The sequence below is a fragment of the Hemiscyllium ocellatum genome, chromosome 37 (assembly GCF_020745735.1).
Source record: "Hemiscyllium ocellatum isolate sHemOce1 chromosome 37, sHemOce1.pat.X.cur, whole genome shotgun sequence".
Classification (NCBI taxonomy): Eukaryota; Metazoa; Chordata; class Chondrichthyes; order Orectolobiformes; family Hemiscylliidae; genus Hemiscyllium; species Hemiscyllium ocellatum.
This window is the reverse complement of record NC_083437.1, coordinates 38600174-38722069: the sequence shown is the minus strand read 5'-3', so window position 1 is coordinate 38722069 and position 121896 is coordinate 38600174. Positions and strand designations below refer to the sequence as shown.

The following is a 121896-nucleotide window of genomic DNA, read 5'->3' as shown; positions in this document are numbered from 1 at the left end:
CTGGGATCACCAGGGACCCACTTCAGGATCACCAGGTACCGGCTCCGGGATCACCAGGGACCCACTCCGGAATCATCAGGGACCCTGCTCCAGGATCATCAGGGACCCACTCTGGGATCACCAGGGACCCTGCTCCGGGATCACCAGGGACCCACTCCGAGATCACCAGGAATCCATTCTGGGATCACCAGGGACCCACACCGGGATCACCAGGGATCCACTCCAGGATTACAGGGACCCACTCCAGGATCACCAGGACCCTGCTCCAGGATCAGCAGGGACCCACTCCAGGATCACCAGGACCCTGCTCCAAGATCACCAGGGACACACTCCAGGATCACCAGGAATCCGCTCCAGGATCACCAGGGACACACTCCGGGATCACCAGGGACACACTCCATGATCACCAGGGACCCTGCTCTGGGATCACCAGAGACCCACTCTGGGGTCACCAGGGACAAACACTGAGATCACCAGGAATCCATTCTGAGATCACCAGGGACCCACTCCGGGATCACCAGGGACCCACTCCAGGATCAGCAGGTACCCGGCTCCAGGATCGTCAGGGACACACTCCAGGATCACCAGGGAGAGGCTACAAGATCACCAGGGACTCTGCTCAGGATCACCAGGGACTCACTCCAAGATCACCAGGGATCCACTCCGGGATCACCAGGGACTCACACCGGGATCACCAGGGATCTAAGTGCCCAGTGGAATCAATGCCAATCCAGTGCAGTCAGATCTGTTAAATTGCTGGGCTCCCTGTGCCCAGTGGAATCAATGCCAATCCAGTGCAGTCTGACCTGTTTAATTACTGGGCTCCCTGTGCCCAGTGGAATCAATGCCAGCCCAGTGCAGTCTGACCTGTTTAATTGCTGGGCTCCCTGTGCCCAGTGGAATCAATGCGAGCCCAGTGCAGTCTGACCTGTTTAATTGCTGGGCTTCCTGTGCCCAGTGGAATCAATGCCAGCCCAGTGCAGTCTGACCTGTTTAATTACTGGGCTCCCTGTACCCAGTGGAATCAATGCCAGCCCAGTGCAGTCTGACCTGTTTAATTGCTGGGCTCCCTGTGCCCAGTGGAATCAATGCCAGCTCAGTGCAGTCTGACCTGTTTCTTTGCTGGACTCTCTGTACCCAGTGGAATCAATGCCAGCCCAGTGCAGTCTGACCTGTTTAATTGCTGGGCTCCCTGTGCCCAGTGGAATCAATGCCAGCCCAGTGCAGTCTGACCTGTTTCTTTGCTGGACTCCCTGTGCCCAGTGGAATCAATGCCAGCCCAGTGCAGTCTGACCTGTTTAATTGCTGGGCTCCCTGTACCCAGTGGAATCAATGCCAGCCCAGTGCAGTCTGACCTGTTTCTTTGCTGGACTCCCTGTGCCCAGTGGAATCAATGCCAGCCCAGTGCAGTCTGACCTGTTTAATTGCTGGGCTCCCTGTACCCAGTGGAATCAATGCCAGCCCAGTGCAGTCTGACCTGTTTCTTTGCTGGACTCCCTGTGCCCAGTGGAATCAATGTGAGCCCAGTGCAGTCTGACCTGTTTAATTACTGGGCTCCCTGTACCCAGTGGAATCAATGTGAGCCCAGTGCAGTCTGACCTGTTTAATTACTGGGCTCCCTGTGCCCAGTGGAATCAATGCCAGCCCAGTGCCGTCTGACCTGTTTAATTGCTGGGCTCCCTATACCCAGTGGAATCAATGCCAGCCCAGTGCCGTCTGACCTGTTTAATTGCTGGGCTCCCTATACCCAGTGGAATCAATGCCAGCCCAGTGCCGTCTGACCTGTTTATTTGCTGGGATCTCAGTGCCCAGTGGAATCAATGCGAGCCCAGTGCAGTCTGACCTGTTTAATTGCTGGGCTCCCTGTACCCAGTGGAATCAATGCCAGCCCAGTGCAGTCTGACCTGTTTAATTACTGGGCTCCCTGTGCCCAGTGGAATCAATGCCAGCCCAGTGCAGTCTGACCTGTTTAATTGCTGGGCTCCCTGTGCCCAGTGGAATCAATGCCAGCCCAGTGCAGTCTGACCTGTTTAATTACTGGGCTCCCTGTGCCCAGTGGAATCAATGCCAGCCCAGTGCAGTCTGACCTGTTTATTTGCTGGGATCTCAGTGCCCAGTGGAATCAATGCGAGCCCAGTGCCGTCTGACCTGTTTAATTGCTGGGCTCCCTGTGCCCAGTGGAATCAATGCCAGCCCAGTGCCGTCTGACCTGTTTAATTGCTGGGCTCCCTATACCCAGTGGAATCAATGCCAGCCCAGTGCCGTCTGACCTGTTTAATTGCTGGGCTCCCTATACCCAGTGGAATCAATGCCAGCCCAGTGCCGTCTGACCTGTTTATTTGCTGGGATCTCAGTGCCCAGTGGAATCAATGCCAGCCCAGTGCCGTCTGACCTGTTTAATTGCTGGGCTCCCTGTACCCAGTGGAATCAATGCCAGCCCAGTGCAGTCTGACCTGTTTAATTACTGGGCTCCCTGTGCCCAGTGGAATCAATGCCAGCCCAGTGCAGTCTGACCTGTTTAATTGCTGGGCTCCCTGTGCCCAGTGGAATCAATGCCAGCCCAGTGCAGTCTGACCTGTTTAATTACTGGGCTCCCTGTGCCCAGTGGAATCAATGCCAGCCCAGTGCCGTCTGACCTGTTTAATTGCTGGGCTCCCTGTGCCCAGTGGAATCAATGCCAGCCCAGTGCAGTCTGACCTGTTTCTTTGCTGGACTCCCTGTGCCCAGTGGAATCAATGCCAGCCCAGTGCAGTCTGACCTGTTTAATTGCTGGGCTCCCTATACCCAGTGGAATCAATGCCAGCCCAGTGCCGTCTGACCTGTTTATTTGCTGGGATCTCAGTGCCCAGTGGAATCAATGCGAGCCCAGTGCAGTCTGACCTGTTTAATTGCTGGGCTCCCTGTACCCAGTGGAATCAATGCCAGCCCAGTGCAGTCTGACCTGTTTAATTGCTGGGCTCCCTGTGCCCAGTGGAATCAATGCCAGCCCAGTGCAGTCTGACCTGTTTAATTGCTGGGCTCCCTATACCCAGTGGAATCAATGCCAGCCCAGTGCAGTCTGACCTGTTTAATTGCTGGGCTCCCTGTGCCCAGTGGAATCAATGCCAGCCCAGTGCAGTCTGACCTGTTTAATTGCTGGGCTCCCTATACCCAGTGGAATCAATGCCAGCCCAGTGCCGTCTGACCTGTTTATTTGCTGGGATCTCAGTGCCCAGTGGAATCAATGCGAGCCCAGTGCAGTCTGACCTGTTTAATTGCTGGGCTCCCTGTGCCCAGTGGAATCAATGCCAGCCCAGTCCATGCCGATGTCACTGTTTCCCGGGTAACCCATTGTTACGGTGCTGGAACGAGCCAATAAGAGCGGCGGCTGCGGCTCGGGCGGTCTCTTTGTTGCGGCCGGGGCTGGTGTCCTTGCCGCGTCCTCCAGCTGCTCTGCCCGTCCGTGCTGCTGCTGGCCCCCTGTCTCTCGCCCTCCGCCTCCTCTCTGTGGGCAACAGGTACGCGCCGCTCCCCTGCAGTGGGGATGGGCAACGCAAGAAGCGACAACTCTGCAGTTTAGCCACTTTTGTTTGCCTTTGCAAACGTGAGCTTCCTCCAGCTCCTGCAGGAGCATTCTGCAGAACCGGAGCACGGAAGGGAGGTCGTTCTGCCCATCGTGCCGGTGCTGTTCAGTTTGACTCGTTCAAGTCTCTCCGAAAGCGTTTCCATTAGTTTGAATGAACTTTTCAACAGTGTTGAATGAATGATATTAATGGCTTTTAATGCGAATATATTTGCTTGAGTTGATGTGGATTGGCTGTGCATTATTGGTCTGTATGGGCTCTCCATTCGGGTGGTGTTTGCCTTGGGACCGACCACCGTGTGGGTAACTTGGCTCAATTTAGAAATGTACGGGGTTTACCTTGTTTGTTAGTCGGTCACCTAGAATGCTTCACAGACCCAAACCAGAATGTTAACTTGTGCAGGAGATAGGAGATTAATGAGTTGAGACTAAAAATAGAGAACCTGAGTTCTCTGGTAGGGTTGCTGAATTTGGTCATTCGGGAGATATGTTTTGGGAGCCAGTACTGTGTTGGGGGTGTCGATTTATGTGTGTGCAATGTAAAGGGAAAAAAACACTTCTGTTGATGTGTCTGTATTTTCATCATGTTCTTGCCTGAAATGTTTGGAACAAGTCAGTTTTACTTCCCCTTGTATTTAAGAGCTAAATCTAGATAATGGAGTGAGCGCTGATGGGTTTTTTTTGTCAATTCGAGATTCCGTTTGTAAAATTTGTGGTCACTTTATTTTGATTTCCCCCAGTTGCACAGTTTGACAGCGCCAGTAGGTCCCTGAAAGTGTAGCAACCCGTCCAAGAATATTCGCATTCGCTATAAATAACTTTTCAGATCTTCTAACCTCTAGCTCAGTCTCATTGACATGTAGCTGTTCAATGTTCTTCACTCGGAGCATAGCAATCTGTAGAGAATGGTCACGTCCCAAACACTTTTTTTCTCCTTAGTACAGTCCCACACTTACGCTACAGATGATTTGGAGATGCCGGTGTTGGACTGGGATGTACAAAGTTAAAAATCACACAACACCAGGTTATACTCCAACAGGTTTAATTGGAAGCACTGGCTTTCGGAGCGACGCTCCTTCATAAGGTGATTGGCTCGATCGAGCCCTCCACAATCACCTGATGAAGAAACAGCGCTCCAAAAGCTAGTGCTTCCAATTAAACCTGTTGGACTATAACCTGGTGTTGTGTGATTTTTAACTTTACGCTACAAAATTACTGAGGAAAAAGTGAGGTCTGCAGATGCTGGAGATCAGAGCTGAAAATGTGTTGCTGGAAAAGCGCAGCAGGTCAGGCAGCATCCAAGGAACAGGAAATCTGACGTTTCGGGCATAAGCCCGAAAAGAAAAGGACTTTCCTCATTCCTGATGAAGGGCTTATGCCCGAAACGTCGGATTTCCTGTTCCTTGGATGCTGCCTGACCTGCTGCGCTTTTCCAGCAACACATTTTCAGCTACAAAATTAGTGATTGTTATGCCATTCTCTTAAGTTTGTCTTTTAGTTTTACTTCTGCAAAACTTAAAGAATTAAATATCCCTCCGTTGTCATCTTGTTTGTCTCCATGACCACGTGACTGACTTCCATGATCCACAATTTAATATGTGCAAAACTTTGTTACATGCATTGCACTAAACGCCATTCCTGATGGAGGCGAAACATTTTTGCACGAAACATCGATTTTCCTGCTCCTTGGATGCTGCCTGACCTGCTGTGCTTTTCCAGTGCCACTCTATTATTGACTTTAATCTCCAGCATCTGCAATCCTCACTTTGGCGTACTAAACACCATTTGTTCATTAAAGTTATTACGAGGGGATATATACGAGATATTACGAGGGGGCATAGCTTTAAATTAAGGTGTGGTAGGTATAGGACAGATGTTAGGGGTAGATTCTTTACTCAGCGAGTCGTGAGTTCATGGAATGCCCTGCCAGTAACAGTGGTGGACTCTCCCTCTTTATGGGCATTTAAACGGGCATTGGATAGGCATATGGAGGACAGTGGGCTAGTGTAGGTAGGTGGGCTTGGATCGGCGCAACATCGAGGGCCGAAGGGCCTGTACTGTGCTGTATTTTTCTATGTTCCATGTTCTATGTAAAAGAACTGCAGATATGGGAGTTCTGAAACAAAAGCAGAAATTGCTGTATAAACTGACTAGGAATCACTGAGTCAAAAGTTAACTCTGCTTTCTTCCCACAAATGTTGCCAGATCTGCTGAGTTTCCCCAACAATTTCTGTTTTTGTGCCAGTGTCCTCTGCTATTTTCTGCATTGGCTCCCAGTTCCTCCAAAGGTATTGTATTTAAAATCCTTGCCTATTTCCCACAACCCATGTCATTTCAATCTCCTACATCCTCTCCTGAGCATTCCAGTCTCACAATTATGCCTCACGTCAAGTGACAGAATTTTCAACTACCTTAGCTGTCGGTACCCACTTCCAAAATCTTCCTCCACTTTGCCAATATCTTCTCAACCAAGTTTTTGGTTAGTCTTTTCCCAATCCCAAACCACCCCACCAACCATCTCTCCCATCCCAATGTGATTCCTCTTTCTTTGTCCCTCTCTGTGAACTGTTTTGGGTTGCACTGTTAATGAACAGCGAATGCACAACTTTCTATTTCGACTGCTGGTGGCTCCTCTAGTCAGGCGATCTGTCTTGATGTGCTATGCTCGTGTGTGATGTGCCATCCGCACACATCTGATGGAGCTCATCTGCGAGCGCTCTGTGACCTCCCGTCATCCAACTCTGACCAGGTAGACCCCTTCTACTGCTGCCATTCCACTTTGTCCTTGAAACAAGACCTCTGTATCTCAAAGATTTATCCTCCTGAAAACATTAAATTCTGATTGTGTGGTTCCTCTAAAGGCCCTTGGGATATTTAGGGAGGCTGAAGGCGCTGTTTGAATGCCAGTGGTTGTTGTTGAGTGGTTCCAGCTGACAGGGCTGTGGGTTTAGACTTTGCTCACTAGGCCTCTGTGACAGAAAGGCATGAGAGACCTGAGTCTGTGGGTTCCCCCTTGTGTTCTGGCTCTGGTATAGAGGTTAGTCTGGCAGGGGGGTGTTGGGGGGTGGGAAGCGGTGGGGTGGGGGGAGTCACTGAGACAGCATGGGGTGACCAGCTGAACTCATGCACAGGAAATGAAAGCTCATCATTTAATACTGAACTGGGTGGTGACTGGACGATGTGTGAGCGAGTCAGACAGGGGAACCAACAGTAGGCATGAGCCATTGATATCGGGACACGGGCTCCAGTCAGGAGAGCAGCAGGAACTGGGAACTCAATGAGAGCACACCTCATGAGAGCAACAGGAGGCCATTCAGCCCATCCAGTCTGCTCCATTGTGCTTTACTCAGAGAGTAGTAGGGGTGTGGAACATCCTGCCTGCAACAGTAGTAGATTCCAACTTTAAGGACATTTAAATGGTCACTGGATAAGCACATGAACGAGAATGGAAGAGTGTAGGTTAGATGGGCTTCAGATTGGTTTCACAGGTCGGCGCAACATTGAGGGCCAAAGGGCCTGTACTGCGCTGTAATGTTCTATGTAGATTTCCACTTCTGTTAAATATGACATTGTCTTTTCTGGATGACAGTTTCAAGTTTATTTGATTTGATTTGATTTGATTCATTATTACCACATGTACCGAGGTACAGTGAATTGTTTTGCATGCAATGCAGTCAGATCGTACCAAACAAAGTGCATTTGGGTAATCAAACAGAGCAAGGAGTACAATGTTACAGCTACATTGGAGGTTAACAAAGAGCAAGATCAACATTAAATTTAAAATTTGAGAGGTCCATTCAGGTGTCTAATAACAGCGGGGAAAAAGCTGTTCTTGAACCTGTTGGTGAATATGTGTTTCAGCTTTTGTATCTTTTAAGCTTTTGTACCTGTTATTTCTTGCTGTTGCAAATTCAAGCACCGCTTGATATTTATTAAGAATTTAGATTTTCAACTGGGGACCATTCCTAAAGTAACATTACAATAAAAAAATGAGAAAAGGAATTGCAAAGTAGCTGTGATAGATACCACACTGTCAAATGTTCAATAGTCACTCCATTTTTCATTCTCATTCACTGCAGTTAAGAAGCAGTTCATCATTTAGAATAAAATCACGCTGTTTTTGATTATTGTATGTTTTTGAGAATGCATTTTAGCCAATAATAATGATGAAGCGTTTCACTAGCTCATTCAATTAAACATTTATCAACTAATGAAAATGTTTAACATTTTTTTTAACATTGCAATGACTTGCAGACCATGAGAAGTCAGAACTGAAGTAGATCGTTCAGTCCCTCAAGCCTGCTCTGCCATCCAATAGGATCATGGCTGATCCAACATTCCTCACATCCAATTTCCTGCCCTTTCCCCATTATCCTTGATTCCCTGACGGATCAAGAATTTATCTCGGCTTTAAATGACAAGGACTCTGCCCCCACAGTTCTCTGTAGCAAGGAGTTCAAAAATTTACAACACTCTGGGAGAAGGAATTCCTCCTCATCTCATTCTTAAGTTTGTGCGCCTTTATTCTAAGACTATGCCCTTTGCTCCTAGACTCTCCCACGACGGAAAGCATCCTCTCAGCATTTACCATGTCAAGCTCCTTAAGAATTCCAAATGTCTCAATTAGACCACCACTCATCCTTCTAAGCTCCAATGTGTACAGTACCAACCTGTTGAACGTTTGCTCATAAGACAATCCCTCTACATTGGGGATCATCTTAGAGTCCCATCTCTTAACTGGAATGTTCGTTTGATTCAATACTGAAAGAAATGTTGAATGTTGAAACCATCTTTCAGAATTTACCGATTAATATCCTGGAGAATAAGCTAAAGAAACCAACATGTTGTAGCTGGATGTGAACATTACTGATATAAATTAAGGATGTTGTTGGGCCAAATGTCAATCCATGTGAAATATAAATTGATACGTCATTCCAAAACACTTTACATGTTATCTACTTACTTGAACTACCTATTCGTGATTTGGAGCTAGTTAATTAGCTGGTCAATTCAAACATTAACATCCTGAAGACATATGCAAGGACAAATCCAAATTATTGGTGGAAAAATAGTGGGCGGCTTGGTGACTCAGTGGTTAGCACTGCTGCCCGTCAGCACCAGGGACCTGAGTTTGATTCCAACCTCGGGCGACTATAATGTGTGGAGTTTGTATATTCTCCCCGTGTCTGTGTGGGTTTCCTCCGGGTGCTCCTTTTTTTCCTACAATCCAAAAGATGTGCGGGTCAGGTAAATCGGCCAGGCTAAATTGCTCATAGTGTTAGATGCATTAGTCAGGGGTAAATGTAAGGTAGGTCAACGAGTCTGGGTGGGTTATTCTTTGGAAGGTCGGTGTGGATTTGTTAGGCCAAATGGCCTGTTTCCATACTGTAGGGAATCTAATCTAATCTAAAAAGTGAATTTGGTGTCTCTTTACAGTGGGCTGGGGTTAACACCATTTAAATTGGTTTTATCACTCTCCTGTTACCATAAAACCGCAAAGAAAGTCTTGTACCAACTCAGTGTCTTTCAAAAGGTGCATCTCATGAATGACTTTGAATAATGTTCAATGTGCAGGTAACCAAAATATTCTTAATCAAAGGCTTCTGATGGACTTTGTATTCCAGTGTATTCCTGAATGCAAGAACATATGATCGTAAAACCTAAACCTAAATCTACTTCCAAACTGTGGTGGTCATGTTGGACAACAGATTCCCCTCAATCTGGAGTTATGTCAATACTTTGAAGGAAGGAGGTTATTGTAACATTCTCTGTGATCTCGTTTTTCTTGGAAACATTTTACGAAGAAGCATAAGCCAGGAAGCTTGGGTTCCCAGAGGTGTGCAGTAGATTAAAAATATCTAGTATACTTTTGCAGTAATGGGTCAAGATAGACAGAAGCTTGATGTTGCAGGTGATCAAAGGTCATGGAGATTGGCCTGGAAAGTGGAGTTGAGATATGAGAGCAAAGTGTGGGGACACACAATCAACAACTATGCCATTCTCTTATGTTCTTACAAAAGACATTTACTGTCTGGAAAACTTTCGAGACTGAGCTCCTCGGTAGTGCCTCCCCCAACCCCTCCCCTAGACAAGATTCTGGGATCAAATATCCACTTCAGTCGATTCTCAGTTCTGCAATGATTAGAGGTGTCATCTTGCAGAGCCCAGCCTGCCCTCTTAGCTCGATGTAAAGAATCCCATGCACTGTTTTGAAGAAGACCAGAGGGCAGTAATCCACAGTGTGCTATCCAATGTTTTTACCTCCAATCAGCATCCTGTTATCTGGTCAACATTACTTTGCCCTTTGTGAGACCTTGCTATGCATAAATTTCCTGCCGTGTTTCCTCACTTACAACAGTGACCTGTAATTTAAGTTTGTTTTGTAAGGTGGTCATGGAAGGTGCTATGTAAATGCAAGTCTTTCTCAGTGGAGGAAGACTTTATTTCAGCAAAATAAACAAACCCGCTGCTCGAGATGGAGACTTAGGAGAGAGAAAATTGGGCAGTTCTCACTTGTGTCAGGTGGAGAAAAGAGGGAAATATAACCCAGCTGAGACAATTTGAACACAATCACACCCTTTGCATTCCTTGGCGAATTTAGCCATTCCTTCCAGCACAGTGGCTCAGTGGTTAGCACTGCTGCCTCACAGCGCCAGGGACCTGGTTTTGATTCCAGCCTCGAGCAACTGTCTATGTGGAGTTTGCAATTCTCCCCGTGTCTGAGTGGGTTTCCTCTGAATGTTTCAAGTTCCTCCCACAATCCAAAGACGTGCAGGTTAGATGGATTGACCATGCTAAATTGCCTGTAGTATTCAGGGGTATGTAGGTTAGCTGCATTAGTCAGGGGTAAATGTAGGGCAATGGGTCTGGGTGGAAGATTCTTTGGAGGGTTGGTGTGGACTTGTTGGGCTGAAGGGCCTGTTTCCACACAGGGATTCTAATGCTTCCTGTTCCCTATTTTCAAACCATTCTTCAAGAGTGGGTGGCACGGTGGCACAGTGGTTAGCACTGCTGCCTCACAGCGCCTGAGACCCGGGTTCAATTCCCGCCTCAGGCGACTGACTGTGTGGAGTTTGCACGTTCTCCCCGTGTCTGCGTGGGTTTCCTCCGGGTGCTCCGGTTTCCTCCCACAGTCCAAAGACGTGCGATTCAGGTGAATTGGCCATGCTAAATTGCCCGTAGTGTTAGGTAAGGGGTAAATGTGGGGGTATGGGTGGGTTTCGCTTCGGCGTGTCGGTGTGGACTTGTTGGGCTGAAGGGCCTGTTTCCACACTGTAAGTAATCTAATCTAAAAAAAAATAGTCAATTGTCTGGAAAATGCCTTGGGACACCTGAGATTGTGAAAGGTGCTCTGTAGATGGGAGTCTGTTGTTTCCTTTTCTCCTATATCAGTCTGTAGTCACAATCCAATATCGATGCTGTTTAGTCACAACTATTTTGAAAGTGATGGCTTTGTGTGCAGGAGGTCGTGTGTCATAAAGGATTGATTTTTTTTTTGAGGGGGAAACCAGAACAATTTGAGGGTAGTGCAGTAGATGTTTTCTTTAGGGACTTTAGTAAAGTGATTGATAAGGCTCTGCATGGTCAACTGGTTAGTAAAGTTAGGTTACATGGAATTCAGGGATAGCTTGCCAATTGGACACACAATTGGCTTGATGGTAGGAGACGGTGGGTGGTGGGTTGTTTTTCGGACTGGAGGCTTGTGACCAGTGATGTTCTGCAGGGATGGGTGCAGGGTCCACTCTTGTTTGTCATTAATATAAACAATTTGGATGACAATTTAGGAGGCATGGTTAGATAGTAAGGAAGACGTTTAGCAAGCTTGCCTTTACTGGCTTTGCATTGAGTATAGGAGTTGGGATATCATGTTGAGATTGTACATGGTGTTGGTGTACATGGTGCACAGTCCGAGTTGTCAGGACTGGAGGGTTTGAATTATAACGAGAGGCTGCATTGGCTGGAACTTTTTCACTGGAGTGTCCTTTATAGTGGTTTATAAAATCACGAGGGAATTAGATGAGGTAAATAGCACAGGTCTTTTCCCTAGTGTGGATGGGTGACTTCAAAACTAGGGGACATATTTTTGAGGTGAGAAGAGAAAGATTTAAAAGAGACTTGAAGGCAACTTTTTCACACAGAGGATGGTTTGTACGTGGAATGAACTATCACAGGAAGTGGTAGATGCAGGTACAGTTACAACATTTAAAAGACATTTGGACAGGTACATGAATCGGAATGGTTTAGATGGATGGAGGCCAAATACAGGGATGTAGGACTAGTTTAGTTTGGGATACTTGGTTGACATGGAAGAGTTGGACCGAAGGGTCTGTTTCTGTGTTATATGCCTCCAAACCTCTGTGACTATATGATGCTGTGAGATTACGGTCTGACCTTCTTGCACGTTTAACGTGTTTAATGTCCCTCAAACACTGTATTAAGAGGGTGCAGATTTCAAATCTTCCCATAGCCAATGAGGAACCCACTTTCTAAGAGCTGGATGCTCCATTTAAAGTTCCAGTTTCCAGCCAGCTATTTCATGCTGTTATTTGACACTGATGCATTTTTCTGCCTTAACTGTTATGTAGTTGACTTTCTATCAAGGGGAAATTCAGTCAGTGATTTTGCTGTCCATAAGTGGAACAAATCAGTTAATGGAATTTTTCCTGAGTGTTCTGACTCCAATGCAATGACTACATGCTACTTTAGTTGAGGGGATTGTCCAGGTATTGAAAGCAACTGTTTCATGAAACAAAGCTGAAGTACGTCCTTAATAAAACTGCTGGTGTGTTTGATGCTCAAAGCATAATGAGTTGCAGCTCAGAGTGCAGACATCATGTTTCAGAGGGTCTTAATCAGGGATAGTCACCGTTTGTTAAATGGCATTAAAATTTTAATGTGATGAGATTTGAACACATGGATAGCCCAAAGATCATGAAGCAGGGGTTCTTTATTCCACTGTCATTGGATCATAATGAACATGAAGCAAGGATTAACATTAAAGATGGTGTGGAGGAGCCTGTGTTGGACTGGGGTGGACAAAGTTAAAAATCACACAACACCAGGTTATTGTCTAACAGGTTTATTTGGAAGCACTAGCCTTTGGAGGACTCACTTTGCCAGGTAGTTAGCGGAACAGGATCAATTCTGTGTGCTATGATGCTGCCCCATTAGCTGCCTGACTGAGGAGTAGCACTCTGAAAGCTTGTATGTCCAAATAAACCTGTTGGACTATAACCTGGTGTTGTGTGATTTTTAACATTAAACATTGGAAGGTGTTATGCTTACATGGAATTACGCATGCAGTTTATGTCTGGATGAGGAAATCTTTTGTCTGTTTAATCCCTCCACCCATCGGGACTATAACCCTAAAGCAGCCTTACTTCTGTGGAGGGTCCATTTGACTGTTCCATCTGCCCTGCTCAGCACCTTCCCCACCAGTTACTGGAGGCATCAGCACAACTCCCTGAGCTGCCCTGCTCGGTGCCCTCCTTCACCATCGCCACCTGTTGCCAGAGGTCTCATTATGTTAAAATAGATACTCGGAGGTGTTGGCAAATGTCGTTCAGAGCTGAAAATGTGTTGCTGGAAAGGCTCAGCAGGTCAGGCAGCATCCAAGGAGCAGGAGAATCGGTGTTTCGGGCATGAGCCGTTCTTTAGGAATGAGCCTGAAGAAGGGCTTATGCCCGAAATGTTGATTCTCCTGCTCCTTGGATGCTAACTAGCCTGCTGTGCCTTTCCAGCAACACATTTTCAGCTCAGATCTCCAGCATCTGCTCTTGGTATCCACAGCATGGTCATTTTTGAGTTCTTGTCCAGATCCAACTACCTTTGTTTCAAAGGAATCATTTGCACTATTTTCAAACCATTTATTGCATGAGGGATGATCCTGAAGGGTAGTTGCTTTATTTTCATTGGGGGGTGGGCTAAGAGCTGTTTATTAAGTTATAAATCTTTCACACTTGCGTTTGTCATTAGGTTCAAGTTTTAAGTGCCCAGACTAGGACTTGAACACCCAGGTTGGTGTTCTTAGTGTAGTATTGTAGGAGTGCTGCAGTGTTTAAGGTGATATCATTTAATAGACTCTTTAAACTGAAGCCACATTTGCATCTTTGGTGGATATTGTAGTAAAATGAAATTGCATTGTGCATTTTGTCCCTTTAAGGCTGTACCAGCACAGGGAACCTGCAAGGAATAAATAATAAAAGATCCATATTTAACAGCTCAGGCAGCTCTGATTCTATATGTCACTGCCTGAATATCTGACTGTGACATTATTGAGACAGAAACATACATAAATAGCACTATTTCAAAGAACAGTTGGGAGACACTGGGGGGGGGGGGGGGGGAGACACTGGGGCGGGGGAGACATGGGGGGGGGAGACACTGGGGGGGGGAGACACTGAGGGGAGACACAGAGAGAGAGACAGGGACAAAAACCTCGGCACAACATTGTGGGCTAAAGGGCCTGTTCTGTACTGTATCTCTATGTTCTATGAATTATCTCCACTGTCTTGGTCAATATTTAACCCTCACTATAAAAGCAGATTATCTGTTCTTTATACGTTGTCATTTGTGAGAGTTTGCGGTGCACAAATTGAACATTCCTACGTTACAACAATGATTACATTTTTAAAAGTTCTTCACTATCTGTGTAGCACATTGGTAGTTGTGAAAGATGCTATACAAATTTACAGCTTCTTTTGTATCTCCACAGAACGTCACCATGTCCATCTTGAAGATTCATGCCCGTGAAATATTTGATTCGCGTGGTAACCCCACTGTAGAGGTGGACTTGTATACTGGAAAAGGTCAGTTTTACCTGGACTGTGACAGTGTACTGACTTCTTCTGATTAACATTGTTTTATTGTTACCAAAAACATGAAGCGGTTACTTCCTGTTACTGTTAATCGGGACTTTTAAGTGAAATGGAGATATATATGTGGAGGGAGATTGTGGGGTTTTGGTGGGGAGGGGGATTGGGGAGTTTTGGTACTGATGGGGATTGGGGGGCTTTGGTGGAGAGGGGGTTTGGGGGCCTTACAGGGGAAGGGATTTGGTGGTTTGGGGGCAGATTGAGGGTTTTGGTGGAGAGGGGTTTGGAGGATTTGGTGGAGAGGAGATGGGGTGTCTGAAGTGGAGAAGAAATTTTGGAGGGGGGTGGAGCATTGGCATGAGGGGAAATGCAGATTTCTGTGGGGTCATTTTCTTCATTCTTTCAAGGGACGTAGGCAAGGTCAGTACTTGTTGTCCATCTCTTAATGCTCTTGAACTGAGTGACTGACTTGTTCATGAGGTAATGCTGACGTCCTCAGTCAAAGATTGGGGAACCTGACATTGGAAACTTTACAGGGGTCATTGTGATTTAGAGCCACTCCCCACTATAACCTGTAGCCGGACTCCATCCACAATCTGAGGCATCAGGTGGGTATTATGTTGGAAGCAACTATTGCCTGCCATTAGGTGCTGCTGGTCTATGATTGGTTGGAGGTCTCAGTGTGCGAATCTGCTCCAGCAGAGTCCTTCATTCCACAGGAATGCCTGTCAATTGCCTGAGTATACAGGGTGCACAGACTTCCCCTAAAAGAGGCAATGTTGGTCTATCACTTGTCACCTCCGTTAAATACCACCGTACAACTATATTTTAAACCAAAATGGCAGCTGAACTCTGAAAAACTGTTGGCTTCAGGAGAATGCAGTTGTTATTCTGTGTAACATTGTTTTTTAAGCTGTGTACTTTTTTAATTGAGAATTTTTTTGTAAATTTGAAAGTAGTTCAAATTACTTTTCATTGGGTACAGGTTGTATCATTGGATTGGTTCAACTTACTTTGGAGATTTAATTGCCTAAAGTGGTTCTGGAGTATAGCATAACTGGAGCACATGTGACTTTTGTAAATCTTGTTGTATTTTTGTCCTGTTAATGCTGTCTGTCCTACATAACATTTCCACAGTAAAGATGTTTCCTGATGAACTTGTAGCTGAATTGTAGATGAACTTGGTTTGTAGTAATTTCCTTGGTTAACATATATTATCCAGTTGTCAAGAGTCACCACACTTTCAGAAGTATGCTAAGACATACAGAAGGTGCAGGAAAGATTAACAAGGATGGTTCTAGGGATGGAGGACGTCCGTTACGTGGATAGATTAAAAGAAGCTGGGGCTACTTCTCCTCAGACAAGAGATGATTAAGAGAAGATTTGATAGATCATGAGGAATCTGGACAAATAATAACAGATGGGTTGAAAACCAGGGGACACCAATTTAACGTGAATGAAAAATGAATTAGTGTCTAACAGGAAGGAAATTTTTCTTACATGGCAAGTGGTTGGGTTCTGGAATGCACTGTGCTGGAGGAACATTTGCTCAAAGACCTAAAGATAATGGGATATTGGAGAGAAAAAGAAAATTGCAAATCTATGACAACAAAGATGGACGAACTGAATTTCTTTTGCTGATGCCAGTCAGTGATTCTCTCATCTACTTTGAATTAGCAATGTGTGTGAGCTGCCTTTATTCAGTGATAACGTGGAGGTTATGAGGACTGCAGATGCTGAAGATGCTTTTCCAGCACCACACTTTTCGATTATGGAATTTGTGGCACACTTAGCTTAAATCCTAAAGTAGGCAAAATATAGTAAACTTGCCAATTTCTGGTTAATAGCTTAATTTGCAACATTATACCTTTCCTCCAAAACAGGAACATCATGACCCATTTTAAGCACACAATTGTAAAATAATACGGTTAATTAACTACGGGTTGAATTTGTTGGCTATTACAAGACATAAGACCATCAGACCATCAGACCATAAGACATAGGAGTGAAAGTAAGGCCATTCGGTCAATCGAGTCCACTCCGCTATTCAATCATGGTTGATGGGCGTTTCAATCCCACTTTCCTGTACTCTCCCTGTATCCCTTAATTCCTTGCGAGATCAAGAATTTATCAATCTCTGCCTTGAAGACATCTAACGTCCCAGCCTCCACTGCGTTCTGTGGCAATGAATTCCACAGGCCCACCACTCTCTGGCTGAAAAAATGTCTCCTCATTTCTGTTCTAAATTGACCCCCTCTAATACTAAGGCTGTGTCCACAGGTCCTAGTATCCCCGCCTGATGGAAACAATTATATTACCTCCATTTCCACCAAAATGTTTTAATAAGCAAATTTGGTTTTAAAAATGATTCCTGGGTCAAGGCATTTTTACCTACAAAAAGTACCAAAATAACTCCATGCTTATAATAAATGCTGCTTTGTGGTTGCTTAAAATGGTTCAGGAACTTGGAACTGCTGATAGCATGAAGTGCAATATCTTTGTGCTTTGCTAACCCACAAAACTGGCTGAGCGCCCTTTGGCAGGAGTATGGGTCTTCAAATAGTCACCTAGTAAGTGTTGTGTCTATGATGATATTCCTGGTGCTGCCAGTTTTGCAGTATTTCTGCATTTGGATTGGTAGCTTAACTAAGATTGTTTATTCCTTCATGTGGAAGTTGCACAATTGGAGGTCGTGCAATGCTTCGATCTGCCAGCAATGATTTAGATTAGTTACTTTTCTAATGTGTTGCTCTGAGTAATATATTTCTGAGCTATCCAGTGTAGGAAAGGAGTCTGTCATAGCTGGTACTGTATCATCCCTACTTAAGCCATTGGAGCATTTCTTTGGATTAACATTTCAGAGTCCATCTGCTCATTGCTGGCTGGAGGAGGCTGTGTGCGATGTAACTGAGTCTCTTGCTGATTGAATACATTTGCTCAGGCTGATGTAAACCCCAGAGAATAGTCACTGTGATACAGTGTGCAGGTCTGTAGCTTGGTTCAAAGATAAATATAGCAGCCTGTTCAGTAACCGGACCTGCTTTGGCTAGAGGTCTTGGATGGAATGTTGGAGCTGAAAATCTTTTGCGCTGGATTATACTTGGTATGCTGTAGATTGTAAGGACCCAAATGAAGGTATAGAATACAGTAAACTGAGCCTTGGCACACTGCTGATTTGAAAGGAATACTGTATCCTATCAGTCTCTACTATATTCAGTTCAGCCCCAAGCTGACAAATCCCCGTCCTTTGTATTAATCCTTTGGTTTCAAATTGGAGTGTTTTCTTGAGATAAGTGCTTTGAAAATGCAAAGCTAGCTGCAAATGAAGGGGTGGGGGGGAGATGCACAACGGATCAAAATTTTGTCCATTTTATCTTTTGAAATGTGTTTGAATCCATTTTCAATGGTCTCCAATACTGCCCCACATGACAAGAGTTCTGTATGTTTTAGAGTTAGGTTCTATTGCATGTGTATTGAAAATCAAGGTAGAAGAGTACAGTGAAAGGTGTACAATGTAACCACACTCAGCACCATCTTAGGTACAAAATCTTAGTTGAAAATGTGTTGCTGGAAAAGCGCAGCAGGTCAGGCAGCATCCAAGGAGCAGGAGAATCGACTTTTCGGGCATGAGCCCTTCTTTGAAGAAGGGCTCATGCCCGAAAAGTCGATTCTCCTGTTCCTTGGATGCTGCCTGACCTGCTGCGCTTTTCCAGCAACACATTTTCAGCTCTGATCTCCAGCATCTGAAGTCCTCACTTTCTCCTACAAAATCTTAGTTACAGAAATAGAGAAATAAAGAAAGAAGTTAAAATGTCAAACATTACAGTGCTTCCTTCAGCCATGGACCTGTGGATACTCCAAACTGAGCTTCCCCAAGAGGGCTCGCTCTCCTCTCGTGCTGAGCTAAGACCTGCCCAGGCACACCAGGCTTCACTGCTGCTCGCAAGACTTTGGCCCCAGTTAACACATTGCTTGCCACCCTTCACCACCTCATCACTGACCTTGCGTCATCCTGCACCACTGCCACCTTCCAGGCTCATGCTGGGCTCCAGCTGATGCCACACTCCGTCACTGCCACTGTCCCCACTGTACCAGTTTTACGAACACTCCAGGTACACACTAGCCCTACTCTCTTCCATATTAGGCCGACCCTTCTCCGCGCTGGGCCGACCCTTCTCCGCGCTGGGCCTACTCACCTCCGCGCTGGGTCGACCCACCTCCGCGCTGGGCCGCGCCGGGCCTACCCACCTCCGCACTGGGCCTACCCACCTCCGCGCTGGGCCGACCCACCTCCGCACTGGGCCTATTCACCTCTGCGCTGGGCCTACTCACCTCTGCGCTGGGCCTACTCACCTCCGCACTGGGCCTACTCACCTCCGCGCTGGGCCGACCCTTCTCCGCACTGGGCTGACCCTTCTCCACGCTGGGCCTACTCACCTCCGCGCTGGACCGACCCTTCTCCGCGCTGGGCCGACCCTTCTCCGCGCTGGGCCGACCCTTCTCCGCGCTGGGCCGACCCTTCTCCGCGCTGGGCCGACCCTTCTCCGTGCTGGGCCTACTCACCTCCGTGCTGGGCCTACTCACCTCCGCGCTGGGCCTACTCACCTCCACGCTGGGCCGACCCTTCTCCGCGCTGGGCCTCCTCTCTTTCGCACTGGGCCTACCCTTCTCCGCGCTGGGCCTACCCTTCTCCACGCTGGGCCTACTCACCTCCGCGCTGGGCCTACTCACCTCCACGCTGGGCCGACCCTTCTCCGCGCTGGGCCTCCTCTCTTTCGCACTGGGCCTACTCACCTCCGCGCTGGGCCTACCCTTCTCCGCGCTGGGTCTACTCACCTCTGCGCAGGGCCTATTCTCCTCCATGCAGGGCCTATTCTCCTCTGCAACTATATTCCTGATGAAAAGCTTATGCCCAAAACGCCGACTGTCCTGCTCCTCGGATGCTGCCTGACCTGCTGTGCTTTTCCAGCGCCACACTTTTCAACTCTGCTGTCCTCTGCGCTGGGCCTTCTGTCTTTTGCGTTGATCTCACTCGAGGTCTGCGCTCGGCGCACCTGAGGTCCGTGAGGTCAGTTGCTGATGCCATCGAGCTCAAGAGGTAAGTGAGGAAAATTGAAGATAGAAAAGAGAAAGGAAAAGAAATGCCATCAGAACAGAGGAGGTTTGGCTCAGGGGCCCTACCTCACCACCATCTCGCTTGCTTAGTTTGGTGAATGTTGGATGTTTTTTGGCAACAACTGCTCTAGTCCAATTCATACTTTAATTTTCTATCATCTGTCGGATGGCAGGCTTTGAACTCTGACAGTGAGAGTCATCTTACTGAATAGCTGCAGGACAAACCAGGGCCCCTATGTCATTGATATCTGCTCCAGAAGCCTCCGCATAAACCCCTTCGGCCTGTGTGGAGAGAGACAAACAATGCTCAAGTGTTACTGAGCAGTGAGTGACCTGGCTGCAGATCCAGTGTCAGACAACTCATCTGAAACTCAGCAAATGAGGAGATGATTGCATGGCTTTGGGGATTTGCATACACCAAATAAATTTTCAAAAACTTCTTCAGTTGAGGCAAATACTTCATCCACAGAGAAATATATTCATTTCTGAGGGGTTTGGTTGAGGCAAGCTATTGCTGAGTCAGAAGACTGGAGATTGTAAAAGTATAATGTGATCATTCAAAGAACAGAGGAGAGTGTTTAGATTACATTGCCAACAATGTGGAAACAGGCCCTTCAGCCCAACAAGTCCACACCAACCCTCCAAAGGGTAACCCACCCAGACTCATTCCCCTACCCTATATTTACCCCTGACTAATGTACCTAACACCACGGGCAGTTTAGCATGGCCAATTCACCTGACCTGCACATCTTTGGATTGTGGGAGGAAACCAGAGCAACCCACACAGACAAAAGGGAGAACATGCAAACTCCACACAGTCACCCAAGGCAGGAATTGAACCCAGGTCCCTTGCACTGTGAGGCAGTATTGCTAACCACTGAGCCACTGTGCTGCCTCATGTTAGGGGGGAAACATTTGCATACAGAAGATTAATAAGAAATGAGGCACTGTACCAGAAACAATCGTAGCTTTTAAAAAGGAAATGAATAAGTGATTAAATAAGAGAAACAAACACAAGGTTATGGGGAAAGAGGGCAATGACTAAATGGATATCTCAAACTTGTATAAGTACAATGGGTCAAATTGCCCTTTGGCATCGAAGATGCTACATCACGTTGCAAGATGGGGTTTGTTTACCTGTATATTATTTGATTATATTGACATTGCAGTGTTGATCAAGTATTGCTTTGTAATATTACTGATACTGAAATTGAAAGCTGAATCTTTGTTTCTGAATCCAATTTTCTTGCAACAAACACACGTGTACTATTGTGGAATTTTTAATTACGCCTTCTGCTGGAGAAAACTATCGATGTTGTTTACTGAATTATAGTTTCGAAAGTGTGGATTACACTTAATGGGCATTCTATAACGTCATTCTTTTTAACAGTCTCCAGTAGTTAGCAACAACAGTATTCACCTCTTCAAGATCAACAAGCTCAAATGAGTAGGTATATTAATACTTTTCCAGTACAGTCTAATGCAGACCTTTTGTTTATATACCAGTTGACACCTTATACATTATGGGGGTTGCCTCGGAATACAAGAGCATATTTGGGAGGCGCAAAACCATTAGGTGGAGTGTTCTTTTGTGCGGTGGTGCCTCATCAAAGCAAACCAATCTGGTGAAGGATCATCTGGACTCGGTACATTAACTTGCTCTCTCTCCATGGATACAACCTGACCCGCTATGATTTCCAGCTTTTTTTTGTTTTCAGTATAGATTCCAGCGTCTGCAGTAATTTGTTCCTTCACTATAATTGGATCAGCTTTCCATTTTGAATCGGGATGCGTGTATGTTGACCACCTCGCTGACCCACTTGCACCATAGCTGATCCTTATAAACCTTTCCTCCAGATATGTGAAAGATCCTGACTATGTCAGCCTCTGAATGCAAGGAACACCTATTTTTATGTCTTAGTTACTTCTAACCCTGTAGTTATAAAATGGTTTTCAAATATAGGTGTGGGGGGGGGGGTGGTAAGATTAGATTAGATTCCCTACAGTTTGGCAACAGACCCTTTGGCCCAACCAGTCCACATCAACCCTCTGAAGAGTAACCCACCCAGACCCACTTCCCTATGCCCCTAACACTATGGCAATTTAGCATGGTCAGTTCACCTAACCTGCACATCTTTGGAGTGTGGGAGGAAACAGGAGCACCCAAAGGAAACCCACACAGACACAGGGAGAATGTGCAAACTCCACACAGACAGTCGCCCAAGGCTGGAATTGAACCTGGGACCCTGGTGCAGTGAGCCACCGTGCCACCCCTATCACTAAGGTGATAGGTAAAGGAATAAACAACTTTGCAGACTAAGGTAGTTCTGCCCTACCCACTATCAGTCACCACTGGAACAAAATAGCTTCAGAATTAATGGGAATGTACAGAAGTTCTAAATATTTAGCATTTTGATACTAAATAAATTCACATCTTTATTGTATATTGTTAATAAATTATTAGTTTTGGGCAGGAGCAAAAACATTAATACTTTAATATTATAAATATTAATATTACAAGAGAATGTACATGTTAGAAACATTATATCACAATCTTCTGAGAAATAAATTCTTGTTGCTTATCTGTAATAATGAAACAAAAGCAAGAATATCATCTGTGTTGCTGATGAAACTACATTGTTGTTGCTCACAACATCATTGTTGTGAATGATGACTTGTGCTGAGCTTACTGGAGCTGATCTGGTTGTATAGAATCATGCAAGTGCTGGGGTTGAGATTTTTAGCGTGGTCTCATGGAAGGCCATTATGCTTATTGGCTAATATTTTAGACCAACTGTTCCTTGAACTGATGTTCTAGTCTCGATTATTGTAATAAATATATGTAACATATTCTCATTATTTGGGAATATGTTTTGTTTAGAAGTAGAGATAAATGGAGTTTGGTTTCAATTCTGTGAAGGTAACTTTTTGAAAAGAAGTCAGAAAGTCAATTTGAACAGTGACCTAATTACATTGTAACCAAGAAAGCAAGTGATTTAGTGAAGTGCCTAGCTAAGTAACTGTGATGTTCGTCTTGTTGAGTTAATGATAGAGAAAACAAAACAGTGGCCTTTAGTTTAGTTTGTTTTTAGTTCAGAAGAATTTGGAGTTCAGATTAGGAAAACTGTTTTTACATTAGCAGAAGAATTTTGTTTGGGAAATCTCCAAGCTGTGAGAGTTTGCATAGTGTTTCAAGTTATCAGAACTGATCCAAGGTTTGGGTATCAAAACTAGAAAACAACCATAAATTATCTCAGCAATGCAAACCGTCTGTTTTGGAAAAAAATTAGAGTCGAGATGGGAATGATATTTCTCTGGGATTGAGTATCTGTAACCTATATTGCTAGAAAGCAGGTTGAAGCATTGTATTGCTATTTATGTTACATTTTCTGAGCTATAGCTTTTTTTTGCATACACTTGTATTCACATAAGGTCGCAAATGGTCCTTAACAGAGGAACACATTTCAGTAACTAACCACCATGGGAATCAACTGCAAAATTAACTTATGACCTATCAAGCCAGGTTCTACTCCGGGATCTGTCTTGTCCAACATTCAGTTGGCTGGGATCATAATATTCTCCAAGTAAATTCCTGGATGGTCTCCTACACTCTACCCTTCACAAACTTATTCTTGTTGAAAAATGTGGCACTGGAAAAGCACAGTAGGTCAGGCAGCATCCGAGGAGCAGGAGAATCGACATTTTGGGCATAAGTCCTCCATCACATTCCTTCATTGGTTAGTTCAGATAGCTGATGGCTGATCTGTGATGAAGAGTGATACCACAGTATGGATTCAATTCCCAGAATGGCTGAGGTTACTATGAAGGACTCTCATTCTCAATCTCTCCCCTTGCCTAAGTTGTAGAGATCCTTTGGTTAAACCATCACCTCTCTTCTGTGTAATGAGAGAGCATATCAATGGTCCATTAGGACTGTAGTGACTTTACCTTCACCTCTCCAAAGTTTGTTGACTGTGTCCATAGTTGCATCAAAACCCATTCATAATTAACGTCTCTCTACTCAGTAACCTACATTAACTTTAGGTTAAGCAATGCCTCTTTTGTAAATTCACATCTTTGTTTTTAAATCACTCTATGGCCTTGCTTTGGTGTGCTTTATTTTGTTGCAGGTGATATATCAATAAAAGTTTCTGTTGTTGATGGACCTTGATAACTCTCTTTTCTGCTGTGTAGACAACATGGGAATTAGGTTATGTTATACAATTATTCATTCCTGGGATATTAATGGAGTAACAGCTGACTCACTTTTGCTGAAACAATATTTATAGATATGGGGAGAGGCAATGACCATGTGGTATTGTTGCTAGGACACTAATCTAGAACCTCAGCTAATGTTTTGGGGAACTGAGTTTGAATCTTGCCATGACAGATGGTGGAATTTAAATTTGATTTTTAAACAAAGCTGGAGTTAAAAATCTACTGATGACTATGAAACCATTGCCAATTGTCAGAAACATTCATCCGGACTACTAATGTCCTTCAGGAAAGAAAACCTGCCATCCTCACCTGGTCTGGCCTACATGTGACTCCTGACTCACAACAATGTAGTTAACTCTCAACTGTGCCCTGAAATGACCAAGTTAGCACTCTGTTCAAGGACAGCTAGAGACAAACTACTAATATTGATCTTGCTTTGTGCCCCTCCTGTGCAGCTGTAACCTTGTGTGCCCCGCACTGTCTAAGCACCCTATGATCTGTATGTCCTTGTTTGCTATGATCTGCCTGTACTCCTCAGAAAACAAAACTTTTCACTGTACGTAGGTACACGTGACAACAATAAATCAAATGGTGACCAACCAGCAAATGAATGGTTGAAAAATAATATGGTGCTTTTGTTTAGAGATAATTGATATCTAGTTGTGCTTGTTTGATACATGCTTTGAATAGATAATAAGATAAAGCATCTCAACAGCCACATGAGAACAATAAAAGGATTGAATAAAGCTCTCAAGATTTGAAACTTGGCTCATTTTATTTGAAGCTTTTGAGTCACCTTTCCCAATATTCATTAGGAGCAAAGTAAGAGCATTTCATACAATAATGTCACCAAATCTTGCCCTTTCTTATTGGGAATTAGTTTAGATTCAAAGTTGAAGATTAGATTACTTACAGTGTGGAAACAGGCCCATCGGCTCAACAAGTCCACACCGACCCGCCGAAGCGCAACCCACCCATACCCTTACATTCTTTTGGATCATTCTTTTGGAATTGCCCAAGTTTCTTATGATAATCAAGTGCAATATTTGTTTATTTGCATGCCTTTAAAGGTGCCTTGAGTATCTATTAGCACATTGGTTCCTAGCTGTTGCCCATAAACAGCTAGGAACCAATTTACCAAGAAAGAATTGTTATGTATAAGTGTTCCAGGGGATGATCATCACAGCTACACTGGGGAGTCTAGTGATGTGTAACAGGGCATTAGCCTAAAGCAGGCTTCTCACCAGTGTGGTGAGCTGTAACAAACACAATATGCTCTAATCTTTCCAAGTCTAAAATGTGACAATTTCTAACATATGGAAAGATAACCTGAAGGCAACATATTACCTAGTCCTTTTGAAGTGAAGGTTTCCTGTAGTCTCAAATCTTCAATAAATTCTTTAAGGCTGCAGTTTTACAATATAATTAACTGAAAATTCTGTCTCTGAATTTGTAAGATTTCTGCTCAGCTAGTTTTTAAAAATAAGTTAATAATCTCCATCCAGTAGACAAAACGGAGTTGTTTACCAATGCTGAACAAAGCTAACGCATTCAAAATTCACAATCACTGTGAGCAGAATTATTTTTGCAAATATGCAAACCTAAACCAATGAACTAGAACATAGAACATAGAAGGATACAGCGCAGTACAGGCCCTTCGGCCCTCGATGTTGCGCCGACCGAATCCTACCTAACCTATACTAGCCCAATAACTTCCAAATGCCTATCCAATGCCTGCTTAAATGACCATAAAGAAGGAGAGTTCACCACTGATACGGGCAGGGCATTCCATGAACTCACAACCCGCTGTGTGAAGAATCTACCCCTAACATCTGTCCTATACCTACCACCCCTTAATTTAAAGCTATGTCCCCTAGTAACACCTGACTCCATTAGCGGTAAAAAAACTATTCTCTAAATTTCAAGCTCTAGCTCTCTCTATCTTTCTCTCTGTCTGTGCTTTCTCTCTGTTTCTGTCTCTGTCTCTGCCTCTTGTGCTTCAGAACAAAGGTTTCAGATTCTTTCTAATAGCCCCAGCAACACTTGGAGTAGTAGGGTTTTTGCATGGTAGGATAGGGAGAAGATTCAGAGGATGGCAATGCAGGAAAATACAAGCTTGCGATTATAGAACTTGATGTTTGATGTGAGGCATCTTGCACGGTTTAACGTCCCAATTGGTGGCTACATAGTCGCGTACACCCGCTGTCCACCTCCCTTTCCTTTTTCCAACATGTTTCTCAAATCCCAAATTTGAGGAATTTTTCTATTACCACTCCTAATAGCTCCTCTCTGGGTTCAGTGTAAGTTTTGGTTTGTCTTTGAGAAATTTCTTGAAGTACTTAAAGAGAAAATGGAAGTTGTCAATGTTGGTTTTTGTTTTTCAATTTTTACAGCTTGAATTAAATACTAGTTGGTATTAAATGTGCATGGAACAGTGCCTTTTTGTAGTAGAGCTTCCAGGCACAGGCAGCTTTTTATTTAGTGAACCCAACAATTTGTATTGTATGTAATTTGCAGACAGTCATTGCTTGCTAAGTCTGGCAGCCTTTTGTGCAATACAGTTTGACCTTTCAAAGCAAAGGCAACATGGCTGGGTAGATCAGTCACAATTTATTAGATTGCTTGATGAATTTTATTCAATTGACCTTTTCTTTTACTTAATGTGTCCAGACAAGTTCTGCAAAGTACTGACTGCACACTTTGAAAGAACCTTGGAGGGTGATAATTCACATTCATGGCGCATTGTATAAGTGTTTATCTAGAGTCTGGGACCATTCTCTTTGATTGGGAGGGTATTCAAGTATTTTTAGTTTTCACAAGCAGTGAACAATTGAATCCTGGGAATTATAGTCCCATTAGGCAGACATTAGGTATGGGTGAGATGCTTGACTGGATCATAAGATGCTCTTTATGATTGCTTGAATGAATAAAAGGTCAGCTGAACCAAATAACATAGCTTTTCGGAACATGGGGGAAGGCCATGTCTTAATCATTTGCTCGAATGTTTGAATGATCTACAAGGTTAGTCCACCACTATCCTTGTAGACATATAATTGAGCAATCAGCCTGTGGAAAAAGCCCTTCTAAACAGATTACACTGCATGAGAGATTCTTCTGCAGCCAGTGCTATGTTGCTAGAATGGCTTAAGAATTGGCTGAATAAATGTGAGCAGGAAGTTGCCTTTAAGAGTTTTTGAATCTGCTTGAAGATCCATTAAAAGTGTAATTCCACTTGGATTAATTGATTGTTTCTTTTTAAAGATTGTCAAAAATGAGCTGTTTGGGCAAATGATCCCCAAGTCTATAGGTTCTGTAACTTCACGCACATGCGTACACAGATATACAAGCATACACATATACATGTGTACATACACTCTCTCTCTCCTGACTGAATTGGCTATTTCTTGGCTTTAACTTAGATCAGTGCAGAGTCAAACATGTTTGAAATGTACACTGAGTGTGTTCACACATGGCATGGAACAAAACTGACAGTTGTTGTGAAAGAAGAAACTTACTGTTACAGTTCACAAGAATCATGACCAATGCCAAAATATCTTAAGAGAAGTGCTGAAATCAGGGGTTTCAACTATTTCCATTTGACTGGTCAGTCAGTCAGTCACCAGAGGAGAAAGTGAGGCCTGCAGATGCTGGAATCAGAATCAAGAGTGTGATGCCGGAAAAGCACAAAGTTAACGTTTCCAAATGCCAACCCACCTGCTTCTCGGATGCTGCCTGACCTGCTGTGCTTTTCCAGCACCACACTTTTCACCAGTAACCAGAGGAGACATAAGGCTTTCATAAGAGCCAGGGAAGCTGAGAAATATTCTTACTTCATATGGGCAATTAACAAGACTAGACCATGAACTGGCGGAAACAATTTGAGGAGATTTGGCATATGGCAGCTTCAAGGCAACTTGCTAAATGCTGCAATCCTTTAAGGCATTTAAAGGACTTGAGCCTTGACTTCACATGGCACTGGGTGAAAATACAGAGGAAATGCTAGACACTTATTTTGTACGCTAACCAACTCTGGGAGCCACAGCTGAGAGCAGAAACATCAGTCCTAAATATTTGAACACTGGTAGGGGAATCCCTGATCAGTGGGGCAATGTATGATTTTGCACAGAGCCTGATGACGTTCTGAAGAAGCATCACTGGACTTGTATTATTAACTCTGCCTTCTCCCACAGATGCAGCCCGACCTGCTGATTTTCTCCTGCAATTTCTATTTTTGATATGATTTTGGTGATCTTCCAACAAGCCATGAAGTGAGCTGAAGTGTCAAACTCAGCAACGATACTTCAGTTTACGTTCCAGAGATGGTTTTCCATACCCGGGGTGGGGGTGTGGTGGTTGGGGGGGTTGGGTGCAGTGTTTGTCAACCTAAGCACCAGTCACTTGATTTTGACAGACAGAATGGAGGCTTCACTTGTGAAAGTGAGCTGTGAAACTCAAGCGCCCTGTTGCTAATTAAAATCTTTCTGCTTTTGGATCTGAGTCTTACTGCTTGTACATATCCAAATCTTGATACTCATTGGCATGGCTTTCTTGTAAAATTAGAATGTTTAAAATTGCATTCACGTTACAATTTTGAGTTTAAAAAGGGCACCTCTTTTGGGTAAAATGTGAAACCAATAATTTTTATTGTAAAATGGAGTGACAACAGAAACACCTGCTTTAAGAGGGAATAGTTCTGAAATCAATTGATCTTTGTACAAACTACATTTGAAAGCAAATCTACCTTTTCACCAACAAAATGAATTGTGGGAAGACTTTTCTAGCATTCCTGAGTGTGTTTAATATTTGCCCATTTCCCACTCTGTGTTATCCTGTTTCGGGCAAAGTTGCATCTCCCGCAGATCTGGGATTGATTGATGGAGTTAATTGAATCAATGCATTTGTAAAGAATGTTTCAAATACCTATAATTTCCTTCAAACCTCAGTGGCCCTTAAAATTGCTGTATTAAATGTATTGGGAAATTTTAACTGTTTTTCCATTAACAAGCTGACACTGATGTTTTAACTTAATTTAACTATCCTGATCATCTGATTCTTCCGTTTTATCATTCGTCACCTATCCTTTGGATGCATTATAAAATATTCTGGGGTCTAGTCTCTAACCAATAACTTTGGTATCTTTTTAAAGGCTGTTGCCTATTTGAATAAATTTGTCAGTGAGACACTTGCATTAATTTGTGGCACAGTGGCTAGCACTGCTGCCTCACAGCGCCTGAGACCCGGGTTCAATTCCCGACTCAGGCGACTGACTGTGTGGAGTTTGCACGTTCTCCCCGTGTCTGCGTGGGTTTCCTCCGGGTGCTCCGGTTTCCTCCCACAGTCCAAAGATGTGCGGGTCAGGTGAATTGGCCATGCTAAATTGCCCGTAGTGTTAGGTAAGGGGTAAATGTAGGGGTATGGGTGGGTTTCGCTTCGGCGGGTCGGTGTGGACTTATTGGGCCGAAGGGCCTGTTTCCACACTGTAAGTCTAATCTAATCTAATTTAGTACCTCAACCTCAAATATTTTGAAGAGCCTCCTGTACAAATACAATTTCTTTGAAGTGCCATTACTTCCCTTGTGGATTGAAGTTAACTGCTTTTTTTATAAACAAACAAAAGTACTCAAAAACAAAACAAAACAAAGCAAAGAACTGCAGATGTTGGAAATCTGAGACAAAAACAAAAATTTCTGGAGAAACTCAGCAGATCCAATAGTATCTGTGGAGAGAAAGCAGAGTTCATGCTTTGAGTGCCATTCTTCAGAACTGATGGGAGCTTGGAAGAAGTAGTGTATATTCTGAAGCCAGAGGTGCCGGTGTTGGACTGGGGTAGACAAAGTTAAAAATCACTCAACACCAGGTTATACCCTCCAACAGATTTATTTGGAAGTACTAGCTTTCAGAGCACAGCTACCTGATGAAGGAACAGCATTCCGAAAGCTAGTACTTCCAAATAAACCTGTTGGACTATACCTTGATGTTGTGTGATTTTTAACCAAGTATATTCTGAAGATGGATTGGGGGAAAGGAAACCATGATTGGTGAAGATGGAGCCCAGAGAGAGGGAGAGCTGCAGTCAAGCAGGCAGGGCGATGGATAATGGTGAACCAGAAAGAGAGAAAAGCTGGTAAGAGGGACCATGAGTATGTGAGAATGGGTTCGCTGTGAACGAAAGCAGCCCATATCATGACAGGACCAGGGCTGTGGGGTAGGTAAATGTTATGGAAGGTGTTCAGGCCCACCAGCCCATTTTCACCTAAATGTCCCTATTACCAGCTTTTCTTCCTCCTGGCTCATGTTAAAACATCCCTTTGTGTGCCAGACCAATGTCCACTCTCCCTGGATTCCATCTCCATCTATTGAGTACTCCTAACTCCCCCACCCCTTTTCAGCATATATACCACTCTTTCCCATCTACCATCAGTTCTGAAGAAGGGCCACTGGACTCATAAATGTTAACTCTGCTTTTTCTCCATGGATATTGCTAGACCTGTTGAGTTTGTCCAGAAATTTCTGTTTGTGACTAAAGGCATAGAATCCCTACAGTGTGGAAGCAGGCCATTTGGCCTATCGAGTCCACGCCGACCCTCTGAAGAGCATGCCACCCAGGCCCATCGCCCCCACCCTATAACCCTGCATTTCCCATGGCTAATCCACCTAGTTTCATATCCCTGGACAGTATGGGCAATTTAGCATTACCACCTGATCTGCACATTCTTGGACTATGGGAGGAAACCAGAGCACCCAGATGTTACCCATGCAGAGAATGTGCAAACTCCACCAAGGCAGTCACCCAGGGGTGGAATCAAACCCAGGTCCCTGATGCTGTGAGATAATAGTGTCAGTCATCATGCCACCCTGAAGTTAGCATTGCCCCACTTAAAGAACCTGAGTGTTCCATCAGGGAACTTTCACAGCATTCTTACATTTTACCATGAATCAGTTAAATGCTCTTTTTTTAAAAATCCTGCCTACAGGTCTGTTCAGAGCAGCAGTCCCCAGTGGTGCATCCACTGGCATTTATGAAGCACTAGAACTTCGAGATGGTGACAAGACGCGATTTTTGGGCAAAGGTAGGTCAGCTTGCTCACCTTGTTTCTCAGTTGCAATATGAACTTTGTGAGCATGTGGAGTTCATTGGAGGAACCAAACCTTCATTGGGGAACATTAACTTTCCTGAAAACTGACCTGAGGCAGATTACAGGAAAACTCCACCCAGAATGTAAATTTGTTTTGCCTGCGACTGCAAGTACATATTGCTGGCTACCCCACGATATGGTTTTCACGTTTTAATGTGCAGAGTGCTATAATTTAACCAAATGCATGGGTTAGTTTAGATGATTTTTAAATCTTTTAAGTCCAGGTATGAGATAAATGAACCAGTTTTAACATTTTAATACCGGTTGAAGATGGGACTACTGTTGCAGGTTCTGTTCGATATTCTTTAAAGGCCATGCCAAAAGCATCAATTCATCAGGGAGCTAATAACTTGTGATAAGGACATGCCCTGCTCAGGTTTTGATGCTATTAGTAATGGTGAGTAATTTAATTGACTTTCTGTTCTTTGACAGTACCATTTATAGTTGGCAGCTTCTGCTTGCAGTTTTAATGCAGGGGATCAGCAGAAATTCATCCCTTGTGTGCTATGTGCAGCCTTGAGGTAAATGCTGTTCCAAAGCAGTTTGTGTATCTAGGGTGACATTAGAGTGATTTGTACCGTGCACTTGTGATGTTTGCACAACCTGAATCTCGATGTTTAAAAAGCAAACTTCTGCTGGCATTCCTGGTGGGTGCTAATGGCAGTGAATTTATTATTGTCTGGTTGTGTGTTTATGGTGTTTGCGTCTTAGTATTCCACTGGCATGGCTTTCTTTGCTGTCAATGGAATGTTAATATTGCATCAACAACCTGCCAAAGTTTAAGTAGATTGCTAGTCTGTTGAAGATGCAAGGCTGTGGTTGTGCATTGCTTAAACACTCTGAGCTCCAAAAACAGAAATTTGTCTTTATACGACGCCTTTTAACGTCGTAAAACAAGATGCTCCTCTGCATAATCTGGCAGGGATTTGCTCTCAACCAATGGCAGAAATTTTGCAACAGCTTGTTAAAGCTTAGACAAATGGGTAAGGAGTGTTCTAAACTAGAGAGAGAGGTTTAGAGAGGGTAAAGAAAAGCTGGTGAAAGAGGTGAACCGCACAAAGCCAGAATTGGACAGATGTAGAATTCTTGCAGGTTTGCAAGGCTAGAGGAGGGTAGAGATGAGAAAGGATCTTCTATCAGAAACTGATGCTGATTGTGGATCTCTTGTTCTGTTCCAGGTAAATTGCAATTTATCACAAACTAGCAACCAAGCCTGGCACATTCCTGAAGCTATTGACCAAAAGAACAACAATTCTATTTTGATTCAATATTCACATTTCAGCACTGTGCATAATTCATGTGGGGCGACAGAGTGGCTCAGTGGTTAGCACTGCTGCCTGGGACCTGGATTCAATTCCAGACTCGGGCGACTGTCTGTGTGGAGTTTGTACATTTGCCCCATGTCCGCGTGGGTATCCCCCGGATGCTCCGGTCTCCTCCCACTGTCCAAAGATGTGCAGGTTAGGTGAATTGGCCATGCTAAATTGCCCATAGTATTCAGGGACGTGTAGGTTAGGTGCATTAATCGAGGGTAAAATATAGATTAGTGGGGTGGGGTCTGGGTCTGGGTAGGTAGCTCTTCAGAGGGTCGGTGTGGACTTGTTGGGCCGAAGGGCCTGTTTCTGCGCTGTAGGGGTTCTATGTGTAAATCATTTCACATGTATTTTGAAATGCAGAAGGTTGGCTTATATAAGCAACTTAAGTTGGGATCACTCTTCATAGGCAACGCTATTTGATCATGCCCTACGTGACTGAGAAAGGCTGGGAGGTGATGGCCGAGAAGTAATCTCGTAGGTTTGTTAATCCAGAGACCCAAGTAATATTCTGGGGCAGGGTTTGAATCTCACCAATCGTGGAATTTGAATGTCTTAAAAAATTGGAATTGTCTAATGATGGCCATGAAACCATTGTTGATTGTTTGGGAAAATCCCATCTGGTTCACTAATGTCCTTTCGGGAAGTAAGATGCCATCCTTACCTGGTCCGGACTGCATGTAACTCCAGATCCACAGCAACGTGGTTGACTCTTAACTGCCCCTGAGATGGGCAATAAATGTTGGCCCGGCAAGCAATATCCTCATCCCATGAATGAATTTTAAAAATGCAAATACTTTAATCAATAATTCTCATGAGATTTTATGCCTGAATCTTTTTCTTCTTAATTCATAATATCTCTACAATCGGGGAGCAGACCATTCAGCCCACACTGACCCACCAAAGGCCACCCCACCTAGTCCCCAGTATTTCCCATGGCTAACCCACCTCACCTTAGGCTATGGGCAATTTAGCATGGTCGATCCACCTCACCTGCACATCTTTGCACTGTGGGAGGAAATCCACGCAGACACGGGGAGAATATGCAAACTCCACACACAGTCAGCCAAGACTGGATTCGAACGCAGGTCCCTGTGAGGCAGTAATACTAACCACTGAGCTACCATCTGGGTGATGTGATTGTCAAGGCCGGCGTTTGTTGCTCATCCCTATCTGCCCTTAAACTGAGTGGCTTGCTAGTCAACCACTTTGGTGTGGGTCTGGAGATCAACAGATTTCCTTTGCTAAAGAACACTAGTGAACCAGATGATTTTTTTTACAACAATTAATGGTAATTTCATGGTTACCATTACTTAGACCAGCACAGTTGTTCAATTTTGTTACTTTAATTTGAATTCCATCCATTGCTATGGCTCTGGATTATTAGGCCAGTGACATTACCAGCACACCATCATCTCCCTTTAATCTTTCCCAACACAAAGCTGTTATCCATGATCTGGCTTTTGAAGGGTCTTTGAGCTTTTGGGACAAATGAAAATCTATGAAATAACAGCACTGAAGGTTCCATCTGATGCATTTTCCATACAATAGTAGATAACAGGAGCAGGTATAGGCCACTCAGTCCCTCAAACCTGCTCCACCATTCAATATGATTATGGCTGATTCTCTATCTCAATGCTGTGTTCAAGCTTTCTACCCAAGTTCTTTGATGTCTTTAAGAACAAAACATTTTTCAATCTCTTTCTTGAAGATAGTCAGTGACCCAGCCTCGACAGCCTTCTGTGGGAGTGAATTCCACAGGTTGACCACCCACTGTATGAAGAAATGTTTCCTCATCTCAGCCCTAAATGGCCCACTCCATATCCTAGAAAACCAAACAAGGGAAACATCCGACCTAAATCCATTTGGCCCAGCCCTGTTAGATGTTTATACATTTAGAGTCATAGGGTCATATATCACAGAAACAGACTCTTTGGTCCAACTTGTCCACGCTGACCCAATTTCCCAAACTAAAGTGGGGCCATTTGCCTGTGTTTGGCCTATATCCCTCTAAATCTTTCCTAGTCACGTACCTGTCCAAATGTCTCTTAAATATTGTAACTGTACCTGCATCTACCATTTCCTCTGGGAGTTCATTCCACTTATGAACTGGGTGAAGAAGTTGCCCCTCAGGTCCCTCTTGAGTCTTTCCCCTCTCCTTAAAATTATGCCTCTAGTTTTGAATTCCCCTACCCTGGGGAAAGCACCTTTGGTATTCACCTTATCTATACCCCTCATGATTTTTATGGACCTCTAAGATCACACCTCAACCTACTCTGCAAGGAAAAAGGTCCCAGCCTATCCAGCCTCTCTTGATAACTCAAACACTCCCATTCCCAATAACTTCCTGGGAAATCTTTAACCCCCTCATCCTTCTAAATTAGTGAATACAGGCCCAGGCCTAGATAACACCAATCCCTTTATACAACTGTCTTGCCATCCCCCAGTGAACATTTACTGCACTCTCTCAATGGCAAGTGTATTCCCTCTTAGGCAGAGAGACCAAAACGGCACACAATACTCCAGATAGTCCAATTTTCCATATCATCAGATATCCTGTTTTATAACCTAACTGCACAGAAATGCTGACACAGTTTGTGTTTTCTTTACCTATTCAGCCTATTCTGAGGACTGAGAAGATCTGCTCTGGTGAAGAGTCATCTAGACTCTGTTATGGACCAGGCCAGATCCCCTCAGAACATTTCAAGAAAGTAGCCCAGACCCTAACTTGGCTAGTTATTTTAAGCAGGTATAAAGTAGATATTCCAGGAGAGATACCGTTGGCCCAACCAACCACTTGGCTTTAAACAAAACAGAATTTATCTGCAAGATTACAAAATGAAACACATAAGAGAACTATAGAGAATAACTAAACCTATCTGAAAACCCAACATATTATCCCAATTTAATGATGCTGTTCCAAATACTTGCAACAATCCCAATAAACATCCCTTGGCCAAAAAGGGAAAATCAAGTACAGGTTTTTACCGGAGAGGTGTCAGAGAGAGATGATCAGCATGGACCTGTTTCTTTGGGTACAACAGCTGGGAGCAAGCTCTATGCAAACTGGGTCAGTGTCGCGTACTTGACTGACTGCTTTCAGTGAACAGCTAAACCGCTAAAACCAAACCAAACCGAAGAAAAGCTGACCTGGGAGAACTTGCTACTCCTCTTTCATTGTACTAGTGCTTTTTTTTTTAAACTTAAAAGCTTCCTCAAGTAGATGAACCCCAGACCTTTCAGAGCTTGTTTTTACAACCAAGGACACCCTAATCTTGTTCAACAGCTTGAAACATTAGCTTGCTGTCTCTCCATGGATGCTGTTGATCCACTGTGACTTCCAGCATTTTTTTTTTTGTTTTCATCACATGAGGTGAGTCCTTGGTTATAATGTACATGGGAGCCAAACTGAACTTGTATAAGTTGCTTGTATGCTGCCTTTGCTTTTACACAGCGCTTAATTTTCCCCACAATATATGAGGAAATGAAGATGGGAAGGCTTTGAAGTTTGTAGGTCATGAACGAAAGTCTTTCTTGGCTTGCAATATGAGTGAGGGGAGAAGGTTGCCAGGGCTGTAGAAGATACTCTTACTACCTTGCCCTCACGGATCTGGTCAATGTGATTCAGACCAGGTACAACACCAACCCAGTGTTATTGTAAAGTCAATGTGCAATGCCAATTATGTGCCTAGGAAGTGAATTAAAATGCTACCTTCCACCCCCCCCCCACCTTTGACTTCTAACATCACCTTCGGTCATGCCCAAAGCAATACTATGAACTTTTTCAGTCTCCATACCAACTGTTCTCTGATTTGCATGGCACTGTTGGATCAAATTGTTGAGTGTTCCTCCACAGCTCATTCTGCTTCTATTTGCTTTTGAAGATTTCCATGTAAAATCTTTTTCTGATTCATATCAAATCTGCTAGAGCAGGTGAGAGAACTTGGGAGTCAATATTTAATTTCATTAGTTTTATATGCTCCAGTTTAGAAACAAAATGGTTTTCTTGATGTTACCAAATAAACACTTCGTAATTGCAATGTTTGATTCTGGATTTGCACTTTCTTTCTAAAGTGAGGGTCTGGCATTGTATCTCCGCAATCATAACCACACCCTTTTAGCACTTTTTAAAAGCTTATGTTTCCAAAGTGCTTTAACATAATAACCAGTTTGTCATTACCTCTGTGGGCAATGGATATAACACTCATTTTATAGTATTGGTTCTTTCTGTATCGCAAATAAGACAGATTTAGTGTCTCCACAGCCAAAACCATGTCATGACTTTGATTTCCATGATATCTTTTTGCAGTTGCAACTATCTGCCTACACTGGGATGGTTCCTGTGAAGGAATTGACACTCGCACCACTTCTGAGCAACAGTGTAAATGTGCTTGCTATGCTTCGATCTGCTTTGCAATCTAACAAATTGGATTCAGCAAACAGTCTTTTCATCAAATTGGAAGCAGTTCTTCATTAGCGACATATCGCAATGAGTCTTAAGTTAGATCTGTAGTGATTGGAATGAGGTCAGCCAGGTGGACCTTTTAGAATATGAGTTCCCTGACTGGGGCTGTTAACCTGATCCAATCAGGGACCCCTAGCTGACAGATATAAACCGAAGTGACAGGGGTTCAGCTCACTCTGGGAGCAGGCTCTATGATATCTGGATCAGTGCCATGTACTATGCATCTGCAAATAAAGGATGCTTGATGATGGGATACTGGCCTCAATGGAGTTACTTCAGGACACAGTCAATTATGTTGGCTCTCTTATCCAGTGTCACCTTGACCTCACCCTTGTATGGATCAGTTTTCCTTTCCAATGTTTTCTGTTCAACTGAACCTCCTTTTTTTACTTTTGCCAGGTGTCTCGCGAGCTGTTAAGTATATTAACCAGTTCCTTGGACCTGCTCTATGTAGCCAGGTAACCGGTGCATCTGTGGTGACGTTAACCAAGCAAGCATGTGTTTTGCCAACTAATACTTGATGCAGGGAGCTGTAGATTTTTCTTTGTTTCCTTGTCCAAATATGACCCCAGTTTATGTGTGGATCATTTTGAGTAAAATGACAGATTTGAAATCTGTGTGGTAGCAATTCAAGCAGATGGTCGACTAATGCCTGTAATGCATGTGGTCGAACAATGACTAATTTGCTTGTTTATTCCAGGAGTTACAAAAGCTGTTGATAACATCAATACATTAATAGCACCTGAGCTGATTAAGCAGGTAGGTTTTATGTTGTCCTACCTGCTCTGTTGAATATTCTTGTGCTTTTTCTCACAATTGATCAGAGATATCTAGTTCTATCAATTAGATTCAGGTTGTGTCTAAAATCCTGTTTGTAATGGAAGTGGTTCCACGTCATGGCAATTTTGACCTCATTGGTGCAGTAAGTTAGAATGGGCAGCAACAAAACTGACGCTAAGTCACCCTGTCTCTGACCTCCTTTCAAAATTGCAAAATCACAAGTGATAAAATTGTCTGAGAGTCTTGCAAAACGGTGAAACCCTTCCAAATAGCACTGCGGGTATCCCAAAGGATTGCAGCAGTTTCAGAAGGCAGCTTACTACCATCTTCGACAGGGCAGTTGGGGATAGAGAATAAACGTTGGCCTTAGCAACAATGTCCACATCCCGTGAACAAATTTTAAAAGAAGTACCGTAAGCTGTCAGCCGCGTCCATCAAGGAAGGGTCAGTAATATGTCTCATTGGTGGTGGAGTTCAACCTCCTTGTAGGCAGATTTAATGGATGGCTGTTTCAACCTATGTTTTGCTTTCCTTAATGCCATTTACTTAATGCCAGAGGTAAGGGAGGGATTTGGACTTGCATTAATCGAACAGGATAGAATCCCAACAATGTGGAAGCAGGCCATCCGGCCCATCAAGTGCACACTGACCCTCTGAAGAGCAGTCCAAAGATGTGCGGGTCAGGTGAATTGGCCATGCTAAATTGCCCGTAGTGTTAGGTAAAGGGGTAAATGTAGGGATATGGTGGGTTGAGCGTTGGCGGGTCATTGTGGACTTGTTGGGCTGAAGGGCTTGTTTCCACACTAAGTAATCTCATCTAATCTAATCCCACCCAGAGCCACTCCTCTTATCTAATCCCCATATTTCCCATGGCTAATCCACCTCGCCTAATGCACACCCCTGGACACTACAGGGCAACTTAGCATGGCCAACCCACCTAACTTGCACAGCTTTGGACTGTGAGAGGAAACTCAAGTAGACACTGGGAGGACGTGTAAACTCCACACAGACAGTCACCCGAGGCTGGGATTGAACCCAGGCCCTTGGTGCTGTGAGGCCGCAGTGCCAACCACTGAGCCACCCTGCTACCCAGTTGCCAGATAGACGTGAGCAAAGGTCTACAGCTTATATTACTCTATTAAAAATTTGTTCATGAGATGTGGACATTGCTGGTAAAGCCAGTGTTTATTCTCTATCCCCCATCCCCACCCTCCTCTCATTTATCTCTCCACCTTGCTTATATTCCTGATGAAGGGCTTTTTTCCGAAACGTCGATTTTCCTGCTCCTCGGATGCTGCCTGAACTGCTGTGCTTTTCCAGCACCACTCTAATCTAGAATCTGGTTTCCAGCATCTGCAGTCCTTGTTTTCACCTTTTATTCTCTATCCTTAATTGCCCTGAATAAGATGGTGGTGAGCTGCTTTCTAAACTGCTGCAGTTCTTTGAGTTACCAGAGGTATTACTAACCCCATTACACTGGATGGCTGGCCTTCAATCCTGATGCTCACTCTTAAAGTGAATGGAACGTTACTATGATTCTAAGTTTACTTTTACCCAGTTCAACCACGGCAGTGGTAGTTTAGACTACTTAGAGATTAAAACCATGGTGAAATATGTATTTAATAGTGTCATTTAATCACATTTGATAACAGCAATATGATTTTTTTTTGAAGATTTACTCTCGCTCCACGTATTTGACTATCATTTCGAAAACATTTGATAATGACCTGGTTAATATTGCTGAACTGCAGAAGCTCAACTTGACTTCTGCCAGACACAAAATAACAACATTTAAAATGGTTAATGATCATTCTTTGGAAACCTACTATTGCAGGAAATTTGAATTCAAGCACAAATGCCAGAATTATCCAGTAGGTCTGCAGTATCTGAAAACATTTTTAAAAATTGCATTGAACTTAAAAGGAATTTGCTTTTGATGAAAGGCTACTTTTCTCTAAGGTTGTTGGATGTGTTGCCAACATTGTCAGATTTTGATTTTTAACAAAACATCAATGGAATCCATGCCAGAATGTGATAGCACCTTGAGTTCCCAAAAGTATTCAAATACCTTTTATCCTCAATGTCTGTTCAACATCAGTGTGGAGAAATGACTCTTAAGTATACCAGCATTTCAAGGTTTACATGAATAATGCACAGAGGGACTAGATCAGCTTTTCAGAACAAATGCAGTAAAATGATTTATAATCCTTTCCTTTTTCCCATTGGACATTGTAAATGCAGCAGAAAGAGTGTAGATTTAAAAGCCATGTAATTTTTTTAAAAATCTATTTTCCCTATTACTTGAGAAGACATGTACATTACCTCCTTTATGCAAGCAACCTCTGGAGGGTTAATGCCTCACCAAGTGAGCATGCTTGAATTCATCTACGGCCAATGTTAGTTAATGAACAGGATAAATTGCTGAGCACAGCGTGCTAGATTAGGATAGATGGACTAAAACTCTGGCCCCCAACCCTGTCCCAGCCCATTGTCCAATACTAGCTATTTTAACACCTGTCAAATGGAGAAATTAAATTTAAAATGTATCTCTCAAATTTTAAATTTAGTGTTGATTTTGTTCTCTGTGCACCTTCTCTGTAGCCGTAACATTGTATTGTTCACTCTGTTCTATTACCCTAATGCATTTTGTATGGTATGATCTGCCTGTACTACGTGCAAAACAAGACTTTTCACTGTACCAGGGTGTATGTGACAAAAATAAATCAAATCAAATCAAATCAAATGTATCCAGTATTGTAGTGAAAAATGTTCATTTCAACCAGCAGAAAACTGGAACGTCTTAAAGTCCTTGTAGAAATTCAATTTTTGCCGATTTTTGAAGGTCCCAGAGACAGAGAAATATTTTGCCTAAATGGTCTAGATGGGTGTAAGCACATTCTTGCTCCTAGATACCAAAGGATACTGTCAGAATCCATTTAAGTAGATTGAACACTTTTTGGAATATCTTTTCCAAATCAGCTATTGCTAAAGTTATTTTTGTAAAACATTTTTGTCGTGGCTTCCCATTAAAACTGTATGTTTCTGTCCACATTAAGTTGACACTAAACTTCTGGGCTGTTTGTTTTCTTAATCATTGACAAGCTGTTTGAACTTTGATTTGGATATAGGTTTCTCAGGCTGTTCTTTCAAGGTCTATTTGTATTTTTACATTTTAACTTCTGGCATGATAACTTGGCTCTTACCAGGTAACATGACTTATTTTTGTAATTGCTCCAAGTGACCCATTGTTGGTTTAATTGTCTTTGAAATGAAGTAGCACTCCCTCTTTCTGCATTCATATTATTGTTTAATATTAAAAAGAAACGCTAACCCAACAAAGCTAAGTTTGCAAAAACGTGCATGGCAAACTTCAAAACTCACTTTTGGAAAACCAAGTCTAAGATTTTGGACGCAATATAAATTGAAACTAGGATATCCAAGAGTGGGGGATGGGAACCAAAGAGCAGCAAAGATTTGAATTTTGCATTAGTTATAAAGTCATAGGGCTGTGTAGCACAGAAACAGACCCTTCGGTCCAGCTTGTCCATACCGACCAGATATCCTAAATTATCTATTCCCAACTGACAGCATTAGACCCATATCCCTCTAAACTCTTCCTATTCATGTACACATCCAAATGCCTTTTCAATGTTGTAATTCTATCACCGTTCCTCTGGCAGCTCATTCCAAACTCTGCATGAGAAGTTGCCCCTCAGGTCTTTTCCCTCTCACCTTAAACCTTTGCCCTCTAGTTTTGGACTCCTCCACCCTAGGAAAAAGACCTTGGCTATTCACCTTATCTATGCCCCTCATGATTTTATAAACCTTTTATAAGGTCACCCCTCAGCCTTCGACACTTCAGGGAATACAGCCCCTGCCTCTTCAGCTTCTCCCTATAGCTCAAACCCTCCAACGCCAGCAACATGCTTATAAATGTTTACTGAACCCTTTCCAGTTTCACAATATCCTTCCTGTAGCGTAGTGACCAGATTAAACACAAAAGTGGCCTAGCTAATGTCCTGTACAGCTGCAATATTACCTGCCAACTCCTATATTCAATGCACTGACTAGTAAAGGCAAGGGTGCCAAATGCTTTCTTCATTATCCTGTCTACTTGGACTCAAGGAAATGTGAACCTGCACCCCAATGTCTCTTTGTTCAGCGACACTCCCTAGGACCTTACCAATAAGTGTATAAGCCCTGCTGAGTTGATTTATGTCCCTTACAGGACATTTCGCTTGCTTGCTTTACTTGCATTCACTTTGGTACAAAAGAAGTTGACAAATGTCAAGGTAACTCCTGTTATTTTTTAATTCATGGGATGAGGGCATCGCTGGCTTGGTCAGTATTTATTGCAATAATTAGCCAGAGGTCAGTTAAAAGTCAGCCATATTACTGTAGGTCTGCAGTCACATGGAGGTCAGACCAGGTCATGATGGCAGTGTTCTTCACTGAAGGATATTTTTTTCTGATAATCAGGCAATGTATTCACAGTCATTATTAGACTCTTAGTTCCAGATTTTTATTTAATACAAATGCCACCATCTGTTGCGGCAGGATTCAAGTCCAGATTCCCAGGATATTACCTGCGCCTCAGGATTAACAAGCCAGCAATAATGCCACAGGCCATTGCTCCCACTATGCCACCCCTTCGCTGTTTACTTAGCTACAAGAATAGTTTGCTGACATGCGTTGGGCAACTTTGCCATTTTGCACTGATATTGGTTCCAATTCTGCGATTTAAAAACTGGTGAAAGTAATACTCAAAAGACATTATAAAGGACAATTTAAAATAGCAGATATAGGATCTGAAAATGGACCATATTTTTCAATAGATTACCACCATTGGACATCATATAAAATAATAGTTGCGGCCATTGAGAGTCAGAGTTGTACAGCAGGGAAACAGACTCTTTGGTCCAACCAGTTCGTGCTGACCATAATCCCAAACTGAACTAGTCCCACCTGCCTGAGCTTGGACCATATCCCTCCAAACCTTCACTATTCATGTACTTACCTAACTCTGTTTTAAATGTTATAACTATACCCACATCCACCACTTCCTCTGGAAGTTTATTCCATATACAAACTGCTGTCTGTTTGTGCCCTTGTGTCTTTTTAAAATCTTTCTCCTGTCCTTTTGAAAGTATGCCCGAGTCTTAAAATCCTTCTCCCTAGGGAAAAGGCACCTGCCATCACCTTATCTATACCCCTCTTGATTTTATAAGCCTCTATTAGGCCGTATCTCAACCTCCTATGCTCCAGTGAAAAAAGTCCCAGTCTATCTAGCATTTCCTTATAACACAAACCTTCCATTCCCGGTAACATCCTGATAAGTCTTTTTCTGAACCTTCTCCAGCTTAGTAATATCCTTCCTATAACAGGGTAAGCAGAATTGAAAATAGTAATTTAGAAGAGGCCTCAACATAACATCCCAACTCCTATACTCAAACGACTAAGCAATGAAGGCAAGCATGCTAAACACCCTATTGTTCTTAATCACCCTGTTGATATCATAGAATCCCTACAGTGTGGAAACAGGCCCTTTGGCCCAACAAGGAAAGGTAAGAGAGGTAGGCAGCTAGAGCAGGAGTCTTTTGTGGATATACCCGTTTCAAATAGGTATGCTGTTTTTGAAAATGTAGGGGGTGATGGATTCTCAGGGGAACGTAGCACAAACAGCCAAGTTTCTGGTATTGAGACTGGCTCTAATGCAAGGAGGGGTTCGTCGGCTTCCAAGAGATCAATTGTGTTAGGGCATTCTGTAGTCCGAGGTACAGACAGACGTTTCTGTGGCCAGCAGAGAAAAAGCAGAATGGTGTGTTGGTTCCCTGGTGCCAGGATCAAGGATGTCTCGGAGAGGGTGCTGAATGTTCTCATGGGGGAGAGGGGCCAGCAGGAGGTCATTGTCAACATTGGAACCAATGACATTGGAAGAGAAACGGTTGAGACTCTGAAGGGAGATTACAGAGAGTTAGGTAGAAATTTAAAAAGGACGTCCTCAAGGGTAGTAATATCTGGATTACTCCCAGTGCTACGAGCTAGTGAGGGCAGGAATAGGAGGATAGAGCAGATGAATGCATGGCTGAGGAGCTGGTGTATGGGAGAAGGATTCACATTTTTGGATCATTGGAATCTCTTTTGGGGTAGAAGTGACGTATACAAGAATGACGGATTGCACCTAAATTGGAAGGGGACTAATATACTGGCAGGGAAATTTGCTAGAACTGCTTGGGAGGATTTAAACTAAAGGTCGGGGGCGGGGGGGGTGGAACCCAGGGAGATAGTGAGGAAAGAGATGGATTTGAGACGGTACAGCTGAGAACAGAAGTGAGTCAAACAGTCAGGGCAGGCAGGGACAAGGTAGGACTAATAAATTAAACTGCATTTATTTCAATGCAAGGGGCCTAACAGGGAAGGCAGATGAACTCAGAGCATGGTTAGGAACATGGTACTGGGATATCATAGCAATTATGGAAACATGGCTCAGGGATGGGCAGGACTGGCAGCTGAATGTTCCAGGATACAAATGCTACAGGAAGGATAGAAAGGGAGGCAAAAGAGGAGGGGAAGTGGCATTTTTGATAAAGGATAGCATTACAGCTGAGCTGAGGGAGGATATTCCCAGAAATACATCCAGGGAAGTTATTTGGGTGGAACTGAGAAATAAGAAAGGGATGATCCCCTGATTGGGATTATATTATTAAACCCCCCCTCCCCCGCCCCCTCAGTAGTCAGAGGGAAATTGAGAAACAAACATGTAAGAAGATCTCAGCTATCTGTAAGAATAATAGGGTGATTTGGAGATGCTGTTGTTGGACTGGGGTGTACAAAGTTAAAAATCACACAACACCAGGTTATAGTCCAACAGGTTTATTTGGAAGCACACTAGCTTTCGGAGCGACGCTCCTTCATCAGGTGATAGTGGACAGTTCGATTGTAACACAGAATTTATAGCAAAAATTTGCAGTGTGATGTAACTGAAATTATACATTGAAAAATTGATTGTCTGTTAAGCCTTTCATCTGTTAGAATACAGTGATAGTTTCACTTCTTCCATGTGTAAATCACAAAACCTTTTTTGAAAAGTTGTATTCTCAGGTTAGCTGTTAACAATGATGATAGCTAGACAATATGTTGAAGGTGTTAGCCCCCTGTGTTCTCTGTCTATGACCTGATGTTTAGATAAATTCTAATCTAAAAAGTGAGATAACAGAGTTTTACATAAATTCATGCAGTTTTTGAGCTCAGAGTTCTACATGAATGTATGCAGTTTTTGAGTAAAGTGCAATGGAACTCTGCAAGTACAAATTCACCCCACAAAATATATATTTGTGTGTGTGTGTGTGTGTGTGTGTGTGTGTGTGTGTGTGTGTGTGTGTGTGTGTGTGGTGAGTGCAGAGTGTCTTAAGTCTGTGAGGGCGTGCATGTGTGAGTATGAAAAATGAGGTCTGCAGATGCTGGAGATCACAGCTGCAAATGTGTTGCTGGTCAAAGCACAGCAGGTTAGGCAGCATCTCAGGAATAGCATCTATTCCTGAGATGCTGCCTAACCTGCTGTGCTTTGACCAGCAACACATTTGCATGTGTGAGTATGGGAGTGTGTGTGTCTATAAAGGTGTGTGTGGGTGTCTGTGTGCGCTTCTGTGTGTACTTGTGTCCGTATGTATGTGAGGGTGTGTGTGTAGGAATATCTGTGTGTGTGTGTAGTGCAATGGTGATCACCTGTAATGTGACATGAACACAAGGTCCCAGTTGAGGCCCTCCCTATGGGTACCGAACTTAGCTATCAGCCTCTGCTCGGCCACTTTCCTCGGCTGCCTGTACTGAAGTCCACCTTGGAAGATGGTCACCCAAAAGTCCGAGGCTGAATGTCCTGGACCACTGAAGTGTTCCCCGACTGAGAGGGAACCCTCCTGTCTGTTGATTGTTGTGTGGTGCCCATTCATCCATTGTAGCGTAATAGGGTGGTTATGGTAGGGGATTTTTACCTTTCCAAACATTGACTGGGACTGCCATAGCGTTAAAGGTTTAGATGGAGAGGAATTTCTTAAGTCTGTACAAGACAATTTTCTGATTCAGTATGTGGATGTACCTACTAGAGAAGGTGCAAAACTTGACCTACTCTTGGGAAATAAGGCAGGGCAGGTGACTAAGGTGTCAGTGGTGGAGCACTTTGGGGCCAGTGACCATAATTCTATTTGGTTTAAAATAGTGATGGAAAAGTATAGACCAGATCTAAAAGTTGAAGTTCTAAATTGGAGAAAGGCCAATTTTGACGGTATTAGGCAAGAACTTTCAAAAGTTGATTGGAGGCAGATGTTTGCAGGTAAAGGAATGGCTGGAAAATGGGAAGCCTTCAGAACTGAGATAACAAGAATCCAGAGAAAGTATATTCCTGTCAGGGTGAAAGGGAAGGCTGGTAGCTATAGGGAATGCTGGATGACTAAAGAAATTGAGGGTTTGGTTAAGAAAAAGAAGGAAGTATATTTCAGGTACAGACAGGATAGTTCGAGTGAATCCTTAGAGTATAAAGAGCAGTAGGAGTATACTGAAGAGGGAAATCAGGAGGGCAAGACGGGGACATGAGATAGCTTTGGCAAATAGAATTAAGGAGAATCCAAAGGGGTTTTACAAATATATTAAGGACAAAAGGGTAACTAGGGAGAGAATAGGGCCCCTCAAAGATCAGCAAGGCAGTCTTTGTGTGGAGCCACAGAAAATGGGGAGATACTAAATGATTACTTTGCATCAGTATTTACTGTGGAAAAGGATATGGAAGATATAGACTGTAGGGAAATAGATGGTGACAATTTGCAAAATGTCCAGATTACAGAGGAGGAAGTGCTGGATGTCTTGAAACAGTTAAAGATGGATATATCACCAGAACCTGATCAGGTGTACCCGAGAACTCTGTGGGAAGCTAGAGAAGTGATTGCTGGGTCTCTTGCTGAGATATTTGTATCATCGATAGTCACAGGTGAGGTGCCGGAAGATTGGAGGTTGGCAAACGTAGTGCCACTGTTTAAGAAAGGTGGTAAGGACAAGCCAGGGAACTATAGACCAGTGAGCCTGACGTCGGTGGTGGGCAAGTTGTTGGAGGCAATCCTTAGGGACAGGATGTACATGTATTTGGAAAGGCAAGGACTGATTCGGAATAGTCAACATGGCTTTGTGCGTGGGAAATCATGTCTCACAAACTTGATTGAGTTTTTTGAAGAAGTAACAAAGAAGATTGAGGGCAGAGCAGTAGATGTGATCTATATGGACTTCAGTAAGGCGTTCAACAAGGTTCTCCATGGGAGACTAATTAGCAAGGTTAGATCTCATGGAATACATGGAGAACTCCCCATTTGGATACAGAACTGGCTCAAAGGTAGAAGACAGAGGATGGTGATGAAGGGTTGTTTTTCAGACTGGAGGCCTGTGACCAGTGAAGTGCCACAAGGATTGGTGCTGGGTCCTCTACTTATTGTCATTTACATAAATGATTTGGATGCAAGCATAAGAGTTATCTTTAGTAAGTTTGCAGATGACACCAAAGTTGGAGGTGTAATGGACAGCGAAGAGCGTTACCTCAGATTACAACAGGATCTGGACCAGATGGGCCAATGGGCTGAGAAGTGGCAGATGGAGTTTAATTCAGATAAATGCAAGGTGCTGCATTTTGGGAAAGCAAATCTTAGCAGGGCTTATTCACTTAATGGTAAGGTCCTAGGGAGTGTTGCTGAACAAAGAGACCTTGGAGTGCAGGTTCATAGCTCCTTGAAAGTGGAGTCGCAGGTAGATAGGATAGTGAAGGCGGCGTTTGGTATGCTTTCCTATATTGGTCAGAGTATTGAGTACAGGAATTGGGAGGTCATGTTGCAGCTGTACAGGACATTGGTTAGGCCACCGTTGGAATATTGCGTGCAATTCTAGTTTCCTTCCTATCGGAAAGATGTGAAACTTGAAAGAGTTCAGAAAAGATTTACAAGGATATTTCCAGGGTTGGAGGATTTGAGCTACAGGGAGAGGCTGAACAGGCTGGGGCTGTTTTCCCTGGAGAGTCCAAGGCTGAGGGGTGACCTTATAGAGGTTTACAGAATTATGAGGGGCATGGATAGGGTAAATAGACAAAGTCTTTTCCCTGGGGTCGGGGAGTCCAGAACTAGAGGGCATAGGTTTAGGGTGAGAGGGGAAAGATATAAAAGAGACCTAAGGGGCAACTTTTTCACGCAGAGGGTGGTACGTGTATGGAATGAGCTGTCAGAGGAAGTGGTGGGGGTCTGGTACAATTGCAACATTTAAGAGGCATTTGGATGGGTATATGAATAGGAAGGGTTTGGAGGGATATGGGCCAGGTGCTGGCTGGTGGGACTAGATTGGGTTGGGATATCTGGTCGGCATGGACCGAAGGGTCTGTTTCCATGTTGTACATCTCTATGACTCTATGTCCACACTGACCCTGTGAAGAACAACTCACTCACACCCGCTCCTGTTCCTACTATCCTATATTTACTAATGCACCTAACCTACACATCCCTGAACAATATGGGACAATATAGCATGGCCAATTCACCTGACCTGCACATCTTTTGGATTGTGGGAGGGAACCGGAGCACCTGGAGGAAATCCATGCAGACACGAGGAGAACGTGCAAACTCCACACAGTCAGTCACCTGAGGCTGGAATCTTGTGAGGCAACAGCGCTAACCACTGAGCCACCGTGCCGCCCCCCACTTTGGTCTCTCCATCCTACAATGCTGACTGTCCTGAAATGCAGTTAGATTACTCCTGCTATTCCTCACCCTTCCCAGATATCCATGAATATTTCATTCCTTCATCAATTTCATATTGGGAATTATGCTGGGAACATATCGAATATGTTTCCACAACCCAGGGTTCATTTCCAAATTCTAACTGCTCATTTGTGTTTTTTTAAAGAAACTTTCCTCATATCTCCATATGTCTAAATTGCTCTCTTATTACTATTGGCATGCTATGATGCATCTTAATGTGCATGAGGTTTAAAACAATTAACCTCCCAGTCGAAAAATTGGTTGATAATCATTAAAATAAGAATGATGTGCATGGTTCCCATGAATATTATTTTAGTATTCACATTAGTGTGATGCTGCTACGTTTTATGGTTACGAAGTTTTTTTCACTTGTTTTTGCTCTCGATTTATTATGTTAACAGCACTGTGTATTTTTGAGCTTTTTATCCATTTGTATTATAGTCTGTAATATGCAACAGTTCATCTGAAATATGTATTCCTGTGGTTTTAGTTGATTGCTTGAATGAAGCAAGATCTTAATACAGTATCTAATATTGCACGGGTCCAAACCACAGCCTTTTGATGTTATGCTGCTAAATACTGGATTAATGGATGAGGCAAAGATGAGGAACAAATGAGAAGTGATGGCAGTTGCGTAATCCACAATGAGCAGTGGGTATTAAGTTATGCATTCTGGTTGTTACTAAGGCAGTAGTTTTGTCATGCAATTATATCAATCCTATGATTTCACATCAAAGCAGGTATCTAAGCAATAAGCTTACCGTCAATGTGAAGCATTTTCCCTTCTCGCCAATGCAAACATGCTTTTGCTTCCTGGGTGATAACCTGCATTCCAACAAGTATGGAGTGGGATGATTTTACCCCCACCAGAGGGTGTGAGGAGATGTGTAAAATATGACAGGGTAGCAAGCCCATCAATTCTAATCAACCTCTGACCCTTTCCCTATAACACAGCGGATGAGTGGGCACTAACCTTAGCTGCCTGCCTGCCACTTTGAGAGAATCGGTGGACAATGAAGCTTGTCACTGAGTCCATCGACTGTATATCACACTACCCATGACACAAAACATTTTGGGGGGGGGGGAGGGAGTGAGCAGATGTGAGAAGCCCACTTTGGGAATTAAAAATGTTTATTTTGCAAAGGCAAGAAGAAAGACATTTGATAGGGTTCCCCATGATAGGCTATTACACAAAATGGTGAAAACAATGACAGCAGATGCTGGAAACCAGATTCTGGATTAGTGGTGCTGGAAAAGCACAGCAGTTCAGGCAGCATCTGAGGAGCAGGAAAATCTGCATTTTGGGCAAAAGCCCTTCATCAGGAATAAAGGCAGAGAGCCTAAAGCGTGGAGAGATCAGCTAGAGGAGGGTGGGGGTGGGAGAAAGTAGCATGGAGTACAATAGGTGAGTGGGGGAGGGATGAAGGTGATAGGTCAGGGAGGAGAGGGTGGAGTGGATAGGTGGAAAGGAAGATAGGCAGGTAGGACAAGTCATGGGGACAGTGCTGAGCTGGAAGTTTGGAACTAGGGTGAGGTGGGGGAAGGGGAAATGAGGAAATTGTTGAAGTCCACATTGATGCCCTGGGGTTGAAGTGTTCCGAGGCAGAAGATGAGGCGTTCTTCCTCCAGGCGTCTGGTGGTGAGGGAGCGGCGGTGAAGGAGGCCCAGGACCTCCATGTCCTCGGCAGAGTGGGAAGGGGGAGTTGAAATGTTGGGCCACGGGGCGGTGTGGTTGATTGGTGCGGGTGTCCTGGAGATGTTCCCTAAAACGCTCTGCTAGAGGCGTCCAGAATCCCCAATGTAGAGGAGACCGCATTGGGGGCAACGGATACAATAAATGATATTGGTGGATGTGCTGGTAAAACTTTGGATGTGGAAGGCTCCTTTAGGGCCTTGGATGGAGGTGAAGGAGGAGATGTGGGTGCAGATTTTGCAATTCCTGTGGTGGCAGGGGAAGATGCCAGGATGGGAGGGTGGGTTGTAGGGGGAGTGGACCTGACCAGGTAGTCACGGAGGGAATGGTCTTTGCGTAAGGCGAAAAAGGGTGGGGAGGGAAATATATTCCTGGTGGTGGGGTCTTTTTGGAGGTGGCGGAAATGTCGGTGGATGATTTGGTTTATGCGAAGGTTTGTAGGGTGGAAGGTGAGCACCAGGGGCGTTTTGTCTTTGTTATGGTTGGAGGGGTGGGGTCTGAGGGTGTAGGTGCAGGATGTGGACGAGATGCGTTGGAGGGCATCTTTAACCACGTGGGAAGGGAAATTGCGGTCTGTAAAGAAGGAGGCCATCTGGTGTGTTTTGTGGTGGAAATGGTCCTCCTGAGAGCAGATACTTGGAGGCGGAGGAATTGGGAATATGGGATGGCATTTTTGCAAGAGATAGGGTGGGAAGAGGTGTAATCCAGGTAGCTGTGGGAGTCGGTGGGTTTATAAAAAATGTCAGTGTCAAGTCGGTCATTATTAATGGAGATGACGAGGTCCAGGAAGGGGAGGGAGGTGTCAGAGATGGTCCAGGTAAATTTAAGGTCAGGGTGGAATGTGTTGGTGAAATTGATGAATTGCTCAACCTCCTCGCAGGAGCACGAGGTGGCGCCAATGCAGTCATCAATGGAGCAGAGGAAGAGGTGGGGAGTGGTGCCGGTGTAATTACGGAAGATCGACTGTTCTACATAGCCAACAAATAGACAGGCATAGCTGGGGCCCCTACAGGTGCCCATAGCTACCCCTTTGGTCTGGAGGAAGTGGGAGGATTCGAAGGAGAAATTAAGGGTGAGGACCAGTTCGGCCAAACGAATAAGAGTGTCGGTGGAAGGGTACTGTTGGGGACGTCGGGAGAGGAAAAAACAGAGGGCTTGGAGGCCCTGGTCATGGCGGTTGGAGGTGTAGAGGGATTGGATATCCATGGTGAAGATGAGGCGTTGGGGGCCGGGGAAACTGAAGTCTTGGAGGAGGTGGAGGGCATGGGTGGTGTCTCGAATGGATGTGGGGAGTTCCTGGACTAGGGTGGATAGGACAGTGTCGAGGTAGGTAGAGATGAGGTCAATGGGGCAGGAGCATGCTGAGACAATGGGTCGGCCAGGGTGGTCAGGCTTGTGGATCTTGGGAAGGAGGTAGAACCGGGCAGTGCGGGGTTCCTGGACTATGAGTCTGGAAGCTGTGGGTGGGAGATCTCCTGAGGTGATGAGGTTTTGTATGGTCTGGGAGATGATGGTTTGGTGATGGGGGGGTGGGGTCATGGTCGAGGGGGCAGTAGGAAGAGGTGTCCTCGAGTTGGCATTTGGTTTCAGCGGTGTACAAGTCAGTGCGCCAGACTACCACTGCGCCCCCTTTATCCGCTGGCTTAGTGGTGAGGTTGGGATTGGAGGGCTGCGCGTTGTGAGGGTGAGAGGTTGGAGTGGGGGAGGGGGGTAGACAGGTTGAGGCGGTTAATGTCCCGGCGGCAGTTAGAAATGAAGAGGTCGAGGGCTGGTCGAGGCCAGCGCGGGGTGTCCAGGTGGATGCAGTGTGTTGGAGGTGGGCGAAGGGGTGCTTGGAAGGTGGACGGGAGTCCTGATAGTGTAAGTAAGCTCGGAGGCAGAGGTGGTGGAAGAAGTGTTCAATGTCAGAGCGTGTATTAAATTCATTGATGCGTGGACGGAGGGGGATGAAGGTGAGTCCTTTGCTGAGGATTGATCGTTCGTCCTCAGTGAGGGGGAGGTCTGGAGGGATGGTGAAAACTCGGCAGGGCTGGGAACTGGGATCTGGTGTGGGTGTGGAGCTGGGAGTGGGGGCGGAACCTTTAACTGGAGTGGGAATGGTGGTGGGGGGAATGGGGGTGGAGTCATGAGCTGGGGTAGTGTTCCTCTCCGAGTTCTGGGGACCGGGAATGGTGACAGTGGGATCTGTGGGGGGACGTGTCAGCAGAATGCAGGTGAGTGGCGGTGGGTCGGAAGTGGTGGTAGACATGGCAGTAGGGGTGGCGGACGTCACTGAGTGTGTGACATGAGCGATGATGTGAGGGGTGGAAGTGATGTCAGGTGTGATGCATGAGGAATTGTGAGGGGCGGAAGTGGCTGTGGGAGCCCAGGCTGACTGGCTGAAACAGGAGTGTTAACACCCTGTTCATTCTGAGAGCTGCCTCTGAGGGAGCTGGATTAGTGAGACTGAAATATTCTCCACTTTTCTGTATTAAGGAAGGAAGAGGAGACTGAAATAAAAAAAGGAGAGTCAGAGGTTCTGTTCGCTCTGAGAGAGCTGGATCAGTGTCAAGGACTCTCCCCGTGTAAATAAAGGGTGACTTTGTGATGGGATACCGGCCTCTGTGGAGTTATTTCAACCTCCCTTCCCAAAATATTCTCTAATGATCTCTAATTTAAAGCTAAAGTCACCATAACTCCCCCAGATGATAGGGCAGCTCTCTCATTAAAAGAGACATCTCCCCTCAGGCAAGGGATGCCCTTCATAATAAAGTCAGCCCAGTGCAGGAATCAAACCCATATTGTTGGTACCACTCTGTGTTGTGAATCCGCTGATCAACCAATTGAACTAACCAGATATGCGCTTTAGTGTTCTGAGCAATCAATGCCTTGACTCATTAAGGTGTTGGTTTTGATTGAATCTAATCTTTGGAGTGGATTTTGGCAAAATGTAATTCTTCTGTTTCCCACCTCATTTACAATTTTCAGTTGTTTTTAACCCAAACCCAGGTTTCATTAATCACCTGTTGAAGGCAGTTGCATCTTATCTGACATTTTTGTTTCCCTTCCCAACAGCATGTAAATGTTATCGAACAGGAGAAAATTGACAAGCTGATGCTGGCAATGGATGGCACAGAGAATAAATGTAGGTGTGCATGTTTCTAAGGCAGGTCTCAGTAAGCCTGCTAAGCCAATGGAAATCTAATATACTCATGCAATTTTATGCCTTCTTCTGTAATTAAGTTTTTAAGGGCAACTTTTTAAAATCAACCTTCACAGCAAATTAACTTTAGATCACAGAATGATGGGTGCGAGATAGAATTTGTTTTTAATTGATAATTTTTGAGGCTAGTTCAATGTCTCGCCAAAAGGCTATCGTATATGTACAATGAGGGTCTATGTCAAAAGGCAGTGGTAGGTGCCAACTTTATCCATCATCCAAGGAATAGGAAATTCAACGTTTCGGGCATAAGCCCTTCATCAGGAATGAGGAGAGGGTGCCAGGCAGGTTAAGCTGGCACCCTCTCCTCATTCCTGATGAAGGGCTTATGCCCGAAACGTCGAATTTCCTATTCCTTGGATGCTGCCTGACCTGCTGTGCTTTAACCAGCAACACATTTTCAACTGTGATCTCCAGCATCAGCAGACCTCATTTTTTACCCGCCAACTTTATCCATGCCCACAGGTGTACAAACATGCACACAGTCTTGAGTTTTGTCCCTGAGATATTCTTAAATTCAACATGGTACTTCCTGATGGAATGGGACAAGTCTATTTAATCAATTAAGACATTGGAAGTTGAATATAAATTCAGATTTTCATTATAGAGGATCCATTCTGAAACTGGAGTTTGATCTCTGATGAGTGGTCAAACATCTGATCGAGACTGAATGAAATCATGAGACAAGTTTTTTTTATATTGGTTCATGGGAGTGGGTGTTGCTGACTAGAGCAGCATTTACCACCCAGAGGTCAGTTTTGAATCAACTACATTGTTATCTGGAGTCACGTGTAGGCCAGACCAGGTAAGGACAGCAGATTTCCCTCCCTCAAGGACATGAGTGAACCAGGTGTTTTTTTACAAGAATCAAGTGGTTATGTGGTCAGCATTAGGCTGGCTTTTTATCCTAAATTTTTATTAAAATCAATTGCTTGATCTTCAATAATTCAAACCCATGTTACAAGAATATTAGAATAACAATAAGACTTGTGAATGCTGGAAATCAGAAACAAACACAGAAATTGTTGGATAAACTTAGCAGGTCTGACAGAATCTGTGGAGAGAAAGCAGAGTTGATGTTTCGGGTCCAGTGATCCTTCTAGTAGGAAGTTGTTATATATGGTGAAGACAAGGGAAAGAGTTTTAAAAGAGCACAGATGGTGGAGATGGGGCCCAGAGAGAGAACAGCTATTAGTCAGACAAAGAGATGGATAATGGTAAGCCAGAGCAGGAGAAGAGCTGATTATAGGAACCATAAGAGGGTGAGAGGGGGTTGGCTGTGCTGAAAGCAGCCCATGTGATAACAAGGCCTGGGGTGGGTATATGACCTAGAAGATGATGTTCAGGCCTGAAAATAGTGGATTTGGTGTTGGTCCTGAAGGCTGCAAGGTCTCCAAGCTGAAAATGAGATGCTATTCTTCCAGCTTGTGCTGAGTACTTTCTGAAGCCCTAAAATAACGACCAGGGAACACTATGATTCCTTTATCTCCCACTCTATCCTCAGCATGTATGTCAAAACGTTAACTCTGTTTTCTCTCCACAGATACTGAGTTTCTGCAGCAATTTCTGTTTTTATCCCTGGGACATTAGCCTAGGTTTCTGGATTACTAGTCCAATACCATTACAACTAGACCACATTGATTGTTGCTAGATTGGTCAATTCCTGTGGTTAAGATCCCTCCTTGGATAATGACAGCTGTTGGTTTTAAGAAGTACCTGGACTAGTCCAGACTAAACCCGTGGACTATAATCTAGTTATGGAGGTGGGCAATGTATGGACCATGTGAAACGCTCCTTCCATCTCTCATACCCTTCTATGCTTTCACAAATGCACAGATTACAATGTAATTTCAACCAACCTCAATATTGAATAGGAACATGCCATTTGAATGTGAGGATGTGGCATACCTCTGATCCATTTCATTCATTCACACAAATCCATTGGCAAGGGCTGCAAGGTAGCAGTTTGGACTTTCCAGGCTTTAAAGCTACATTTAGCATGTATACCCTGCTCCCTCCTTAACTGAGACTGAACCTGGGTCCTGCTGTTCCAAAGCATTCACTACACAAACACCCTCACCTCCCAGGGAGACAGGTTTTTTTCTTGTGAACTGAATTGTGATAGTTTTTATTTGCGTTTTAGCTAAATATGGGGCCAACGCTATTCTGGGCGTTTCGCTGGCTGTGTGTAAAGCTGGAGCTGCGGAGAAAGGAGTGCCCCTTTATCGTCACATTTCCCATCTTGCGGGCAACACACAGGTCATCCTGCCTGTTCCGGTAAGCCTCCGCTTCAGAGCAGTTTGAACAATTATAAGATGGTTTTCTGCAGTTCTGCAAAACAAGTTGGTTTCCACTTTTTGTTGAGGGAGCTGGGGTTCCTTTGTTTTGGTGAAGTCTTTATTCCCATCAGGGACAGAGCCACTAATTCCGACCACTAGTTGGCCTTTTCCTTCCTCATGGGATGGCAACATCGCTGCTGCATTTGGATTGGACTGTGCACCAAGTTTGCTCTGTCGGTCGTTGTAGATTTATTGACTCTCCCAATTGCCAAAATGCAATTTGCTGATCAGAGATTTTGAAAGTAAGCATTTTCTATTTGATTTTGCCCGTGATTTGCCAGTACCAGATCCTTTGCACACATGCAAAGGAAAGCTGATTAGCCTGAATTACAAGGTGCTGTAGCTGTTGAGGCATCCAGACCTTGTCTAGTGTTACAAAAACCTTGTGTTACAGCTCATTAAAAATTTATTGAGGACCCCAAGGCCCTGTTCAAGTGCAGCACATTGTATATATCGCGCTGGGCCATGTAGGCATATATTTATGGGCACTTAAGTAACCAAATACTGATGTTTCAATTAAGGCTGAGAACTGTTCCCATCCAGTGAAATATGACCTCCATTTACCAAAAGGAACTTTGCATTGATTGATTCCTTTGAGGTAAGTTCAGAAACATTGCCAGCTCTTGATTGAAGGATAGGGACAGATAATTCATTTCAGTAGTTTAATTTTTCCTCCTAATTATGCCACTTGAGAATAGCTGTTTCACGCTGTACACAGAGACTCCCAGCTAAGCACTTCCAGGGTCTAAGAAGCAAGTGGTACAGTGTTAGTTCCATGTGTTAAGGTGGACAGGATTGGAATGGGTTGTGTAGCTTAATGCTAAAGAATATTATCATGGTATGTTGCTATGTATGATGATGTGACACTGACCATCAGCAGACACATGCTATTGAGACTGAGAAGACAGAATGAAATAACTGTTTTTGAAGGCTGTAATAAAAAGATTGGTTCTGTCCATTAATATGTAAATATTGGAACACCAAAGAACCAGGCAATATTCTCCCTTTGTTAAGGCAGTGGTAGACTCAGAACAATTGCAGTTTAGTCAAACAAAGTAGCCTCTGCAGTGTAGGTATGAACCTCAACACTCAAACCTTATGGTAGGCAGCATCGATGTGCACGGAGCAATATAGAGTTTTAAATTCATGGAAGTAGGTCAATCCAAGTGTCGAGCTCAAACCAAATTGTGATGGTCATTCCTGGATGTGGGGAATCAGAATCACTTTCATATGAAGTTGAAGTATTCAAATTCAGATTTCTTCAAATGTTTCCTTGGGTCAAGGGAAATAAAAGGAAAAGGGGAAGAAGATTACATGAAGGTGCAACTCCAACTTTGGGAGGTGCAGGCCACTTTTTGTGATGGTACAGATTTGAATTTGGGAGTGAAGTTAGATTTACCAGGATTTGGTCAAAGTCTGAACTAGTTTTGGTGGCTGAAACAGATTTTTTTTTTACTGTAAGTGTTGGTCCTTTTGGCATTGCAAATAGGGTTTTCCACAGTAGGCGTGAAAGAAGATTCCCTGGTTCTGGGCTGCATCAGAAGAATGGCTTACATTATTCCAGCCACTGATAACTCCGATGTAACATTGTCTGTTTGTTTCACCAGGCCTTCAATGTGATAAATGGTGGATCTCATGCTGGTAACAAGTTGGCCATGCAGGAGTTCATGATCCTACCGATTGGTGCTGCCAACTTCAGGGAAGCCATGCGCATTGGCGCTGAGGTGTACCACAACTTGAAGAATGTCATCAAGGACAAGTATGGGAGGGATGCAATTAATGTTGGTGATGAGGGCGGATTTGCACCCAACATCTTGGAAAACAAGGAAGGTAAATTAACACGTTTTTAATCCAAGCTTTAACAGTTAAAGACCACTATCTTGAGCAGCTGTAAGAGTGTTATTTTTAACTGATGCAAGTGAAAGGCTGGATTCTGAGCGTAAGTGGTTTGGATAAAGAACAACTTTATATCTTTATGCTTTATTTATATGGCACCTTTTCATGACACAACTCTAAGAGCTTCACAGCTAATGAAGTACTTGAAAGTGTCATCTCTGTTACAATACAGGGAAATGCAGGAGCTAACTAAAACACAGCAAAGTCCCACAAACAACAATAGGAAGAAATAACTTGATGTTAGAGTTTCAGGGTTTGAAAGTATAGAGGGAGATTTCCTTGGTACCACGGGGAGGTTTACATTGTTCAGATGGACAGGTGATTATTGCAGAAAAGCAGCATCTCCAACAATACACTCCTTCCTTAATCGATCTAGATCATGTGCTGTGGATTTGATTAGGGAGAGAATTCAAACCTCTTCACTGAGACCTTCAGTTGCTGCTTGTGTATTAAGTCTGAGATTTTAAATCTCCTGTTTTAAATCCTTTTGGACCGTCATGGATTTGATAGTGGGCATCCTCGTGTAGTTGGATTTTGGAAGTTCAAAAGAGTTCCTCAGACTGTACACGCCACAATAAACTTCTGTTGAAATGCAGCTTGTTAAACACAAGCTTGAATGTAAAATGTGTAAGTTTGGCACGGTTGAAGAGTGCTGAACTATTGACCTGCTAGATCTCCTTGAGTGCTGAATCTGCAAGACTGGCAAAGCAGCTGTCAACTAGCGATAGCTTACTGCTGCATGGGACACAAGATATATTGCAAAGGCTCTGCCTTGGTTTTAACTTCTCATGTGTTTATACAGCCAGCTTGCAATGATGATTATACGTGGATCAGAATGTGCAAACCGCATGTTAGCTTAAATTGTCATCTGAATTAGAGCTTAAATTTAAGAATTAACAGTGTGATTTAAAGAAGTAGTATCTTGCACTTATTCCAGACGCTGGAGATGAAATGTGTCAAAACCATCCCAACGCCCCAATCTAGGTTTTATTTTCTTCAGTAGTATTGTGCTGGAGTTTGCAATTCCTGATGGAGGTTTGTAATAACTCCATAATCCAGCATTCTCTGGTCTAGCAAACTCAACGGCCTGTCATCCACAATACCTGCAGATTTCCAAACAGCCTGCACTGCTACTGAAAGTTTACAGTACACCAAGAAGGATTTTGAGGCTGGAAGGGCAGTTTAAAGCCGAGTTCCCACCAGGTAACTGCAGTAAAGAAAGTGGAATAGAGAAGGGGAGTTTTAAAAAACTAAATATCAGATTTACAAACAAACTGCAGCAGTTGTTTCATGTGGAGTATCCATGCAGAAGTTTAGAACAAAGGCAATATGAGAGCACATAGAATTCGTTGACGTGCGTATCTGTTAGGGTTACCTTTTCTTTAATCATGGCTTTTTACAGAAGACAACAAAAACTCTAAACTCAAAAATACCTTGCACTTCCTCAAGTCGCAATGCTTCAGAACTAATTATAAATATTTTATAATCAGCTTGGTCAGATATTATTATACACCTCTAGAGCGAGAGGTCTTTGAACACAGATTTCCTGACTCAGAGGTAGGGATACTTCCACTGCATCACCAATAGCCCACTAGTTTTGTAAGAATGAAAAGAACTAATTATATTCTTCCTAAATAATTAGCCAAATAGATGAGGAGAGGAATGGCCAGTTAATGCTCTAGTGTTAAGGAGTAAGTATTGGTAGGGATGTGAGGATTGTATTTTTTATGTTTATGCTTCTATAAAACTGTGTACTGAAATGTGGAAGAATTGTTTTTAAAACCAGTGTTTGAAATAGCAACAGTCTTTATAGAAACAGTGCAGGCAAAAGGCAGTTGGCAGTAAGTCGTGATGCTGATTTGTTAGAGCCAGTGCAGAAATAGTGGGTTAAATGTCTAATATCTGTGATTTATAAATAACTGTTTGAACATGTAATTGGAGTTTGGGTTGCAACAGTCTGGGGTCAAGGGTGTGTACTGATACAACTCAAGGTGGCAACAAGAAATTGATTAGTCTGAGCTAGTAATGACAGAGGTCTTTTGTCGCCAGTTTGTTGAGTACCTCAGCAGCTTGGAGATACAGAGAGAGTGCTGACAGGGCAAAGAAGTGTGCAATCTTCTCTCAGCCCCAGAAGCTGCCTGTTTTCTGCAGTAAAATACTCAGGTTAAATTTGAACAAAATCAGTTACTTTTCCTGCAGCAGTCTCTAAGCTGTGAGTTTTGATAAACTTTCCAAGTGGATCAGGTATTCTGCACTTCTTACAAATCAGTGGCAGCTGCCAGAAAGAAACAATTGAACAACTGGCCAGCCCAAAAAGGATCATCTCGACATCGGAATCGGGGAGCAAAGATCACTGACCTGATCTGACTTCACAGTTTTTCTACCACTTTCTCTGTAGTGGAGATTAGTGGGTTTTCGACGAGGAGATGTTGTGAGGGAGGGGTTGGAAATGGTTGTTGTGGCATTTTTCCTCTTCACTCCCCTCTTCAGCTTAACAGCTGTTAAGATCAGCTGACCTGTGTTCCTGATCTGTAGGACGTTGTGTTCAATTAGCCCTTTTTCAATCATTGGATCATTGTGGAAACCATAAACCTTATTGCACCTCACCAATTTGTAGATTGTCAATGATTCTACACATTTTGCTGGTTAATTCTGATGCTCATGGCAAAAAAAAATTAAAGTGCTGCTTACTGTCAGCTGTAGCTGTGAGCTGTAGTTTCTCAAGCAACTTATTTTCCTGAATTGGAGATGCCGGTGTTGGTCTGGGGTGTACAACGTTAAAAATTCACACAACACCAGGTTATAGTCCAACAGGTTTAATTGGAAGCACACTAGCTTTCGGAGCGACGCTCTTTCATCAGGTGATAGTGGAGGGCTCAATCCTAACACACAGGAATTTGTTTCCTGAGGATGCACAACAGGACCCTAAAGCAATGTAATGTGTTTAAAAAAACAATTTAAAATTCTGGATGGTGTTCTTTGTACTGTAAAATAAGTAATAAGTGAGTCAATGAGGTTTGAGTTGAAAGACACTTTCAAAGGTTAGTGTAATTTCACTGTCAGAGGAATAATTGCATTCGAATGTCAAGGTTGGGGAATAGAAAATGTGTTTTTTTTTCATGCTATTGAAATATTAGGTTAGCCAAGTTTTTCCTGAGTTCACACCTGTAAATCAACCAAACTCTCCATTCCTGTTTACCTCAACCTGCTAATGCAGGCATTACCTTAAAGCTGAACATTTTATTTCAGTCACTGATCATTCAAACCAGCTGATATTTAGACTACAGGCTCCTGAAAGATTACAGTTTATAACCGTGTGAATGCGGTGAGTAATGGACTTTGGCCAAGATACAAACTGTTATTTCTCTCTCTGTCTCAATAGTTTGGGGCAAATCAATGTTTTTCTATGTCTGCTGCTTGTAAACTATTGATCACGTCTGTGATGTTTTCAAACTTTGGATTCATTGCAGGAAAGTGTTACAGAAACCAACTAAATGTTGAAAATTGTTGGGAATGAAAATTGAATGACTTTATAAAAATTATCTGTCAAGAGAAGGAACAACTTGGTATCGCCATTAAACTGCCTTGACCTTACCGAAATCGCTTTGCTCTGCAGCAAAATAGGTTGTCCCTTTGGTTCATGTCTCAGTCTCTAAAGGTCATAGAGATCTCCAGCATATTAAGCACTGCTCTTGTCTGATTTAGCTAATCTCATTGATACAGGAAAGATGCAATTAGCAACAGCACTATAAATCATGAGGCGCATGGATAGGGTAAATACAAAGAACTCTTCAGCTCTTTGGCCCTCCAAGCCTGCACCAATCCAGATCCTCTAATTAAATCTGTCTCCTATTTTCCAAGGATCTGTATCCATCTGCCCATTCATATATCTGTCTAGATACATCTTAAATGACACCATTGTGCCCACCTCTACCAACTTCACTGGCAATGCATTCCAGACACCCTCCACCCTCTGTGTAAAGAACTTTCCATGCATATCGCCCTTAAATTTTTCCACTTTTCCCCTCTAACCTTGAACTTGTGACCTCTAGTAACTGAGTTCCCCACTCTGGGGAAAAAACTTCTTGCTAGCCACCCTGTCTCTATCTCTCATGATTTTGTAAACCTCAATCAGGTATCCTCTCAACCTCTGTCTTTCTAATGAAAATAATTATAATCTACCCAACCTTTCTTCATAGCTAGCACCCTCCATACCAGCAACATCCTGGTGAGCCTCTCCTGCACCCTCTCCAAAGCATCCACATCCTCTGGTAATGTGCTGACCAGAACTGTACAGAGTATTCCAAATGTGGCTGAACCAAAGCCCTATACAACTGTAACATGACCTGCCAACGCTTGTGCACAATATCCTGTCCGTGAAGGAAAGCATGCTGCACGCCTTCTTGACCACTCTATTGACCTCTGTTGCCACCTTCAGGGTACAATGGATCTGCCCAGATCTCTCTGTATATCAATGTTTCCCCAGGGCTTTTCCATTTATCGTATAGTTTGCTTTAGAATTGGATCTTCCAAAATGCGTCATCTCGCATTTGTCCGGGCAAGGTCTTTTCCCTGGGATGGGGGAGTCCAGAACTAGAGGACATAGGTTTAGGTTGAGAGGGGAAAGATTTAAAAAGGACATAAGGGGCAACTTTTTCATGCAGAGAGTGGTGTGTGCATGGAATGAGCTGCCTGTGGAAGTGGTGGAGGCTGGTACAGTTTGCAACATTTAAAGGGCACCTGGATGGGTATGTGAATAGGAATTGTTTAGAGGGATATGAGCCAAGTGCTGGCAAATGGGCCTAGATTAATTTAGGATATTTGGTCAATATGGATGAGTTGGAGCGAAGGGTCTGTTTCCGTGCTGTATATCTCTTTCTCTATGACTTCCCAGTTTGAGAGAGTGAGAACTCGCTCATGGTCCCAGATTGAAATACCCTGTTGGACGTAACGACCGGCTGTGGGCTTGATTGTGGTGTCCAGCACAGTTGGATAGCCTTTTCATTGAAACTCATGTATAAATCCACGTGAAGCCAAGGTGCAGCAGGATGACTGGTGCTGAGAGTTGCTGACTAGCCTTTATTCACTTTGGCAACAAAGATGTAAGGACCTCCATGAGAATTGAATCTGTATCTGTCCCTTCACAGCTGTGGTGCTCCAACATACTGCTGTGCTTTGTTAAAGGAAAACAACATATTCTTCAATATTAAAACCCAAATGTCAGGATGTACCAGACCACTTTGTTGCTCCTGATTGTGGTTATTTGCCTTATCCATAACATTTTACTGTAATTCCAAAGTAAACTGGAGATTGATACATTAGAAACCATTTTCTCAGCTCGGCTACAATGTTCGCTCTTGCTGTTGTACTATTCCAAGTGACTTAGTGCCTTAGCTAGGTGACCATTCTTCAAATACAGTGTGGAGCTGGAAAGTCAAAAATCACGCAACACCAGGTTATAGTCCAACTGGTTTATTTGGAAACACTAGCTTAGAATGCTGCTCCAAAGGTACTTACAAATAGATCTGTAGGGCTATCATCTGGTGTTGTGATATTTGACTTTGTCTACCCCAGTCCAACAACTGCACCTCCACATCAGAGCTGGGCAAAACACAACAGGTCAAGCAGCATCCGAGGAGCAGGGGAGTCGATGTTTCAGGTTGGAATTTTATCGGTCCTGATGAAAGGTTCCAAACTGAGATTCTGGATTAGTGGTGCTGGAAGAGTATAGCAGTTCAGACAGCATCCAAAGTGCAGCCAAATCGACGTTTCGGGCAAAAGCCCTTCATCAGGAATAAAGGCAGTGAGCCTGAAGTGTGGAGAGATAAGCTAGAGGAGGGTGGGGGGTGGGGAGAAAGTAGCTCCACACTTCAGGCTCACTGCCTTTATTCCTGACGAAGGGCTTTTGCCTGAAACGTTGATTTCGCTGCACTTTGGATGCTGCCTGAACTGCTGTGCTCTTCCAGCACCACTAATGCAGCATCTGGTTTCCAGCATCTGCAGTTATTGTTTTTACCTCCAAACGGAGATGTTGACTCCCCCTGCACCTCAAATGCTACTTGACCTGCTGTGCTTTTTCCAGCTCCACACTTTATCGACTGACTTTTCAGCATCTGCAGACCTCAGTATCTCCATTCAAAAAAGCTAGTGAATAATTGACCGGGAGCTGAGGTAGCAGCCAATGTTCCAAAGTGACCATTATCAAATAGCCTTCAGCAGAAAGTCACTGATGACCCAGTGTGGAAGGTCCACTAGTGATCAGGCAATTTTTCTGGCAATTTTTCTCCCCTTGGTGATGCCTTAGCAAAATCAAGTTGCAAATACTTTTGAGATGAGGCTGCTCAGATTTTCACTTTCTTTTACAGCTTTAGAACTGCTGAAACTCGCCATTGAGAAAGCTGGCTATTCGGACAAGGTTGTGATTGGAATGGATATAGCAGCCTCCGAATTCTTCCGTGATGGGAAATATGACTTGGATTTCAAATCCCCACCTAATCCCAACCGTTACGTTACCCATGACAAGCTGATTGAACTTTACTCGAGTTTCATTAAAAATTACCCTGGTAAGACTCAACAGTGCTTAGCCCAACAGTGGCTGTATCTCTGAATTAAATCTCTATATGGTAACATCACTTTAACCTTTGTTCAAATCTACGAACTCGTTGCTCTGGTTAAAATTTGCTAGGCTCAAATGGCTTTGTATTTCATCAATAGTGCTTAACTCACTGGACCATTGCTGATTCCAGCAACAGATTACATCTTTAAATCATTATCCATATGGTCATAAGATATAGGAACAAAATTAGGCCATTCAGCCCATTATGTCTCCTCTGCCATTTGATAATGGCTGAAATGCTCCTCACCCCCATTTTCCTGTCTTCTCCCCATAACCCTTCAACCCATTACCAATAAAAAAATCAGTTAAACTCCTCCTTAAATTTACTCACTGTCCCAGTATCCACCGCACTTTGGGATAGCAAATTCCACAGATTCACAACCCTTTGGGAGAAGTAGTTTCTCCTCAACTCTGTTTTAAATCTGCTACCCCTTTTCCTAAGACTATGATCTCTCATCCTAGAATGCCCCACAAAAGGAAGCATCTGCTCCACGATTGTTTTATCCATATTTTTAACTATTCCTTAAACTTTATGGGCCAGCTACTGTAGAGGTAGATGTTAATGTCAAAATATTTTTTAACTTGATTGTATCATCATCATCCTGATGAAGGGCTCTGGCCCGAAACGTCGAATTTCCTGTTCCTTGGATGCTGCCTGACCTGCTGTGCTTTAACCAGCAACATTTTCAGCTCTGATCTCCAGCATCTGCAGACCTCACTTTTTACCCTGTATCATCTTCAGTATTGATGAAAAGATTCCATGATTAACAATATGGCTCACAGTAAGAGTTTGGTTTTTGTACCTGATAATCGATCTGAGTCATGTGGAACAAGGAAAGGAACATTGTTAGAATGGAAGCACTGATTCTATTCCCTGTGTGTGGTTTATCTAATGTGAAGGACGTCTCTCCTTCACCAGTTTTCAATTTAAAGTTGGCTGTTTACAGGTTACTTATTACTATGTAATCTGGTCTCTCAGAAGCACTGGGGGTTAGGAAATCGAATTCACACTTGCTTGATTACCTACTGATCTAAAATGCAAGCTCAATATTGCTTGAGGCACAATTTGTACAATAGATTGTGTCAATCTCATTCCTTACAGCAGCAGATTTCATTTTTCGAAATCTATGTTCGGCGAATAAGTTAACTCCCCCTCTCCTGAGAAATACTGTACTTGCATTAGGAGGCAGCCTCAATTCTTTGCACCTCAGACATACATGTTTTATTAACTTTTTTATAAATCATGGGATTAAGAGAAGGTAATATGGGCTGTGTTACAAAGGTTTAAAATGCCCGCACAGAGTAGACAAATCCCTGTCAAATGGTGCACAGAAGTAGATTCTCCAGCAACAGGAGCAAAGTGGTTTCAAGCTAAAAAAAACTGTAGCATTTGCTGACTCATCAAACAGCTTAATGAATGGCAGGACACTAGGAAACTCAGAGGAACAGAGGGATCTTGGGGTGCTCGTCCACAGATCCCTGAAGGTAGTAAGACAGGTTAATAAGTTATTTAAGAAGACATACAGGACATTTGCCTTTATCCATCGTGGCATAGGTTATAAGAATAGGGAGATTATGTTGGAGCCTGTGTGGAACTTTGATTAGGCCACGACTGGAGAGTACTGTGCGCAGTTCTGGTCACTCCACTGTAGGAAGGGTGTGATTGCACTGGAGAGGATATTACCTGGGATGGAGCATCTTAGCTTCGAACAGAGACTGGATAAGCTCAGGTTGTTGTCTTTGAAAGAGAGAAGGTTGAGGGGGAACTGATTGAAGTGTATCAGATTGAGGGCCATAGACAAGGTGGATAGAAAGCAGCTGTTCCCTTTAGTTGAAGGGTCAAGAACAAGGGAGGTCTTGAGGGGATTTGAATCATTATTTCAGCCAGAGGGTGGTGGGGGTCTGGAACACACTGCCTAGGAGAGTGGCTGAGGCAGGAAACCTCACAATCTTTAAAAAGTACTTGAATGAACACTTGAAGCATCATAACATTCAAGGTTATGAGCCATGTGTGGGGAAAGTGGGATGTGTGTAGAGAGTATATATTTAGCCGATGGGCTGAAGGTCCTTCTCTGTGCTGTATGATTCTATGAACTGTGCTGCAGCGAAGGTATTTGGTGTTAGTGAAAAACTGTTGCAAGATTGGAAGAAGAAGAAATCTGCCCTGAAGAAGATGGCCAAGACTAAACAAACTGTGACCAGGGATCGGTCACAGGCCTGAGAGGTTGGATCAGATTGGGTGCAAGAAAATCATCAGAACAGTTACATGGTTACCTGAAATGCACTGCGTATTTACACTTTTAAATGGGCCAAATTAAATCCCAAATCTGTCAAAGATTTCAGAGTAGACAGGCAAGAGACTGGAAGAACACAGCAGGCCAGGAAACATCAGGAGGTGGCGAAGTCAATGTTTCAGGTGTAACCCTTCTTCAGGACTCCTGAAAGATTTTCAAAATGCCCATTGGTTATTGTAGTCATAGAATATATAGAACGTAAGGGCGGCACGGTGGCTCAGTGGTTAGCACTGCTGCCTCACAGCACCAGGTTCGATTCCAGCCTTGGGCAATTGACTGTCTGTGTGGAGTTTACACATTCTCCCCATGTCTGCATGGGTCCCCTCTGGGTGCTCCGGTTTTCTCCCACAAAGATGTGCAGGTCAGGTGAAATGGCCGTGCTAAATTGTCCATAGAGATAGGTGCATTAGTCAGGGGTGAATGTAGGGGAATGGGTCTGGGTGGGTTGCTCTTTGGAGGGTTGGTGTGGACTTGTTGGGCTGAAGGGCCTGTTTCCACACTGTAGGGAATCTAATCTAATCATAAATATGTAGCGTCACATCAAAGGTTCAGGATAGTTCAGAAACTACCAAAAGAGCTCTGCTAAACTTACCGGTTTCCAATCATTCATCTTCAGACAGTTCCAAAAACACAAGCCTCGTTATGCTGCATCAGCAACACTAATGAAATGCCCAGGAATTTTGATATGACCAGGAACTAGCCACTGGAGTGGAAAGGTTTGAAAATCATTCAAGTGAAATCTACAAGTTGAAAAGAAGACAAGGTTTATGGTTGAACTACTCTGCAAGTCTGATGGAACAAAAGTCAAGCCTGTGCTTGGATAACAACACTGAAAATCATGTAAAATCAAACAAAAAGCTACAGGTAGTGAAGGTCGAAAGCAGACATTGCTGGAGAAACCTAGCAGGTCTGGCAACATCTGTGGAGAGAGAAACAGAGTTAACGTTTCGAGTACAGTGACCCTTGTTCAGACCAAAGTACTCAAAACATTAACTCTCCATGGATGCTGCCAAACCTCCTGAGCTTCTCCTGCAATTTCAAAAGGCCATAGATGAGTGCCTCTGGGTGAGTGCCTGAATAAGTCACTTGAGGAATATGCTCACACTGTATGGAATAGTCAGGTGGTTATTGGAGGGAAAAAAAACCTTCACATCATGAAAGAGTGGAAATATGTTTACTACCCCCGTTTGATGTCTCACTGGGTTTCATCATCAAATTGTGGGATGTATCTCTGTCGTCAGATTGGGCAAAACATGATGATTTGTTGTGAAAGGAAGATTCTGAGTTAAATCATCAGATCTGATCCAAAGTGAGGTCCCCAAAACTATATCATCAGTGAAATGACTTGAATGAAATCAATGAAAGCTATGCATCTGATGCTGAAATCAATATGTTTGATTTTTTTTAATGTTTTGATTGTGGTTAATGTTAGTTAATTTCTCAAATTGGTTCAATAACATGCATCATATTGATTTTAATTTGACTACCGGTCGGGTTTTTCTCATGTTACAAAATAGTGACCACCTACACCACCACCACTGGGGGCTAACATTTTACACACTACAAGTAAGTTGACTGCTGTCTTTGGGAGAATTTTCCAAGACATCACAAGTTGACTTATACAAAAAGATCTTTAGTAATGAGTATAGTACAAGAAAATATGTTTGGAATTCAGATGTTTGAAGCAGCATTTGAGATTTGAAGGGAGTTGAATGCTGAAGGGGAGGTGAGTAGAAATTATTCCCATAAGACAGTGGGCTCATGAAATCGAATATAAGGAGTTGATTTCATGGACATTTCCACTTTATTTTCTATTGGAGAGGTAGGATAAAAGAAAACAAGGTCACAAACTACGGTTTGATGTTGCATCACCTTCCTTCTCCATCCTCAAAAAGCTAAAAAAGGACTTTTTCATTTAAATTAGGATTTGAGCTGTTTGTGATGAAAGCATTACACAATTAATGCTGCAGGAAGCTGTGTTTGACAGACCCATTTGGACTTGTTCTGGATTTAATTGATTCTTAAATTTTTATTTTGTGCAATAATGTTGTCCTTAACTGTGTGAAGAGATTCAGAAACCAACATAACTCTGCTTTGCAGTTGTCTCTATCGAGGATCCTTTTGACCAAGATGATTGGGCAGCCTGGAAACAATTCACAGCTCAAACGACAATCCAGGTGGTTGGTGACGACTTGCTTGTGACAAATCCCACTCGTATTGCGAAAGCTGTTGCAGAGGGAGCCTGCAACTGCTTGCTACTCAAAGTGAACCAGATTGGCTCCGTCACCGAGTCCATTGAAGCGTGAGTTAGTGTGTGTGTGTGTGTGCGCACGCGTACCTGTGTGAGTGCGCACGCATGTGTCTGTGACAGTGTATGTCAGTAGAGTTGGTTAGTTCAAGTGTCCAACCTGCTAATGTGGGATTAAGGATAACACCACTGGCATGGGTTCAGTTCCTGTTTCAGCTGACACTTGGATTCACCTTCTCACATGTCCCATGCTTGATGTAGAGTGGTGATGTTCAATTTTGACATTCCCATCCTAAATTGGTAATATAAAAACTAGAGGGTGTAGGTTTGAGGTGAGGAGGAAACTTTTTTTTTACACAGAGTGTAGTAGGTGCCTGGAACAACCTGCCAGGAGAGGTGGTAGAGACAAAAAAATTACTGCAGATACTGGAATTCAAAGCAGACTTGCTAGAAGAACACAGCAAGTCAGGCAGCATCAGGAGGTGAAGAAGCCGATATTCTGAGTATAACCCTCCCCGTAACGTCGATTTCTCCACCTCCCGATGCTGCCTGGGAAGTGGTTGAAGTAGATACACCAGCAAAGTTTAAAAGGGGCATTTAGACAGACAAATGAAGGAGCAGGGATCAGAAGCTTACGGACTGTGTAAGCAAATAGGATTATTTTAGAATCACATCGTGATTGGCATAGACATGGTGGGCCAAAGGACCTGTTCCTGTGCTGTACTGTTCTGTAATTGTTTCACTCCCTCTAATAGAGAGGCCTCTCTATGGTCAATGGCTTATTGCCTATCTATCTTATTCAATGTAGCAAAAGCTTCCCAGTTGTGCAGAAACACCCAGCTAGCAGAGAAAAGGTGATCAAAACTGGGCTCAGATTTGAGTGGAAGGGCACAGAGTCTACAGAGAGAATGTTCCAGAGTACATGATCGAAATGACTGAAGGGATGGCTACTACTGTCACAGTGCGGGGAGGCCGGAAGAACAGATGCCAGTATCTGAGAAATGGAAAATTCTGAAGCAGTCCAAGACCTTGGGGAGTTGAGAAGAAGAGGCAGTGTCACAAAGGGATTTAAACGCACAGAATATTTAGGAGGATATAGGGTGCCAGGAGCCATTATGGTTCTGCAAGGACAGGAGTCCTGAATGTGCAGGGGCTAGCTCAGTCACTGTTCAAAACCTGCAGAATGAACAGCTTATCAGGGGAGAATTGCAATAGTCAAGTCAGAGGAATAAGATCATTTGAGATTTTTGGTTTTGTGAATAAAAACTGCAAAATTTTGCATCTTACATCATTCATGACTGCAGGACGACTGAACAATATTTAAAGCATTGTTTCAGGTAGTTGCTGACTGTTCACCATTTGCAAAGTTTTGGGGAAGCCTGCCCTTGTTTCAGAAAGTAAACTTTTTTGTGAAATTCTTTTCATGTTAAAATGTCAGAATGCACCAATTTGATTGTGTAAGGAGAGGCTTCGGGTAACATACATTGTAATGAATCTAGAATTGTTGTATTATTTTTAACTGAAAGGTATCAGAGTAGCTTTTGTGGAAACTCTCCTGTTACTTGTACCTCGCCTGTCCTAATATGAAATTGTATCACTGGCAAAATAACATAAGAAATAAGAGCATGAGTAGGTCATTTGGCCTAGATTAGAGTGGTGCTGGAAAAGCACAGCAGGCCAGGCAGCATCCGAGGGACAGGAAAATCGACGTTTCGGACAAAAGCCGAATGATGAAGGGTTTTTGCCCAAAACGTCAATTCTTCTGCTCCTCAGATGCTGCCTGACCTGCTGTGCTTTTCCAGCACCATTCTAATCTAGACTCTAATCTCCAGCATCTGCAGTCCTCAATTTTGCCTAGGTCATTTAGCCCACCAAACCAAATTCATGATTAGAATATAAGTTCATAAGATGTAGGAGCCATTCGACCTGATTAGGCCATTCGGCCCGTCGGGTCTGTTCCGCCATTCGATCCTGGCTGCTCCTCACCCCCATTTTCCTGCCTTCTCCCCATAACCCTTCAATCCATTACCAATAAAAAAATCAGTCGAACTCCTCCTTAAATTTACTCACTGTCCCAGCATCCACCGCACTTTGGGATAACGAATTCCACAGATTCACAACCCTTTGGGAGAAGTAGTTTCTCCTCAACTCTGTTTTAAAGCTGCTTCCCCTTAGCCTAAGACTTGGAATACCCCACAAGAGGAAGCAACGCTCCACGTCTACTTTATCCATACATTTTATCACCTTGGATACCTCAATTTGATCTCCCCTCATTCTTTTAAAAAATTTTGGTTATGACCAATCTTGAACCTCAATGACATTTTCCCAGCTGACCCCATATTTAAGAGGAATTTGAGACATAGTATTCTCGCGTTCCAGGCTAATAAATGTTCTGGGGAAATGAGTTTGAATGCCACCATGGCAGATGGTGAAATTTGAATTCAGTAAAAATCTGGAATTCAAACTTAGCCGAATGATGACGACATTGATTTTTTTTAAAAAATCTGCTTCACTAGAGAATATAGAACATTACAGTGCAGTACAGGTCCTTCGGCCCTCGATGTTGCGCCGACCTATGGAACTAATCTGAAGCCTATCTATCCTACGCTATTCCATTTTCATCCATATGTTTATCCAATAACCATTTAAATACCCTTAAAGTTGGCAAGTCTACTACTGTTGCAGGCAGTGCATCCCATGCCCTTCCTACTCTGAGTAAAGAAACTACCTCTGACATCTGTCCTATATCTGTCATCCCTCAGTTTAAAGCAACGTCCCCTTGTGCTAGCCATAGCCATCCGAGAGAAAAAAAGCTTTAGCTGTCTACCTTATTTTAACCCTCTGATTATCTTACATAATTTCTTATATGGAAGGAAATCTGCCATCCTTACCTGGTCTGGCTTACATATGACTCGAGATCTATTGCAAAGTAGTTGACTCTTGATTGCCCTCTGGAATGGCCTAGCAAGCCATGCAGTTCAAGGGCAATAGGGATCATCATAAATGCTGGCCCAACCAGCAATCCCCATGTCCGATGAATTGATTCCCTGAGACCAAAACTCTTGATGTCTCAGTCTTGAATGTTTCCAAGGAGGGAGACTTCACAATCCTCTTGAAGCAGAGAATTCCAAAGATATATGACCCTCTGAGTGAAGTAACTTCACCTCATCTCAGTCCTCAATGAGCAGTCGCCTCCTGAGACTGGATCTCTGCAATTAGATTCCCCTACCAGCAGAAGCACTCTGATAGCTTCTGCCCTTTTGAGCCCCTCCAGAATCTTGAGTGTTTCAGTGAGCTCGCCTCTCAGTCGTTTAACAGCCAGCGATTGTCAACCTAATTTGCTCAGCCTGTAGTTTAGTGAGCCAGCCTGCACCACAACGATGCAAGTAAACCTTTTAAATGTGGAGACCAAGTCTTCACAAAGCACCCAGGTGATATATCACTTCGCTGAATTGTTTAGCAAAGATTCAACTGCTCTATTTTCTTTAGGAGTTCACTTGCCAATTTGTAGTTTTTGCACACAAGATACCTTTTGGAAAGTGTCTTGAATTGCAGTTACTGGAAGGACAAAGCTAAGTTATCAGTATCAGGCAACAAAAATGGGCAGACAAGTTTTGGTCTTGGATAGAAGCCATATTGGACAGACTCCTGTAACAGATATCCACCTGAGATATTAATGGACATGTTGTCTTTGCCAAGTATTTAATTGGATCTGCTGTGGCCTTCTATCATTTTTTCCCTTTGATTTTCCTTTCATTTTAGAGGTTTTTTTTCTTGTTAAGCCTTTTAGATTTGCAATATAGCTTCAGTTCACAAGCCAATTGAGCTAGTTTGAGGTAAACTGTTTAATAATCCAAGATCAGGGAGTTTGTAGAAAGAAATCTGACAAACTTGCTTTGTGGGCTCTATGTCTTTACTAAATAATTCTAAATTATGATTAACTTTGGATACTTCAGTTGGTTGGATGAACTTCTTGTGATGTAGAGTGATGCCAACAGCATGGATTCAATTCCTGCAGCAGCTGAGGTTACCATGAAGAACTCTCCTTCTCAACCTCTTCCCTCACCCAAGGCATGGTGACTCTCTGGTTAAACCACCACCAATTGTCTCTCTCTAACAAGAGAGCAGCCTATGGTCTGGTAAGATTATGGCGACTTTACCTAAGTGCCATTAACAAGAATTTACCGTGTGTTGGCCATCTGTTTCACTGAGCTCAATCAAAAGAAGTTTGAGTAAAAATAAAAGGCACCCAGCTCTTGACCAGCCTTGAGTTTATCAGTCCTAATCTTTCACTGCTTGGAACTTGCAAATCTAGGATTGGAGCATTTCTTTATATTTGACTCAAAGCAATCTAACCATTTGAATGAAAGCTAACTTATCTTCAGTTTCTTGCCACCACAGTATCTCTGGGTACATTGCAATTTAAGCTATGCACAAAGTTAAAAATCACACAAAACCAGGTTATAGTCCAACAGGTTTATTTGGAAGCACTAGCTTTCAGAGCACTGCTCCTTCATCAGGTGGCTGTCCGAAAGCTAGTACTTCCAGTTAAGCCTGTTGGACTATAAACTGGTGATGTGTGATTCTTTTAACTTTGTACACCCCAGACCAACACCGGCATCTCCATATCATAAGCTATGCACAGTCTGGTTCTGCTACATATCTATTGCAGCCCAAGGCTAGAAATAAACTCCAAGCATGAGCCAGATGTATCAGATGTTGAGTATTAAATAGACTGTCGGAACTCCTGTCTGCTTCATACTTGCAATGCTATTTAACTGAGTCCAGGCAACCCTGAGTAGCAGTAGGTGCAGTTGACGTATGTTGGTCTTAATAGGATCAGCTTTCTAACCTGTTTGCTGTACAGGCAGTTACTGATGGCCAGGTGGCTAAAGGTGCCACCTAGTGGTAATACTTATCATTGGGTTTGTACTGAATCATCTCAACCCTTGGTCAAAAACTGCATGAATCCATTTAAAACTCTGTTAACTCACTTTTTAGATTAGAATCAGTCTAAACATTATGACACAGACAACAGAACACAGGGGGCTAACACCTTCAATATCTTAGATTAGATTACTTACAGTGTGGAAACGGGCCGTTCAGCACAATAAGTCCACACCGACCTTTCGAAGAGCAACCCACCCAGACCCATTCCCCTACATTTACCCCTTCACCTAACACTGTGGGCAATTTAGCATGGCCAATTCACTTAGCCTGCACACTTTTGGACTGTGGGAGGAAACCGGAGCACCCGGAGGAAACCCAAGCAGACACAGGGAGAATGTGCAAACTCCACACAGACAGTTGCCTGAGGCTGGAATTGAACCCAGGTCTCTGCCGCTGTGAGGCAGCAGTGCTAACCACTGTGCCACCGTGCCACCCACTTTTTTTTAAACACTGGGGTTTTTTTTGCCTTTCGTGATCTTAGGATGTTTCAAATTATCTTACAACCAATGATAGATTAGATTCCCTACAGTGTGGAATCAGGCCCTTCGGCCCAACCAGTCCACACCGACCTTCCAAAGAGTAACCCCTCCAGACCCACTTCCCTCTGACTAATGCACCTATCACTATGGGCAATTTAGCATGGCCAATTCACCTGACGTGCACATCTTTGGACTGTGGGAGGGAACCCACGCAGACACAGGGAGAATGTGCAAACTTCACACAGACAATCACCCGAGGCTGGAATCGAACCTGGGACCCTGGTGCTGTGAGGCAGCAGTGCTAACATTCAGCCACCGTACCACCTAAATGTGCCATCTTGACATCTTATCTGGGCTGACACCAATTATTACAGTTAACCTGAGAATGTAACTTTTAAAAAAGGTTTTGTGATTTACATATGAAAGAAGTGAAACTATCATGGTTATTCTAACAGATGAGAGACTTAACAAATAATCAAGGTATTTTTCAACGTATAATTTCAGTTACATCACACGGCAAACTTTTGCCATAAATTCTGACTCTTACAGTTGTGTACTCCACAACCAACTCATGGAGGAGCAGTGCTCCAAAAGCTAGTGCTTCCAAATAAACCTGTTGGACTGTAACCTGGTGTTGTGATTTTTAACCTTGTTGACATATGGGAGCAGTCTCAGTGCCTTTAAGGTGCGGGAAGAAAATAAACAAACTGGGAGCCACCTTCTGAGTACAATTGGTAACCCTGGAAGGAAAGTAAGTGGAAACTCGCTACAGACTCCATCTAGCCATTGATAAGACTACTACTGGTTCTGTGATCATGCAGACACTCAGTAAATACTGCAGTGTGATCCAGGACCAGGCGAGGCAAGGAAAGAAAGTAAAATCTAAAAGCAAAATGCTCTTAAACATTTAGTTGGGAAAAGGATTTTACAAAATGGGCTCTCTGGGCTTGACCACAGGACTTGATTGTAAGGTTACACTTCAAGCAACACTAGTGGATAGCTTTGGAAACAAAGCTTGAAATACAAAATAAAAACCAAAAGGACTGCAGATGTTGTAAATCAGAACCAAAACAACAGGCGTTGCTGGAAAAGCTTAGCAGGTCTGACTCGCATCTGTTAAGAGAAATCAAAGTTCATATTTTGGGTCCGGTGACCCTTCCTCAGAACTGATGGTAGTTAGGAAAATGTTGGTTCATGTGCAGGAGATAAGATGGGGGAATGGATAACGAGAAAACAATAGGTTGGGATGGAGCCCAAAAAGAGAGAAGAATAGTTGGACAGATAAAGGAGTTGATAATGATCTAATGGGAGGGTGAATGGCTGTTAATGGAGACTGTTAGTGGCTAACAGTGTGCAATGGCAAACTATGTGATAACAAGGCCAAGTGTGTGGTAGGGGCTAGGACATGGGGGAGTTCAGGCTCTAAAATCATTAAACTTGGTACTGAGTCCAGAGATAAGTGCTGCCAGAGGAAATGGTGGAGGGTGATACAATTGCAACTTTTTATAATATAAATATTTTTATTGTAAAGCTTTTTTAAATCTTTTATAAAACATTTATTAAAAAGAAAAAAAACCCATAAAAACAGAAAAAAAATGGTACAAAGAACAAGGCCATAACATAGCACCATTGTTACTAAACAGCACACTATTCTATCAAATCAAACCTATCTACTTAACTAAAACTAAATTACAAACATATTGAATAAATACTAGCTTAAATTGCATTCAAGTTACTTAAATGTTTTACTACTTTATACAATTGTAACATTTAAAAGGCATTTGGATGGGTATATGAATAGGAAAGGTTTGGAGGGATATGGGCCGGGTGCTGGCAAGTGGGACTAGATTAGGTTGGGATATCAGGTTGGCATAGACGTGTTGGACCAAAGGGTCTGCTTCTGTGCTGTACATCTGAGTCAAGAGTGTAGTGCTGGAAAAGCACAGCAGGTCAGGCAGCATCCGAGGGGCAGGAAAATCGACATTTTGGGCAAAAGCCTGTGAAGATCAGATAAAGTGCTGCTTCACCTGGAAGGTAGTTGGGCCTTTGAATACTAAGGAGGGAGGAGGTAATTGGTCAGGTTGCAGGGAAAGGTGCTGTGGGGCTGTGGGGGATTGTTGGGAGTGAAGGAAGAGTGGACCAGGGTGTCCCAGAGGAAACGGTCCCTGCAGAAAACTTAAAACAATTGTATAGTCATAGACTCCTAGAGATGTACAGCACAGAAACAGACCATTCGGTCCAACTCGTCCATGCTGATGAGATATCCTAAATTAATCTAGTCCCATTTGCCAGGACTTGGCCCATATGCCTCTGAACCCTTCCTATTCATATACCCATCTAGATGTCTTTTAAATGTCATAATTATATCAGCCTCTAGCACTTCCTGTGGCAAATCATTCCATACACGCTCCACCCTCTGTGTGAAAAAGTTCCTCCTTAGGTCCTTTCATCTTTAACCTATGCTCTATAATTTTGGACTCCCCTACTCTGGGGAAAACACTTTAATTGTTCACCCTATTCATGTCCCCCATAATTTTATAAACCTCGGTAAGGTCACCACTCAGCCTGTGATGCTGCATGGAAAATAGCCCCAGCCTATTCAGCTGAGTCTGAAATCAATGGAACTTCTACTGATCGGAACAAAACCAAGGAACTTTAAGATCCTGCCACACTGCTGTTTCTGGACGTAACTCATGAAGCATGGAACAAATCCAAGTGTGATTGAAGGGCCTCATGTAGAGTAAGGTCAGAGGAGTGACGTGACCCCCTCCTGTCAAGGTCGTTCTGCCTTAACGCATGTTTCATTAATGCAAATTCTCTTTAATATGATTGACGAATTGGGAACACTGTTTTTAAAGCATGAAGTTTTAAAACATGTATTGGTTATATCCTGATTCCGGCCCCCATTTGTTTAAATGGTGCTGCTATTATGCACTTTTCTTATAACACGGAATTGCACGAGAATGGAACTACTGTCTTATAGTGGAATTGATTGGAACTTTGACAATCTAGCATGTTTAATGTATTTGTATCCTGGTATCTTGTCACCAATTTACCATGATCTCATTTGATTTTACAACATGCCATAGTGGGATTTGAATACAGGGTTGATAATACCAGTATGATGAACTTTAGCCAACCTTCTCCCTTTATCATTCCCTTCATTTTTTAACAGTAATTGCTGAAGTAAATGTTTACAGTGGATTCCTTGTGCATCGATATTCTAATTGGTTGCACTGATTGATTTTTCTCTCACTGCCAGATGTAAGCTGGCCCAATCAAATGGATGGGGTGTAATGGTGAGCCATCGTTCTGGAGAGACTGAAGATACTTTCATTGCTGACCTGGTTGTTGGGCTTTGCACTGGACAGGTAAGCTCAAAGGATCAGCAAGTCATTGAAGATTTAGCTGTGCAGGAGGTGGAGAGGCAGGTTGCGAGACGGAGACAAGCAGTTTACAAAGACATATTCATCGGTTAGGTAAGTGGGATAAAGGTTATGAGAAAATGTGAAATTGCTCATTTTGGAAGGGAGAACAAAGTAACAGAATATTACTTAAACAGAGAAAAACTACAACACAAAAGGACTTGGGGTGCAGGGAGTCTGGTGCATAAAACACAGAAAGCTAGCACACAGGTGCAGCAGGGAATCGGCAAGGGCTCAGGGAATGTTGACCCTTATTTCAAGGGGGTTGGAGTGTAAGAGGAGGGAAGTCTTCCTGCAACTGTACAAGGTGCTGGTGAGAACACACCTAGAGCACTGCGAGCAGTTTGTTCCCCTTCTTTAAGGAAAGATATTACTTCATTGGAGGCAGTTTTGAGAGGGTCCACTCGGATAGTTCCCTGGAATGGATGGATTGTCTTATGAGCCAAAGGTTAAACAGGTTGGGACTCTACTCACTGGAGTTTAGAAGAATGAGACGTGATCTCACTATAATACACTGGATTCTTAAGTGCTGAGAGGATGTTTCTCCTCATGGCAAAGTTGAGGACCAGAGGGCATAGTCTCAAAATAAAGGGGTCAAGGGTGTGGTGCTGGAAAAGCACAGCAGGTCAGGCAGCATCAGAGGAGCAGGAGAATCGACGTTTCAGGCAAAAGCCCTTTATCAGGATTCCTGACCTGCTGTGCTTTTCCAGCACCACAGTCTCCAGCATCTGCAGTCCTCACTTTTGCCTTCAGAATACTGGGGTGCCGATTTAAGACTGAGATGAAGAGAAATGTCTTATCTCAGAGGGCTGTGTGTCTTTAGAACTCCTAACTACAAAGAGTCATGGGGCAGAGTCCTTGTGGATATTTAAGACTAAGATAGATAGGTAAATAGATTGATTCTTGATCAGTAGGAAAATCAAGGGTTAAGGGTAAAGGGCAGGAAAATAGACATGAGGAATGTCTGATCTGCCATGATCTTGTTGGATGGTAGAGCAGGCTTGAGGCCTGTTCCTGTTTCTTATGGTGATAGCAGAATTGAAGAGCAGTGCTTTTGTCCAGGACAAATCCAAAATACAATCAATAAGACGTTCCCTTCGACTGCCATTTGACAAAGTTATCAAGCTTTCACTTGGGTCTGTTGATTAACTTTAAAAAAGTTGGGAATTTAAGATTACCTTAGGTTTTTTGTTTCATCACTGGGAAAATTGAAAATGTGGTGAAAGTCACTCAAGTTGAATTGAAATATATTGAATTTTTGATGTCTTCTCAGATCAAGACTGGAGCTCCTTGCAGGTCAGAACGCCTGGCTAAATACAATCAGTTAATGAGGTAAAGAGTTTCAAAATTTACACGTATGATTTGTCAAGATCATGAGATCAGTCTAACGCATGATATCCAAGATTGTATGGGGCTGGTTTTTGAGATTGGCTTTTGTTTTAATGTTGTGGGCAGCGAGTAGGTGACAGTACATTGCCACCCATTTACACATTTCTTGATTTGTTATTTAAGCAGCTTTAGGCTCATCCACCCAGCTTGGGGAAAGGATAATTAGGCAGGACATAAATCAATCCAACGGGAAAAAATAAAATTGGCTAGTTTTTTGCAATATGCTCATTTAGCTTCACCTTCACACCATTTAGATAAAGTTAAAAATCACACAACAGGTTCATTTGGAAGCACTAGCTTTTGGAGCGCTGCTTCTTCATCAGGTGATTGTGGAGAATAAGATCATAAGACACAGAATTTATAGCAAAAGGTTATACTGTCATACAGTGATATATTGAACAAACCTGAATTGTTCAGTCTTCCATCTTTTAGAATGCAGGTTTTGGTTCATGAATATGTAAATCCCAGAACTTTTGGAATTTACAGATTGACTTTAAAAAAGTTCGGAGATTTATTTCTGGGAGGGAGGCTATTTGAAATTGAAGAACTCAGTGTTGAGTCCTCCGGGCTGTAGGCTACCCAGGGGGATGAGGAGGTGGTGTTCCTCCGGTTTGCAGTCTGATTCACTGTGGCAGTGGAGGAGGCCAGGGATGATCATATCAGAAAGGGAGTGGGAAGGGGAATTAAAATGGGCATTGACTGGGAGGTCAGGTCAGCCCCTGTGAGCCTGCCTGAGATACTTGATGACATGTTTCCAGACTTTAGCAAGAGTGAAAGAATACTGATATTTAAAGGGGGCTGGCGGGAAGTTGGAGTGAAGCTGGAAAAGTGACTTTTTTGACTCAAAGCTATCAATGTCTTTCACTAGAAAGTTTGCAGAGTTGCTGAAGTCCAACCTTAAAGCTTTAAGGATCTTAAATTTAAAGACAACTAAAATTTATCAAGAGTAACAATGGTTTGGGTGAAAATGTGTAAACAGGGCATGTATGGGTGATTGATAATCTGTCTCTTTATCACTGATTTCATTTGCAATTGAATTGTAGAATGGTTACTGCACAGGAGAATGCCATTCAGTTCATTGTGTTCGTGCCAGCCTTTTGTAAGGGAAGTTGACCAGAACCCCAGAAAAAAAGTCATGCTCCTCTTTAATTTCCAATTGAACAGGGAGCTGTGATCCTGGTTTAACATCTAATCCAAAGGAGACAACTGAGCACTGGAGCTAGCATGATTTCCTGTTCAGGTCATAAACATGTCTTGCCAAACTGATGTGTTCAGTCAGATTATTTGTCAATTGAACCAAGTTACTGAGATCATTGGGTTCAACTAGTCTCAACTTAGCTGAGTGGGTGGCACAGTGGTTAGCACTGCTGCCTCATAGTGCCAGATACCTGGGTTCAATTCCAGCCTTAGGTGACTCTGTGTGGGTTTCCTTCCATAGTTCAAAGAAGTGCCGGCTAGGTGGGTTAGCCATGGAAAATGTAGGGTGAGTCTAGGTAGATGTCCTTTTGGAGGATAGTTGTGGACCCAATGGCCTGCTTCCACACTCTCTAGCTTTTCTATGAATTAACTGGTCTCTAGTAAGTGAGTTGTAAAGTTTCAACAATTACACTCTGTTTACCCTAAGGATGGGAACGGGAAAAACCAGACAGGTTTCCTTTCCCTTACAGACGATGATCTGTTTTGTAAAGGCTTTGCTGGTCCATCCTGTTCTTCTTTGCACGTGTAACTGTCTGGTTTGGACAAGATAAAGCCAAGTGACTATAGTTGAACATGTAAAAATGGGAAAGCTACCAGACAGCACGTGGTCACCAATGAAGCCATATCTGAAAATATTGCTGATTTTAGTGTGTGTCAAAAAATCTTGTCCACTGGGGCATGGCTCTTGTTCAGAGCAGAGAAAGCGTAAGGAGAATATTTGATGGACATATTTAAAATCATGTAGGTTTTAGACAGTATTTTTATATTTGCTCTATTTCCACTGGCTGATAATCAGAGGACAAAGATTTGTGGTAATTGGCAAAATACCCAGTCGTGACACAAAGGGGAAAAATTGTTTGTGTGAGGGCTGGTTAGGATTTGAAGAACACTTCCTGAGAGCCTGATGGAAACCAGTTCACTAACAGTTTACAGAAAGGGAATTGGATAAATATTTGAAGAAGTAAACGTTCACAGGGATATTGAGAAAGAGAATAAAATTGCAGGGATACAGAGGAACGAGAGTGGGTTAGACTCTAACGGAACAAGTGCCTTCTTTTTGTGCAATCCCATTCTACGATTTGGGAATTTAAATTTCTTGTTTGACCTACTAATCTGCATTCCTAATTGTACATTCTTGTGTTAATCATTAACATATATGGTACAAGTGTTTCAGTGACCTTCAGTTGGCAAATGTATAATTAGAAATTAGGTTACCCTTAAGCTATTGCTTGTGACTCCTTGCTGGATAGTTTTGGCAGCTGCCAGTTCATCAAACAGTAGTGAATGAATAGGATTTATTCAGAATTGCTTTCATTGCTCCTTGTCTTTAATTCTGAGCCCTTTGCAATTGTGCTGCAGTATGAAGACTGTAATGCTGGTAGATGATAGCACCTTTAGTAAAATGTTCACTTGTCACTAAAACTTCTTTCAACAGAATTGAAGAGGAGCTTGGGCAGATGGCTTGCTTTGCTGGCAGAAGTTTCCAGAACCCTCTTGCCAAATAAAGCGGGCAGCATGTTTTCTGTCAACAATAACCAGTGTTTAGAGCAGCTTTCACTTTGTTCCTCCTGTACCAGCAGAATTGACGTTTGTTTTTGTACTGTCACTGTTGCAGAATTACTGTTCTAGTAGAGGAAAGGGAAATGTGTCAAGTTTTTTGATGTGTTCCTTTCTCTAGAAGAGACAAAATAAATGCAAGGCTTAAACCATCATGTGCATTTGCTATGCTTAACACAAAAGGCACTCTAGATGTTGAATATTAATGAATTTAAATGTTCCTGCTTTTGTGATGTTGCACTTGTTAGGTTAAGAATCTCTGTGAATACATTCTCAGAAGGCTTTTCGAATTGAGATTGCACTCATCATCATCTCCATTGTAGTTGGCCCACTTGGGAAGAAGGGTCTGATACAGCACAAGGATTGCACTTGGTTTGGTCAACAGTCCGGGTTTAAGCAGCTGATCTCAAATTTTGTCCCCACTTGCTCCGTGATGACCTGGACATCCAGCTTGTTGGCCTTCACATCAGCCAGGCTTGGCTCCCATGTCCTTCAGAGTAGGTGCCACCACAGACTGTCTAAATTTTGGGCAAGATACCAGAAACCTGGGATCTGAAGTACATGGAGGCTGAAAAGTACCCCAGCAGCCAGATTGCCAGTTTCGTGGTGCCATCCCAGCTCTGGGTCATTTTAACAGTGGCAACATTCGGGTGTGTCAGGGATACCCACCAGGTTGCTGGTCAGGGTTTTAATGCAGAGTATTAAAGGCACAAAGGCTACTCTGTATATCATGTCTGCACCTGCCTCCCTCTGGCGAGCAGTATGATTTAGTACCATTCTCCTGCCTTTCCCCATATAACCATCCCCCCCCTACACACACACACACACACACACACACACACACACAGTTTCTATTGAAATACTCATCAAATTCCCTCTTGAATGTCTCAATGGGTTCTGCTTCGCCACACATGCAGGCAGTGCATCCCAGACCTGAACCATTCATTCTGTGAGAGTTTTCTTTCCTCAATTACATTTACAAATTACTTTAACTTGGCACCACTCAATCTTTTTACAGGCAGGAACTGTTTTTCCTGATCTCCTCTATCCAATCCTTTCAAGATTTTGAAAACTTCTATCAGATATCCTCTAAGTTGTCACCTCATCAAGGAGAACAGTCCCAATCTGTCCTTGTAACTAAAGGTTCTTAGCCCAGAACCATTTTCTTTCTGCACTCTGTCCAAAGCATGCCCAGAACTGTACTCCATCTAAGGTCTAATAAGTGTCCTGTATAAGTTCAGTATAAACTCCTTGCCCTTGTGCTTTAGGCCAGGCAGCATCCGAGGAACAGCAGAATCGACGTTTCGGGCATAAACCCTTCTTCAGGAGTCCCGAACGTCACATCTCCTGCTCCTCAGATGCTGACCTGGCCTGCTGTGTTTTTCCAGCACCACATTTTTCAACTCTAGTACTCCTGCATCTGCAGTCCTCACTTTCTCCCAGTATTTTAGGTCCCTGTTAATAAAGTATTCTGCATCCAGGAGTTTATTGTCCGGTCATCTTCACTGACCTGTGCAGATATAAACAGAGGTCCCTCTGCTCCTGCAGCCTCTAAAGTATTGTACAACTTACTTTACATCATCTGTCCATGCTCTTAAATGCAAAATGCATCACCTCACAACTGAGGATTGGTTAACACAGAACATAGAGTCATGATTAATGGGTCTTTTTCAGATTGGAAAAATGTAACTAGTGGAGTGACACAGGGATCAGAAACAAAAATAGAAATTGTTGGAAAGGCTCAGCAGGCCTCTCAGCATCTGTGGAGAGAAATCCGAGTTAACGTTTCAGATCGAATGACCCTTCCTCAGAGCACAAAGATCAGTCCTGGGCCCTCATGTGGACAAACTGAAGTTTGATAGTGGTTTAGTATAACCTCCCTACATTTCAGTTCTATCCCAGTGGAAATAAAATACAGTCAGTGCTGATATATTACACAATAATTCTGTTCTTGTGCAGTCTCACGCTATGAGAAAATCACGCAATAGCCGCATCATTTAACTTAATGGGACCGCAATCATGGTATAGCCAATACAGAGTAAGGAAAGTTTGTGTTCAAAAATAACGGTCCGAATTCTTCAATTGCGTTATAGCAAATTTGCACTGAGGAAACACGCATTATAGCAGGACAGACTGTATTTACTGTTCTTTAATGACTTTGCTAATTTGTGGTGTGATTTATGGTGATTTGGAATATTTTTAAGCTGAGATCCCGCTGGTCCTCAACTCCACCTAGACTCTCATGTTCCATGCATTAAGTAACTCCATGTTCCTCTTCTTACCAAAGTAACATGTGTTGAACTTTGGCCTATTCTACTCAATTTCTCCACCTATGAGAGTCCTCTCAACCCAGGAAGCAAACTGGTGGACCTTGCTGTGCTCCATCCATGAGTCATTATGTCCTTCGCTGGGTAATGAGACCAAAGAGCCATCGCTATTTCCTCCCTATCTACAATGGCCTGAAGTTATATAGTGACAGCAAATGTACCTGGTATTTGAAACTTTAAGTGAATGCTAACACACAGGAACAGGATAGTCCCCAGGTTGTGAACAGATTCCATTTTCAAGTCTATTAACAAGTTGATTTGTTCACAAGTCAGAACACAATGCAGAACAATACAAAGGAGCCATTCATTAGTACAGGAAATGTTCGTACGTCAGATCTTTAAAATGAGATTGTATTCATATGCAAGCATTTGTAAATCGAAGACTCCCAGTCTTGAAGGATACCCTTTACCAAGCATTTATGCCAACTGTGAAAGCATTATGATTTGGAGTTGCCAGTGTTGGACTGGGGTGTACAAAGTTAAAAATCTCACAACACCAGGTTATAGTCCAACAGGTTTAATTGGAAGCACACTAGCTTTCGGAGCGACGCTCCTTTATCAGGTGATTGTGGAGGGCTCGATCGTAACACAGAATTTATAGCAAAACTTTGCAGTATGATGTAACTGAAATTATACATTGAAAAATTGATTGTCTGTTATGCCTTTCATCTGTTAGAATACAGTGATAGTTTCACTTCTTTCATGTGTAAATCACAAAACCCTTTTTTAAAAAGTTGCATTCTTGGGTTAGCTGTTAACAATGATGATAGCTAGACAATATGTTGAATTAACACCTTCAGCACCTAACACCTTCAACTTATTGGCGATCTATCACCATTGTTAACAGCTAACCCGAGAATGCAACCTTTTAAAAAAAGGTTTTGTGATTTACACAGAATACAGTGATAGTTTCACTTCTTTCATAACAGATGAAGGGCTTAACAGACAATCAATTTTTCAATGTATAATTTCAGTTACATCACATAGCAAAAATTTGCAGTAAATTCTGTGTTACGATCGAGCCCTTCACAATCACCTGATGAAGGAGTGTCGCTTCGAAAGCTAGTGTGCTTTCAATTAAACCTGTTGGACTATAACCTGGTGTTGTGTGATTTTAAACTGTGAAAGCATTAGGTAGTGAGTTCCCTCCAGTGGCTGATACCAATATTACAACATTTTGAAAACAGTAAAACAAGTCAACTTGTGATTCTTAATTATTATGTTAAATGGTTCATTTTAATCCAATATTACAATGAGCACTTGGAAAAAGATAAGTCATACATTATCCGACAACACTTAACAAGTTAGATGAATCAAATGGCATTAAACTGGAAGAGTGCCAGAGGTATTATAAGAAATAGTTCAACATTGAGGAGCTGTGGGCAATCCTTTCAACCTTTTTACTGGCAATTGGTTTCTATGAGTAATGATGTTCACGTTGACTTGGATGAATGTATAAGTTGGAGTTCATTGAAACTCATTTTTCAAGTGAATCAGTTGTGTTAGAACCTTGAGTGTTTATGGAGACTCCTGTTTAAACTTGCAGCTTGGCAGGTTAATATAGTTCTGAATTTTAAAAGTCCATTATCAATTACAAAGTTGTCATGGGCTTAATCTGCAAAGGATGAGCAAAAACAAATTCAGTTTTTTCTTATGAAGGAAGCAATTAAATCTTACTGCCAATTACATGAGCTTGTAAAGAGGCCATTTGACTGCTCATGCCTTTACCCACTCTCGGCAAATGTCCCGATTAATCCCAATCACTCCTTTATATCATCACAAATGTTTTCCCTTTAAAACAGAGATCAGTTTCCTTATTAAAATAAATGTTGAATCTGTAATCCGTCACAACTGAAAAGGTTTGTCTTAATAGGACTCTCATAGGTGAACCAACCAACTCTCAGCTTTTGGTATATTTCAGAACAAACCATTCATTTATCTTTGTGGAGTTAATGGTTCTTTATATTATCCTATGGTATTTTAATAAGTTGTCAAGAAGGACACTCAGCGTGCATGTAAAGTAGATAGTCAACCACAGCAGTATCCCTGGGGAAAGTGAGGACTGCGGATGCTGGACATCAGAGCTGAAAATGTGTTGCTGGAAAAGCGCAGCAGGTTAGGCAGCATCCAAGGAGCATCTCCTGACCTGCTGCGCTTTTCCAGCAACACATTTTCAGCACAGCGGTATCCCAGCCTATACTCCAGTCTTTTTCTCAGATATATTCCTATGCTGGCATCGCAGGCTGACTATTAGATGGATTTCTTCTGCTTCCAATCAAGGGTACTGAGCCCCATCTTAATTCCTGAAGCTATCCCAGCTAATTGTGATTAACTTGCAATGAGTCAAAGTGATAGTCATACAGATACAGAGCAATACAGGAACAGGCCTTTTAGTCCAACTTGTTCACGCCAACTAGATATCCTAAATAAAGTTAGTCCTATTTGTCAGCATTTAGCCTGTATCCCTCTAAACCCTTCATATTCAGATGCAATTTAAAGGTTACAATTAAATCTGCCTCCCTCATTTCCCCTTGCAGTATTTTTATGTATGTACCACCCTCTGTGCACTTCAGGTCCCTTCTAAATCTTTTCTTTCTCACCTTAAACCTATGCCCTCTAGGTTTGGACTCCCCTACCCTGGGAGAAACATCTTGGCTATTCATCATATCCATGCCCCTCATGAGTTTATAAACCTCTTTAAGATTACCCCTTAGTCTCTGACAGTCCAGGGAAAGAAGCCTGAGCCTATTCAGTCTCTCCCTATAGCTCAAACCCTCCAAGCCTGGCAACGTGCTTGTCAATCTTTTTTGAACTCTTTCAAAAGTTAAACAACATCTTTCCTGTGGTGGGTGGACCAGAATTGAACACAATATTTAAGAAGTGGCCTCACCAATGTCCTGTACAGCCACAACACAACCTCCCAACTTCTATAGCAAGTATGCTAAATACCTTCTTCACCACAATGTCTATCTATGACTCCATTTTCAAGGAACTGTGCACTGGCACCCCTAGGTCTCTTTGTTCAGGAACACTTTCCAGGCCCCTACCATTAAGTTATAAGTCCTGCCTTGATTTGCCTTTCCAAAATGCAGCACCAGACATTTACCTAAATTAAACTCCATCTGCCTCTCCTCGGCCCCTTGGCCCATCTGATGAAGGTCTTGTTGTACTCTGAGATAACGTTCTTCACTGTCCACTTAACCACCAATTTTGGTGTCATCTGCAAACTTACTAACCATAGATCCTATAGTCACATCCAAATCATTTATATAAATGTCAAAAAGCAGTGGACCCAGCACCAATCTTACAGCACCATTGGTCATGGGCCTCCAGTCTGAAAAACAATCCACTACGACCACCCTCTGTCTCCTACCTTCAAGCCAACTTTGCATCCAATTAGCTAGCTCCCCCCAGATCCCATGTGATCTAACTTTGCTAACCAGTCTGTCATGCAGAACTTTGTTGAACTCCTTGAAGTTCATATAGACAACATTTACTGCTCTGCTTCCTTCAATCTTCTTTGTCATATCTTCAAAAAAACTCAATCAAGTTAGTGAGACACAATTTCTCAATTTCTCAAAGCCATGTTGACTACCCCTAATCAGTCCTTACCTTTCCAAATACATGTAAGTCCTGTACTTCAGAATTGCCTCCAACATCTTGCCCACCGCTGATGTCTGTCTCAACAGTTTATAGTTCCCCGGCTTTTTCTTACCACCTTTCTTTAATGATGGCACCACATTAGCCAACCTCCACTCTTCCGCTACCTTACCCCTGGCTATCAATGATAAAAGTATCACCTAAAAGGCCCAGCAATCTCTTCCTTAGCTTCCCATGAAGTTCTGTGAAACACTTGATCAGGTCTTGGGGATTTAATGTGGAGCTCTTCCTCTACTGCAGTTGTTTCTCTTTTTTGTTTCCCACTCCCTTACTTCCACCCCCCCCCCCTCCCATTTCACTTGCCTTGACCTTGTTCTTTAGAATTCCCTCCTGAAAAAACATATTTCTGCACCCTTTATGTTGCTTCTCAAAACTAACTGGAATCCCCACTGTCTAGAGATAGGCCATTTGGCCCATTGAGACCACACCAACCCTCCAACAGTATCCCACCCAAACCCACCTCTGCGCCCCTGTAATCCTGCATTTACGATTCGCAACCCACCTAACCTGCACATCATGGTGACTGCAGGAGGAAAGCCAAGCGACTGGGGGGCATGGGGGAATGTGCAAACCATCACCCAAGGGTGGAATCAAACCCAGGTCCCTGGTGCTGTGAGACAGCATTGCTAACCACTGAGATACCATGCCACCCACTCCTCTGATGGTTTTAGCTATCCTGTTTAATACTGTTTGGGTCAGAACCATTTTCTTCACACCTCAATAATACCTTGAGAAACATCCCTTCTTTAAGATGTTCTGTAACACTATGTATTTACAGAGGACCTTTTAATGTAATAAATACATGAGTCACTTCATGGGGGTGTTGCAAATTTTGTCATCGAGATATAAGTGGCAATATTAAGTCTGAAAGGAACATAATCTTAAGAGTAGACAAAGTTTAAGGAATGAATTCCAAAGTTTGGGGGCAGCCATAGGCTGGTCACCAATGAGACAGCTATTAAAGTTGATGCTAAAAGGAGGACAGCAGATGTCTCCAGGGTAGTGGGGCCGGTGGAGATGACATAGAGAGGCACAGGAAAGGCCACAGAGGGAGTTGAAAACAAGAATGAGAATTTTCAAATTCAAATGTTGCTTAAAATGGTGCAAATGCAGCTCAGCGACAAAACTATAAGTTGTTTGTGTAAATTCTCCTCCTTCATCCGTCAGAGGGTACCTAATTTGACATTCTGATTTCTGAGCCACACAGGAGTTTGGCAAAGGGAAATGATGCAGAGTTCTGCTGTTTTTACTCTTCTAAGCAATCGCTTTAACTGAGTGACCCATAACGTGTCAGTCTCAAAACATGTCAAAGCATAGAATGACCGACTGAGCCTGCATACAGCTCCAAGTCACTTGTTTTGTTCACTTCTCAAAGTGGAATAATAAATCTTTGACTGACACTTCCTGTGTTTACTGAAATGAAGGCCAGGCTTAGATATCCAGAAAATACTTTTAAACAAGAAGTTTCTGTTTGCTAAATACCGAAATGTTGGATTCCACCCATTCCAAAACTGCCTAATTGGTGCTGTAATACTAATCACAGTTACTGACTGACTGACTTAGTTTGTTGATATTTTACAATAAAGATCATTGTGAACTGACCTGCTTTGCTGTATTTCTTCATAAGCTTAAACTTGCTCCTTCTAATTCCTGCCCAGTCTTCACCAATCCAGGCGAGTCAGCAACCATACACTCTGTAGTTTCTGCTGAATGATGGAAAAGAGTTGTTAGTATGAACTGCAAGGGTTTAAATGTAGACTTAATAAATGTGGAGCTGAAGCTCCTTCCTTTGACCAGCAGAGGTGACATGGTCGACCCAATTGGATGCCTTTGTGGTGGTGGCCACTTATAAAAGTACAAGATTTGATTGTGTCTTTTTTTTAAATCCACTTGTGGAACATGAATGTCGCTGGCTGGGCCAGCATTTAATGCCTGCCCCTGAGAAGGTGGTAGTGCATTGCCCTCTTGAACCACTGCAGTCTTCATGTTCTGCCATTACCTCTTGTGGTGCCTAGGTTGGTGTGTGGTGCTTTGTCCAGATTCTTTTCATAGTGATTAATTCTGAGGTAACTCCACAGAGGCTGGGATCCCATCACCAAGTCACCCTTTATTTACACATGGAGAGTCCTTGACACTGATCTGCATTCCTCAAAGCCCTCAGAGTGAACATGACCTCTGACATTCCTATTTATCTTCTTTTACCCACTCCTGTTTATTTTCTTTATTAACCTCCATACTACCGCCTAACTGTGGTAGTGCTTATTTTTTCCCCAGCACCCATGGTGTGTGTGTGCAGGTGTGAGACACAAAGTGCACGAATCTTTATTTCCACCACCAGGAAGATAGGAAAACACCCGGGTGGCCAGTGACAAGCAGTGCCCGTCACTGTGTGATCAAACAGTGAAGGGGAGGGCAGGGACTAAATCAAAATAGAGTTGGAGGGGGAAATGACGCACTCCACTCTGTGCGGTACCCACCTCTCCCTGAACAACTCCAGGGTGTTGGTGGACACCGCGTGCTCCTTCTCCAAGGACACCCGGGCCCTAACGTAACCGCGGAAGAGGGGTACATTCCTGTTTTTTTTTTTTGTTTATTTATTTATATATTTTTTTCTTTCTTTTTATTCAATATCCACCACCAGGAAAAATAGGAAAACACCCGAGTGGCCTGTGACAAGCAGTGCCCTTCACATCAAAAGACTCCTGTTTTTTTTTCACACTACCGCCTAACTGCGGTAGTGCTTATTATTTTTATCCCCAGCACCCATGGTGTGTGTGTGCGCAAGTGTGAGACACAGTGAGAGACAAGGTGTACAAATCTTTATTCAATTTCCACCACCAGGAAAAGTAGGAAAACACCCGAGTGGCCTGTGACAAGCAGTGCCCTTCACATCAAAGGGCAATGCTGTGTGATCAAAACAGTGAAGGGGAGGGCAAGGGCTAAATCAAAATAGAGTTGGAGGGGGAAATGATGCACTCCACTCCCTGCGGCGCCCACCTCTCCCTGAACAACTCCAGGGTGTTGGTGGACACCGCGTGCTCCTTCTCCAAGGACACCCGGGCCCTAACGTAACCGCGGAAGAGGGGTACATTCCTGTTTATATCTGTCAGCCAAGGCTCCCAAATTGGACCAGCTTAACAGCCCCAATTAAGGAACTCATTTTCTCTGAGGTCCACCTGACTGACCTTATCACAGTCATTACCTGCCTCCCCCTCTGAGTCTTAGGACATGGGCCTGTTCATTTTTTTTGAAGCTCCTTCTGGGGTGTGTTAGCATCAGAACTGAAAATGTGTTATTGGTTAAAGCACAGCAGGTTAGGCAGCATCCAAGGAACAGGAAATTCGACGTTTCGGGCCAGAGCCCTTCATCAGGAATGAGGAGAGTGTGCCAGGCAGGCTAAGATAAAAGGTAGGGAGGAGGGACTTGGGGGAGGGGCGATGGAGATGTGATAGGTGGAAGGAGGTCAAGGTGAGGGTGTTAGGCCTGAGTGGGGTGGGGCGGAGAGGTCAGGAAGAAGATTGCAGGTTAGGAGGGCGGTGCTGAGTTCGAGGGAATTGACTGAGACAAGGTGGGGGGAGGGGAAATGAGGAAACTGGAGAAATCTGAGTTCATCCCTTGTGGTTGGAGGGTTCCCAGGCGGAAGATGAGGCGCTCTTCCTCCAACCGTCGTGTTGTTATGTTCTGGCGATGGAGAAGTCCAAGGACCTGCATGTCCTCGGTGGAGTGGGAGGGAGAGTTAAAGTGTTGAGCCACGGGGTGGTTGGGTTGGTTGGTCCGGGCATCCCAGAAGTGTTCCCTGAAGCGTTCCGCAAGTAGGCGGCCTGTCTCACCAATATAGAGGAGGCCACATCGGGTGCAGCGGATGCAATAGATGATGTGTGTGGAGGTGCAGGTGAATTTGTGGCGGATATGGAAGGATCCCTTGGGGCCTTGGAGCGAGGTAAGGGAGGAGGTGTGGGCACAAGTTTTGCATTTCCTGCGGTTGCAGGGGAAGGTGCCAGGAGTGGAGGTAGGGTTGGTGGGGAGTGTGGACCTGACGAGGGAGTCACGAAGGGAGTGGTCTTTGCGGAACGCTGATAGGGGAGGGGAGGGAAATATATCCCTGGTGGTGGGGTCTGTTTGGAGGTGACAGAAATAACGGCGGATGATACGCTGTATACGGAGGTTGGTGGGGTGGTAGGTGAGAACCAGTGAGGTTCTGTCTTGGTGGCGGTTGGAGGGGCGGGGCTCAAGGGCGGAGGAGCGGGAAGTGGAGGAGATGCGATGGAGGGCATCGTCGATCACGTCTGGGGGGAAATCTGCGGTCCTTGAAGAAGGAGGCCATCTGGGCTGTGCGGTGTTGGAATTGGTCCTCCTGGGAGCAGATGCAGCGGAGACGAAGGAATTGGGAATATGGGATGGCATTTTTACAGGGGGCAGGGTGGGAGGAGGTGTAGTCCAGGTAGCTGTGGGAGTCGGTCGGTTTATAGTAGATGTCTGTGTTGAGTCGGTCGCCCGAGATAGAAACGTCGTACTCTACGGTCTGTCTGGGTCCAAAAACATTTCAATTCTGGTTGGTGATGGCCCTCTGGTTTCCCCCATCATCTCCAGCTGTTTCAGTTTTGCCAGGACTGGTAAAGTCTGATATTGTCAGCTGTGACCAGATGGGTGTCCAGAAAAGTTAAAACCGTTACAGACTCTTCCAGTGGCGTACCCCTCCCCGCCTTTCCCGGTGGTGTATCTGCCAGAGGGAGGCAGCTCACATTTGCTACTTGGCCTCCTGTACAGTGTCGAAAAGTGTGGCACTGGAAAAGCATAGCCAGTCAAGGAGCAGGAAAGTTGACGTTTCGAGCATATGCTCTTCATCAGGAAGGGCTCATGCCCGAAACGTTGACTCTCCTGCTCCTCGGATGCTGCCTGAGCTGCTGTCCTTTTCCAGCACCACACTTTTCGACTCTGACTCTCCAGAATCTGAAGTGCTCACTTTCTCCTCCTGGACAATGTTCCAAATTGTAATTATAAGCACTTAGCATTAGAACCCACCACTGAATTCGGTCTGAATTCAGGTGGCATTGCCTTGACCTTTTTAGTTAGACCTTGCAGGGGTTTAATTATTATTACAAATTTATATCTGTGAAGGTATTGGTGGAACCTTTTGACTCTAAATATGACTACCAAACTTCCTTGTCTGTCTGGGCACGTTCCTCAACATTTAGCTACCTATGAGCTATGCTATCTCGATACCATACCGGAAGGCATCACATGTTAATACCAATTCTCACTTGGCATCAAAGTGTACCAACACATTAGAGTATGTTAACTGTTTTCTCACTTCCTTGAAAACTATGGCTTGGCTGACCCTTTTTTAAGTGTTGATGCAAAGGTGTCAGAGTGGAGATGAGGTTATGTATGAACACGCCATAATAATTCACCAGCCCAAGGAACGACGTGGAAGCCGAGGCACCATTGATTGCCCTCACTTTATCTTCCAATGGATCTTGTCAATTCTGTAGCCCAAGTATGTTTCTTGGGATGACTGGAACACACATTTTTTCTTTCTAAGGAGTAATTCCAACAGAGTGAAACATCTAAAGACCATAGGAGAAAGTGAGGACTGCAGATGCTGGAGATCAGAGCTGAAAAATGTGTTGCTGGAAAAGTGCAGCAGGTCAGGCAGCATCCAAGGAGCAGGTGAGTCGACGTTTCGGGCATAAGCCCTTCTTCAGGAATGAGGAAGGTGTGCCAAGCAGGCTAAGATAAAAGGTAGGCAGGGGGGTCTTGGGGGAGGGGCGTTGGGAATGCAATATTTGGAAGGAAGTTAAGGTGAAGGTGATAGGCCGGAGAGGGGGTGGGGACGGAGAGGTCGGGAAGAAGATTGCAGGTCAAGAAGACGGTGCTGAGTCCGAGGGTTGGGACTGAGATAAGGTGGTGGGGGGAGGGGAAATGAGAAAGCTGGAGAAATCTGCATTCATCCCTTGTGGTTGGAGCGTTCCTAAGCGGAAGATGAGGCGCTCTTCCTCCAGGCATCGTGTTGCCATGGTCTGGCAATGGAGGCGGCCAAGGACCTGCATGTCCTTGGTGGAGTGGGAGGGGGAGTTAAAGTGTTCAGCCACGGGGTGGTTGGGTTGGTTGGTCCGGGTGTCCCAGAGGTGTTCTCTGAAACGTTCCGCAAGAAGGCGGCCGGTCTCCCCAATGTAGAGGAGGCCACATCGGGTGCAGCAGATGCAGTAAATGATGTGTGTGTGGAGGTGCGGGTGAATTTGTGACGGATATGGAAGGGTCCCTTGGGGTCTTGGAGGGAAGTAAGGGAGGAGGTGTGGGCGCAAGTTTTGCATTTCTTGTGGTTGCAGGGGAAGGTGCCGGGAGTGGAGGTTGGGTTGGTGGGGATTGTGGACCTGACGAGGGAGTCACGGAGGGTGTGGTCTTGCAGGGGAAAGTGCCGGGAGAGGCTCACCTACCACCCCACCAACCTCCAGATACATCGCATCATCCTTTATCATTTCCGCCACCTCCAAACAGACCCCACCACCAAGGATATATTTCCCTCCCCTCCCCTATCAGCGTTCTGGAAAGACGACTCTCTCTGCGACTCCCTCATCAGGTCCACACCACCCACCAACCAAACCTCCAATCCCGGCACCTTCCCCTGCAACCACAAGAAATGCAAAACTTGCACTCACACCTCCCCCCTCACTTCCCTCCAAGGCCCCAAGGGATCCTTCCATATCCGTCACAAATTCACCTGCACCTCCACACACATCATTTACTGCATCTGCTGCACCCGATGTGGCCTCCTCTATATTGGGGGGACAGGCCGTCTACTTGCGGAACATTTCATAAAACACCTCTGGGACATCTGCACCAACCAACCCAACTGCCCCATGGCTGAACACTTTAACTCCCCCTCCCACTCCTCCAAGGACATGCAGGTCCTTGGCCTCCTCCATCGCCAGACCATCGCAACACGATGCCTGGAGGAAGAGCGCCTCATCTTCCACTTAGGAACCCTCCAACCACAAGGGATAAATGCAGATTTCTCCAGCTTTCTCATTTCCCCTCCCCCCACCTTATCTCAGTCCCAACCCTCGAACTCAGCACTGCCTTCTTGACCTGCAATCTTCTTCCCAACTTCTCCACCCTCACCCCCTCTCTGGCCTATCACCCTCACCTTAACCTCCTTCCACCTACTGCATTCCAAACGCCCCTCCCCCAAGTCCCTCCTCCCTACCTTTTAACTTAGCCTGCTTGGCACACCTTCCTTATTCCTGAAGAAGGGCTTATGCCCGAAACGTCAATTCTCCTGCTCCTTGGATGCTGCAATCTAAAGACCATGTCCAAGTTCTCTAAGTATTTCTTATTGGTCTTCCTGGTTTTAGCACATCAATGGGATACATGGTGATCCGGGATAGACCACAGGGTGATAATGCCCCAAATGGCAGTTTCATATACTAGTACAAATCCTTATGAGTATTAATTTCTTCTGGAAATCCTCATCCAACTGCAATTGCAAGTACACATGCCCAGCTTCACGAAGGACAACACCTCTCCCAGCTCTGTGTGTAACTCCTCTATGTGGTTTGGATGTTTATCCAGCTGCGAACATGGTTTACTGCTTGTTTAAAATTCCCACAAAGGTGAACTGACCCGTCAGGCTTCACAATCGATACGACAAGTGCTGACCTGAAGTGTTTCAACAGTGTTTTTAGTGGCTTTTTAAACCAATCACTATTTGCATCTGACTTTGAAACCATTTAGAGTAAGTCCGCAATGTTGATCGTAAGGATTCTCATTCAGCTCCATTCTTTACAGCACCCTGTCACGGTCCAGATGGTAGCTGGGCTTTGATTAAGAATCAGAATGGAAATACAGGATTACCCTCCTTCAATGCATCTTTGGAGATGTGCTGCCGACAGCGAGGGACCATAGGTAGCTTTTATTCCCAATGGATATGAGCAAGAAGGGAATCCTACAAAATAAGTAAATGGCTGGAAGTCGCAGAGGAGGTCAATTGCAGAGTGCCTTGTTCCTAGATGTTGTGCTGTAAGTTGCTAAAGGTGAGTGACATGAAGTACATCCAAGCATCATCCCACTCACTCTGGGAAGCAACTCCACAGAGGCTGGTATCCTATTTTCAAGTCACCCTTTATATATACACGGAGACTCCCTGACACTGATCATACTCCCTTACAGCCAGCTCTCAGGGTGAAATGAATGTTTGACACGTTTTAAAATTTATTTGTTTTTTCTTACACTTTTTTTTGCTTTTTAAAAAAAAATTTCTTTTTAACCCCCCTCCCCTTAGGCGGTAGTGCTTTGTTTTACACTTTTATTTATTTATTTATTTTTATTTTATTAAACAAATTACAAAACCAGTTTACAACAAAGTTACATTTACAGCTGCATACAAGAGACAGCAATTTCACAAGGGAGAGGAGCAGCAAAGCCAGGCCCCAAACCCTACATGTTCAAACAGTTTGCAGGGACAGGAGGACAAACCTCAATTCCCATACACTTTTATTTATTTTTTTTATTTTATTACACTTTTATTTATATCGGTCAGCCAGGGCTCCCTGATTGGACAAGATTAACAGCCCCAATCAGGAAACTCATATTCTATGAGGTCCACCTGGCTGATCTCATTACAATCAGTACACATACAACTGAGTGAATTACTAGGTCATTTCAGAGGGCAGTAGTCAGAGTCAACCACGTTGTTGTGGGTCTGGAGTCACATGTAGGCCAGATGAAGTAAGGATAGAAGATTTCCTTCTCTGAACAGGTTGCCTTTTCCCCCTCAAAATCAGCAACAGTCTCATGGTCATCACTGTACTCTTAGTTCCAGATATTTATTGGATGCACATTCCACTATCGGCAGGATTTGAACACAGGTCCCTATGAGATTAGGAGACAGTGAGGTCTGCAGTTGCTGGAGATCAGATTCAAGAGTGTGTTGCTGGAAAAGGACAGCAGGTCAGGCATCATCGGAGGAGGAGGAAAATCGAATGAAGGCTCTGGCCCCAAAATGTCGATTTTCCTGTTCCTCAGATGCTGCCTGACCTGCTGTGCTTTTCCAGCAACACACTCCGTATGAGATTAGCTGAGTTGCGTGTGTTAATAGTCTAGCAGTAATACCACTAGGCCATCATCGCCCTTGATAGCTGATTACATGGAATTCAAAACTGCTCATGATTCTTGATCACATGACATTCGATCAAGTGACTTTTGCCAACTGTTTGCCAAAGCCACTAAATGTTTTCACTATCACCAAGCCCCAGAGCTCATGCCAACGTTATAAAAGTAACTAGACCACATTTATGGAAGCTTAGCTTTGGGTGGTGCTGGGGAGGAGGCGTATTGGATACTGGATGAAAGTGCAGCTCAGTCCTCAGTGAAACATCAAAGCTGGTTCCTGGAACAAGTAAACACCACTGCACGTCACAGAACAGCATGAACTTGCTCCCTTCAGTTTGTGACTTCTCACTCATTTTCATTATTCCTTCGACAGTTATTTTTGTCTCTCCCTCTCCTTCTCCCTTTCCTCTTTCTTTCTCCCCTAGTTTGTGTTTCTCTTTCTCTCTCCCACCCCCCTCCAGTTTGTTTATGAGGGGGTTGGTTAGCTCAGTTTACTCAGTGGCTGGTTTGCAATGCAGCACAATACCAACAGACCAGTTTCAATTCCCACACTAGCTGTGATTACCATGAAGCACTCTCCTTTTGACCTTTCCCCTTGCCTGAGACATGGTGATCCACCAGAAGTTGTCTCCTTCTAATGAGAGAGCTACCCTCTGGGACTATGGCTACTTCTTTGTTTTGCCCCCTTGCTCCTTTAGGATGTATTGTGCTCTCGCTCTCCCTGTCTCTCTCCCTCACCTGCCTCCATCTCCAGTATGTGTGGTTCTCCCCTGGAAGCCCTTATCACTCAGATTATCCGGGTGACATTCCATTGTCTCTGTGGCCAAGTGTACAGCTGAGGGCAATGCAGCTGAGTTCCAAGTATCTGTAATGAGGACACTAATGTGACACAATGCAGTTATAACAGCAATATTCAGGAGACCAATTGCCACTAGAGAGCAGGGAAAACTAAAATCCATCTCTCCATTTATTTGGCTACAGTACAAGTTGTTGATAAATGTTAGTTTCTGAATCTTTCAAAACCATATGCACCACAAAACTCAAACAGAACAACGAAATAAATGTAACTAAATGCTTAATTCGGTGGAGATCTGTAATAAAAACAGGAAGTGCTGAAGAAACCAAGCAGGTCTGGCAGCAACTGTGGGGGGAGAGAGAGAGAGAGAGACAGAGACAGAGAGAGAAAAAAAATTTAATGTTACTAGTTATAAACAAAAATCCCTGGAGAAACTTTCTGTGGGGAGAGAAAAGCTGTTCATGATTTGTGTCCCATAGCTTCCAAAGAAGAGTTATTGAACTCAAAACATTAAAATTGTTTTTCTCTCCCCAGACCTGCTAAATGACCAATGGCAAACAGAACTAGAAAATTTTTTTGGGTCCCCTGGGCAGTGGGAATTATGAGTAGCTGTCACAGAGGGGCACAACTTGAATGAGCTCCTTCTGTGCACTGAGGTTCAATGAGTTACTTCTACTTAGAGGGTTGGATCACCAAATCTGCAGACTGAACAGCCTTGAATTCTGAGTGTTATTGTAAAACACTATTAAATTGGCTGCTTTGAAAGGCCTTGAGAAATGAGATTCTTTACCCTATTTCAGACCTTTATCTTCCAAATTTTAAAACTTTTTTTGTTGTAACTGTTGGCTCTTGAAGGTAGAAAGTGGTGTGAGCATTGTCAATCTCTTCTTTGCTCCTCTATTTGAGTCCAGTAGTTAAAAATCACACACCAGGTTACAGTCTAGCAGATTTATTTAAAGTACAAGCTTTGGGGCTAGAAGGAGCAGTGCTTCAAAAGCTCATCCTTCCAAATAAACATGTTGGACTATAACCTGATGTTGTGTGATTTTTAACTTTGTCCACCCCAGTCCAACATGGAGGCCAGTCAAAACATTCACCACCACCTACCTCCACCTCCCCTCCCCACCCACCCCCAACACCTCCCACCCCACCACCTACCGCGCCCCCGCACCCCCCCCCACCCCCGCACAGGTAGTAAATTGTCCACAGAAAATATTAGTCATTTTCCCATAACCTGAGTCCCTGTAGATATAAGCTAGCTGGATCTTCCCAATTCAAAGTAACTCAACAGTAAACTATATTGTATAAACTATAACCACCCATTCATAAAGTTTCTGAACAGTTCGTAAACTTCTTTTCACAGTGCGTCTGCTTGGAAATGTCATTTCTCTCTTTGTTTTCATATATTCTGTCTTTGTAATTTCCTTCTTGAAGCCAAGTCACAATGAAAACCTGTTCTCAACTGTCACTGACATCTTCTACATCCTTGTTCGTGGCTGAGAGATGGCATAACTTCCATTCAGTGTCCCTTTTCCTGACATGCATCTGACTTAGATCAAACCAATTGTTCTACATTCACCACCGCTCCGTGACTTTGGATCTATGGCTAAGATTCTGACCAACGTCTAACAAAAGGCAAAGTTTGAGAAATTGCATTCATGATATCCAACCCTTGATGCAAACATGTTGGGATTACAATGTCTTGTTTCTTTTTTAATGTTGATGCCTTCGTTATTACCAGATTTAGCCAGTTTGACAGTTTATATTGTGGCTTTTGTTTACTGCAATGATGACTCAACACAAATTGTGGCACTAACTTTCTGTTAACAACAGCAAAAGCCATATTTTATATATATATATATATAAATAAAATATATATATAGCTTTAATGTAATGCAATGTTCCAGGGTGCTTCATAGGAACAATTTAAAATTAAATGACTGCAAATACAGAAAGGGATTATTAGATATTAAATATTGGTTCCATTGTAGTAGCTTGATTCAGTAAATTTTCCAATTTCGTGGACCCATATTGCTAGAAAAAAGACTTTGGAAGACATGATTTAGGCTTGGCTGGAGAGTTGAGGGCAGGAACAGATCAGAGTCAGGTCTACCAGCTTTGAAAACAGAATGTAGACAGCCATCGGACAGGTAAATGCCAAGGCAGACTGGTTAAACATTTACATTGGGCATTGCCTGATTTGTTTGAGAAGTTGTTCAGCACCCTCTTCTCTTCCCTCATACCTTTCACATCCCATCAATCCCATGCCACTTCCATCTCGTGTCCTCTTAATACCCCCAATGATCCCTCATTTTCCATACCAATTCAATCACAACTCACATCCTCCAATCAACCTCCATGGACCCTTGTATGATTCACACCACCTTTATTGCCACTCACCTGGTAATCCTGGGCAGAACACAAGCTGTGGTGGAATGAAAAAATAAGCTTCCAACAATCTAAAACAGTTCTCATTCCAACACAGCTGATCGTGGGGGGGTGAAAACCAAATGGGTTCATCTCTCACTAAAAAAAACCTTCATGTGGACCCACATTAAAGACAATTAGTCCCTTCAGTGTTTCTTCAAACTGTCAATCAAACCGTGAACTTAAATTGTGAGAAAATGAGAGTTTTGAAACTCAGCCGTCTAAGGACATGGTTAAAAAAAAACTCTATTGAAACTGTACAACCAGGTGCTATATGTTTCTACCCTTTGCCTGTGAATCAAAGTGGCCACCAGGAATTTTAAGTCTCATTATCAGCTGCAGCCTGTTTTCTTTAATTTAAAGAATATGTAAACAATTTCAGATCTGAAACATGAACTTTATTCACTCTTGAAGACCATTAATGTATACTCCATCAATTATTCCCTTTCACAGCCAAATTAGGATCTGTTTGAATGATCATGCTGAGGTTGGGGTCCGTCCTGTGTGATGCATGCCTCATCCCTTTCCTCCATTGACAAAAATTGAATCCATTGGAAATGAAGGCTTCCCAACTCCACTAAAGGCTGACCTGTATTAGCTGACCTCAGTTTTGGTCAAAGAGGTAAATTTTAAGGAGCATCTTAAACATAGGAAAACAAAGTGGAGAGATGGAAAGGTATGGGGAAGGTAATCCAGACCGGGGACATAGGCAGCTCTCAGCACCAGTGGTGGAACGATCTACATCAGAGATGTGCAAGAGGCTGGAATTTAAAGACCACAAACATCTCAGTGTTGTGAAGCTGGAGGAAATTATGGAGATAATGAAGGGCAAGGCAATGGAGGGATTTGAAAACAAGGATGAGAACATAAGACCAGTATTAAAGCAATGTATATCATTGATAGCCCACAGGCTCAATGGTGTAAGAAGCCAATATTTCTGTGGGCCCCACAAGTTTCTGTTGTTTCTCCAGTTGAAAGATGAAATGCAGAGCCCAATTATTCTTCTTCCAGTGCCCTCCACCACCCGCCTTCATCGTGACATAATGACAATTATAGGTTTTTGGCCTCAGTTTCAGAACACAAATGTAAATAAAGGAGAGTGGTGTAAGGAAGTTTCAATTTTTGCTTGAGTGCCATACAAAAATAACATAAAATACCCAAGATCTTTCACTGCCAAATAGTATCAAGGGTTTTCCTACCCATTTTCCTCTACCCCATTCTGTTTACATAAGGAATCAATGCTGCTTCTTGTTCAACATGCTGGCTGAGTAAGTTCACAGACAAATTTTAGGAGTATATTTACATTATAAAATAGTCGACTAAATAAAAAACACTCTATAAAAGCATGGCAATTTTGATGGTTTTTGTCTGACAGATGTAAGTTATAGCTTGATCTTACTGCATGTTACCTTCATAATTGTTTATAACAAACTTGGAATGACATTCACTTGGCTGTCACCACCATCCTGTGTACATGGGATAATATACATTTCTTGGAAAATACCAAGGTGAGCTCCAAATTTTAATTTGGCACATTTATTAATTTTGGTTAACTTTGCTTTACTTTTACTTCAAAACTGATATTTTTAACTCAAGAATGAAACAACTAGTGGTCTTTTTTTCACAAATAAGCCAGACCAACACTTTCTCAAAAGTTGTTCTCTTTCTATTCCCCTTTTAGCTGCCCCATTTTCTGCATTAAAGCTGGAAAAATTACTTTATTGATTCCAAAGTATTTGTGATATCCTGACATTGTTAGAATTAGAATAAGAATGAAGTTTTATTGTCCCGTGTACTCATATGAGCACAGTGAAAACTAGATAAACTCACCATTCCCGGTGTCATTTTAGGTACAAAGGTATCTCGATACACCAGCCTCAGTACAAAGCACAAAAAAAGGCTGTTCTACGTTCTACAAAGCAGAAAATAAAGTTGCAATTTCAACATTACAGTGCTCATAAAGTAGAAAAAAGAAATAAAGTTAGCAGTTCAACATTGCAGTGCTTAAGTACCTCACAATCCCCATAAAGACTCGATCTCTTTGCACTGAGCTCCTCTTCCACAATGTTCTCCCTTTCCCAGCGCTGACTTGACCTCCCTCACACTTGATGTTGCCACAGATTTTTTCAGCTATTACGAGGGGGCATAGCTTTAAATTAAGGGGTGGTAGGTATAGGACAGATGTTAGGGGTAGATTCTTTACTCAGCGAGTCGTGAGTTCATGGAGTACCCTGCCAGTAGCAGTGGTGGACTCTCCATCTTTATGGGCATTTAAACGGGCATTGGATAGACATATGGAGGATAGTGGGCTAGTGTAGGTTAGGTGGGCTTGGATCGGCGCAACATCGAGGGCCGAAGGGCCTGTACTGCACTGTATTTTTCTATGTTCTAGATGCTGGGAGACCTCAGGGCTGCCTGCTCACACCTGCTCAAGGTGATGCAAACCTTAGTGTCTTTTGCAGGAACTCCTATCCTCAGTGTAGGTCTCCTCACAGCCAGCTCCTCTTCCCCTTTGTGGAAATGCTCTCCCCATCCTTTAAGCACCACTTGTACCCCAGGTCAGTGAAAGAGGTTTTCTCTCCCTGCTGCTCATCTCCCTGTTAGTCCTGAATTCACTTCTTGCTTTCAGGTGAAATTTGACTTTGTGTTTCACATAGGACATTTTGAGAAAATTATTACAAGATCAGCCATTTCCATTCAAAGAGTCCAGCGCCAGAGTAAAGCAACAACATTGTGTATGAGTTGCATTGGGGATTGGGAAGAGGGTGGAGGGGACTTGGGCAAGAGGGAGTGAGAACTTTGAACATGAGAAGTGAAAGTCATAGTGTTAAGGGATATGGGGAAAATGCAGTATTGAAGAGTTAGGTCACAGATGGTCTCATGGAAGATGCTCAAGGGGTTAAATGTGCTGCTCCTGTTCCTCTGTTTATAACCTGAGCTGATTATGGATGAAATTAATATACTAAGTGTAGAATATTGCTCTACAATTGGCTATGTTTGACCGAGAGCTTGCAATTAGTGATTATTTTGTGTTATATTCTACTTGATCCTTTTATCAAACTCCCAGTTCATTTTTTTAATGTACTCAATCTGTCATCCTTGTGGTAGCAAATTAGCCACTGAAATGGGAACTTGCAGCAGCTAGCTTGCCATTCTGAGTGGTTAGACAACAGGCATACAGTTGTTACCAAACAGAACATTTTGTGTGTGCCCTGGTACATACGCTTCAACATGATACAAGGCGGGACCATATCATGATGAGGGAACAATGTCATAAAGCATGGGAGTGACGTTTGAGAAACTTATCAATATCAACTTGACGTGTTACGACCTTGAAACATGTGTTTGCAATATATAAAAAGTTAGCACTTGCTCCACTACATGTTTCTATTTATTTTTCCCACGAGGCGGTGGGTTTAAAGGTGACAGTGATGGAAATTCAGCACCAACATGAGTTTATTCAGTGATTAAACCAGACACAATTTGGGGAATTATTTACGAGTGATAGACTGATCAATATCATGGTTCTCTACTTTTAACAAGAGCACTTTTTTCAGCAAACAAAAACTCAGTGAGGTGAATCATCTCTCCATCAGATAGTACTGTTTAGGATTACCATTGTCTCTCTTACGTACTGATGCCTACCACTACCTTTAGGCTCAAAGTCAAAATAACTTAAAACTCCACAGTTTTAGGATATGGGATAGTAGATTTAAGATAGAGAAGATTAGAAATTACTTATCTCAAAGTGTCATGAACCTGTGGAATTCATGACCCCAGAGTATGGGGGATGCTGAGACATTGAGTAAATTTAAGGAGGAGGTAGTCAGATTTTTAATTAGTTTTGGATTGGAGGGTTATGGGGAAGGAACAGGCAAATGGAGTTAAGGCTCAGCCATGACCGTATTAAATAGCAGAACAGACTCAGGGGGGCTGAATGTCCTGCTGCTGCTCCTAGTTCTCATGTCCTTTTATTCCAACCTGTATTTTACCTGTTTGCTCAATTTGTCATCTTTTTAAAAATGCTGTTTTTACACTTTCAAATTTCCCCTTTATTAAAAGGATCTGTCAATAAACACTCTATATATGTTCTGTGATTAGGCTTTCAGGTGTACAGAACATAAATGTGGATGAATGTTGCATTTTTAAACGCTTGCGGTGGACTCTGGCAGATTCTGTTCTGTGAAATGTTGCTACTTATCATGATGTGCTGCGGGGAAAGTGTTATTACTTTAGCACTGACTAAAAAAATGTCTCATCCAATGTGAAATTCAGTGACATTTATGAGTAAATATCCAAGACTGCCAATCCCATGTGAGTTGGTGATTCACGCTAATGTTTACCCTGAGGTTTTTCTCACCACATGTCTCACTCGATGTTGCACAAAAAGACATCAACAGACCATTAAAGAAAAAGGCAGAAAGCCATGAGCCTCGGTCTGTATTGACAGCCATGACCCCTGCCCCAAACACCCCTACCCCTCCATCACTTATGTGTGTAAGCTGCAATATAAATAAATTCATTAAGCCAAGGAATTGCTAACTATATTAACGCATTCTCTTCAAACTCAAATGAGACGGGGCTGACAGCTGGTTGTGACATGTCACTTGCCAGTGATGACAGATTGAGTGTATAAAAAAATGAACTGGGAGTTTGACAAAAGGATCAAGTAGATTATAATACAAAATAATCACTAATTGCAAGCTCTCAGTCAAACGTAGCCAATTGTAAAGCAATATTCTACACTTAGTATTTTAATTTCATCAGTAATCAGCTCAGGTTATAAATATAGGAACAGGAGCAGCACATTTAACCCCTTGAGCCTCTTCCACTGTTCCATGAGACCATTTGTGACCTAACTCTTCAATCCTGCATTTTCCCCATAACTCTTAATACTGCTGGTTGACAAAAAAAATCTGTTTTACAATTAACAATTGATCTAACTTCGATCGCTAGTTGCAACTGAAAGTATCAGACTTCTACCAGCCGTTATATCTCAAAGTGTTTCCTAACTTCAATACCAAAAGAAAAACCGAAAGAATCGCGGATGCTGTAAATCAGAAACAAAAACAGAAGTTACTGGAAAAGCTCAGTAGGTCTGGATTAGTGGTGCTGGAAGAGCACAGCAGTTCAGGCAGCATCCGAGGAGCAGTAAAATCGACGTTTCGGGCAAAAGCCCTTCATCAGGAATAAAGGCAGAGAGTCTGAAGCGTGGAGAGATAAGCTAGAGGAGGGTGGGGGTGGGGAGAAAGTGGCATAGAGTACAATAGGTGAGTGGGTGAGGGGATGAAGGTGATAGGTCAGGGAGGAGGTTGGAGTGGACGTGTGGGAAAGAAGGTAGGCAGGTAGGACAAATCATGGGGACAGTGCTGAGTTGGAAGTTTGGAACTGGGGTGAGGTGGGGGAAGGGGAAATGAGGAAACTGTTGAAGTCCACATTGATGCCCTGGGGTTGAAGTGTTCCGAGGCGGAAGATGAGGCGTTCTTCCTCCAGGCGTCTGGTGGTGAGGGAGCAGCGGTGAAGGAGGCCCAGGACCTCCATGTCCTCGGCAGAGTGGGAGGGGGAGTTGAAATGTTGGGCCACGGGGCGGTGTGGTTGATCGGTGTGGGTGTCCTGGAGATGTTCCCTAAAACGCTCTGCTAGGAGGCGTCCAGTCTCCCCAATGTAGAGGAGACCGCATCGGGAGCAACGGATACAATAAATGATATTAGTGGATGTGCAGGTAAAACATTGACGGATGTGGAAGGCTCCTGTAAGGTCTTGGATTGAGGTGAGGGAGGAGGTATGGGCGCAGGTTTTTCAGTTCCTGCAGTGGCAGGGGAAAGTGCCAGGATGGGAGGGTGGGTTGTAGGGGGGAGTGGACCTGACCAGGTAGTCACGGAGGGAACGGTCTTTGCGGAATGCGGAAATGGGTGGGGAGGGAAATATATCCCTGGTGGTGGGGTCTTTTTGGAGGTGGCGGAAATGTCGGCGGATGATTTGGTTTATGTGAATTATGTGAAGGTTGGCAGGGTGGAAGGTGAGCACCAGGGAGGTGAGCATTGTGACGGTGCGAGGTTGGAGTGGGGGAGGGGGGTAGACAGGTTGAGGCGGTTAATGTCCGGGCGGCAGTTGGAAATGAAGAGGTCGAGGGCAGGTAATAGGCCAGCGCGGGGTGTCCAGGCGGATGCAGTGTGTTGGAGGTGGGCGAAGGGGTCCTCGGAAGGTGGGCTGGAGTCCTGGTTGTGAAAGTAAACTCGGAGGTGGAGGTGGCGGAAGAAGCATCTGCAGTCATTGTTTTTACCTAGCTCAGCAGGTCTGGCAGCCTCTGTGAAGGGTCTGGGTGGGGTAGTCTTCAAAGGGTTGGTGTTGATTTGATGGGTTGAATGGCCTGCTTCCACACTGAAGGGATTCTATGATTTTAGATCCAATACTGAGCAGGACAGCTTTGGAGTTGGCCTCTGATACGTGGCCATAATAGATTAATTAGCCCAAATAATCAATAATCACCACTTGCAAAAGGGAAGCCCTTTGACGGCTGCTTACACCTCAGGGAAATGGCTAGACTTCAGGAGCTGGCTGGCGCAATGAATTTTCATTGGTCCTGCTTCAAGACTCACCCCATGTCCAGAGGCAGAAAACCCTCTCTCCAAACAGTCGAAACAGTTTCTCTCTATCTACCCCACAGTCATTCTTCCTGAAGTAGTTTACCTTTTATCGGACAGCTCCTATTCAGAAATCCAACTTTATTATGACTTGACAGTCTTACTCTACTCCTTGCTTCAGTGCATCTGAATTCAACTGGGAGCTCTGCGGCAAGTGTTCCACCTCAAAACCTATCCACGAAAAGCAATGCTTAAGTCAGAGGCATGATGGAATAGTCATGCTTGTTGGAAAGGGCAGTTCACTCAGGCAGTGTTCCTCTCACTGCAATCAATATTCACCCTCACTAACACTGCCACACTGTGGTTGCAATATGTGTGACCTGCAGAATGAAACGCAGCAATACCCAAATGTTGGCTCAACGGCTGCTCCTTCTTCATGCTTTCATAAGACATAGCAGCAGAATTTGGCCATTCGGCCCATCGCGTCTGCTTCGATCATGGCTGATATGCTGCTCACCCCCATTTTCCTGCCTCCAACCCATTACCAATTAAAAATCAGTCCAACTCCTCCTTAAATTTACTCACTGTCTCAGCATCCACCGCACTTTGGGATAGCAAATTCTACAGATTCACAATCCTTTGGGAGAAATAATTTCTCCTCAACTCGGTTTTAAATTTGCTAACCCTTATCCTAAGACCATGACCTTTCGTCCTGGAATGCCCCACAAGAGGAAACATCAGCTCCACATCTAATCAATCCATACATTTTGTCATCTTGAATACCTCAATTTGATCTCCCCTCAGTCTTCTAAATTCCAGAAAGTATATGCCTAAACTGTTCAATCTCACTTCACATAACAAATCCCTCATCTCTGAGATTCTCCTGCAAAATGCAGAACTGAGGAAGACATGAGCAACAATATCAAAGAAAGACCATCACCTCCCTAGTTGCCCACTATTGCTACCTGCATCTGTACAGCTGTTCCTTCATTGGAATTTCCCATGTAAATCCATCACTATAAGAATCATTCTGGTTCAAAGAAAAGATCCACCAACTCCTCAGATTGACAACACCCCCAACCTCCTCTAGCTTATCTCTCCACGCTTCAGTTTCACTGCCTTTATTCCTGATGAAGGGCTTTTGCCCGAAACATCGATTTCACTGCTCATTGGATGCTGCCTGAACTGCTGTGTTCTTCCAGCACCACTGATGGAAAGAGTTAGTAGTTGTTGGGACAAATGCGCATTTGTCCCACTAAGCTGCATTGAGATTAGCAGTGCAGAAAGACATAGCCCCTTCTGCCTTCTCTCCCCCTATATAATTGGCAAAACAATTGTGTCTCAAAAGGCTTTCTTGCATCTAGTGCTGCATGAGGCAGACAAAACGGCATGATGTCTGCTTCCATGGCTAGATCATCTTGGAACAGGTTGATAGACTGTCTCCAGAGAGTGTAGCTCCACTCTGCATCAGGCATGGCTGACCAGAAGACTCACTCACTCTTAACATTTGGCAGAAAGGCATTGTAAGGATTTATAGATGTATGGTCCACCTGTTTTTGCTTGCATTATAAACAGACCTTCTGTGATCATCAAGTCTTGGTGTGTTACTCAAACCTGAACATTCGTGACTCACAAGCAAAGGCACAATCTGCTGCAACACCTAATGTCCCCCAATGTTTCAAAACTTGGGCTTAATGTGGTATTTAACAATTTCCAGTGATGAGGAATTATTATAGAAGCTCCCTGGCTTGACAGCAATACAGTGCTATGCTCACAATGTTGGTGTGGCACTAATTCATTACACTTTACGAGGTTATATTTCAGTTTACCCTACAAAAAAGTGCTCCTTCGTGTTTTGGGAAGTTCTTTTGCAGCGTCTAGACATCAAAGGTAAGTCTCCGCAGCACAATTAAAGCAAAATCTTCAGCTGCTGGGAGTAGCTCCTTTAAAATGCAATCAGTTCTTCTCTTGTAACTGCAAAGTAATGGCTCATTGGTGCAGACATGTGCTGTCCCACAGTGAGGCAGACAGCACAGGTAGCATCAGTTTTAACCCAATTTCCTTTCAAAGGAAATAAAAATTATAAGTGCTCATTCATTCTACATTGTTTGTGCTTGTAATTAGAAGTGGGTGGAATTTTTATCAGTATTTGCCAACAGCTCAGCAGCCTCAAAATAATTAATCTTGCTTCAGTATCTCAGTGCAGCCAAAGGTAAACTAGCCCAGAGCGAAAGCCAGTCCTGCACCCAGCAAGCTCATTGGTTTGTGTGTTTTGTGAAATGGGGTGGAACTGCATAGGTCGTTCCCAAAACATGTGGAAAAATATCAACTGATTCAATGTAAGTAAGTCACTGTGAAACAATGGCCTTGCACAGGAAAATATCCCTGTATGTGTCACAATTTACTGCATTTATGTTGCTCAATGAAGATAAGTCCAGGTTACAGCCTGCCCACCATTGTACATTTAAAACAACACACCCAATCTTCTTCATTAGTACCTTCCAAAACCTAGCCTCTATAACCCAACAGTTTAAGAGCAGCAGGTACATGGGATCACTACCACCTGCAAGCTCCCCCTCCAAGCCAGACACAACCCTGACTTGGAAATTTAATGCCCTTCCTATCAACATTCCAGAATTCTCTCCCTATTAGCACAGTGGGTGCACCTGCACCACAAGGATTGCAACAGTTCAAGAAGACAGCTCATCACCAGCTTCTCAAGAGCACTTAGGGATAGGCATTAAATGCTGGTGCAGCCCAACAGTTCCTGCATCCCGCGAATAAATAAAGCAAATAATCACTGGGGGCAAATCATGTTAAAAACCCTCTGGACTCTATACACCGAACAGTGTTCACCATGAAATGTGAATGTATCTTGTAAATATGACTTGTTAAGTGTAGATGCAGTGAGGCACCACAGAGAGCTGCAAACTAGATTGAAGGGAATCAAACATACTGCACTTTATGTAATATCAAATTTAAACTGTTATTTAATGTACTTTTTGAAATGTTTTGAAGAAAGTACATCTTTTGTGAAGCTGTTATGTAGCTAGGAGCACTTTATTTTTGATCATTTGTTGTCAGGGAAGAGTTGAGATCTGTAAGTTGAAACACATTTATTGTACTTCCCCAAATTCCTGAAAAAAGTAATCAGTGTGTTGGATGGATTTCTTCTTTGTAGCCAATGTCTGTACAACTGACCAGCACCAAGATTAGAGTGGAGCTGGAAAAGCACAGCTGGTTAGGCAGCAACCGAGAAGCAGGAATATCAACGTTATGAGCAAAAGCCCTTCATTAGGAATGAGACTGGGAGCCTCAGGGTGGAGAGATAAATGGGAGGGAGGTCGGCCTAGGTAGAAGATAACTGAGAGTGCAATAAGTGAATGGAGGTGGGGGTAAAGGTGATAGGTTGGAGAGGAGGGTGGAGTGGATAGGTGGGAAGGAAGATTGACAGGTGGGACAGGTCATGAGGATGGTGCTGAGCTGGAAGGTTGGAACTGGGGTCAGGTGGGGGGAGGGGGAAAATGAGGGAACTGGTGAAATCCACATTGATGCCCTGGGGTTGAAGTGTCCCGAGGAGGAAGATGAGGCGATCTTCCTCCAGGTGTCGGGTGGGAGGGGGACTGCAAGCGCTTCAGAGAACATCTCTGGGATACCCGCACCAATCAACTCCACCACCCCATGGCCGAACATTTCAACTCCCCCTCCCACTCTGCCAAGGACATGCAGGTCCTGAGCCTCCTCCACCACCACTCCCTCACCCTCCAATGCCCGGAGGAAGAATGCCTCATCTTCAGGCTCAGGACCCTTCAACCACACGGCATCAATGTGGACTTCACCAGTTTCCTCATTTTGCCTCCTCCCACTTTACCCCAGTTCCAACCTTCCAGCTCAGCACCGCCCTCATGACCTGTCCCACCTGTCAATCACAGATGCTGCCTGATTTGCTGAGTATTTCCAATATAAAGCCCACACCTTTCTATTTCCTTTATTTTTGGACTGTGGAATAATTTTAAAAAGGAAGGTACTGCTTTGAGCCAAATGAGACTGTAAAAACAAAGGCTGTAACTGCAAACAATCAGGATTACAGGAACACAATGTGAGCTGTGTACAATGTTACTTGCCCCTGGATCAGAGACAGACACCATTCAGTTATGGGTTATGAACTAAGGATAACAATATTTTGATTAAAACCTGACCAGGTTACCTTGGCTTGTTTGGGGCCAATACAGAAAAAAACACCCCAATTTTCAAAGAGGAACCAGAAAATAAATGTGTGTGTCTCTCTGCCCTGTGTATTATCACAACGTCTCCAGTTACAACAGCTGCACAAACAGCGAGATCAACATTGTATTAAAATTTGATAGTAAAAAGTGAGGTCTGCAGATGCTGGAGATCACAGCTGAAAATGTGTTGCTGGTTAAAGCACAGCAGGTTAGGCAGCATCCAAGGAAGGTCCATTCAGAAGTTTAATAACAGCAGGGAAGAAGCAGTTCTTGAATCTGTTGGTAATTGTGTTTAAGCTTTTTGTATCTTCTGCCCATTAGAAGAAGATGGAAGAGATTATGACCAGGGTGGAAGGGGCTCTTGATGATGTTGGCTGTCTTTCCAAGGCAGTGGGAAGTGTAGCTGGAGTCAATAGATGGAACAATGGCTTGCGTGTTGGACTAGGCTATGTTCACAATTCTCTATAGTATCTTACATCCTGGGCAGGGCAGTGCCATGACAAGCCATATTGCATCTGGATAGAATGTTTTCTATGGTTCATCTATAAAATTTTGGTGAGAGACTTTATGGACATGTTGAATTTCATTCTTAGCTCAGGAAGCTAAGGAAATTCAACATGTCCATAAAGCAAGAGGAAGAAAACATCTCATTGAATCCTATGGTCCCAGCAGGTGCTATTGAACTGTGGTTCCCTGATGTTCTTTTCCATTCTTAATATCCATATATATCTCTGTCTTTGCCTGTACTTCAGAGGGGAAAATCAAAAAGGGTAGCATTCATAATAAACAGTTATTTTCTTGTTAAGTTCAGAGACGTGCTGAGTGTTTTCTTTTAACCTGAGCTTGTCAACCAGATAAATTGACAATTCAACTAAATATGTTTTGCATTTGTGATGACTCCAGGAATAGTAAGTTTGATTTTTAATGCACTATGCCAGTGAGCAGTGAAACCAGCATTTTCTGATTAAAAGTTCAGATTTCCAAAACACACAGTATTTTACTTCCACAGGATGGTAAATGCAATTCTTGGTCTCAAATTCAGTGGTGTGTTCACTCATTGAGTCATATGGGACTAATCTACAGGGCAACTGTCATAAACTCATTGACCTGCTCCTATTTCTGTCTCCAAAGGTACTAAATATTTCTAGCGTTGTCCGTTGCTAATTTACATGCATGATTCACTAAGGGGAAGAAACATTGCAAAATGCTGGCATTAGCGGAGACTCTAAGTGGGAAAATTAAGCCAGATTTCAGTTCTGTAACATGTGGATCTAATGATGTGGTTGCCAATATTTTGAAGTTTAATTCTGTTAAAAAATAATTTAAATATAACCTGTTTTTTTGCCAAGTGACTTTATGTGCCCATGGTTGTACCAGACACCCCACAGTCAGCAAAATAATCCCTCCAGGGCTGAGAGTTTATGATTATGGAACACATGGCTAGTAGCAGTCACACTGCACTGACATTCACATAATGTCCTCATTGCATCTTCTCTCAAGATGGCACATATCAAGTATGAGTCTCAATTCATGCATTTAACAATTTATCTGGCTCATCTGTAAATCTCAGGGCAAGGCAGTACAGGAGGAGGGATGTATCCGATGCCTTTTTGAAAGAACTGTCCAAATTTATTTCACTCCTTTACTCCTTTCCCATAACCTGACAAATAAATTACATATTGTTGTAGGGGAAAAGGCGATTATAAATAATCAAGGATAAATTATTGTGTGCAAATGAAATTTTAATAAGGTCTCAGCTAGAGTATTATGCAAAGTGTTAAGTGGCATATCACAGCTGGGGTATTGTGGCATTAGAGGGGATACACTACAGGTTCATTGGATGCTGCCGGGTGACAATCATTGAATTCTCCTGTTATCCTGGACAGCCTTGGTGACTCAATCAACCCCATGAAGAACAGATTATTGGACCAACCATTCATTCATTTGCTGTCTGGGGGAGTTTGCCGTGTGCAACCTGGCTGCTTCATTTGTCTGCATTGTCACAGCATTAGCACTTCAAAAAATAACTAATTAGCCACGAAGTGTGTTCAGTTTCGATGAGAGGCTATTTCAATTAAAGTTCTTTTCCAAAAATCCCCTTCACCGTTCTGCACCTGGTGCTTTTCTATCTTGATGTTGCCCCATACATTCACATTGATTTTCCATTGTTGCTATTTCTTCTTTGATGTTCTCTCAGATATTGGAACACCAAGCTGTACTAAACTGCACAAATTGCTAGACCTGAGGGCACCCAAGTGACAGCTTTTGGGTGTTCCTGAGCAAGTTACTCTGAAATGGATGAGAACAGACTGTTCTGACTTTCTCATCTCCCCAGTAAGGGAAAGATTTCCATGATGAGCCGGAATATAAGTAGGAACTTGCATCCTATGAGGAACTGGGAGGTTTAAGTCATGTCTTGCTGATCTTGAACAACAATGTTTGGATCTCCTCACAACCATGGAAGATTGACATAATCCTAGGACTTTGTGACGTGGCCTTCATCAGTCAGGGAAATGGATAGAAATATAGAAACAAAGAAAATAGGAGCAGGAATAGGCCACTCAGCCCTTTAGATTACAAAGTAGGGATTAGATTTGATTCCCTACAGTATGGAAACAGGCCTTTCAGCCCAACAAGTCCACACTGACCCTAAAAAAGAGTAATCCATCCAGACCCGTTCACCTACATTTACCCCTGACTAATGCAACTAACACAATGGGCAATTTAGTATGACCAGTTCACCTGATCTGCACATCTTTGGATTGTGAGAGGAAACCAGAGCAGACACGGGGAGAATGTGCAAACTCCACAAAGTCACCCAGAGGCAGGAATTAAACCCGGGTCCTTGTTGCTGTGGGACAGCAATGCTAACCACTGAGCCACTATGCCACCCCCAAGGATGGTGGATATAGGATCAGCTGCTCATTATTATCTCTATCCCAATTTTTATTTCAATTTCCAACAATGCATGCCTGACATCATACAGCATACTTTCCCTATTGACAAAAGTCAAAATTATCTTTAATGTCTTCTGTTTGTTACTTGATAGGGAATCTTAAATCGTCACCAGGTTCTTCCCTTAGTTTACTAAGCTCTTTTGTACATACAACACTCCCCAAGTAAGTTGCCTCATTGTGTGGCAGATGTGATTTGGCTGGTGACACATTCACTTCTCAGCCATAAGGTTGCCCCACACCAGGTCATTGGTGCAAAACTCAAAGCTGCCACCCTAGTGCAGCACTTGGTGGATGCTGCTGTGTCAGAAGTTTTGGTTGAGGGGATAAACAAAGGTTTTATCTGCCCACTTGAGTGGGCATGTAAGATCTCTTGATGCTGTTATAAAAAAGATGACAGAATTTAACCTCTATGACTTGGCCAATATTTATCTCTCAATCAACATCACATAAATAGTTTCTCTGGTCATTACTACATTGCTGTTTGTGGGAGCATGCTTTGTACCAATTTTCTTCCCACATTTCCTTATTGGAAAGGATACCTTAAAAGTAACCTTGTCTGTAAAGTATGTCTGTAAAAGGCCTTGTATAAACAATAAACAAGTCTGACATATAAATTGATCCAAGCAGTGAGGGCCTGTATGCCAAAATCGTCCTTTTCATTTCCAACACACAAATTCCTGATCCAAGTACAGTGTAAAAACACAACATCCCATCCAAGCATAAAATGCTTCCTAATTATATACTTGTGATCATTGGGAGATTAAAATAATCCACCGCCCTGTCATGTTTAACCTGGAGACAGCAGTTGCATTTTAGAAGTTGAACCAGTTTTGTAAAGAAACTGTTTGTGTACATTGTTGTCAGCTTAGAGTTGTTGAATGATTGATTTGATGGTGCCAAGACACAACCATTAGTTATTTTTATCTGTAGTTTATAATTCAACCACTACACTCCTGCCAAAATAGTTTGGGCTTTATCAGTATTCACCTATATTATTTTGTTAAGTGTGTGCCTGAAGATAGCTCAAGGCTGAAAGCTTGCATCATTGTTAAAGGCATCGAAGGTGAGAGTGCACTTATCTACAGTGACGGTTGTGGATAGTGACTGCCTTTGAGATTGTGTTTATTTGGCCTTAATAGTTAGGTTACACCTTAATGCAGATACAGACCTGAATATTTGTGTATTGTATTGCTGCATCTATCATGTGCAGGTCAGTACAGACAAGTTATTGTATAGGGAGTTCTTGTGGCAGGATTGTTGTTGTATTCAGTAAACAACTCTCAGATTTGGCACTCTGTTACAAATTCCTTTATAAAAATGAGAAGAAGTGTGACACAGTGGTTTGAGTCACAAAGTAATGGTGGGAGTTGTACTGAGCTAAATGATCCCAGAAATAATACTAATTTGCCTTATTGTAATGAATTAGTACTGCAATAGTCCCCATTTAATAAAAATGCGGAAGGACTCTTTACAGTGGCTTTAATTGGGCTATATGCATAACGATGGGATGCATTGCTGCAAAATTAGTACACTACTTTTATCCTCCATGGAGAGGTGAACTCTCAACTTTAGCTGTACTGTGACCAAATGGTAGGGTGGGGGAAGAGGGGGATTAGAGGTCAGCTTCCCCAGAGGAATGAGGGTGGAATTGGGATTTTCCCACAGATTTGTAAAGAGAAGAACTTGTGTTTACATACTAAAGGACTTGTACATTATTTCAAAGACAACTTTTATTTCTTTAGTTTCTGTAACATTGAAAACCATCAAAACCTCTCCTCACTGCATTGTAAGGGTATTTAAAAAAAAACCCACACTGAATTAAAGGAGGAGATATGAGGACACATAGTCATACCTTAGGAAGGTCTTGTGAGAGAGTTGTAGTATCCCAGCCTCTGGGCTAGAAACTTTAGGTTCAAGTCTCACAAAAGGATTTGGTGGCTATGAAAAGTGCAGTTGTAATATTTGTTTCAATGATTGTTAGCCTGTAAATCCTTCCATACGTAGGTACACCAACAACAGGCAGTCAGAGCAGGAGACTTTCCTGGTCAGTCAGCCTGCAGAGGGCACTGGAGGCAACCACTCCATTACTTTGCCTGCATGCCCAGACCATTCAGATGGAAGTCCATGGCTTAGCCCTTGGAAATGAGGACAGGAGAAAAGAAAGACTCTTTAAGAATTAGGTCACTGCAGTGGGTTTGAAGCAAGGTCCTAAAAGTTAGGGTTGGGGGAGGGAAATGGCGAGTTCCTCAGGAGGGGCAACCAGAATGCATGGTCTACAGGGCAGAGATCAAGCTTAGTTTGGGCAATGGGAAAAACAGTTGTGGACAGTTGAGGTAACTGTTGCACGCATTTTGTTCTCTCCCCCGCCAGCAGGTACACAACAAAATCGGAAACATTTACTTTTCACTGCATCTGTGGCTATTCACTTTGTTGTTGGGTTTCTGATGGCAATTCAATGGATTCCACTTCCATTTTGATGGAGAATACTTATCATGTGGGAATGTAAACAATATGGGGGCTGGAAGACCTCATTAGACTCAAATCATAGGTTTGAGAGATTTCTGCAGCATTAGAGATACCTGCACAATTTCCCACATTATCGGGTAGATATTAGTGTTATAATGTACTGGAACAGCTTGGTTGGAGTGCGGCAAGTTTTGGAGCACATCCTCAGTACTACTGCCAGAATGTTATCAGGACCCATAGTCTTTGCACTCACTCTCCATGCCTCCAACTGTTTCTTGAAAATCATGTGGATTGAATCAAATTGGCTGGGGACCACTGGAGGAAGTTGAGATAGATCATCTACTCGGCACCTCTGGCTGAAGATTGCTGTAAATGCTTCAGCCTTATCTTTTGCACTGATGAATTGGGCTTTTTCATCACTGATATTTGTGGGACCTCCTCCTCCAATGAGTTGTTTAATTGTCAACCACTACTGAGTGTTATTGGCAGGCCCAGCATTTATTGACTGTCCCTAGTTGACATTAAGAAAATTGTGGTGAGTTACCTTCTTGAACCATTGCAGTTCTGACATTAAAGCAATATTTGACTGAACTTGGCATCAAAGACCCCCAGCATAGCTGAAGTCAATGGAATTGAGAGGAAAATACCACACTGGTTGGAGTCATACTACTGCTGGTCAATCATCTCAGTCCCTGGATATCACTGCAAGAATCCCTCCAAACCATACCATCCTGACTTAGAACTATGTCTGTTGTCACTGGGTCAAAGTCCCAGAAGCCCCTTCCTAGCAGAGCTGTGAATGTACCTATACCCCAAGGACTGGAGCCGTTCAAGAGAGTGATTTTTCACCAAGCTCTCACAAAGGGCATTATGGTGCAACAATAAATGCTAGTCTAGCCAGTGGCACCCAGTTCCCATGAAAAAAATAAAAAGACCACGTGATACAGGTACTCCCACAAAACACAAATTCCAAGATTTTGACTCAAGAGACATAAAGGTACAATAATAATTTCCAAATGAGATTGGTCTGGAACTTCAAGGGCAACTGGAGATGCTGCAATTCTGATGCATTTGCTGTCCTTATCTTTTGATGTGGCAAAGGTTTGGGAGATGCAGTGAAAGAAATTTTGGTAAGTTATTCTGATGTGTCTTGTAGATAATATACGCTGAGGTTACATAGCACCAGTGATAGAAATATGGTGCTAAACAATTTTCAGGTCCACAGGTTTCCAGAACAGAAAAAGGCAATTTGATCATCATGTCTTTCCTAGAACCAGTCAAGTCAAATCCTATTATCTTTCACTCCATGGCTTGTAGCTTTCTCTGCAACAAGACTTATTTTCTCTTCCTTTAAAAGGCACTTTGATCTCTAAAACAATTATTTCCTGTGTCAAAACTCAAACAACTCTCTGCATAATGAAAGTTTGCCCAACCTTTCTTATCACAGTCTTACTGACAATTTTAAATTGTTAGCTTCTCATCACTGTATTCTTAAAAAGAAAAAGTTAATTTTTTCTATTCACTTCATCATAATTATAAAAATCTCCATTAAATTCCTTCTTAACCTTGTCTGTTATGATGGAAACAGTCTTGATTTTCAAATCTTTTCTTAGGATAAGCATTTTATTCAAGTGTATATTTTTATGTTATCAGCTTTATTTTTATCAGAACTGTTTAAGTATCCAATAGGACTAATGAACCATATTAAAACCTTCCAGATCCTGCACTATAATACGATCATGTACTGATAAATAAGTACCCAGTGCACAATTTTCATGATTTATAGCACAATCAGTTACATGCTCCATTATACATTCTGATTAAACAGAATGCAGCAAATTACAATTGGAAATAAATTTAAAAATAAATCCAAAGACTAATATTGCCTGTTTTAATGAGCTTTTACCAACTAAACAGCATCTGCCTCTAGGCACCCTTTGCACCCTGTAGCAAGTGATGTTCTTGCACGAAGAAGCTTTTGTTTGCATGATCATATATTGTCTAATGAGTTAAAAATATCAGACCTGTGTAGCGATGTGCGAAAAGTATGTTAAGGAAATATTAGTGAAAGTAACTATGTTTGAAATTGTTTTTCCTCACATTTTTAGCACATGAAATGAAGTGCCATTATGTTAATAAAGGTTTCTCTGTCTCCATTTTTCCTATGGGAGAAGCACTGTCTGCAGGTTGCAAAAGGTGCCTCAAGGCAAAAAAGTCTCTGTGGCAGCGAGAAAAGCTCATTGTAAGCCTATATCTCCCAAATGAATAGTATTTAACAGAGATTGCTGTTGGCTTAACTGGCTAACTTAATGTTATAAAGACATTATGGAAAGTAAAGTTGTGATCTCCTCATATTAAAACATTGAAGTACAGTGCGTGTTTATGCTAAATTGAGTCTTTTCAGGTATTAACCATGGCTGTGATTATTACTTAACTGTGCAAACATTGGGTGAGTGTTTTGTAAGTGAGTTTTGATGTCTTGGAAGATCTTCAATTGCTTATAATGGGGGTAACTATGTGATAGCATGTTTTCTGTGCAACTATTTGAGTATAAAACTTATTATAAGAGATTTTAATTTTGAGCACGTATTTTATGCCATAGTGTAGTCGTTTTGTTATCAGATCAAATTTGTAAGTTAATGAAGTAACCATGAATACATTAAAATTTGAGATAGGTCACTCAGGAATGATGACAGGAAGTATCTCTTCACACAAAACATGGTGGAAATCTATAAAGCAAAAATTGTTGAGGCTGGATCAATTCAAAATTTCAAAATTGTGTTTGGTAGATTTTAGGAAAGAAAAACGGAACTGAGGTACATAAGTGGAGTTAAGATACAGATCAGCAATGAACCTAAAGAAATATCAGAAGATCCTGAACTTGAATGGCCTCTTTCTGTTCCTATTTTCAATCATTGGTAGCAGATCCTTAAGGTGATCCTATATTCTGGAACTGTCTTCCTAAGCAATTCAATCTTGCTGCTTTGACCCTTATATTTGAAAGGTTACAAACATGTAAACATACATTTGAATATGCAAATTAGGAGCAGGAATAGGCCACTCATCCTTTCCAGCCTGCTCCATAATTAATAATATCATGGCTGATCTGTTCACTTCACACCTCACAAGCCCCCACTAAACTTTCACCACCTTGCATATCAAGAATCTATCTGTCTTTGCCTTAAAAATATTCAAAAGCTCAGCTTACATCGCCTTTTGTGGAAGAGAATTCCAAAGACTCTCAACCCTCTGAGAGAGAAAATATGACACCTTGTCTCTGTTTTAATTTAGTGACCCCTTATTTTTAAGCGGTGATCTCTAGTTCTGGATCATCTCACAAGAGGAACATCTTCCTACATCCAGCCTGGCAAGCCTCCTCAGGATCTTGTGTGCTTCAATCATACTGTCATAGAGTCATAGAGGTCCACAGCATGGAAACAGGCCCTTTGGCCTGATACGCCCATGCTGCCCAGTTTTCACAACTAACCTTGTCATCTCTTGCTCTTCTAACTTTAGCAGATACAAGCTGAGCCTGTCCAACCTTTCCTTGTAAGACAATCTGTCCATTCTATGTATTAGCCTGGTAAACCTGTGAACTTTCAAACCATTTATATCCTTCCGTGGATAAGGAGACCAAATCGGTACCCATTACTCTGGATGTGGTCTCATCAATGACCTATATACTCGAAGCATAGCTCCCAAATTTTGTCTCCAAATTCCCTCACAGTAAACAATAACAATCTACAGTATTAGCTTTCCTAATTACCACCTGTACCTACATACTTACCTTTTGCAATTCGTGCACTACGACATCACGATTACTCTGCAGATCTCCATTCAGGTTCCTCAAATCCTGACTTCAAGCCTAACTATTCCACTAAGACATTAAGGATGTTACATAAATACAAGCTTTTGCTGTTGTTTTGAAAAAATGCCCACTTGGGGAAAGCACCGAAGGACTGTTAGGACCCCATTAGGACTCAATGCCTTATGGACAGAGAAAGAAATTGAAACAAAACAACACAGGTTGTTTTTGTTTCATTTTAATTTTCCAAATGGACAGTTGCAAACATAACCTGTTATTGTCATTTCCATAGCTTGTGCTCTGGGCCACACTGCTCTAGTGGTCCCATGACATCAAGGCTAAGCTGAAAGCAATGAATATGCTTGGTCATGGCACTCCTGAGTATTCACAATTGCTATCATAAACTGTCAGAAACATTTTCTTGGATACTTGTATGAAGATTTCCTTTGTGCACTGTGCAGCAGAATCATAAACAGGTTCTTTATAAAAGCATTTATGATTTGATACACATATTGTAGAGAGCACAATCTTCCACAATAGTTTTTTTTTATTGGCACAGATTTTGACAAGCTTAGGTTCCTCATGAAACCAAAACAGAAGTTGCTGGAAAAGCTCAGCAGTTCTGGCAGCATCTGTGAAGAGAAATCAGAGTTAATGTTTCAGGTCTGATGACCCCTCCTCAGATTGGTTCTGAGGAAGGGTCACCAGACCTAAAATGTTAACTCTGATTTCTCTTCACAGATGCTGCCAGACCTGCTGAGCTTTTCCAACAACTTGTATTTTTGTTTCTGATTTACAGCATTTGCAGTTCTTTTGGTTTTTATTTAGGTTCCACATGGATTGGTTGGATTGTTGAATGAAATTGACATTCCTTTTTTAAATAGCATTGTGGTGGTACATTTTATGTTGAGTATATTAACAAGAGATTATTTTATTAAATCAACCATGAGACACAGCAGAATCTTAAACCACTTGCAAGGAAGTGTAGATGAGGTGATGTTTCCAAATGATGTTTATTTTTGTATTTTTTTCTCTGAGGTGGGCAGCAGAGTTGGCTGAAAGGACCCATCTACCCATTACACCGACTGGGTCCTCCTGCAGCCACAAGTCTCTTCCTTGGATGTCAACCTGTTATACAGAACATTGAACCATGAAACTCAGAGCGAGTGTCAGAAATATTGCCACGGAACCAGTTGTCATGTTATCCCTAGCTAAGTGCATCACATCCAACAAATATCTATTCCCTCAACCATGATGTTCAGAAGCAGCAGTGTGTAGTATCGACAAGATGTATTGCAAAAATTCACCAATACCGTTGTGAAGAGTTCTGAAGAACAGTCACTGGATTTGAAATGTTTTCTCTCTACAAATGCTGGCAGATCTGCTGAGGTTCTCCTGTAATTTCTGTTATCAATACTTACAAGTTGCCTCCAAATTATTCATCATCCAAATTTGGAAATGCATTACCGTTCCTTAAGCTACGCTGGATCAAAGTCCTGGAACTCCCTCCCTAACAGTATTGTGGATGTAGCTACACCATTGGACTGCAACACTTCAAGAAGGCAGCTCACTACACCTTCTACAGAGCACCTACAGATGCTGGCCTGGTCAGTGATGTTTACATCCCACGAACAGATTTTAAACAGCACTCTGTTGGATAGAGTGGATAAAGTACCCTTCCTCCCTCTTACTCGCTCTACCACCCTCCATCCCTTCCTTCCACTCTCCCTCCCTCCCTCTCACTCTTCCACCAACACCTTTCCCCGAGTATTTATTGATCATATTATAGGTTTCAAATAATTGCTTAGTAGTACAGAACTTAAACATTGCTAAAGAAGAAAGGCTGAAAATGTGTTGCTGGTTAAAGCGCAGCAGGTCAGGCAGCATCCAAGGAACAGGAAATTCGACGTTTCTGGCAAAAGCCCTTCATCAGGCTTTTGTCCGAAACGTCGAATTTCCTGTTCCTTGGATGCTGCCTGACCTGCTGCGCTTTAACCAGCAACACATTTTCAGTTCTGATCTCCAGCATCTGCAGACCTCACTTTTTACTTAAAGAAGAAAGGCATAAAGT

At 43.1% G+C, this 121896-nt stretch overlaps 1 protein-coding gene across 4 annotated transcripts; it reads left to right on the top strand.

The window, feature by feature from the left end:
- The first annotated feature begins 3403 nt into the window (after nucleotides 1-3403).
- Nucleotides 3404-84270, top strand: eno1a (enolase 1a, (alpha)). 4 transcript variants are annotated; one of them, XM_060852390.1, is made up of 12 exons: nucleotides 3404-3497; nucleotides 14277-14370; nucleotides 30684-30779; nucleotides 37324-37382; nucleotides 52932-53001; nucleotides 55220-55353; nucleotides 57023-57245; nucleotides 63677-63874; nucleotides 68322-68523; nucleotides 77161-77269; nucleotides 78597-78655; nucleotides 81345-84270. In XM_060852390.1, the coding sequence occupies exons 2-12, from the start codon at nucleotides 14286-14288 to the stop codon at nucleotides 81412-81414; spliced, it is 1305 nt and encodes a 434-aa protein (XP_060708373.1). In that variant the 5' UTR covers nucleotides 3404-3497; nucleotides 14277-14285; the 3' UTR covers nucleotides 81415-84270. The 4 variants fall into 4 exon arrangements, with proteins under 4 accessions (XP_060708373.1, XP_060708374.1, XP_060708375.1 ...); XM_060852391.1 differs by lacking the exon at nucleotides 37324-37382 and adding an exon at nucleotides 37023-37081; XM_060852392.1 differs by having other exon boundaries at nucleotides 14257-14370.
- The last annotated feature ends 37626 nt before the right edge of the window (nucleotides 84271-121896 follow it).

Excerpts from the sequence above, each read along its gene's own strand:
- eno1a (XM_060852390.1), top strand. The coding sequence starts at position 14,286 with ATGTCCATCTTGAAGATTCATGCCCGTGAAATATTTGATTCGCGTGGT. Across the intron at positions 37,383-52,931 it reads CACCTGAGCTGATTAAGCAG|CATGTAAATGTTATCGAACA; the intron begins GTAGGTTTTATG and ends CCTTCCCAACAG. Across the intron at positions 77,270-78,596 it reads TTGGGCTTTGCACTGGACAG|ATCAAGACTGGAGCTCCTTG; the intron begins GTAAGCTCAAAG and ends ATGTCTTCTCAG.